This window comes from Hypanus sabinus, chromosome 2 (genome assembly GCF_030144855.1).
Source record: "Hypanus sabinus isolate sHypSab1 chromosome 2, sHypSab1.hap1, whole genome shotgun sequence".
Lineage (NCBI taxonomy): Eukaryota > Metazoa > Chordata > Chondrichthyes > Myliobatiformes > Dasyatidae > Hypanus > Hypanus sabinus.
This window is the reverse complement of record NC_082707.1, coordinates 174,968,012-175,106,627: the sequence shown is the minus strand read 5'-3', so window position 1 is coordinate 175,106,627 and position 138,616 is coordinate 174,968,012. Positions and strand designations below refer to the sequence as shown.

The window sequence follows — 138,616 nt, the reverse complement described above, 5'->3', positions numbered from 1 at the left end:
CTGTTTGCAGTGGGTGGTGCCATATCTTTGAAATTCTGTTTGGAATGTGCATTGAACTTATTGGAGAGGGATGTAAAACTGTCGGATTTCCTTTTATAGCCCATTATAGCATGCAAGTCTTGCCATGCATGACAGTTGGTCTAGGACTCTAGACTGGTCAGGTATTGTCTTTTGACATCACTGATGGTTTTACAAAGGTCATACAAGATTTCCTGTATAGATCAGATCACCCCATCTATCAGTGAAGCTTTGCATTCATCAGGAATGAGTGGTGTTTGTTGCTTTCCTTTATCAATAAGAAAATTAAGTCAGGGATAAAGACTGAAAAATTATCTTCAGTAGCATAAAGTTTACATGCTCTGCACAATGAATTTATTTAGAAAGCTGATATACTGAAAGCAATTGAGTATTTCCTGTATTTTACAAATGTTGTAAATTGATTTTGAGTCCTCCATGTGCTTGTTGCATTTAAGCACTTTTGGATTCCAGTGCTACCACATCTACGTGTATGGCCACTCATGCAGAATTAATCCTTACAATGAATGCAGATCTCCTTCAACAAACTGTACTGCAAATCGAAGGACATGGAATTGTAAACTGGGAACTACCTGGGAAATCTGCCCCCTTTTGTTATGTATACTGTAGTTCTTTGTTTTCAGTCTCCCAAAGGCACCATCTGAACTCGACTCACTACCTTCAGCATCACCCAGTCCCTTCATCTGATTTTAACTTTGATTGGATGCCATTCACTGCCCAACCTTTGAGATCCTGGTTTGCGTTCCCACCTATAACCAATAACCACTAAAGACACGAGAGCACAGCAGATTGGAATGCTGGAGCAGTTCTAGGAGCTGATGTTCCATTTCACCAATATCTTGGTCAAAGGACTCCTGAACAAGGTTCAAAGTAAATTTATTATCAAAGTACATCTATTTACCATATACAACTTTAAGATTCATTTTCTTGCTGCATTCATAGTAAATACAAAGAAGCATAATAGAATCGATGAGAAATTGCATACAAAGATGGACAAGCAACCAATGTGCAAAAGACAACCAATTGTGCAAATACAAAAAGAACAAAATAATAATAATAAATAATATTGAGAATATGAGTTATAGAGTCCTTGAACATAAGTCCATAGTTTGTGGAATCAGTTCAGTGTTGGGGTGAGTGATGTGATCCACTCTGGTTCAGGAGCCTGGTGGTTGAGGGGTAGTAACTGTTCCTGATCTCGGTGGTGTGGGACCTAAGGCTCCTACACCTCCTTTCTGATGGCAGCAGCAAGAAGCGAGCATGGCCTGGATGGTGTGGGTCCTTGATGTTGGATGCTGCTTTGCTAGACAGTACTCCTTGCAGATTTGTTCAGTGGTTTGGGTTGTGATGGACTGGGCTCTATCCACAACTTTTATAGGCTTTTCCTTTCAGGGTATTGGTATTTCCATACCAGGCAGTGACACAACCAGTATACTCTCCACCATGCATCTATAGAAGTTCATCATAGTTTTAGATGACATGTGGAAATCTCACAAAATTCTAATAAAGTAGAGACATTTTCATGCATTTTTTTTACTATGACTCTTAGGTGCTGGACCCAAGACCTATCCTCTGAAATGATAACATCAATGAATTTAATGTTACTAATCCTGTCCACCTCTGATGCCCTGATGAGGACTGGCTCCTGGATGTCCAGTTTCCTCCTCCTGTAATCAATAAGCTCTTTGTTTTTGCTGATGTTGAGTGGGAGGTTGTTGTGGCACCATTCAGCCAGATTTTAAATCACCTTGCTATATTCTGAATCGTCACCATCTTTGATTAGGCCAGCAACAGTGGCATTGTCAGTAATAAGTATAAAGTCAGTAGATAGGGGGCAAAGCACACAGCCTTGTGGTGTACTTGTGCTGATGGTGACTGTGGAAATGTAATAGCCAATCCAAACTGACTGGGGTATGCAAATGAGGAAATTGAGGATCCAGTTGAACAAAGAGGCATTATGGCAGAGCTCTTGGAGCTTATTGATTAGTTTTGAGATGATGATAGTGTTGAATGCAGAGTTGCAGTCAACGAAGAACATCCTGATGTATGCATCTTTATTGTCCTGATGTTCCAGGGTTGAGGGAAGAACCAATGAAATTGTATCTGCTGATAACCTGTTTTGACAGTAGGCAAAATGGAACGGATGCAAGTCACTTCTCAGGCAGTAATTTCATCACCAGCCTCTCAAAGCATTTCATCACAGTGGATGTAAGATCTACTTAGTCTTAGCCTTCCTGGCCCAAAATGAAAAGGCAGTAGTAAGTGATGGTCAGGGAGGACCTAATCTTAGTACTGGATGAAGTCTGGATGAAGTCTAAATATATGTGGTTAAATATATCAATAAGGCCCTTCTGCAAAGAAATGCACCATTGAACATTACCCTGTCAAAGCACCGCATCCTCAATACCCAGCAATTAACACTCTTTCATAAAACCCATTTCACCTCATTGTAATCTATCACATACAGCAATTACAACATTCATATATTGTGGTGAACTACATATACCTGTCTGGACACACGCCCTGCTGACTGCTCCTGTGGCTCCTCCCACAGACCCCGGTATAAAGGCGATTGAGGCCTGAGCCCGGCCTCATTCTCCAGGATGTAGTATGGTGGTCAACTACCACTTGTTCTTTCTTCCAGTCAACAAAAGCCGATATCTCGACTTCACGTCTCAGAGAGCGTTATTGATGGTGCATCAATTTTATTGACTGGAAGTTTTAAAACATGGAAAGTGTTTTACATCTGGAAAGATTGGATTTGGACCCCCGAGACCCTGAAACAGCTCTTGCCTTTGAACTCTGGCTTGCATGCTTCCAATCATACTTGGAAGAGGTTAGTGCAACTGAACCCGCTGTTATGCACTGAATTCTTCTCTTGAGGGTCACCCCGAAAGTTTACTCACTTATCAGAGGCCTGCCAACCTACAAAGGGGCACTGGACACCCTCAAAAGATAGTACCTGTGGCCGGTGAACGTCTAAGTAAGACATCCCTTAGCTATGCGACGACAGCAGCCCGCAGAGTTGAGCGCCCAGTTTCTCCAAGCCCTACAGACACTCGTGCAGACTTGCGATTGCAAAACATTCACGGCAGAACAGCATGCGAAGCTGCTAGTACGAGACGCCTTTGTTACAGGAATCAGTTCAGTGTATGTGCGCCAGCGGCTGCTGGAAAATGCCGATCTTACCTTACGCTCAGCGATCGAGACGGCCGACACGCTGGTAGCTGCTCTGCACAACGCTGATGCTGTCCAGCCGTGCGATCCCTCGCCGGTTCCATGGACACCTCAGACCCCGCCGCCGGTTCCCGCAAGCAAATTCGCCAACGCTGCTGCCTGTCGCGATTCCACAAACTCCCCGAACCCGGCCACAGCTGCTGCCAGTCACAAGCCCGCGCAGTGTTACTTCTGCTGACTCGAAAAGCACACCCGAAAACACTGCCCGGCCCGAAAAGCGACCTGCTCCAGCTGCGGGAAGAAGGGCCATTTCACCAAGGTCTGTAAGTCTAAACCACAAGCGGGGTTGGGGAGTGCTGCATGTGAGGCATGGGGGCTGCCATCTTGCATGCCCGGATGGGGGCGGCCATCTTTGTCGACGCCAACATGCCCCGCCCCCTACCCACTGGTGCTTACCAGGCACCAAGACGGCAGTTCAACTCTGGCCACTGTAACCCTCGACCAAAGCGCCCCACACCAGCTTGCAAGATCAATGATGGACATCCTGGTGGAGGGGCACAGGACTAGCTGCCTGTTTGACACGGGCAGCACTGAGAGTTTTATTGACCCGGACACAGTGCACCGCTGCAGACTCGTGACACGGCCGGTAAGCCAGAGGGTCACCTTGGCTTCTGGGTCGTATTCCACAGAAATCCGGGTGGGTTGTGAAGCGACATTAGTGGTGCAGTGCACAGAATATCGGAACTTTGCGCTACTGGTCATGCCTCAACTGTGCGCGCCTCTGCTATTGGGGCTGGACTTCCAGAGCCACCTCGAAAGTGTGACTATGGCATATGACGGGCCCCTCCCACCACTTACTGTCAGGAATCCTCAGTTTTGTGGGACCTCGCCATATACCCCGCTACTGACCCCACACACACACCGAACCACACATCCCACCCAGCACCATGCTGACAGCTGTGCCACTGACACCACTTGCAGCCTCTCCACCCTCAAGATCCCTCCCCCACCGCTGTTCACCAACCTGACCCCTGACTGTAAACCTGTGGCAACTAAAAGCAGGAGGTACAGCGCGGGGGTCAGGGCCTTCATTCAGTCAGAGGTGCAGCGGCTGCTCAGGGAGGGGATCATTGAGCCAAGCACAAGCCGTTGGAGGGCCCAGGTGGTTGTTGTTCGGACCGGGCAGAAAAATAGGATGGTCGTGAACTATAGTCAAACCATCAATAGGTTCACGCAGCTTGACGCATACCCCCTACCCCGCATCGCAGATATGGTCAACCAGATAGCTCAGTACAAGGTGTACTCAACAATAGATCTGAAATACGCTTATCATCAGCTCCCCATCCGCCCAGTGGACCGCCCCTACACCGTCTTCGAGGTGGGCGGCAGGCTCTATCACTTCCTGCGTGTCCCATTCGGTGTCACAAATGGTGTCTCGGTCTTCCAGAGGGAAATGGACTGGATGGTGGACCAGTGCCAACTGAAGGCCACATTTCCCTATCTGGATAACATCACCATCTGTGGTAACGACTGGCCGGATCACAACGCCAACCTCCGATTTTTCCAAGTGGCCAAAGCCCTGAACCTTACTTATAATAGGGACAAGTGTCATTCTCATTCTCCAGGATTTAGTATGGTGGTCAACTACTGCTTGTTCTTTCTTCCAGTCAATAAAAGCCGATATCTCGACTTCACGTCTCAGAGAGAGTTATTGATGGTGCATCATATATACAATCACAAGACGTTTTGCAGATGCTGGAAATCCAGAGCAACACACATAAGATGCTGGAGGACTCAAAAGGTCAGGCAGCATATATGGAAAAGAGTAAACAGTGAACATTCTGGGTCAAGACCAGGAAAAACCTCATCCTGGGAACAGGTATGTTGGAGACAAAGGAACTGAGAAAAAGGAATAGCATTTTACACATACAGTATACAGTACACATTTCACACCATTCACAAATTACCAGTGGACACATCAAACAGATAACATTCCCTCTCTTGCAATATGAAGAGACATGCAGTTACTGCCTATAGTTACAGGCAGGAGGGGAGCCCTACATGACCAGGAGACAGAAAGTCAGTTTAACAGAGCCAGGACCAGCATAAAATCAGAAGTCATTTAAGGTAATGGTACACTCATGCATTGTACTCCTTTTCAGTAACTTATGTCTGCATATCCTATACTCCATGGTTTATAAGGTTGGGATGTTTACATATTTCCTCTAGCAGCCAAGCACTAGTTAACCCTCTTCAAACTCCTGTATAGAATGAAAATTAGGGTCTTTACTATCCTGGAATGAGAGAGTCATTTGGCTGATAAATCCAGTAATAGGTTTACCTAGGTTACTGAATTGAGCCAATGTCAACTTCCCTACCGCTGCATTCAGAAAGTCACAGTTGGAGATGGTGTTGTGCTATTAAGCCAACCTTTAACAGAGATAAAAACTGAAAATGAATTGCTTCTTTGATTGGTTGTCAGGAAAAAGTAAATTACACATTATTAGAAGGTTTGCTAGTCAAATTAACACTTCATTTAAGTTGAGGAAAGCAAATTCTCTTCTGAAATTTGAACAGCAGAAATACAAGTAAAAAGAGCATTGGATTGCCAATTCATTCCAAGTGCTTACATAGTAACATTCTCAAATATGATGGTCTCCTTCAGATATAAGCAACAGAATATGCAAATGCTGGAAATTTTTTTATTGCAGTCACTAAAGCATTGGGGTAATTGAATCTTGAAGGACAAGGAAGTTGTTTGGACTTTGGTACTGAATGGGCTCAGGTGGAAATTGATGTTTCTTTTTACATGCAGGCCAAGGTCAGACTGAATACTGAGATTGTAAGTAGTCTGGTTCAGCCTAATAATAGATCTGAAGGTGGATCAATGGCCTGAAGAAATAATATGTATTGGAAAGTGATGAAAACTGTACAGTCCATCTTTTTTAACTGAAACTGATAATCAATAGAAAATAGCAAAATCAGTAAATAACCACATTTACTCATCTCCAAAAATATATAAAATAAAGAAATCCCACAAAATTGGAGAAAGCTCAGTGAAGTCAAGTCAAGTCAAGCCATTTTTTTATTGTCATTTCAACCATTACTGCTGGTACAGTACACAGTAAAAATGAGACAACTTTTTTCAGGACCATGGTGCTACATGAAACAATACAAAAGCTACACTGAACTACGTAAAAACAACACAGAAAAAACTACACTAGACTACAGACCTACCCAGGACTGCATAAAATGCAGAAAACGATGCAGGCATTACAATAATAAACAAGACAAAAGGCACAGTAGAGGGCAGTAATTTGGTGTTAGTCCAGACTCTAGGTATTGAGGAGTCTGATGGCTTGGGGCAAGAAACTGTTACATGGTGTGGTCATGAGAGCCAGAATGCTTCAGTGTCTTTTCCCAGATGGCAGGAGGGAGAAGAGTTTGTAAGAGGGGTGCGTGGGGTCCTTCATAATGCTGTTTGCTTTACGGATGCACCATGTAGTGTAAATGTTTGTAATGGCGGGAAGAGAGACCCCGTTCTTCTCAGCTGACCTCACTATCCGCTGCAGGGTCATGCGATCTGAGATGGTGCAGTTTTCGAACCAGACAGCTGCTCAGGATGCTCTCAATACAACCTGTGTAGAATGTGATGAGGATGGGGTGTGGGAGATGGACTTTCCTCAGCCTTCGCAGAAAGTAGAGACCCTGCTGTAGATAATGTCAAGATAATCAAGGGAAGAAATGGTCCAGGAGGTTGATTTGGAATGTGGGTTGAGGTGGGGGCAGCTATGAGGAGAGTGGCAAGAGGAGGTAATGCAAAAAACATTGTTCCAGAGTATGTCTATATTGTCTCAAGAATTCAGTGATCTCATCAGAGACCCTGAAGTAGGGCTCTTAACACAGATAACATCCATGGACCCTTTGCTCATGGGACAATTCTCTTTCTCATTTTCTGAGTTTATTTTATAATATAATTGCATTGTATGTGTGTACAAATTTACAACCATCAACATTATATTATAAATGCAGCAATAAATTGCAAATAGAAAATTGACCCATCCAGTAACTAATGACTAGATTTTGTATAAGCTTAAAGAAAAAGGCAAAATAATTAGAAGAGGACAACATAGACAAAATTATGATAGCATGTTATTTTAAACCATGTTCAACAAATCTAATGGACATTATTTTTGAGAACACTTGTAGTCTAGTAGCAAGTCGAATGAGAGGATGTTGTATATTTCGATTTTTTAAAAATACCTCTCAGAAGTTTGTTACATAAAACGAGAACTCACAATGCTTTGAATACCACATTAGCATGGATGAAAGATTGGTTAAAGTTCAGAAAACATTAAGCCAGATTCTGAATGTTTTTGTCTTATGACACAGAATTACTACTTTCAAATAGAGATTAGGCCTTCTGGAGATTGGATGAAGGTCTTGCCTGGAATAGGCTTTGACAGAAGGCAAACTTGAGACAAGTATTATAATAGTTTTGTACACAATTAATGCCAGTTATCCTGTTTAATCACTTTTTTCCCCATCCACCTTGATATCAGTGTGTGAAATGTAAATTTAATGTGTGAAAAATAAACACCTAATTATTCAGAAGTAATATTTAGCAATAAAATATTGAAGATTAGGCAATTAATAAAGATGTTTCGCTATTAGGAAAATTGCTTTCTTAAAAATGTTTGTTGAAGAATCTATTAGACTTATCTAATCATCTACTTTACATATCCTACATTTTCTAATCAAAATTTCTTAACCTTCAGTCTACAGGTGTTACGTAATTATCTGAACGATGAAAATTGTTAAGAGTAAATTGGAAGGCTTGGTGGGGTTAGAGAGACAACCAACTGAAGCTGTTAATGTGGAAATTGCTCAAACCATCCCAGCAACCACCATTCTTAAAATTTTATTCTTCAGGGTTATTGACATTATGAAGAATCAGTCTCTTAAGCTGTTATCAGAACAATTAATGAGTAAGAAGTTACATTATCATAACAATAAAATAGATTGCTAGCATTAAAGCAATAGACAATAAAAATGATGCTGAAACATGCTAAACAAAATCTAAACTTTATGCGTGTTAAAATTAAATTCCAAATAATTATTCTATATGGAGAACAAATGAAAATAATTCTTAAAACATAGTTCCTAATGTATCTATGTGGCTGAAGAGTCCATTTCTAGTACAGTTGTTTGCTTCTCAGTTATGTTTTGCATTTGATGGCACAAGAGATGACATGAGTCAAAAGCAATCAAAGTCCTCATTCTTGGTGGAGAGACCTTGCCCTAATACTCTGTGACTCACACCCAGGTTGTTCTCAGCTCTGCTGCTCTGCTTCCAGACACATCACTTACAGTCCTTCTGATGTGAACAACTTGCTGAGAAATTGCCTCATGGCATATAGTTTCCCTGACCCTGTACCATGCCTATTTGAGTAGGTTTTGATTTAAACAGTGTATGATGCTCTTTTCTGGTGAGCTGTTTGACCCTGCAGCCTAAAGCAGTTCTAAAGTCGAATTTCCTGCATTGTCATTGTGGCTGTAAACCATCTTAATGCACTGCTGAAATCATTAGATTCAGGAGTAATGTGTTCTTCATTCTATTCATCAGCCAGCTATTTGCAATCTGTTTTGAAATCGCTTAATAAGATTATGGCATTGCCACCTGTTATCCATTAAATGTAAATAATCTGTAAATCATCTACATATCTATACTAAATTTGAGACATTGTTGACTTTAAAACACAGGAAGGATTTATATGTTTTATGTCACTTTAATATGTGCATTCATATTCATATTATTTAACTTTATTATATTTTGAAAATGTTGTTCTTTAATTAATTTATCCAGTGCAGTGAACCTTTAACTTTCACTAATTTATGTAGTTTCATGAATTAGTGATTGAACCCCCTCCCCCAGTAGTGTACCCCTCCACCAGCGCCTCATCGTCTTTGTAGTCCCTAATATAGCACGACAAGGTATTTAAACTACTGGTTCTTCTCTGATGAGGAAATCAGTCAATGAATTTGACCCTCTAAATGATTTTCAGTGGAGTTTCTCCTTTAGTTTTAGTTATGTCATATATTTAAAATGTGCCATTAGCAGCCCAGAGTTGATGCCTCTATCATTGTCTAAGTAACTTATCACTGTGACAGGATTTGGGGTAAATCTCCCAATAGATAAAAGCCTCATTTGGCTTTGCAAATTCACCTGCAAATTACCACTCTGCAGTCAATAAGAAATAAATGATATTTGGGATTAATAGAATTCACGACCATGTCTGGAATGCAAACTTATATAATTCTTCATGAAAGTTTACTACAATGCAAATTAATGCATTTACTATAAAACAGCAATATCAGAAACAGTGTGGTGTTTATTTTAAATTAAAAGTCATCTCTAGTTTTAAATAGAGGTATACAGCAAATATACAGGCCCTTACATCCAGTCTCATCCATGCCAACTGTGATGCCCATCTACACTATTCCCCTTTGCTTGCATTAGACCCATATCCTTCTTACTCCCTTCTGATCCAACTATTGTACCTATCCATATGCCTTTCAAACATTGTAGCAGTAGCTGCCTCCAATACTTCTAGTAGTTTGTTCCAAATATTCACAACCCTTCATATGGAAAATCTCACCCTAAAGGTCTCTATTAAATTTCTCTCTTCTCACCTTTAAATTATTTTGCAATAGCTTTTTTCTTTCTGTATTTAAAATTCTATCAATTAGTGAACACTCAGATATTTCATATAAACTAATCTCATATAAATTGTCCATTTAGAATAACATAGAAGGCAAAATGGAATCGATACTTTATTAATCTTTTTGAAGCAGTCTTCACTTCTACCCATGTTTTGAAAGAATACTCTACACCAACTGCAGTTTCTATTAATCAAAGCAATTTAACAGAAATTTATGAAAACTGAAGAAAAAATTTAAAACCTCATATCACAAAAGGTAACAATATTGAGAAACATACTTTTCTAGACAATTTATATTCATTTTTATACAAGGCAATTCATGAGCAGACAATTTTGAGTAAAGTAAAACAAAAACATAGGCCTAATGGAAGCCTGCAAAGGACAGTGTCTTTAACTTTTTGCATCAAAATGTAATGCTAAAGTTTTCAATTACAATTCAAGTAGTAGTTTGCAGTCCCTATTAAAGATCAGATAAATGCATGAAATTCTCTTTTAATTATTATAATTTGGTAATTTTGCTTTGACTATTAATATTGTTTAACTGAAGGTCTGATACAAATGTTCAGGTTCATAGATCAGATAAAACTTCAGAAACTGCAGTTGCATTCATTTTATAAGATCCATACTTCCTCCAGCAATTGATGCCCTCTGATTTACAGTGTAAATATTTTCAATAAGATGATATTAGAAACTACTAACAGTAAACCACTGAAGATGCTGGAAGTCTGTAATAAAAATAGAAAAGAAAAAAAAAGCTGGAATTGCTTTGTCAGGTTGGGCAGCACCTGTAGAGAAAAAAACAAATGTAACATTTCAAATCACTGAACTTTCAACAGAACTGGGGTAAAATGAGAAAATTAGTTTTTGTTGTTAGAAAGACAGGGTTAAACATAGACAAAATGGAATGTTTATGTTAGAGCAGAGACCAAGCAAATCTGACTGTTGTTCAAGGACTAACACCTCATCTTACATTCAAGTAGATTGCAGTCCTTGGGATGCAATATTTGAATTCAAAATTTCTGTCTTGTGACAGATAATGGTAGTTGTGAAGCAAGGTCATTCATCTGTGATGTTAACTCTTTATTTCTCTCTCTGTAATACCGCTAAGTATTTCCAGTATTCTCTGTTATTTTAGGTTTCTTGTAACTGCTGTGTTCTATATTTCATAGTTCCAAAATCGTTTCTATTTTTCCATTCTAAAGCACTCTCCTACTTACACCTACGTGAAACAGATCAGTTGTAATTAAAAAGTATTCACCACCAGATATCATCAACAGATTTGAGTTGTCTGAATTCTCTTTGTCTCCACACCATCACAGATATTCCCTTTGTTCTCTCCATCCTTCCCCTGATCAGTCCCTCAACACATGCTTATTTCCTCACCTTTTCAATTCCTATGAAAGGTCTTTGATCTAAAGCATTAACTCTATCCTCTCTCCACAGATGCTAATTGTCCTGCTGAGATCCTCCAGCATTTTTTTTAATTTAGTAAACAAAAACTACATATAAACTACTAATTTAGAGATTAATATCAAATCTAACAGTTCACGAATACTAAAAATTCAGTATAGTATAAAGGTAGTTCCTTTAGCCCACTACGTTCATGCCAGCTGTTATATCTATCTACACTAATCCCACTTGACAGCATTAATTCCATATCCCTTCAATGCCTTGGTCATTCATTGTCCAGATGCCTCTTAAATGTTGTTATTTTTCTTGCCTCTTCCTCTGGTAGTTCATTCAATCTGCCCTCCAGTTTTACACACTCCTACCAAGGGGAAAAAAACTCTGGTTATCTACCCAATGTCCGCCTCTCATATTTTATATATTTTTATCATATCATCTGTTAACCTCCAGGAAAAACAAAGTTTATCCAATCTCTCCTTATAACTAAAGCTCTTTAATGCAGGCAATATTTGTGTGAACTGTATCCAAGATCCACAATATGGACTGTCTGGTTAGACCTATTGTTTCTGCCTGCTCCTGCCCCACTAAACTCATGTCCTTATATCTCATTTCCATTCTATCCCCCATGGTTCAGTCCCTTCCCACTTACATCCACAACACTTCTCATGCTCTCATTCTCCTCAGAAACTGTCAGTTTCTTGGCACTGACCACCTCCTTTTCACCACGAATGTTCAGTCCCTATACACTTCTATCCCCTATCAAGAAGGGGGTCAGAGCTCTCCACCTCTTTCTTGACAAAAGGACCAACCAAACTGTCTCCACCACCACCCTCCTCCACCTGGCAGTACTGGTCCTCAACCTGAACAATTTTTCCTTTGGCTCCTCCCTCTTTCTCCAAGCTTGAGGTATAGCCAAGGGCACTCACATGGGCCCCAGCTATGCATGCCTCTTCATTGAAGCCTTCCCTGGGTATACTCCCCAACTCTTCCTCTGCTATATTGACAACTGCATTAACGCTACTTCATGCATCCATGCTCTCATCAATTTGATCAACTTTGCCTCGAACTTCAACCCTACCCTTAAATTCACTTGATCCATCTCTGACACCTCTCTCCCTTTTCTCAACCTCTCTGTCTCCATCTCTGGAGGCAAGCTGTCAACCAACATATTTTATAAACCTACTATGCTTTACACCCTGGTTTGGAGAAATGTTGTATCATTTCTATATACAATATATGGTTATATACATTATAAACATGTATATAGCTAGATGACAATAAACTGAACTTGACTTGGTTCCCACAACTATCTCGACTATACATCTTCCCATCCAATCTCTTATAAAAATGCTATTAATTTTTTTCAGTTTCTCTGCCTCTACCTTATCTGTTCCATTCCAGGACATCAAAGATCTTCTCCTTTTCCCATATGTCCACATGCATCCTATCTTCCCTCCTCTTTAACAAGAGTTGCCTTGTACTTACTTACCACCCCATCAGCCTCCATATCCAACACATTATCCTCAGCAACTTCTGCCGGCTCCAAAGGGATTCTACCACTAAACACAACTTTACCTCCCCACCCCTGCTTTCCGCAGGTATCGCTCATTCTGCAATTCCCTTGTCCATTTGTCCTCCCCACTAATTTCTCTCCCAGCACTTATCCCTGAAAGTAGCCTAAGTGTTGCCCATAAAGCTCTTCCCTCACCTCCATTCAGAACCCCAAACTCCAGCAACAATTCACCTGTGAACTTGCTGGAATTGTTTGTTGTGTCTAGTGCTCCCGATACGGCCTCCTCTACATTGGTAAGACCCTTCATAAGTTGAGAGAGTGCTTCGTCAAGCACCTGTGCACCATCCACCACAAGAGGGACTTCCTGGTGGACAAACATTTTAATTTTGATTCCCATTCCTGTTCCAGCATGTCAGTCCGTGGTCTCCTGTTGTGCCATGGGGACCTCTGGGTACCTCCTACCTGAAGGCATGAATATTGATTTCTCCATCCAGTAGACAAATATCTGCCCCCCCCCCCAACTTGCTCTATTCCCCATTGATGTTTTACTTCTCTCCTGCCAATTTCTTCCCTTTGGGTCCCCTCCTCCTCTCCTATCAGATTCTTTCTTCGCCAGCCCTTGATCTTTCCCACCCACCTGGCTTCACCTATCACTGTCCAGCTATCCTCCTTCCCCTCCCCCTACCAGGATCTATATACTAGCATCTCCCCACTTCCTGTCAATCCTGAAGAAGGATCTCAGCTCAAACATCGATTATTTACTTGTTTCCATGGATGCTGCCTGACCTGCTGAGATCCTCCAGCATTTTTGTGTGTTGCTTTGGATTCCAGCATTTACAGACTTTCTCATGTTTATCCTTGTGAATTTTTTGTGAGCCCTCCCTAGCTTAATCACATCTTTTCTGCAGTCTAAAAACAAGAACAGTGCAGGATATTCCAAGTGCAACCTAATCAACATTTTGTACATCTGTACAAATATGACATGCCACCTCTTTTTCATCATTCTGTCTACCTGTGCCACCAATATGTACCCCTCATACAGGCTTCTCTGTTCAGCAACAATTCCCAGGGCCCTGCCATTTTCTGTGTACGTCCTGCTATGCTTTAACTTTTAAAAAAGCATCATGTTACTCTTGTCTGAATTAAATTTCATCCACCATTCCATTGCCCATTGTTTACACTAATTGCCTCACCCATCTATGACTATATAGTTTTATACCATGCATTGGTTAGCATTCTAAATATCCATGCAGAACTCTAGTATTTATTGGTGATTGTATATATAATTGTGATATTAAAATTGTAAATATATCTGAAATTCACTGGTTCATTCCATTAGTTAATTGATACAGGCTCTATTTGAAAGTTATGTAGAACATTGTAATTTTTAAAAGAAAAAAACAATGTTAATTGGAATTTTTAAAATCCCTTCAGTTCACTGTCTATGTTCTTAGCTGTCAAATAACTCATTCCTTGTTTCTGGTAAGTATTCCAGAAAATTTATGTAAATAGTTTAGTGACCTTGAATTATGTATTCCTATTGGCATTAGCACTTGAGTAGATTTAGCTCCAGCGGCCATTGTTTTGGGGGTATAGAACATACTGCCAGTTTATAATTTCCATACTATATTTGCAGCCAGCAGTAACGGTAACTTGTGGTCATTAAAGATTAATTAAATTAATAATCATGAAGCAAGATGATGGGGGCAAAACCTGTTCTTGAAATGTTTCACTGTCCTTCATTTAAAGTTAAAGACCAAAGCATTCTAGAACAAAATTTGTTATATGTTATGCCCTTGCAAGGGCTTAAAGCACATTGATTTACCAGTGATACCAGTGATAGTCTCTTTCTGCTCTGTGTAGGTATTAAACCCCGCTGCCAAAATCAGGTTTTCACTTCTGTGGAAAACTTATTGCACTAAGCCAAATGAATATGCAACTCATAAATACGAGATGCAAGAATTCAGATCAACACACACAGTTCCGATTAGTGGTCTTTGCCCAAAAGTTTGACTGTTTATTCCTCTCCACCTATGTTGCCTGGCCTGCTGAGTTCCTTCAGCATTTTCTGTGTGCTGCTTGGAATATGTAAGCCTTGACCATTCCCATTTTTCCACTACATTTGTTAAAGGATACCTTGTTAAAATTCATCAGCACCAATAATAATAATCCATGCACTATATTAAGTACATACAAATAGTTTAACAACTGTGAGCTCAGAACAATTTGACAATATATTAATAGTAAATTCTTCTATGCTGGGCTTCCATTTTATAAAATCCATAAGATTCACAAAATGGAATTGCTAGAGAACCCTGCTAGTCATGCCATGAATGGAGTGGCACTTTATCTATCAACTGCAACCACTTACTCATCTGATGCTCCAGAGCCAAGTTGAAACATCTAACTTCCCAGGTATGAAAAGGGGCTAATGTATCTCAAAGAATCTAATGTGAATCCTATTTGGCTTGTTTACATAGATTATTGACTGGCTGCATCACAGCCTGGTATGGAAGTACCAATGCTCTTGAATGGAAAATCCTACAAAAAGTAATGGATACAGCTAAGTCCATCACAGATAAAGCCCTCCCCACCATTGAGCACATTTAGATGAAAAATTGTTGTCGGAAAGCAGTATCCATCATCGGGGATCCCCACCACCCAGGACATGCTCTCTTTTTGCTGCTGCCATCAGGAAGAAGATACAGAAGCTGCAAGATTCACACCACCAGGTTTAGGAACAGTTATTGCCCATAAACTTTGAATGAAAGAAGATAACTTCACTCAACTTCACTTTCCCCACCATTGAAATGTTCCCATAACCTATGGACTCATTTTTAAGAACTCTTCATCTCAAGTTCTCAATATTCATTGCTTATTTATTTACTATTATTATTTTTCTTTTTATATTTGCACAGTTTGTTGTCTTGCACACTGATTGAAAGCTGAAGTTGATGCGGCCTTTCATTGATTCTATTATGGATCTATTGAATATGCCTGCAATAAAATGAATCTTGAGGTTGTATATGGTGATAAATTTGGACTTTGATAATAAATTTATTTTGAACTTTGAACTTTGACAGCTATTCAGTAGCTTTGTGTTATACCAATGTCCAATATTAGATCTAATTAATCCACTCCAATATATATATATCAAACACATTGATGATAAGACCAAGAAAGCTCACCAACACCTCTACTTCCTCAGAAGGCTGAAGAAATTTGTCATGTCTCTGTTGACCTTTACCACTTTTTATTGATGTGCTATAGAAAGCACACTATCTGAATGCATAATGGTGTGGTATGGCAATTCTACACATGACCACAAGAAACTGCAGAGTTGTAGATGCAGCTCAGCACATCACAGAAAACTGCTTTCCATCGATGGACTCTGTCTATACTTCTCACTGCTTCAGCATAATTAAAGACCCTACCCACTCCAGAGATTCTCTCTTCTCCCCTCTCTCATTGGGTGGAAGATACAAAAGCCTGAAAGCATGTATCATAGGGACAGCTTCATAAACACAAGAGATTCTACAGCTGCTGAAAACCCTGAGAAACACACACAAACTACTGGAAAATCTCGACAAGTCAGGCAGCGCCTGTGGAGTGGAATAATCAGTTAATCTTTCAATCCAAAACAGTGATGATTTATTCTACTCCATAGATTCTGCCTGTCTTGTTGAGTTTCTTCAACAGGTTGCATAGGTTGCTCTAGGACAGCTTCTATCCCATAGTTATCTGATTCTTGAACAGACCTCTTGTCCAATAAGATGAACACTTGACCTCACATCTACCTCATTATGATCTTGCACTTTATAGTACAAGGTTTACCAGCACTGCACTTTCTCTGTAGCTTTTACATTTTATTCTGCATTTTTTTTTTGCCTTGTACTATCTCATAGAGTATGTAATGATCTGATTTGTATAAACAATATTGCAAGATAAGATTTTCACTGTATCTCAATACATGTGACAATAGTGAACCAATACCAATACACCTTCAAGCTCTAAGTTGTGACTGGAAGGCCAGAAATACACAGATAATAACCTCACTTCATATATATCTGGTGCAAGGAAAAGGTCAGGCATGCTAACTTGATTACCCAGGGTAACACTCTGCTCAATTCTACAATCAATAGAATATCACCCGGAAATTGTCAGTTAATTTTCTAGACTCTACAATTTTATGGAATGGGAGATGATGCAACAAACCTTAATTAGTTAACAGAAGGTTGTGCATAATGAGAGTAAGCAATATACATTCCAATATCAGAAGTACTTTGATTGTATAAAGTATTAGCACCAAGTTATACTCATTATTAGCTATGCATATCATTTTGCTAATATTCATTAGTTTTGAACACAGCTCACTGTTCTGAAATGCTAACTCTGTTTTTCTTTTTATTTATACTCTCTGACATATTGGGTATTTTCAGCATGAATTTAATTCCCTATTAGGTACATACAATCAATCTATGTTGAATGTACAATCAACCTACGCACATGAACTCTTATGTATTTATATTTATTGTGCTTTTTTATTATCGTTTTCTTTATTTTGGTGTGTTTTTTAATTTCTGCTCCAGATTTGTAGTAACAATTATTTAATTCCCCTTTACACTTGTGTATTGGAAATGACATTAAACAATTTTGTATCTTGAATCTTAAAAACTGACATTCATCATGAATTGTTTTCATTGTCTGACCTCCTTGCTATTCTCAGAGTATAAATGAGCTTTTTTCCATTTCTTGTGAACACATCATGCAGCTTACAAAATTCTATTCATATCATTATTGAGAACATGTTCTTAAGAAAAGGAATCTTTGGACAAGAAAAAGGATTTATATTTTAATTCATATTAGAAATATCTTAGACATTTTTGTTTGCTCTTAGGACATTGTAAAAAATGTTTGACTATACCCTGAAAAGCGTAACTATTTCATAATAAAAGAAAAATAGAGAAAAAAATCAGCCTCAATGCTGCCAAGATTAATTAAGTTTAAAGTAAAATATTGGCATAAGATTAGATTATGAGTTGACTTTATGTTCTCTGTCTTCAGTAACTCATGCTCAAGGCCATGATTATGTTTCTGACAATTCATTGCTGCTGGCTGAGTGACTTCATCCGGTATTTCAAAACAGCTACGGGATAGTGTGCTGGGAACAGATATAAAGTGACATTTAATAGACACCATTCTCCAATGTTGGTAAAATTTAAGACCGTGGGTAAAAAGTTTATAGGACTTTATTGAATCAAACTGTATTTTCTCAAAATAAATGTTCCTAATAATAAATGCATAAATGCAAAATATAAAGAAGAGGAGAGTTGTGGATTTCAGTTTAAGTGTTGAAACCCCATTCTAATAACCTCAGATATTTCCAACTCCTGTTTAATTTCTTCATATGTAAAATTAATATAAGTTGTAAACAACCATTGTAATACTTTATAGATTCTAAATTCTACCATCACCATGGGCAAGATATTAAAAAAGATATCCTTAAAAGTTATGTTATTATTAAGTAATGGACAAGACAATTCATTAGTCAGCTAAATATGGCAAACCTTAAGCTAATTATACTAATGCAATGTCCTACACATGGATGTCCCAGTCGGGGGGGTGTTCATATGGATAACAACTTGTGTCACTGTTCAGAACTGTTGATGTTAACCTGCAAAATCTGGGACAGAGTGATATTCAGACTATCCTCATGTAATGTTCAATAATTTGTTTCTTAAGTGTTACATAGATTTAGTACAATCTGAAAATAAAATTTTGTTTTCCAAAATGTGTAGTGAGAATTGTAAAAAGCTTATTTTTTCTTTAACTACAGCACCAACCGCACTTCTTCACAGTAAATTACAAAGCAAGGAAAAACTTTATAGAAACCAAATTGCATAACTATTTGTGTTGAAAGCAAATTCATACTGAAATTTTAAGTAGAACCAGCTGGTGGTATAGTGCCATCTACACTGGACTTAGAGGTGGATGGTCCTGAATTTGAATCCAGCTGGGTTCCAACCTGGGCAGCAGCTGTATCTGCACAGAAGAAAAGCATGGCAATCTACTTCCATATCCTGCCATGAAAACCCTCTGGACAACAACACTATCCATAGGGTTGCCATGAGTCAATGGTGACTTGACAGCACTCAACAACAACTTTCTTAAATACAGTCATGAATATACTGACTGTATATTTTACTGTGAAGGAGAATGAAATGCTTTTCAATAAACAATAGACAGTAGGTGCAGGAGTAGGCCATTCGGCCCTTCTAGCCAGCACTGCCATTCACTGTGATCATGGCTGATCAGACACAATCAGTACCCCGTTCCTGCCCTCTCCCCATATCCCTTGACCTCGCTATCTATAAGAGCTGTATCTAACTCTCTCTTGAATACATCCAGAGACTTGGCCTCCACTGCCTTCTGGGGCAGAGCATTCCACATATCCACCACTCTCTGGGTGAAAAAGTTTTTCGGCATCTCTGTTCTAAATGGCCTACCCCTTATTCTTAAACTGTGGCCTCTAGTTCTGGACTCACCCATCAGCGGGAACATGCTTCCTGCCTCCAGTGTGTCCAACCCTTTAATAATCTTATATGTTTCAATCAGATCCCCTCTCATCTTTCTAAATTCCAGTGTATACAAGCCCAGTTGCTCCAATCTTTCAACATATGACAGTCCCGCCATTCCAGGAATTAACCTTGTGAACCTATGCTGCACTCCCTCAATAGCAAGAATGTCCTTCCTCAAATTTGGAGACCAAACTGCACACAATACTCCAGGTGTGGTCTCACCAGGGCCCTGTACAGCTGCAGAAGGACCTCTTTACTCCTATACTCAATTCCTCTTGTTATAAAAGCCAACATGCCATTAGCTTTCTTCACTGCCTGCTGTACCTGCATGCTTGCTTTCATTGACTGATGTACAAGAACACCTAGATCTCGTTGTACTTCCCCTTTTCCTAACCTAACTCTACTTAAATAGTAATCTGCCTTCCTGTTCTTGCCACCAAAGTGGATAACCTCACATTTATCCACATTAAACTGCATCTGCCATACATTTGCCCACTCACCCAAGCTGTCCAAGTCACCCTGCATTTTCATAACATCCTCCTGACATTTCACTCTGCCACCCAGCTTTGTGTCATCGGCAAATTTGCTAATGTTACTTTTAATCCCTTCATCTAAATCATTAATGTATATTGTAAACAGCTGCGGTCCCAGCACCGAACCTTGCAGTACCCCACTGGTCACAGCCTGCCATTCCAAAAGGGACCCGTTAATCGCTACTCTTTGTTTCCTGTCAGCCAGCCAATTTTCAATCCATGTCAGTACTTTGCCCCCAATACCATGTGCCCTAATTTTGCCCACTAATCTCCTATGTGGGACTTTATCAAAAGTTTTCTGGAAGTCCAGGTACACTACATGCACTGACTCTCCCTTGTCCATTTTCCCTTTATTTATCCTAATATTAAGCTCCTTATTTTCCTAGAACAGACCCTTCAGCTCACAATGTTGTGCCGACCATATAACCCACTCTAGAAACTGCCTAGAATTTCTCTACCGCATAGCCGTCTGTTTTTCTAAGCTCCATGTACCTATCTAAGAATCTCTTAAGTAGGAAAATTATTTTCAATACATTTATAAAAATATTATCCATAATATATTGACTTCTATCAAGGGCTATTAATATTTCAATACCTTAAATTTGACATATGCTTCCAAAATCCTTAGAGTAATCTATGGAGATGAAATTGTACAGTACTGAAAGACACTCCAAGAACACAATGTGAAATTAGGCCATACCTCCTTTACCCAATGAAGCGTGCAAAGTTATCATCATCATGATTTCAGTAACCAATCAGCATCTTCCAGGATGGGGATTGCTTCACTGCATCAATTTAGGCTCAATCTGATTAGTGTCTAGCTCCAGCAAACTTTATCTAGCATTCTTTAAAGTCACCCTGCATCTGCTATATTTTATAATAACTGCCTGAAAGCTACTGTTCTAAAGGTTTTCGCATTTTTGCTGGAAGTCATGCTAACTCCCAGTAAGAATTGCTGCTTAAATCTTCTGATACAGCATTGGAAGCCACAGCAGACGTAGCAGAGAGGAGGAGATCAGATGAGGACCAATTATTACTCACAGGGATGCTAAATCGGAAGCACAAGGAGAAGGCTGTCAGGCTTAATGCAAAGATTCAGAAATGCCAAAGGAAATTCATGACCTACCACACATCTTTAAGGTCACCGAGAAAAGCTTCTAATTTTACTTTTGCATTGCTAGTCTTACACACTGTTCAATGTTGTAGATCATAAGACATAGGAGCAGGATTAGAACATTAGGTTTTGCCCAGGAATAGCTGGATCAAAACAATTAAGAATGGAAACAATGAGCCCCTTACTGTTAATCTGCTGAACTAAAGATCATTTCCAAATAGTAAGTTGTTTGTGAGATGTTCTTCGGTAAGACAGTGCATGCAGGCTTATGAATAGGACAGTCTGTGTCTGTGACCTGAGGTGACCTGAGCTTAGCAACTGGCTGAACTGCTCTGATTCCGGGAGAACAAAGAAAGAGGCATTAATTACATTTTGTTACTTGAAAGAAAAGAAAAACATGATGCTGTTTTGGATCAGAGTCAAAGAAAAGCTGCCACATCTTAGCTAGATAGGCCAGTGCCAATGAGCTTGAAAAACAATATTTGAACTTATAATCAAGGAGAATAAGGGCTTCAGATGAAAAGCAGTGAGAACTCTGGTAACTAACAATTGCATGGAAGACCACCCCCTCCCCACTCCCCATGCTGGTTTCAGGGAGAAAGAAGGATCAATCTTTTTCCCAATGGGAGATCCTTTTTTCAATGGTACAAGATGGGGAGGTGGTCTGAGTAAGTATTGGTACAATTGGACAATAGCTGACTCCACCCGTTCATCAAAATGCCATCAGGAAGATGCAACAAGTTCGTTGTCACCAGGACTACATGTCATCTTCAAAGGTTCTTTCCTGTAGCTATCCAGCTTCTCAAGAAAACTCACTCAGGTGCAATACTCTTACTATCCCAGCATAATATCTACTAATTGATCTTTCCTGCCCTCCTTGTTCTGTTGATAATTAATGAGTCTGTTCACATGTTTTCATTTATTTAAGTTTGATTATTGATGTTTGTGCATGTCACTGTTCTGCTAATTGTTGATTGCTCATGACTGCAACATTGTCTTGTATATTATTGGTTGTTGTTGTGTTGTCTGTTATGGTGTTGTCCTGTGCTTAATGCTTGGCACTTAACCACAATCAATTCTGGTATGTTTCAGATATTGGCAATAAAGTGACTCTGATTCTGATTCATCACTTAAATTGTTGGCATGGAGTCCACACAATTCAGTCCAAAGAAAATTTATTATCTAAGTATATAAATGTCACCATATACAAGCCATTGAGTATACTGGGCATACTCAATAAATCCATAATGGAATTAAAGCCATAATAGAATCAATGAAAGGCCATACCAACTTAGGCATATAACCAGTGTACAAAAGACAACAAACTGCAAATAAGTAATAAATACCAAGAACATGAAATGAAGAGTCCTTGAAAGTTGAAAGGGACATAAGTTATAGGGACATTTCAATGATGAAGCAAGTTATCCCTCCAGTTCAAGAGCCTGATGGTTGAGAGGTAATAACTGTTCCTGAAACTGGAACAGTTCAGGCTCTTGTACCTTCTTCTCAATGGCAGCAGTGAGAAGGGATCACGACCTGGCTGGTGGGGTCCCTGATGATGGATGCTGCTTTCCTGAGAGAACGCTTTGTGTAGATGAGCCCAATGGTGGGGTATATCCACTACTTTTTGCAGGATTTTCCATTAAAGGACATTGGTGTTTCCATACCAGGTTATGATGCAGCCAGTCAATATACTCTTCACAACACATCCATAGAAGTTCGTCAAAATTTTAGATGTTATGCTGAACCATTGCACTTAATTTGAAACTTTCTTTGTCATTGCACTTACATGCTGGGCCCAAGACAGGTCCTCCAAAATGATCATCAGCAAACATGAATAGAGGACTGGAGCTCTGCTTAGCCAGACAGTCATAACTGTAAGGGGGTAGGACAGGGGACTAAGAACACAGCCTTATGGAGCACTTGGGCTGATAGAGATTGTGGAGGAAATGTTGTTGCCAATCTGAACTAACAGGGTTCTGCAAGTGAGGAAATTGAGGATCCAATAGCATAAAGAGTTATTGAGGCCAAGGTCTTGAAACATATTGAATAGTTTTGAGGGGATGATGGAATTGAATGCCAAGCTGTGGTCTGTAAAGTACATCCTGATGTATACATCTTTGCTGTCTAGATATTCCAGGGTTGAGTGAAGAGGCAATGAGATGCATCTGTTGTGGACTTATTGCACCAATAAGCAAATTGGAGCAGAACTAAGTTGCTTCTCAGGGTGGAGTTGATATGTTTCATCAGCAGCCTCTCAAACACTTCATCACTGTGGATGTAAGGCTACTGAATGATAGTCATTGAGACAGTTAGCCACGTTCTTCTTAGGTACCAGCACTGAAGCAGATGGGTACCTCGGACCATGATGTGAGTTGAAATTTGCGTGGAGACAACAAAGTGCAAGCTGTGAATTAATTAAAAACTGTGTGGTGAATTGCCTTGTGATTGGTCAATAAAGTCATCTTAATCCTCCTCCACTGCATATCTCACCTACCACCAGCCAGGCTCCACCTAATAGTGGGGGAGGAGGACACACACCTTCAGAGCACTAGGGCAGTTAAATGCACATGGAAGGCAGACATTACAAGAATGCAAATAGTTGACATACAGTGCCTATAAAAAGTATTTACAGCCCCCCCCCCCGGAAGTTTTCATGTTTTATTGATTTTCATTGAATCACAGTGGATTTATTTAGGCTTCTTTGACACTGATCAACCGAAATACTCTTTTGTGTCAAAGTGAAAACAGATCTCTACAGAGTGATCTAAATTAATTACAAATCTCAAACACAAAATAATTGATTGCATAAGTATTCACCCCCTTCAAGTCAGTATTAAGCAGATGTACCTTTGGCAGCGATTACAGCCTTGAGCCTGTGTGGACAGGACTCTATCAGCTTTGCACATCTGGACACTGCAATTTTCCCCATTCTTCTTTACAAAACTGCTCAAGCTCTGTCAGATTACATGGGTCTCATGAGTGATCAGCCCTTTTTAAGTCCAGCCATAAATTCTCAGTTGGTTTGAGGTCTGAACTCTGACTTGGCCACTCCAGTTAACTTTGTTGTTTTTAAACCATTCCTGTGTAGCTTTGGCTTTATGTTTGGGGTATTTGTCTTGCTGGAAATCAAATCTTTTCCCGAGTCACCGTTCTCTTGCAGACTGCATCAAGTTTTCTTCCAGGATTTCCCTGTATTTTGCTGCATTCATTTTACCCTCTACCTTCACAAGCCTTCCAGGGCCTGCCACAGTGAATCATCCCCACGGCGTGATGCAGCCACCACCGTGCTTCACAGTAGGGATGGTGTGTTTTTGACGCCAAAGCTTTTAGTCTGATGGCCAAAAAAAGTCAATTTTGGTTTCATCAGAGCATAGAACCTTCTTCCAGCTGACTTCAGAGTCACCCACATGCCTGCTGGCAAACTCTAGCCGAAACTTCATGTGAGTTTTTTTTTAACAGTGGCTTTCTCCTTGCCTCTCTGTCATAAAGCTACGATTGGTAAAGCACCTGGACAACAGTTGTAGGCACAGACAATCTCTCCCATCTCAACCACTGAAGCTCGTAACACTTCCAGAGTTGTCATGAGTCTTTTAGTGGCCTCCCTCACTCATCCCCTTCTTGCACGCTCACTCAGTTTTTGAGGATGGCCTGCGCTAGGCAGATTTACGGTTGTGCCTTATATTTTCCAATTCTTGATGACTGACTTAACTATATTCCAAGGGATATTCAGTGACTTGGAAATTTTCTTGCATCCATCTCCTGACTTGTGGTCTTCAATAACCTTTTTGCGAAGTTGCTTGAAGTGTTCTTTTGTCTTCAGGGTGTAGCTTTTGCCAGGATCCTGACCCTCCAGCAACTGGACCTTCCAGATACAGGTGTATTTATACTACACTCAATTGAAACACCTTGACTGTTCACAGGTCTCCAAAAACAGATTTCCAATTAACTAATTATGTGTCTTCTAAAACTAATTGGCTGCATCAGTGATTATTTGTATGTCGTATTAAAGGGGGTGAATACTAATGCAACCAATTATTTTGTGTTTTATATTTGTAATTAATTTAGATCACTTTGTAGAGATCTGTTTTCACTTCGACATGAAAGAATCGTTTTTTTTGTTGATCAGTGTCAAAAGGTGCCAAATTAAATCCACTGTGATTCAAAGTTGTAAAACAATAAAGCATTAAAATTTCCAAGGGGACAGGGGCTGAGTACTTTTTATAGGCACCATATGTATGATTTTTGTTCTGGTTTAATGTATGACCATGGATTCAGATGTCATTTTGGTGCTAGCTTTCTTTTGACTATTATAATCACCATTATCTGTGATGAGTTTGTACATTTCCCTTGTTACTGTGTGGTTTCCTCCATCTGCTGCAGTTTCCTCCCACATTCTAAAGACGTATTGGTTAGGATTAATGAACTGTTGGCATATTATGTTCAAATTTTAAAGTTTAAAGTACATTTATTATCAAAATATGTAGAAATTATACAACCTTGAGATTCGTCTGCTTGCAGGCCATCACATTAAAAAAAGACCAAGATGTGCAGGAGAGAAAAATAACACAAATCATGCAAACAATGAAAGCAAGCAACAGCATTCAGAATGTAAGTGAGTCCATCGCCCCAAAGTCTGGAGCAGCCGGAACAGGCCCCTAGCCTCAACCTCAATTCATCAGACAGTGGAGCAAATGATAGCAACGCTAGATCAGTGCCAGTGGAGCGGTGACAATCCTCGCTGATTTGTCATGATGCAAATAACACATTTCACTGTATATTTTGATATAAGTAAAGCTAATCTTTATCTTTCAAATGCTGTGGTAATCAGCTAAAGAAGGGAAAGTAAATGTATTAGAATGCTTGGCAAAAATGCTCACCATTCTCTTCTCCTGGAGGGTACTTCACATGGCATGCACAACTGGGGCAACGTAGGTTGGGTGATAAAGTTTTATTAACTATCAAATATGAATGCACAGGAATCCAGCTGCATAGCTTCCTGGTCCTGCTTAATTTCAAAAAAAGTAGTGTAATTTGAGTGAGTTTCTGAAGCATGTATGGGCAGGCTTGGTGGCCTATTAGAGACATGCATTAGGAAGGTCATACAGAATATGATTTTTTGGAGAAAACTGTGTTAGATGTTGTTTGCAGAAGTACAAATTCCTTAATAGATTCTGTTTGTTTCTTTTGGAGCAAAGACCTTCTGCACTGTCATTATCTCCATCTCGATGATGTCCTGCAAGTCACGAAAATATCTGTGTAGTTTGCTCTTCCATCATCTCAGCCAAATGTATTGATCCTTCTTCACTACCAGCACATACAGTCTGTGCTCATGAATCATGATTCTTCTGAAAAACAGGTCATCTCATTCATTCACTTACCCTAGTTTGGGCTGGAGCACAGTCTGGTAAAAGGTCATATTAAAGTTGGTGAAAATGACATTAGCTGTTCATCTAAATGCTCAGTTTAGTCTTTTCCAGAAGCTCCTCAATAATTTACTAAACCAACTCTCTTGCTCACCTTAATAATTGACACTTTATTAATTTAAGTCCGAGTACACAGCAATTTTGACAATCTGCAAAGCTGAATTGACATTTTTTCCACTTTGACCCATCTCTAACAACCTGATATTTCCTGGCTGCCACAGTGCCACAGTACTCTTTCTATTGGTTGCAAAGTAGATCCTTTATGTGACTTTGATGTTTTCAGACCAGTGTTATTTCTTGCACTGCAGCCCTTCACTGCTTATCATTTGCTCCCATTTCTTTAACCTGAAGGGGCAGTTAAAGAAATCTAGCTGGCAAGAATACTTGCCATCACCCAAAATCATTTTTATCACATTAAAATTCAACCACTTACAAATAAAGTCTCTTTCATCAACAGTAAATTCCATTTTTAATGACACCACATACATTGCCAGAAACTTGAAATAAAAATAAAATATGCTGGAGAAAGCAAATCAGGTAGAATCTGGGAGAGAGAAATGAAGTTAGCTTTTCAGGTCTGAGAACCTACAGACCTTCAAATATTTCAAATATTCAGCATCTGTATTTTTATTGATAATATCATTATATTAACTTGGTTTCTCCTTCCAGAGCTGCCTTCTGACCTACCATGAATTTCTAGAACTATTTATTTTTATTGAAAATTTCCAGCATCTTCACAATACAGTGGATTCCTGTTAATTGGGCTATCAATTAACTGGTGCAGCCGCTTATTTGGGACAACTCTTAAAGAACAAAAACTAATTCAGAAAACATTCAGGAGTCCCATTGTTATTTGGGGCATTATGCTGCTTTATTGGGGCTGGAGACTGTTGCCAAACAGTTTCTAACTAGCATCAGACACGCATCCTCATTTGGGTGTCATTACACCATGCTTTCACACCGTACTTAGAGTGAACAGTTTCTAAATGGTATTAGTTGCGTGCTCTTGTGTTCAAAAAGCAGTGATATTTTTATCACTGATAGTGGTGAGAAATAAACAGTAGGACAATTCAGAACTGCTTTGATCACTGTGGTTTCAGGCATTCAGGATTGGAGATGAAAGAAACAGATGGGAGTGAAAACAAAATTATTTTACTACTTCAACAAATTGGGAACTATGAAGAATTTGAAGGTATTGATAATCATCTTGAATGTCACAATGGAAATGAAGATTTGGAGGATGCAATCATTGAAAACATTGCATGAAGGCAGTCCATTACCTACATTAGGTGTCTGCGCTGATTTTGTTCATTTACAGTCAAAAGAAGGTGACAACTTACTGGTATACTGGATGAATTCCTCTGTCGATGATATTTAGGAACTAAAATATATACAAACGTAGATTGATAGTGCTGCAGTCGTACTGATAGTGTTCTATTTTGTTCTGTATTTCATTTAAATACATAATTTCATTTAAATCTAGTGGCTAGCGGTATTCCTCAGGGGTCAGTACTGGGACCGTTACTTTTTACGTTGTTGGTCAATGATTTGGATAATGGAATTGATGGCTTTGTGGCAAAGTTTGTGGATGATACAAAGATAGGTGAAGGGGTAGGTAGTGCTGAGGAAGCAATGTGACTGCAGCCGGAATTAGAAAAATTGGAAGAATGGGCAAAAAAGTGGCAGATGGAAAGCAGTGTTGGGAAATGTATGATAATGCATTTTGGTAAAAGGAGCAATAGTGCAGACTATTATCTAAATGGGGAAAAATTCAAACATCAGAGCTGCACAGGGACTTAGGAGTGCTGGTGCAAGACTCCCAGAAGGTTAATTCACAGGTTGAGTTGGTGGTAAAGAAGACAAATGGAATGTTGGCATTTATTTCAAGGGGAATAGAATATAAAAACAAGCAGGTTTAAAAACAAGAAGGTTTGTTAGACACTAGTTAGGCCACACTTGGAGTATTGGCAACAGTTTTGGGATGCTTATCTCAGAAAGGATGTATTGTCATTGGAGAGAGTCCAGTGGAGGTTCACGAGGATCATTTCAGGAATGAAAGGATTAACATATAGGCAGCATTTGGCAGCTTTGGACCTGTACTCACTGGAATTTCAAAAAATGTGTGAGGATCTCATTGAAATCTACCAAATGTTGGAAGGACTAGATAAGGTGGAACTAGAGAGGATGTTCCCTCTGGTGTGGGTATCCAGAACTAGAGGGCACAGCTTCAAAACTGAAGGGAGACCTTTTAGAACAGAAGTAAGGAGCATTTTTTTTTAGCCGGAGTGCTAGACCTGTGGAATACTCTGCCACGGACTGCGGTGAAGGCCAAGTCCGTGGGTACGTATATTTAAAGTGGAAGTTGAAGGATTCCTGATTGGTTGGGTCAACAAAAGATATGGTGAGAGGGCAGGCTGGTGTATGGGGTTGAATGGGATCCAGGATCAGCCATGATGAAGTGTTGGAGTAGATTCGCTCCTATGATTTATGGTCTTATACCCAGTTAAACAGTAGTTAGTCGTTTTTTATCGCTTTTTTCCATGAAACTTCAGCTCATTCGGGTAGCTGCTTAATTGGACCAAAATGTATTGGCTGCAATGCTTCCCAAGTAACCAGAACCCGTTGTATTTTCTTTTATTTCCACTCAGTGATTTTAAATTCACTAGGTACATTATTGTTTTCAAAAATTCCATAGGAATACATTAGTTTGCATGTCAGTAGTCCAAGGGAGCACAGGAGGTAATAAGATAAGTAGAACTAAGTTAAACATCTTAGTCTACCTTCTGGCATTATTAAACCCCTTCTTGCCCTTATAGATTGATGATTGTTGTACTCTCTGAGCCATCTTCCTGCATAGAGTATGAACTACCCTCCAATAATGCACCAAATCTTCAAGAATCCATTGGAATTCCAAAGGAAGGAGATCCATCAAGAAATTGGGAAGCCTTTCCTGCTGATGAATTTTACAATTGAGCTTCAGTTGGTCCAGTAAGATAAAACCGCTGCTGTCCCGATCTACATAGATGATAATCAGTTCGAGAGGATTAGTGGAAAGGTGACGCGGGTGAATAGAAATCCAGTAAGTCAATTTGTCACTTCTTTTGGGATCACGTTAGTAAAGGATGTGCAATTTTTAATTTTTCTAGAATCAGTACGTATAACAGAATTGATGACCATATGAAAACCATTATCCAATTGATCAGATGTTTAATTTTTAATTTTCAGAATACAAAAGATTCTTTGCCATGATTAAAAGGACAATCTGCCAGAGTTAATAAGGATTACAAAGCTCAGACAGTATGTTAGAAATCCATAGTAAATATCTGACATGCAAATTAAAGCTAGTCTTAATGGCAACAGGTCATATTCACTGAGGAGGCTTAATCTGACTCATATAGAAAATATAAAATTTTCTCCATTACAGCTGAGTTAGTAGGAAGGTAGACCACAATGATTACCTATTAAACATTACATTAGTTCACACAGTGTATCATAGTACACACTCTACATAGTACACAACATTATTTTAGAATCACTAACATTAATTAATTACAAATATTAATTTGAGCTGAACAAAATAAACATAACCTTCATTTATAAAGTGCCTTTCATGCTTCAGATCATCTCAAGGAATTCACAGACAGAAGTATGTATTTGAGGAGTAATCATTCTGGCATTTTATCAATTTGTCTACAGCAATCTTACATAAACAATAATGTGTAGTGATAGATCAATTCATCAATAGCAATGTTACACAGTGCATAGCATATGAAGCAGAACCTTTTCACTATATCTCAGTACATGTGGTAGTAATAAACCAATACCAAAATGTAAGTCAGGCAGAGAACCAACCTCTAGTTATGCAAATTCAAGAAATACCCATTAGATTTCTTTCCCTATCAAAACTGTTAATGTTGAAAGCCTCACCTCAGATCCTGTGACAGTATTTTATCATGTTAGTTTTCTCAGAAACAAATACTGGTCTGTGATGTAAGTAAATTAAATATCTCACAGACAAAATGATAATTTCCAGTATTGATCTAATTGATACAAAGGTGTGCAGACATAAAGCAAAGTATTCATCATTATCTTCTTCTTCTGTACACCCTGTTAAAACACACAAAGTGTTACTACACAAATTTCATGATGTAAGGCTCGAACATTGTAAAAGATGTGTCATTATCTTATAACCTGTGTCCTAATTCATTTGTTGTTAAGCTATCATCTATCTGACACAAACCCTGACCAGAGGGACTTATTGTTTTCTGGATTATTGTACACCAAGCTGCAATAATAAACCTTTGTGTCAAGTTCAATTACTTGAAAATAAATGTATCATATTTTTTCCTCATGACAATATTTTGCATCATTCATTATGAATGGAAATTATATTTAACAGCTATAAATTTTCTTAATTTGCAAATTCATACTTCATATATATGACCTCTAAGCATAAGAGACGTTCATGCAGTAAATCTCTTAAAAATATCTCTAATTGTTAGCAACATCCAAAAGACAAATATTCTGTTTGCAATAAAGGAAAAGGTAGTTCAATACTGACAATCTCATTGGCATAACTTATATTTGTGGTAGCATGGTTTCATGGTGATTAGTGTGACATTATTACAGAGCCAGCATCCCAGGTTCAATTCCCACCACTGGCTGTAAGGAGTTTGTATATTTTCCCCATGATCGTTTGGGATTCCTCTTAGTGATCCAGTTTCCTCGAACACTCCAAATCCTAAGAGGCAGGATTTTTGAACATTTGGAGAGGCATAATATGATTAGGAATAGTCAGTATGGCTTTGTCAAAGACAGGTTGTGGCTTCTGAGCCTGATTGAATTTTTTGAGGATGTGACTAAGCACATTGATGAAGGTAGAGCCGTAGATGTAGTGTATATGGATTTCAGCAAAGCATTTGATAAGGTACCCCATGCAAGGCTTATTGAGAAAGTAAGGACACATGGGATCCAAAGGGACCTTGCCTGTGAATCTAGAATTGTCTTGCCTACAGAAGGCAAAGAGTAATTGTAGATGGGTCAAATTCTGCATGGAAGTCGGTGACCAGTGAGGTGCCTCAGGGATCTGTTCTGGGACTCCTTCTCTTCATGATTTTTATAAATGACCTGGATGAGGAAGTGGGAGGATGGGCTAGTAAATTTTCTGATGACACCAAGGTTGAGGGTGTTGTGGATAGTGGGAAGTTACAGCGGGACATCGATAGGATGCAAAACTGGGCTGAAAAGTGGCAGATGGAGTTCAACCCAGATAAGTGTGAGCTGGTTCATTTTGGTAGGTCAAGTATGATAACAGAATATAGTATTAATGGAAAGACTCTTGGTAGTGTGGAGGATCAGAGGGATCTTGGGGTCCCTGTCCATAGGGCACTCAAAGCTGCTACACAGGTTGACTCTGTGGTTAAGAAGGCATATGGTGCATTGGCCTTCATCAATCATGGGATTGAGCTTAAGAGCTGAGAGGTAATGTTACAGCTATATAGGACCCTGGTCAGACCCCACTTGGAGTACTGTGCTCAGTTCTGGTCATCTCACTACAGGAAGGATGTGGAAACTATAGAAAGGGTGCAGAGGAGATTTACAAGGATGTTGCCTGGATGGGAGAGCCTGCCTTATGAGAATAGGTTGAGTGAACTTGGCCTTTTCTCCTTGGAGCGAGGTAGGATGAGAGGTGACCTGATAGAGGTGTATAAGATGTTGAGAGGCATTGTTCATGTGGATAGTCAGAAGCTTTTTCCCAGGGCTGAAATGGCTAACACGAGAGGGCACAGTTTTAAGGTGCTTGGAAGTAGGTACAGAGGAGATGTCAGGGGTAAGTTTTTTTATGCAGAGAATGGTAAGTGCGTGGAATGGGCTGCTGGCAACAGTGGTGGAGGTGGATACAATAGGGTCCTTTAAGAGACTCCTGGATAGGTACATGGAGCTTAGAAAAATAGAGGGTTATGGGTAACCCCAGATAATTCCTAAAGTGGGTAGATGTCAGCACAGCATTATGGGCCAAAGAGCCTGTATTGTGCTGTCAGTTTTCTATGTTTCTATTCCAAAGAGGTTGGTAATTGGTCACATAGGTGCAATTAGGCAGCTTGGGCTCATTGAGCTGGAAGGGCCTGTTAACATGGTGTGTTGCTAAATTAATAAATATTAAGTTGTTAACATATGCCTGAATTTGAGCTCAGTGCTTTACCTTTTCAAAACATGAACTCAGATAAAATCCAACAAGATGATAATTCTGGATTAGTGCTTAGCTTCTTACAAAAGTTGCTCCGATGCTAAGATCCTTCCACTGAATGATGGTTGGATTCACGAGGTAATCCAATCGGATAACAGCCAGACCATATGTTTCTTGGCAGCTTTCTGCTAAGTCAATCAATAATCACTTTGAAAAGGCTGAAGGCACTTCATTTTCTGCACACACTGACTGTTGATCAACAGTCCCAGAACAGTTATAACATACCAACAATTTGACTTCAGCATACAGTAAATTTTCCCCTCTTCATTCAATCAAAATAGCATCTGGGTAATTTCAGAATTCAATACCAATTTTTTTCATAATACAGAAACTGAAGTCTTGTCAGAGTTTCTTTGATTTGGAACAGTCTTCTGAGTGTAAGCAAGAGGAGAACTGAAAACAAGAGTTAAACTAGTGGGAAGAGAAAGAGGTGATTAATGTGAAAAAAAACCAAATTACTTAAAAATATTCAGTAGGGTGTTAACATCTGTAGAGAGTGAAATAGCATTAATGTTTCAGGTCAATGAACTGATAAAATGTCATTGATCTGGTTTTGTTTATTTATCTATCTGTCTGTCTATTCATCCAGTGGTACAATATGGTAACAGACCCTTCAAGCCCAACGAGGCCATGCTGCCCAAATACACCCACGTGATCAATTAACCTAATAATCCATGTATCTCAAGTTCACCAGCACCTTGCCTTTACTACGGTGGATATGGTTCAAGATATTATTATTCTCTTCCCTGAATTCCCTAGCTTACGTGACCTTCTCCATGATAAGTACAGAGTGAGAAACATTCCACAACTCCATCCATTTCCTGTACAAGTAACAAAATATCTCACTATGCAGTGTTCAGTTCGTAAGTTTCCTCTTATTAACAGAGCAGTTCTCTCTGTGGGATGCTTCTTGTAAATAGAGCGCAGGTAAATGGAAGGAAAGAAGGAACATCAAGGAAAACTTAAAACTCTGAAGGATATAAAAGAATAAAAGTAGAATGTAACTCCAGTTTAGTTATAGCTTTTTTTCAGAAATTGGATATGCAAGGATACCCTTCACCTAGAAAAAGTCTCTTAAAAATATACTTGAATAGTTTAAGAGCCAAGAGGTAATGCTGCAGCTCACTAGGACCTTTATCAAACCCCACTTGGAGTACTGTGCTCAGTTCTGGTCATCTCACTACAGGAAGGATGTGGAAGGTATAGAAAGGGTGCAGAGGAGATATACAAGGATGTTGCCTGGATTGGAGAGCATGTCTTATGAGAATAGGTTAAGTGAACTTGGCCTTTTCTCCTTGGAATGATGGAGGATGAGAGGTGACCTGATAGAGGTGTACAAGATAATGAGAGGCAATGATCATATGGATAGTCAGAGGCTTTTTCCCAGGGCTAAAATGGCTACCACGAGGGGGCATAGTTTTAAGGTGCTTAGTAGTAGGTATAGAGTAGATGTCAGAGGTAGGTTTTTTATGCAGAGAGTGGTGAGTGCATGGAATGGACAGCCAGTGGCGGTGATAGAGGCGGAAACGATAGGGTCTTTTAAAAGACTCCTGGATAGGTACTTGTGTACCTGCAGTTTGCGTACAGTCCCAACCGCTCAACAGATGACGCCATTGCCACCACCCTCCACCTGGACAAAAAAGGCACACACGTTCAGATGCTGTTCATAGACTTCAGTTCAGCATTCAACACAATCATCCCTCAGAAACTGATTGGAAAGCTGAGCCTACTGGGCCTGAACACCTCCCCCTGCAACTGGATCCTAGACTTCCTGACCGGGAGACCTCAGTCAGTCCAGATCGGGAGCAGTATCTCCAACACCATCACACTTAACACGGGGGCTCAGTCCATTTCTGTTCACTCTGCTGACCCATGACTGTGCTGCAACACACAGCTCGAACCGTATCATCAAGTTCGCCGATGACACGACCGTGGTGGGTCTCATCAGCAAGAACAACGAGTTAGCTTACAGAGAGGAGGTTCAGCGGCTAACGGACTGGTGCAGAGCCAACAACCTGACTCTTAATGTGAACGAAACAAAAGAGATGGTTGTTGTCTTCAGGAGGGCACAGAGCGACCACTCCCCGCTGAATATCGACGGCTCCTCGGTAGAGATCGTAAAGAGCACCAAATTTCTTGGTGTTCACCTGACAGAGAATCTCACCTGGTCCCTCAACACCAGCTCCATAGCAAAGAAAGCCCAGCAGCGTCTCTACTTTCTGCGAAGGCTGAGGGAAGTCCATCTCCCACCCCTCATCATTATCACATTCTACAGAGGTTGTATTGAGAGCATCCTGAGCAGCTGCATCACTGCCTGGTATAGAAATTGCACCACCTCAGATTGCAAGACCCTGCAGCGGATAGTGAGGTCAGCTGAGAAGATCATCGGGGTCTCTCTTCCCGCCATCACGGACATTTACACTACACAATGCATCCGCAAAGGAAGCAGCATTATGAAGGACCCCATGCACCCCTCATACAATCTCTTCTCCCTCCTGCCGTCTGGGAAAAGGCTCCAAAGCATTCGGGCTGTCATGACCAGACTATGTAACAGTTTCTTCCCCCAAGCTATCAGACTCCTCAATACCCAAAGCCTGGACTGACACCTTGCCCTACTGTCCTGTTTATTATTTATTGTAATGCCTGCACTGTTTTTGTGCACTTTATGTAGTCCTGTGTAGGTCTGTAGTCTAGTGTAGCTTTCTCTGTGTTGTTTTTTTTATGTAGTTCAGTCTAGTTTTTGTACTGTGTCATGTAACACCATGGTCCTGAAAAATGTTGTCTCATTTTTACTATGTACTGTACCAGCAATTATGGTCGAAATGACAATAGAAGTGACTTGACTTGACTTTGACTTGCTGGAGCTTAGAAAAATAGAGGGCTCCAGGTAGTTCTAAGGTAAGAACATGTTCGGCACAGCTTTGTAGGCCGAAGGGCCTGAATTGTGCTGTAGATTTTCTATGCTTCTATGTTTCAACATGAAAGTATATTTCTGCAGATACTGGAAATCTGAAATATAAAAAGAACTGTTTGAAAATACTCAGCATATGTGCTAAAAGAATCCTTTTTTTTTCTTTTTTTCAATCTTTTTATTAGATTTCATATATATATAAAAAAAACATAGCATGATAATGAATAGATTACAAATTCAATAAACTTGAAATTACATTAGTAATAGGATAATAATATCCTATTAAACATCAATCAACAAAAGGTACATTAATCAATCAAGTCTATATAAATATAAATGAAAAAAAACAAAAATAATCATCAAAAGAGAAAAAAAAATTGAAAATATATAGAAGAAAATATATATTGAAAAAAAATACTAAACTAAACTAACATGGGCAATAATAACAGTTTATAAGTATGTGATAGTGTCAAGAAAAAACTCCGGAACTCCATACCTGAACAAGAATAAGCAGAGAGAAGGTCTGGAAAAGGCCAAATTAATTCATGTGAAAATGTCGAATGAACGGTCCCCAAGTTTCTTCAAATTTAATTGATGAGTCAAAAATAGTGCTTCTAATTTTTTCCAAACTCAGATAGGAAATAGTTTGAGAGAACCACTGAGATGTGGTAGGAGGATTTACTTCTTTCCAGTTTTGTAATATAGACCTTCTGGCAATTAATGTTACAAAAGCAATCATTCGTCTGATTGAAGGGGAAAACTGATTACCATCTTCATTTGGCATACTGAAAATTGCAGTAATAAAATGAGGTTGTAAATCGATATTCCATACTGAGGAAATGACATCAAAAATGTCCTTCCAATAGTTATGTAAAGTGGGACATGACCAAAACATGTGGGTCAATGAAGCCACTTCTAAGTGACATCTGTCACATTGAGGATTGATATGCGAGTAGAATCGAGCAAGCTTATCTTTAGACATATAAGCTCTATGTACAATTTTAAATTGTATTAAAGCATGTTTAGCACAAATAGAAGAGGAATTAACCATTTGTAAAATTTTTTCCCATTTATCTGTTGATATATTATATCGAAGTTCTTTTTCCCATTCTTGTTTAATTCTATCCGATATTTCTGGTTGTATCTTCATAATCATGTTATAAATAAAAGCTACTAACCCCTTCTGGCAGGGATTAAAGGTAAAAATCAAATCTGAAAAATCCAATGGAGTTGAATTGGGAAAAGATGGGAGAATTTTATGTAAGAAATTTCTAATTTGTAAGTATCTAAAAAAATTAGATTTAGGTAATTTAAATTTGTTAGAAAGTTGATCAAAAGACATCAAAGTACCTTCAAAAAAAAGATCACGAAAACATTTTATACCTTTCCTTTTCCATATGCTAAAAGCTTGATCTGTCAATGAAGGTTTGAAAGTGCTAAAAGAATCCAAGTTAGTTTTTCAGGTCAACAAGTTTTCACCGGAATTGTTCTGATCCAAATTGCAGCACTTGTAGTGGGTTGTATGAGTAGGGTGCAGGCTAGATGAAAGAAATTAATTGTATTGACTTTATTACTTATATACTTAGTATACATGAGGAGTAATAATCTTTACATTACATCTCCACCTAAATGTGCAATGTGCAATTTAAAGGAATTTATAATAAATAGTATGTGCAACAGGACAGTCATTATAATATAGAAATACAGTTGTGTCAGCATGAATTAAGCAGTCTGATGGCCTGGTGGAAGAAGCTGTTACAGAGCCTATTGGTTCTGGCTTTTATTCTGTGGTATTGTTTCCCGGATGGTAACAGTTTGTGATTGGAGTTACTCAGGTCCCCAGTGATCCTTCCCCCATTTTACACACCTGTCTTTGTAAATGTGGGAAGTTCACATCTACAGATCTGCTGGTCTGTCCACACCACTCTTTGCAGAGTCCTGCGATTGAGGGAAGCACAGTTCCCATACCAGGCAGTGATGCAGCCAGTCAGGATGCCCTCCATTGTGCCCCTATTGAAAGTTCATATATATGCATTAAAAGAAATAATAAAGCTTATTTAAAAAGCAAACACGAGGAAATCTGCAGATGCTGGAAATTCAAACAACACACACAAAATGCTGGTGGAACACAGCAGGCCAGGCAGCATCTATAGGGAGAAGCACTGTCGGTGTTTCGGGCCGAGACGCTTCGTCAGGACTGTCTAATCTACTTGGAAAAAATGGTTTCACCTCTCCTTCCATGTATTCTGAAGTCAACATTATGTCATTATACTCTGTGCTCAAGACTCTTTTTGCTTAACTTTCAAGTGTCCTTTAGTGACATGTAATGTTATTAACTGTCTTTGAGCAGTACATAAAGCAAAAAATCATAATTTGAAATTTGCCATTAATGTTTTTTTAAAAAAAAACATTCTCTGGTTGTTGAAGAAGGGGCAGTCATGTTTAAATTCTAATCTAGCTTCATTCTACAAGTACGTGAAGAGCAAGAGGATAAGACATGAGAGTATGACCAATGACCAATAAAGTGTGTATGGAACCGGAGGAGGTAGCTGAGGTACTTAATGAATACTTTGCTTCAGTATTCACTACAGAAAAGGACCTTGGCGATTGTAGGGATGACTTACAATGGGCTGAAAAGCTTGAGCATATAGACATTAAGAAAAGGGATTGCTGGAGATTTTAGAGAGCATCAAGTTGGATAAGTCACCGGGATCGGATGAGATATAGCCCAGGCTACTGTGAGAAGCAAGGGAGGAGATTGCTGAGCCTCTGGAAATTATCTTTGCATCATCAATGGGGATGAGAGAGGTTCTGGAGGATTGGAGGGTTGCAGATGTTGTTCCCTTATTCAAAAAAGGAAGTAGAGATAGCCCAGGAAATTATAGACCAGTGAGTCTTGCTTCAGTGGTTGGTAAGTTGATGGAGAAGAACCTGAGAGGCAGGATTTATGAACATTTGGAGAGGCATAATATGATTAGAAATAGTCAGCATGTGACTAAACACATTGATGAAGATAGAGCATTAGATGTAGTGTATATGGATTTCAGCAAGGCATTTGATAAGGTACCTTATGCAATGCTTATTGAGTTAGTAAGGAGGCATGGGACCCAAAGGGACATTGCTTTGTGGATCCAGAACTGGCTTGCACACAGAAGGCAAACAGTGGTTGTAAACAGGTCATATTCTGCATAGAGGTTGGTGACCAGTGGTGTGCCTCAGGGATGTATTCTGGGACCCATTCTCTTTGTGATTTTTGTAAAAGACCTGGATGAGGAAGTGGGGGGAATGGGTTAGTAAATTTGCTGATGACACAAAGGTTGGGTAGTGTTGTGGATAGTGTGGAGGGCTGCCATAGGTTTTGTTACACAGAGAGTGATGTGTGTGTGGAATGGACTGCCAGCGAAGGTGGTGGAGGTGGATAGAATTGGGTATTTTAAGAGACTCCAGGACAGGAACATGGAGCTTAGGAAAATAGAGGGCTATGGATAACCCAAGATAATTTCTAACGTAAGTACATGTTCAGCACAGCATTGTGGGCTGAAGGGCTTGTATTGTGCTGTAGGTTTTCTATGTTCTACATACTAACATGCTAGGAACTCTCATTGTTAGACAAATGACTGCTCAGACCTTACAGTGACAATGTTAATGGTTTGAAACCCTGGATAGGAAGAGTGCTGCCAAATTGATTTAGGTACACTATTTTTTGAGTTCTGAGAATGGAAAATATATCCTATCACCTAGAAGGGTAAAATATGCCCCCCCTTAAGGTTATTGTTTTATATTTCCGTAACTCCAAAGTTATTATTCTTGTTTTACTCAGGAAGTTAGTTTTAATACTAAATAGAACCTAATTTATACTTCTGATGACATTTTTTAAATATTATGCATGAATTTATAAAGAAATAATGCAATAATAATGTTGTGTTCATAATGTTTAAATTGCATGTCTAAAGTTTGGATATTACTTCCTTTGTAAGAACTGGTATTAATAGTATTCTAACTGAAATGAACATTGCATCATTTGCCACAATTCAATTACACACTTAGAACAAAGAAATTTGATAAATACCCATGGGAAATAACAATTTATTTTTATATTTCATGGACAACTGTACCATGAAACTCACAAATAACAATACAGGCAGAAAGACATAGCCTCTGATTTGATATGGTATGACTGTAATGGTATTATAATGCTGTATTAGAATGTCAAAACTGATTTAACCAATCAGCTGTTTGCTGTCTTAACAGATGCCATCAAACAGAAGATGACTAAGATGGAGAAGAATTTAAAGAATAAATCTGAGTAGATCTGACTAAGTCGGGCAGTAAGATCATTCCAGATTTGATGTGGCAGCAGCAAAGATTTCAAAGGGCCAGAAGCACTGAGCATCTGGCCTGCAGTAAAACCGTAGGCAACAGAAACCTACTGTTGTCATTTCTGCAACTGCTGGTGTGTTTGTTAGTCTTAAACTTATTTCTGTTATGTAGTGGTAATGTTGTATCAATAAAATAATACTTTGAAGGCTTGCTGAAATACTCAAAGTTCTGCCCATGTTAACTGCATCTACGTTTGTACAATAGTAGAAGGGAACTCTGGAGGAACTCAGCAGGTCAGGTGGCGTTGAGCAAATATATGGTAAAACCTAACCTTCAGGCAATAAAACTTCATCTATATGTCCCAAACAAGCAAAATATTGTATATACCTTTTATATAGTCTCTAAAATCTCCACTTAGGAAGCAGACTCAGGAATGTGGTATGAAAAAGTTTTGGTATACTTGCAGTAGTAGATTCAGCAAAGACATAATCTTTAGAGTTTTTTTATTGTTTACTCATTAATTCTTTCAAATAGTGGTGTCAAAATCAGAAGAAAAGTTATTTCATTATTCCCAGAACAAGTATTACATAGATTTGATATGTCAGCAGTAGAAGTATCTCAGCAGAAGTATCCTTACTGGCATCTGTCAGGCATTGGATTTCTATTTGGATTCACATTCATTAACAATAGGTACCAGTAAGACAGCAGCATGCTTGGGCACAGCAGCTTCTATGAGGTCAGCCATTGTCTGTTTAATCATAATTTTTATGATCACAAGGACCTCCTGGGCATAAAGAACTTCAAGTATTTCAGGTCTTACCCCATCAGCGATTCTCTCATTGGCAGAGAAACTGAAAGAGCAGGACTTGGTGCACACGGTGATACTGCCTACGACAGAGAAGCATTGGTGCACAAAGGAGGTGTGCAGTCTAACAATGAGTAATCATCTTTGTTGCTTTTCTTGTGATCACTAGACCCAGTTGCACGTTGATGGTGTGGAACGTTGTAAGTCCAATTCATTGGTTTATTGGTGAAAGGTGGGGGTGGATGGCAGGGGAGCTGAGTCACTTTGGTCGTGGTGAAGACTCTGCCTCAAGCCATGGTGTCACCTGTTTGCAACCAGCCAGGGGGAGGTATTCGAGTCAGGCAATCCACCCTAATGGCCTGAGGCAGTGTGGATGGCGTCCATGCTGGAGTTGGTGTAGCCCCCTGTTCCCACCACCACCACCACCCTCCCATTCACGCAGCAGAAGATAAGCCGTATTGCATTCAAATGCAGACTGCAACATTCATGGGCTGAAGGATCTGGACTATATTTTTTTTGTGTGACTGTATTTTACTGCTTTATTATATGTGCTATATGTATCTTGTGTGTGACTGTGTGTACTGTGTTTTGCACCTTGGTCCTGGAGTAATGCTGTTTCATTTGGTTTTATTCATTGGTATTCACTTACGATTGGATGACAATTAAACTAGAAGTTGATGACAATTAAACTAGAAGTTGAAATTCAAAAGGTATACTCCCTACGATAGAAACTAATTGCAGACATGGTATTTTCTAATACAGGCTTCTCTTAGAAACTAGGTATTGACCAGACTATCAACTTACCACCCACCACGTTACCTACATCCAGGAGATTCACAAATGCAACCTTCCTGGCTACATCTGGGTTTTAATCCTGCAAATTGTGATATGAATAACATGTCATGAAATAAAGGGTTGAATCAAGATGGATTTGAGCTGCAGCCGTACTTTGCCACTGGTTTTACACGCAGAGACTTACCTGGAGTCAGATGCAATGGATAGATTGAGTTGCCCTTGTGCTCCAAGAGGCTTCAGCATCAAATGGGCTTAGGTGGCAAAATGCTGAGGCTCTGCCTCAAGAACTCTCGTATCCTTTGACTGGAGGCAGGAAAAGGATTGGAGCATCATCAAGATGTTTTAAGTTTTTAAATGTTTCTGATATTCAGAGATAATCAAAGACCATCAAAAATGCTTTGGTAATTAAAAAGAGAGAAAATAGTTTAAAATAGGAGTAATTAATTGATGAAAAATAATTAAAATGCAATAAATTAAGTTAAAATTATATAACCCATATAGAAACATAGAAAGTAGGTGCAGGAGTAGGCCATTCGGCCCTTCAAGCCTGCACTGCCATTCAGTATGATCATGGCTGATCATCCAACTCAGAACTCTGTACCTGCTTTCTCTCCATACTCCCTGATCCCTTTAGCCACAAGGGCCATAGCCAACTTCCTCTTACATATAGCCAATGAACCGGCCTCAACTGTTTCCTGTGGCAGAGAATTCCACAGATTCACCACTCTCTGTGTGAAGAAGTTTCTCCTCATCTCGGTCCTAAAAGGCTTCCCCTTTATCCTTAAACTGTGACCCCTCGTTCTGGACTTCGGAAACAAGCTTCCTGCATCTAGCCTGTCCAATCCTTTTAGAATTTTATATGCTTCAATAAGATCCCCCCTCAATCTTCTAAATTCCAGTGAGTATAAGCCTAGTCGATCCAGTCTTTCGTCATATGAAAGTTCTGCCATCCCAGGAATCAATCTGGTGAAACCTTCTTTGTACTCCCTCTATGGCAAGAATGTCTTTCCTCAGATTAGGAGACATAACTCAACTCCTTCTACCATAGGCCACGAACTTATCAATCACCTCAGTGAGTTATTAACTTCAAACTTTCTGCAAAGAGTTGAACTGCATGTGCATGTAACGAGAGCTGTATAACTCACCTCCTTCTACCTTAGGCCATGAACTTATCAATCACCCCTGCTGTGGACACTTTCTGGAGGTCCAAGATCCGTATGCTCCACGACCGCTGGACTGAGTGTGTAAATGTAGGAGGGGACTATGTTGAAAAATAAATGTGCTAGGTTTTCTAAAATTGACTCCTTCTAGTTTAGGCCATGAACTTATCAATCACCCCTCATAGTTCATTATTTCTACAAATCACAGCATATCTACATATATTGGGAATAATTGATGTATCCAGCTAGAATATTCAGCTTTAATGCCATAGTTCAATCCACCCCCTCTATAATGTGAATACAGGTGACACACAATGCTGATAAGATGACCTTGAATGGTTTTGTAAACGTGAAAATTGGTATAGCACCAATTTTCCAAATAAATATCTAAGGTACAATTTGTTCAAGAGGCATGATTGTTTTCATTGTATTTCCTAAGAAACTTGCTGATAATCTAAGAGTTTACTTTGCAAAGCTATGGAGAATGTGTGGCATAAGTTGATTAAACCATAGCGAAATAAACAGGCAAAGTGTATTAACAAGCTAAGGGACTGAAAGTTGAAATATCAACAAAGCAGTAATTCGTCATACCAGGAATTGGAGAGGTTGCTAACAAGACATGGGTCCTATGATTTTATATGATGACATATGATTTTATTCTTCCTTGGCCTTCTAGTAATGTGTGTATATTCCAATTACACTGCCATTTATATCTGAAGTTCAACTGATGGAAACTCACTAAATTGAAACATTACTTCCATTTCTTTCTTTATAGGTTTGAGTTTTTAAAAATGAGAGGGGCCTTTTGGGACATCTTCAATTATTAGTAACCTAGCAAAGGCCAATAAAAAGAAGCAAGCTTTAAGCAGAGTGGCCACTGTGTGAGTGGGCCAGAGTTAGGGTGGTTAGACTTTGGTTCAACAGGCTTCAGCAAGAGTAGGCAAAGGCTAAGGGTGCTGAGTAATTTGGAATCATTTATTTGATTGTGCAACTTAAAGCTTGAGAAGTATACTTGTAAGCACATTTTCCAAAATGTAGAGGATACAGATGTTAATACAACTTTTCAAATAAAATATCTGACAGTCATAGAATTGGAGACAGCCCCTGGAATCAACCTGAACCTCTGGGGGATTATTATTGCAATCAGTCCTCATGGCATGAGGAAGCCATGATAAAGGCATGAAATATGGAAAGAAACAGGTTGGTGCCTTGAAAAATCTTCAGTATTAAAAAGACTTATTTATAATTTGTATGAACAGCTGGCTCCCAAAACAGATTATGTAAATACACTTGTAGTCATTGGCTAGCAGTCTTAACATTGCCACTTCCATCCCACTTTAACATCAAATGACATGCAGCAGTTGTCAGTTACTTAGCAACAAGTTTCCTATTCCCTGCTGTGCTCTTTAATTGAACAATTCTGTTCAGGACATGGAGTTGTTCTCCTGACAAAGCGCATTATATAGCAGACCAAAGGATACCAAACTTCACTGTATACACCATTCTGGTCCCCATTGACTACTGGTCTTTTCTAGAAATGAACAAAAGGTTGTAGTACAATGTTCTGAAAAGAGGGTAGCCTGCACAGAGAAAACATTTGCTTCTAATTGTGATTGACTAAATAATGAAAATTATTTTCTTTTTTAAATTTTGCTTGTTAAGTCCATACTTTGTGTCACCTGGTAATCGGAAAAAATTCCCGCTGGGATAAGGACAAACACTGAATGCACTTAAACTTTTGTTTCTCCTCATTCCAGCAACTAAATTGACAGCCTTGAATACAGGAGTCGTCAGGACAAGGGACACATAGTAATCTTCAATTGTCTAATTTGTTCAGGCTATCTTTAAAGGATGTATTTGTTACCTTTTGACCTTTCATTGATTTTCCGTTGTCATTCACTTCTCATATCCGTTATATAGAAATAACGCTTACTATTCACTAAAAAAGAAAACAACAGAAATCCTTAAACACTAGTTAGGAAAACCATTTTGTAGGCTGTCAATATTATGGTAAACTTTTATTTTTCAATTGAATTTGATCTATTACATGGATTTTGTAAATTTAATGAAACAATATAAAACAAAGGCACAAAAGTTTCACTTAAGTATACATAGGAAACTAATGGATAAAAATACATTTAACATGAAGATAAATCTTTACTTACATAAAGGAAAAACAAGGGTGAGACTAAGATTCCACCTTCAAAAGTGGGACAGTAATTATTTATTATTTATTTATTCCTTTTCTTTTTGTATTTGCAGTTTGGTATCTTTTACACATTGGTTGTTTTTCCTTCTAGTTGTGTGCGTTTTTCATTGATTCTATTGTGTTTCTTTGTAGTTACTGTGAATGCCCACAAGAAAATGAATTGTAGGGCTGTGTATGGTGACATATATGTAATTTGATAATAAATTTACTTTGTATTTTGCAAATTGTGGGCATGATATTTTGGCACCAGAAGCAGTTCACAGGGACTTGTGGGCTGCCCATAACACATTCTCTGACTATGTTGGTTGTTGATGCAAATGAAGCAATTCACTGTATGTTTGATGTACATGTGATTAGCTAAAGGTACTCAAACCTAATCTAATAAAATTTAATCAATGCATTTGGTTAGATTTTGAAAAGTCAAAATTGAATGGTTAAAAAAACTGCTTGCCTAAAAGGAAACAGCAAGTAAGCTTAAATGAATCTTATGTTCAGCAATATTTAGTAAGAGATTGGTGCTGTGACCACAACATCTTAAAATCTATACAGATGACTTGGAAGAAGGGCCAAAAAAATATGGTTGTTAAATTTGCTGATATAAAGAAAGGTAAGTGTAAAGAAGATATTATAATGTAGGTAATTGCATGGTCATGCACTTTGGTAAAAAGAATACGGGTATTGACTATTTTCTAAATTGGGAGAAAATTCCAAAATCAGAGATGCAAAAGGACTTGAGAGTCTTCGTGCAAGATTCCCTAAAGTTTAACTTACAGGTTGAGTTGGTGGTAAGTGTTGTGTATTTAATATTTCAGTAATGTTTGAGTAATATTGTAAACATATTGTTTTCACAATTCAATACTGGTTATATGTAAAAGTATGTGAATGGCTTACGTCATTATGCCTCCACATCATAAATGCATACCTCACTAAAGTAAAACATACATGTTTTACTTTCAATTAATTACTGGACTAACAAAACATAACAGTGGTGATGAGTAGTTTTAAAACAAACCTGAGATGACTTCCTACCCAGTTGAAGTCGACAAGACATTGAGTTAAAAAGCATGATTTTTCCTTTGGACAGGGAGAAAAAGGCATTCAAGTTTTTTTAAAAAGCAGAGCATATTTTCCCCTTTCAGAAGGGGGAGAAAAATGTGGTCATAATAAAAGGCAGAAAACAGACGAAATGTCTGGGTTCATAAACAGTGAGCTCCTGGTGCTGATGATAATAAATAAAAATAGAGGAGAAATTACTGGCTACATTGGAAAGGTAGATATGTTTGATCACACAACAGATAAATGGATTATGTATACCAAACAAATTAAGCAAGACTTTGAAGCAAATGAAATAGCCAATGAAAAGTGCATGTCAATGTTACTGAGAGTAATAGGTGGAAAATCATAGTTTGCTTAGAAGTTTGACTGGTCCAAACAAACCAACTGAAATGAACTTTGTTGAGATCCTGAACATAATGCAGGAACATTTAAAACTGAAACCATTGTTGATTGCAGAAAGCTTTAAGTTTCATAAGCAGAATCAAAAGGAAGGGGAGTCCATTTCACAAAACAAGAGAAAATCTGCAGGTGCTGAAAATCCAAACAACATTCACAAAATGCTGGAGAAACTCAGCAGATCAGGCAGCATCAGTGGAAAAGGGTAAAGAGTTGACATTTCAGGCCAAGATCCTTCATCAGAACTGTCCATTTCATAGCTGAAACAAAGCAATTGTCAGAGCATTGTCCATTCATTGATGGGCTTAATGATGCACTGAGAGATCATTTAGATTGTGGAATCTTACAAGAAAGCATTCAAAAAAGCATCTAACTGAAGCACAACTGACAATTAAAAGAGTAATTGAAATCCCTGCATTAATGGAAACAGCAGCCAGGGACACTATTGAGTTGCAATCAGGAATGAAAGCAAGTGTGAACAAATTTGCAATATTTGAACAGAAGCCTACCTGGCCGAACAAATTCTGTTACCATTGTGGCAGGGGCTCACATACACCAGACCAATGCAGGTTTAAAGGCAGAAATTGCATCAAAAAGGACACATTAAAAGAGCAGTCATGCAAACAAAAATAAATGGGCTACATGGGGAAAAGAAAAAGATAAAAATCAAGTGGAAGTTTCAAAAAGAGCACTAATCTTGGCATGCTGTTGATGAAAAACCTGATAGTGATGAGAGTGGCACAGGACTGAGTAGCCTTGAGATATCTAATGTGAAAACTAACATAAGACCAGCAATATGGCTTATGCCAGAAGTGAACGGCAAATCAATTAAAATGGAATTGGACACTGGCGCGGCTGTTTCAGTCATTCCACAAAATAAGTTTGACCAGCAATTCAAAGATACTGAACTGAAGCCTGCAGATATCCAGCTAAGAACATATACCAGAGAAAAGATCATGCCTGTGGGAATGACATTCATAACAATGAAATACAACAACTAACAAGCCACTTCGGGTTTATATGTGGTAAGAACATTGTGGGACCATGATTGGCTGAGACAACTACAGACCCATCCACCATTTCCAGTCTAAATAGCGCCTCCTTCTGGATAGACCACAAAGCAATTTATTTCACTTCTTTTGCATCTGTGTTTCATCTTAAATATGTTTCTGAAACTTACAGTTTGGTGATCAATTGAGTGATCCAGCATTTTGCTGTCACTGAGAAGATTCTTTTTTTCTGAGCTTGAAACCTTGAGGCCTCAAGGCAAAGAAACTTCAAGACAGAATGCAAGCCAATGATCGATTCCATTTTGCTAATTAAAGTTTCCATTATTTGCTGATTAAAGTGATGAGGAAGATTGAAACATCAAGGTGAATCCAGAAGGTGAGTGAGTGTTCATCGTCAACTACCTGCATTTTTGATCCCTCTGCTGCTGGAGGAGCATGTCTGGCTTATCACTGTGCCCAGACGGTAGGCCTCTGCACTTGAACCAGGTCTCTCTCTTTACATGATGTTGGAGGATGCTCCCAAGCTTCTGTGTTTATGGATTGTGACTATGGACTCTTTCAGTCTTATGGTTTTCATATTTTGTGTTGTCACCCATTCTTTCTTGTTTTTTTTTGTGCTGGGGAAGGATTCAGTGTTCTTGTTGTGTTTTGTTAGTTTTTCTTGTGCGGGGTAAGGAATGTAGGGGTCAATATTTTTATTGTGTTTTTGTGCAGGAATGGGGCATGGAGGTTGATGTTCTTATTGCAGTTATGTTAGGTTTTTCTGTAGCGGAGGGGGATTTGGGGGCCGATGGTCTTGTTTCTTTCCTTTTTTGTGTGGGGGTGGGGTTGCTGCTTTTCTTTGAACTTACTTCAATGGTTTTCTATGTTTCATGGCTATCTGGAGAAGAAGAATCTCTGAGTTGAATATTGCACACGTATTTTGATAATAAATCAACCTTTGAAACTTGAATTATTTGCATGCCACATCCCCTGCAAAAGAAACAACTGGAAGCAAATTAAGAAAGTTACTGGATGATGTCACAGTAGTGTTCAAAGGTGGCATTGAAAAACTCAAATATATCAAAGATAAAATAGTGTTAAATGAAAATGCTGCTCCTAAGTTTTACAAAGCCCATCTAGTACCTTATAGAAACCATGATAAAAGAGCCAGTGAGCTAGATCATATAGAGGCTGAAGGAATTATTTCCAAGGTGGAGTGGAGCCCATGGGCAACACCAGTGGTCCCAGTAGCCAAGAAGAATGGGTCTGATTTGAAGGTCACCATCAACCCAGTACTGAAAACAGATCAATACCTGCTGCCCAGGATAGAGGACATCTTTGCAAACCTTTCTGAAGGAAAACACTTCAGCAAAGATGACTTAGCTGTGGTCTACCTGCAGATGGAGCTGGAAAAAGAGTCCAGAATGTTTCTTACCATAAAAGCTCCCAAAAGCCTTTATCACTACAATATGCTTATTTTTGGATTAGTATCAGCCTCTGCACTCTGGCAGAAAGCTATGGACCAGGTGCTGCAAGGTCAAGACAGTGTTTAAAAAGATTGAAGACTACTATGTTGTGGATGTCTATACAGTAGTTGTATTATATAGTGTACTGTGTATATAGTTGAGGTGCATTCTATATTGAGTTGGAGTAATATTTGAGCAATATTTTATACAGTATTGTTTGATTAAGCATTCTTTGTTGCTTACATAAATCATTAGGGGTTTATGCAAAAGTACATGAATGGTATACGTCATTATGCCACCACATCATGGGTGTATGCCTCACTAAATCACAATGTGCACAAGAGATCCCGGGGTTCCTGTGTTTTACTTTCAATTAATTTCAGGAGTTATAAAAGTTAACAGTCAGGAATGCAAGCACAATCTTAGCATTCATTTTGAGAAGAACAGAATACAAAAGCAAAGATGTAATGCTGAAGCTTTATAAAGCATTGGTCAGACCGCACATGGGAGTATTGTGAGAAGTTTTGGGCCCCTTATCTAAGATATTCACAAGAATGATTCTGGGAATGAAAGGGTTAACATATGAAGAACATTTAGCTCTGAGCCTGTATTCCCTGGAGATGAATGGTTTTGTGAGGGGGGAGGCAGATCTCATTGAAACCTATCAAATATTGAAAGGCCTAGATAGAGTGGCTATGGAAGAATGTTTCTTATAGTGGATGAGTCTAGGATGAAAGGGCACAGCCTCAAAACCGAGAGACATCCACCTAGAACAGAGATGAGGAAATTTTATTTAACCAGAAGGTGGTGAATCTGTAGAATTTATTGCCACAGATGATGTATAGGCCAAGTCATTGGGTATATTTAAGACAGATGTTGATAGGCTCTTGATCAATCAGGGCATCAAAGATTATGAGGATAAGGCAGGAGAATGAGGTTCAGAGCGAAAATAACTTAGCTACGCTGCAATGGTGGAGTTGATTAGATGGGCCAAAATATGTGATTCTGCTCCTTTGTTGTATGGTCAAGTAGGAAACAGACAAATAGAAACAGGTTAAGCAAGAGGACAAAGCTTTAGCAAATGGGAGTTTAATGTGGAAAATATAAAAATGTCTATCTTAGAATACAGAACATAGAACAGTAAAGCAGACTACAGGCCCTTCAGCCCATGATCTTGTACCAACATATATAAGTCTACTCCATAATCTATCTAGTCCCTCCCTCCTACATATCTCCATGTTTCTTTCATACATGTGCCTACCACCAACCCTAGCAGAACATTCCAGGCACTTACCATTCTGTGGAAAAAAAAATTATCTCTGACATCTCCCCTAAGTGTCTTCCACTCACCATGAAATGATGTTCTCTGGTAGCGGCCTTTGCCAATCTGGGGAAAATGAGCTGGCTATCCCTTCTATCTATGCCTCTTATGCACTTACACAATTCTATCAAGCCAGCTCTCATTCTCCTCCACTCCAAAGAAAAATGTCCTAGCTCACCCTACCTTGCCACATTAGACATGTTCTCTAATCTAGGCAGCATCCTTTGCACCTTCTCTAAAGTTTCCATCTCCTTCCTATAATGAGCCACTCAGAACTGAACACAATACATCAAGTGTGGTGTGACCAGAGTTTTACAGATCTGCAGTCTTGAACTCAATTCCATGGCTAATGAAGGCCAACACACCATGCACCTTTTTAGCCACCTTAGCAACCTTGTGGGATCTATGGATTTGGACTTTTATCTTGACAGTTAAAATGCCATATTATCTCAATGTTGAGAGAAGACAGGACTCTGACATGTAAAAGGGTGTGGTGTTCCAGAGCATGATTCACAATAGTGTGCATACTGTATAGGGCAAATAATTCAGAAAGCCTATGGAGTGTTATTACTTTGGTTATGTGGGGTGAGTGCTGCTACAGTAATAATCTTCCTGTTTAGTGAAAAATGTTACTGTGTTGGAAGCAGCTCAAAGGTTTAATAAAAGCCAGAACAGGCAGATTACCTTATGAGAAAAGGTTGAAAAGGCTAGGCAGTACTTCTTTGCCAGTTTTCTCACATAATTGAATTCTGATTTCTGAGAAGTTTTTGCTGAATCTGGAGTAATGTGTTTGGTTCCTTGTCTTCACAAAGATTCAACAGTCTTTCATTGATTCTGATCTAATATTATTCTATAGATTTGTTGAATATGCTCACAACAAAATGAATCTGCAGGTTGTATATGATGATATATATGTACTTTAATAATAAGATTTATTTTGAACTTTGTTCTCACATTATGTCACGTATTACAACTACAACTGGTACCTCTTGCGAGACTTGGATAGCACTGCCTGTAGCTAACTCACTGTGTCTCTAATAGTTGAACAATTTGCAGTCAGTTACAAATGACATCAGTTTCCGGTTTATAGTTCATCATAGTATCACTTTTAATAGGCGTAGTCTCTATATATTTTTTTGCTGGAGCATGATGCTTTCGACATGCTGTATGCTCTGCAGTGCTACGGTACCAGTGATGGTATTCACACTGTCTGCCATCCCTATCCTAACCTAACTTAAACCAAAGGAGATACACTTCAAGCAGGTGAATTATCAGTCTAAACTAGAGAAAGGATGGCAGGTGCCTCAACTGTAAACAGAAGAAATTGTGCAGATGCTGGAAATCTTAAGCAACGCACACAAAATGTTGGAGGAACTCAGCAGGTAAGGCAGCAACTATGGAGGGGAATAAACAGCCACGCTTCAGACCAAGACTTCGCATCAAGACAAGTGTCACAACCATTCTGAGACTACACCTAACCATATATTGGCCCTACATGACAAAAGATTGCCATGGAGTACACCTGGCAATTCTTCTTGACTGAACCACCAGAAATGTGGTCTGTATCAGCAGGAGGTAGACAGGCTTGTCAAATGGTGCAAAAAGACAACCTGAGTCTCAATGTGGACAAGACAAGAAAGATGATTGTGGACTTCAGGAAGACCAGATCAACCACTCTCCATTGCTCATCAATTGCTCTGCTGTGGAGAGAATGAAGAGCACAAAGTTCCTTGGTGTGTACATAAGAGATCATCTAACCTGGACCCACATGCCTCCTCACTTCTCAAGAAGGCATAGCAGTGTCTACACTTTGAGGAGACAGAGGCGTGCCCCCATTCTAACAACTTTCTTTAGGTACACCGTCGAGAGTGTCCTCCCTGCTACATCATAGTGTGGTACAGAAGCTGCAAAACTAGGGAGGATCACCAGAGTCTTTCTCTCTACCCCCTCCCCCCCTCACCATTTGCAACACTTACTGGGAGCATTGAGAGCAAAGAGCTCAAAGTATTTTTGAGGATCCCTACCAACCATCCCACAATCTCTTTGGCCAAAAGCATCAGGACCAGGACTGCCAAATTGGTCCTGATGAAGGGTCTCAGCCCGAAACGTCGACTGTGCTTCTCCTCATAGATGCTGCCTGGCCTGCTGTGTTCCACCAGCATTTTGTGTGTGTTGTTTGAATTTCCAGTATCTGCAGATTTCCTCGTGGCTGCCAAATTGGATAACTTCTTCCCTGAGGCTGTGAAAGTAATGAATATCCTGCCACGACTGAGGTCTCAACTCTCAACACAAGGACATTGAGTTGCTTACTGTTTACCTGTGCCTTGCACTACATGCATTTTGAAATATGCATTAATATGTTTATAATATTCTGTTTTATATGCTAATGATTCATGGTCTGATTCAGTTATGGTCCAATATTGTTCCATTTGGATATGTATATATGTACAGTCAAATGAAAATAAACATGAACTTGAGGACAGATTTACCATGGGGGATACCCAAGTCATGATCACTGGATAGATTAATCAATAGCTTAGAGATTCAGGACCTCATGTTTCAACTTGTTTCAAGTGTTTATTCATTCACATTTACAAGGTGCATTGCCACAAGAAAGCAGCATCCATAATCAGAGACACTCAGCATTCAGACCACGCACTCTTCTCACTGATGCCACTGGGAAGGAGGTACAAAAGTCTTAGGTCCCAGACCAGCAGGTTCAGGAACAGTTGTTACCCAACAAGCATCAGGCTCCTGAACCAGTGTAAATAACTTCACTAAAATGGAGACCCAAGGTAGTTTAGTGGTTAGTGCGACACTATTAGAGCTCAGGGCTTTCGGAGTTTGGAGTTCTGTATGGAGTTTCTATGTTCTCCACCTGCTCACGAGGGTTCCCTCTGGGTGCTCCAGTTTCATTCCACAGTCCAAAGATGTTCTAGTTAGTAGGTGATTGTAAATTGTCCTGTGAATAGGCTAGTGTTAAATAGGTGGATTGCTGGACGGTGTGGCTTGTTGGGCCAGACGGGCCTGTTCGGCACGGAATCAAAATCAGGTTTTTTTATCATCGGCATGTGTCATGAAATTTGTTCACTTAGCAGCAGCAGTTCAATGCAATACATAACATAGAAGAAATAAATAAAATAATGGTATTATATGCATATTGAATAGATTAAAAATCATGCAAAAGCAGAAATAATATATACTTAGAGGTAGTGTTCATGGGTTCAACATCCTTTTAGGAATAACCTGATGATAACAATGAGAAAAGAGAATGTCCTGGGTGCTGGCAGTCCTTGATAATGGACGCTGCCTTTCTGAGACACCGCTCCTTGAAGACGTCCTGGGTACTTTTGTAGACAGGTGCCTAAGATGGAGCGACTAAATTTATGATCCTCTGCAGCTACTTTTGGTCCAATGCAGCAGCCCCTCCATACCAGACAGTGATGCAACCTGTCAGAATGTTCTCCATGGTACACCTATAGATGTTTTTGAGTGTTTTTGTTGACATATCAAAACTCTTCTAACTTCTAATGAAGTATAGCCACTGTCTTGCAATCTTTATAGCTGCATCGACATGTTGGGACCAGGTTAGATGCTCAGAGATCTTGATATCCAGGAACTTGAAACTGCTTGATCTCTCCACTTCTGATCCCTCTATGAGGATTGGTATGTGTATCTCTAAATAAAAAATAAACTAATCAATAAATACACTGAAATCATTCTATTTTCAAACACTCCACAACTCATCTTCTCGGTATTATTTATTTATTTTTAAACTTGTATAGTTTGTCTTCTACACATTGACTACTTGTCCATCTTTGTGTGTAGTTGATTCTATCGTATTTCTTTATTTTCCTGTGAAAATAAATCTCAAGGTAGTATATGGTGACATACTTCTTTTAATCACTATTTTTTATTGCAACACCAACAAATTACATTCAATACAACCGTTAACAATTGCATTTTTGACTGTTTAACCCAGCCACCCCCAACCCTCATCACTGTCCCCCCTCCCCCTCTCCACCCTCTCTCCCCCCACCAACCAACTGAATAGCAGTGCATACACAGACAGAGCATTCCTATTTTAACAGAAGATCTTTTAAGTTGCATATCAAATTTGTCCACATTAAGATTGTGTTTGGTCATGCATCATTTACTCTTGCTGATGATAATTCCAGATAAGAAATGTCCAAAAAGCTCCGAAGCCATTGAGTATTTGAAATATCATGGGGAGGTTTCCAACGCTGGACTACAATCTTCTTAGCTGCAGTCAGGCCTGCCAGCCAGATTTTGCATGTTTTTTCCGTAAGGGGAAGGTGGGAGTCATCATTTAGAAGATGTACAGCGGGGTCCATTGGTAATTGTACCCTCATTAGTTCTGTAAGAGCACTGATAACCTTCTCCCACAAACCAAAAACCCCTGGACATTCCCATGCAACATGTGTAAAAGAGCTAACAGTTCCGTGGGGGCAAAATGAGCGACATGGGTCAGGAACCAGTCCCATTTGATGTCTAATTCTCGGTGTTAGATATGCTTTATGACAAAATTTCAAGTGTATATACCGATGATTTTGGTTTTTCGAAGTGCCGGCAGCATTATCCCAAGTCGCATCCCAGTCTAAGTCTTGTCCCAATTCAGATATATCCCTATCCCAGGCTTTCATTCCTGATGTGGACATACAGTCGGCCCTCCTTGTCCACGGGGGATTGGTTCCGGGACCAAAATTCGCGGATGCTCAAGTCCCTTATTCAATCTGTCTCAATGCGGTGGATCATAGGACCCAGTGGAACCCCTGACCTTATTTAACCTGTCTCGGTACGGTGGACATTAGGACCCGGCGTCAGAGATCTGAATCAGCAGTGTTTCTGTTCGCGAAAACAATCACGAACACGATAGAAAATAAAGTGGAAATAATAAAGCGATTGAAAGAAGTGAAACACCATCGGTCATTGGATAAACGTTAGGCTACGGTCGGTCAATGATCCGAACAATTTTGAAGGATAAAGTGAGAAAGGCTCTGCCCCAATGAAAGCTACAATTATTACGAAGCAACGTAGTGGTTTAATTTTGGGGTTTTGGGTTTTTGATCCTCCACATCAACCCGCCACAGTGGAGAGCGCGCTCTGGAGCAGTCTTTCCCAACTCCCGAGAACTATCGTTCCCGTGCCCGGCGCTAAAACAAACGTTCTTAAGTGTTTTACATGCATAGAAAGGTAAAATATATACCATATACTAAGGCAAATGTTTGACTGACTGACGCTAAAGAATACCGGATGTACCTGTTCTGACTTACTTAGTAAGAGAACTTCGATTTTTTTCAATCCCGATCCACGATAACCCACGCACATCCTCCCGTATACTTTAAATCATCACTAGATTACTTATAATACCTAATACAATGTAAATGCTGTGTAAAATGGTTGTTATACTGCATTGTTAAGGAATAATGACAAGAAAAAAATTCTGTACATGCTCGAACAACAAGTGCTGGAAGAGCACTTCCGGGTTTTCGCGATTCGCAGTTGGTCGAATTCGCACATGCGGAATTCGCGGATAAGGAGGGCCGACTGTATATTTCTGGGAGTTTAATTTATCATAGATATGTGACATTATCTGTCTTGGACCACTCTGTATCCAACTCAAAATGGAATGGTCCTTTAAATCTGACCCCAAGGGAACCCCGTAAGCTTTACAAGCTGATCTTACTCTAAAGTAGAAGAAAAGAGAGTGTTTATCAATATTACATTGAGATACCAGTTCTAGAAAGCTAAGGATAGTACTTGCCCCATTAATATCTTGAAGAGTATTAACCATTATCATTAATACCTTTATCCTCCCAAGTTCTGTTAGTGAATGGTTTCCCCCCAGATAGAAGATGATTATTTTTCCATAATGGAGGTGATTTGCACCATACACTTTTAAATTTTAGGAATTTTTCTGCTGCTCTAAACACTTGTAGCATATGGGTTAAAATTGGACCAAAATACAAACATATTTTTGATAGACATACCTATAAGTCCTTCAACCTTATTGGTGCTATTAGCTCTTGTTCTATATTTTTCCATGATGAAACTTTATCCTCCTCCATCCAATAGCTAAGACTTTTTAATACAAATGCCCAGTGATACAGTTTAAAATTTGGACATGCCAATCCCCCATCTGACTTTTTGAATTGTAGTGCTGACCACTTTATATTGGGTCATTTACCATTCCAAACATAGCATCATAGTGAGGAGTCCAGTTTTTACCTGCTGGAGCTGCAAGTGGGATCATTGAGCTGATAAAATTAATGTAGGGTAAGATGTTCATTTTATATATACGGGCTGGAACTGATGCTGGCAAGGTGTCTCCATCTATTAATATCTATTTTTTCCAAAATTAAAGAGTAATTTGTTTTAGCCACAGATGATAGGGAAGTATTAACGTTAATACCCAAGTAGAGGATCTCATTAATCTGGGGAGGAAGAGACACCTTACTTTTATTTGTATTAATCAGCATCAGTGCTGATTTTGACAGATTAACTTTGTGTCCTGAAAGAAATCCAAATTGCTCGTGTTTTTAAAACATAGGGGAGAGTTTGTTGAACATTTGCCATATAAACTAATGTGTCGTCCGTGTAAAGTGAAATCAAATGTGATGTTGTGCCTATTGTAATAGAGGAGATCTGAGAAGAGTTTCTAATTAAATGTGCAAACCGTTCAATAGATACAGTAAAAATTAAAGGAGACAAAGGGTCCCCTTGTTGTGTGCCACATCCTATGTCAAATAACTCAGAGAAACCTCCTTGCACACATACCCGGCCTGAGGGATTAGCATACAGTGGTTGAATCATATTGATAAATTTATCACCGAACTTAAATTCTTCTAGAACTCTCCAAAGATATGGCCATTCAAGGCCATCAAACGCTTTTTCAGCATCTAGAAGCAGCAAGCCACAGGCAGGTGGGATTTTATGTGTTGCACTCAGTATGTGTAAGAGCCGGCGAATATTATCAGATGCAAGACATCCCCTGATAAAGCCCATTTGATCTGGGCTAATTATTTTCCCAACTACTGTCTTGAATCTACTGGCTAAGACTTTGGAAAATATCTTGAGGTCAGTATTTATCAAGGAGATTGGCTGGTGATTGGCACACTCCAAGGGGTCCTTACCAGGCTTAGGTATAACTGTGATCAGGGCTGTGTTTAAATCTCTATGGAAAGCGCCATTTCCAATAGCATAATTTAATGTTTCTAACCATACTAGTCCAAAAATATCCCAAAGTAAAGTTCTACAGGTATGCCATCTATACCTGGTATACGGCCCTTATTTGTAGCTTTGACTGCTTTGAGGAGCTCATCCAGTGTAATAGGAGAGTCTAGGGCTTTGGTGTCCTCTAATGACAATGTAGGGAGGTCTAATCCACTAAAAAAAATCAGTGAAGTCATTCTCAGAAGGAACTGAGCCACTTGTATACAGTTTTTTAAAGTAATTCTTGAATGTCTTGTTTATTTCCTCTGTTGAAGATACTGCTCCATGTTTAGCACCTCTAATCACTGGTATAGACCTTTTAGCTTCCTTTTGTTTGAGCGTTAGTGTCAAAAGATAGCTTGGTCTACTGTCTTCTGCATAATACTTAAGTTTGGTTATATGGATCATATATTCTGCCCTGCTTCTTAATAAATCATTTAATTCTGCTTATTTTGTTTAGAGCTCGTTTTCTTTTGTTATGGTGTATCCCCTTTTCAGATCATTCTCCAAAATCTTACATTGTTCTTCTAGGGTGGAAATCTTTTGAAGCTGGCTTTTATGTAGGTGGGAACTGAACCATATGGTGTTATTTCGTAAAAAACCCTTGATGGAGGCCCAAACCACTGTCACATCAGAGATGCTATTTTTATTTAAATTTATAAACTCCGTCAGTTTTGTTCTCAGTTATATTAGAAATTCATCATTTTTTAGAAGGGTGGAGTTAAACCTCCACCTAGTAGTCTTATTTTTGATTTTGTCATAATTAAAAGTAGGTATAAACTGGGTTGTGATCAGATAGATCTCTGGACAAAAATTCTATTGAGTGTACCAAAGGCAGCAAACCAGAGGATATAAGAATGTAATCTATCTGAGAGAAAGTTTCATGTCTTGTGGAAAAGAAAGTATAGTCTTTGGATTATGCACCCTCCACACATCAGTTAAATTTGAAACCGTTAGAAAGAGGTTAAGTGCTTTGGAAGCAGATTCTTGAGAGCTTGAAATAATTGAGGAAGATTTATCGAAGTTATTGTTTGCCAAAGCATTCATGTCCGAACCAACATATAGTTGGTAGTCACTTAACTTCAGTAATTGTGAGGTAATTGAGGGAAAATATTCAGCCTTGAATATAGTTGGGGCATATAGGCTAATGAATGCAACTTTTTTACCCTGAATGGATGTACAGCAAAAAGCTGGATCTTTCAATTGATACATTAATACTAAGTCTCATTAATATTATAACTCCTTTCATAGGAGTACCATCAGCTGATGCCACAATGGGTTTTTAAAAGCAGTTTTGAACCCTGGGAATGTCATTAGGTTAAGATGTGTTTCCTGTAACAGTGCGATATCTATTTTCCTTCTGCGTAAGAAATCTAAAACACTTGAACGCTTGGAGGGATAGTTTAACCCTCTAACATTAAATGGTACAATAGTAAGATTTTCTAATTTATCTGTGATACTCATCTTCCCCTGGTTCTGTTGTTGTAAGTTAGTGGTGGAGCCCTGAGTTACCCCCTTCCCATCACCCCTCCCATTCAACCCTTTACTTTGTAATATCTGTGTCACTTAGCAATGTCAGACACGGAACATTAACTGCTCCCCCCCACCCCCCACCCCCGCACCAACAAATTAGAAAGGCAAAATGGTTCTCAGAGACAATCATACATATCAAAGAGACAAGAAAAAATAAACCTGGTCAAACCCATTAACCTATATAATTAAAACCATTCCCACCTCAGATATGGTATTGTGGCGACCCACTTCCCAGCGCACTCAAACCGGCTCACAAAGCGGCGCACGCCGGCATTGAGGCCAGACCCAAAGAGGGCACCAAGCCTGCTTCACCACTGCGAATACGCGCATTCCCGCCCAGGAAGGACGGGATCAGGAAGGCTTTAAAGCGAGGCCATGAGGTTTGAATAAACCTCTTTTGCAACTGCGGCTCCCCGACTCCGTGTTGTTATTTCAGCACTGCGTGTAGCACACCGCTACAATTGGTGACCCCGACAGCCCAAACGATACTTGGACCGGAGATGAACGACGCCACATCTGTTCATGCAGTTTCATTAAAACTGCCAAGTTTCTGGACGCTGCAACCTCACCTATGGTTCCAGCAAGCAGAAGCCCAATTCCACATTCGGCAGATAACCTCGGTTGACACACGTTACTACTACGTGGTGAGCTCCCTCTACCAGGAGACAGCTGCCCAGGTTGAGGAGTTCATACAGTTGCCCCCAGCGGATGGCAAATACACGGAATTCAAAGCCCTGCTCATAAGGACTTTCGGACTCTCATAGCGCGAGCGAGCTGCCCGCTTACTGCACCTGGATGGTTTGGGAGACAGACCATTGGCTTTGGTGAATGAGATGCTGTCCCTGGCCGGAGGTCACAAGCCCTGCCTCATGTTTGAGCAGGCATTCCTGGAGCAGCTGCCCGAGGACATACGCCTGCTGCTGTCCGATGCGGATTTCAGCGACCCCCGGAAGGTGGCGGCCCAGGCGGACGTGCTGTGGGAAGCCAAGAAGGAGAGTGGGGCGTCCGTCGCACAGATCACCAGGCCACTCTCCCAGCAGCAAACCAGACCAGGCCCGGCCGCAGAGGCCGCTAACCCCAGAGGGAGGGGTGAGGAGACCAACGAACAACGGTGCTTCTACCACCAGCGGTGGGGCGCTGTAACCCCCCCTGCAAGTATAACACACAATAAAGACCCCAACAGCTGACTTGCAGGACAGCGTCGCTTAGCGATGACGCCAGTGACGTCTTACTTCGTGCCCAGGAACGTAAATATGTCTACTAGACACATAACCCAAAATGAATATATACAACTAAAGTTATTCAGAATAAACGGCTGTTTCTCAGCTTCATTCTTGAAGTATGACATTTGGGTGTGTTGAATATCACCGTAGAAAGTAAAAGATACAAGTATATTCTAGGCGGACTTGTATCACATTACCATACCATGTTATCCTTGTACTAACAAGCTAACTGAGCCATTGCCTTAAAACTCTGACCTGCAACTCAGAAACAAACTGGCCCCTTAATTAAGTATGTAAATACAAAAGTGCATCGAATGACTTTCCAATAAAAGAATAGCCAGAAAACTTCACTCTTAGGCCGTTCATTTGTCCATGCCTGTTTAGATTGCGCATACAGGCTGGTCTGAGCTCTTACTGCAGTTCCATCTTCTCCCGAGGGGCGTGTGGATTTCGCCCAGGGTCTTCTTCCATATCTCCCAGCACCGATGAATTCAGGGCTTCTTTTGGTTCCTCTGCTGAGTCAAACCACATCTTCATGCCCTTGATAATCACTCCCAAAATCGTGAGGCATATGAGGAACTAGTCGATCCCCTTCTGTTGAAGCTTAGGGCAGATCTCCTTGTATCCCTATCATTCCTGCATCATGTCGGGGCTGTAATCAGCAAAGAACTGCCATCAGGAAGAGTAGGTTTGGCTTTTCTCGCAGGATACTGGCCGATTGGTGTACCACAGAAGCCTAAAAACCATGGTCTGTGGTCTTGAGGCGTTGTTGGAAAAGATCCTATGTGCTCAATCAATCTCCAATGGAGTGCTGTGGGAGTTTTTGAGCGCTGGAATCCAATTAGGCAGCATCTTCTGGGGGTAGCCTCTCGGATCGTCGCCCTCAGCTCCTGTCAGTAAGTTGACCAGCCGTACATTGATTCCCCTGGATCTGTCCTCCAAGTCGTTTAACTTCCGTATCTTATTCACCTCCGCGAGACAGGAGATAGTATCTTTCTCATTCTTGCGTAAGCTAACCTGAAAGTTGTCTATTTTGTTGAAGACCGTGCTAATTTTTTTAGCATGAATGTCCGCTTGCTCCTTTAACGACTGGAGAATGTTTCCATTCTCCGCCATATGCTTCTGTATGGGGTCAAGAGCCTTTTCCAGCAACTCCTTTAGCACTTGTGCTACCATTTCTTGCAGCGATTCCATCTCTGTTGCCATTGTTTGCTTAATTAGCATAGCTATTTCCTCGGATGAATCACTAGCTTGGTGTCGTCTGCTGATACCTTGTTTCTTGTTTGAATTTGGACCTTTTTTTGAGGTCATGTCTTTAGTTAGATCTTTCTCCAACTCAGCCTTGTATTAAGACCGTCTATGTGCCCTAAGGAATGTGAAAAAGGAGGGTTATATGTCAGTGCTCAGTGCTGTGCTGCCATCTTGCCTTGTGCCTCACCTGAAATCTTTGAAACTTTGATAATTATACTTTGATAACAAATTTTAACTTTGAAACAAGTTGGAGCTTAATTTCTTTAATCTTAAAGCTATCGTGTATAGTCACCTAACTTAACACCCAATGCAACTTACATTGCCTGGTGCATACATATTAGCCCTCAGTTTACCGAAGTCCTTGATATCAGCAACACATACAAAATGCTGGTGGAATGCAGCAGGCCAGGCAGCATCTATAGGCAGAAGCACTGTCGACGTTTCGGGCCGAGACCCTTCGTCAGGACTAATTGAAAGATGAAATAATTTGACAGTGGGAGGGGGAGGGGGAAATCCGAAATGACAGGAGAAGAGAGGGAGGGATGAAGCTAAGGTCTGGGAAGTTGATGGGCAAAAGTGATACAGAGCTGGAGAAGGGACAGGATCATGGGACGGGAGGCCTAGGGAGAAAGAAAGGGGAAGGGGAGCACCAGAAAGAGATGGAGAGCAAGCAAGGAGTGATTGTGAGAGGGGCAGAGAGAGAGAGAGAAAAAAGGGGGGAATAATAAATAGGGGATGGGGTAAGAAGGGGAGGAGGGGCATTAACGATAGTTAGAGAAATCAGTGTTCATGCCATCAGGTTGGAGGCTACCCAGATGGAATATAAGGTGTTGTTCCTCCAACCTGAGTGTGACTTCATCTTGACAGTAGAGGAGGCCATGGATATATCAGAAAGGTAATGGGATGTGGAATTAAAATGTGTAGCCACCGGAAGATCCTGCTTTCTCTGGCAGACAGAGGGTAGGTGTTCAGTGAAACAGTCTCCCAGTCTGCATCAGATCTCACCAATATATAGAAGGCTGTGTTTTGTGTGTTGCTTGAATTTCCAGCATCTGCAAATTTCCTCGTGTTTGTGACCTTGATATCAGTATCTGCTCACAGACAGTTAAGATGAATACTTCACTTGAGAGGGTCATTGTGCAGTTGGTATCCAATAAATTTCTAGCACACATATGCAAAATATAGGAAAAAAGATGCAATACTCAACAGCATGGTCATTTGGCAAACACAACCCTGTGCCATCCTAACCCTCTGACATGGTGCCTGCACACACATCTGCTGATGATTCAGCAGGTGAAAATCCCATCTCAAGCCTAAAATATTCCTGTTACACTATCTGAACTGGTGCTTGTTGATCTTATTGATTAACTGTGCTCATTCCTTTCCTGAAATCAATCTCTGAAATAAAAAGCATAACTGCAAATCGATTAATATGAAGGGATGGTTGTGGAGGAATTAACTGCATTAGCAATTAGTTGCTGTAATTGGTTCTGCAGTGTATATTGGGTGAGAAAGAAATAAGATGGAAAAGAGAGATTTTAGATGTGAGAAAACCTTGCAAACTAGTTCCTCCAGCTCTGTTGTCTTTCCCCTACCTGAGATGGCTGGCACATTTTCTTCTGCAGAAAACATGTTTTAGCTGTCATTCCTATCATTTATGTCCAGGTACTCACTATTATAATGATTTAAATAGTTTGTAGTTAACAACAAACAAGTAAACAAGACCAAAATGCATCATGGATTTCTGCTGGCTAATATCAGCTTTTGTGATATCTCCTTTCAATACTTTCTTCAGGATTTGAAATGGCTATGATATTTGACCAAGTCCATCATGGTAGGCTGGTCCTGAAGATTTAAGTTGCAAAGGACCTATGGCACGTTGGTGAACTGGATCCAGAACTGGCATGGTGACAAACAGCAAACCAAGTCCCGTTCCCATCCTCCCACACATCATACGCACAGATATGCTTCCAACCCCAGAACAGGTCACCTCCTGGATTCTCAGAATTGCAGACGTCAGGGCCTCCAGCTTTTGATTTCATCCCAGGACTCTCCAATCATGGGTTTGACATTTGGCCTCCACTACTAGACTCACATGGACTCTGACCCCAGTGACCTAGGCTCTCATGTCTCCTTTGCGCCTTTACCTTCAGTCTTCAACCTCTGGCTTTTCCCTCTGGACTTCGCTGACATCAGGACTTGCCAGTCCTTCAACTCTAGTGACCTGGAGGATGTCACCAGTCCTCATGAGCCCTGCCTGAACCCAGGAATTGCTGCCCATATGGACTTCCATCCAATGACCAGGACTGGCCAGGGATCGCTGGTCTTACTAACTATGACTTGACCTCTGGGATCACCGGTCTCATTGCCTGCCACTCTATCTTCAATATTGCTGACATTTGACTGCAGAGTGAACCAGTCTGGATGAAAACTCTTGCCCAGACTCTTCGTTTACTGCCTTTCATCTCCACCCTGCCTACAAACCCTAACTTGACCTCTAACTTCACACACTACACCCCAAAACCATCCCTACAACCCCAAAAAGCTAAGTTTGAGCCACAACATTGGCAGACATTGTAGCTTAGTAGCACTTTGACCAGAAGATCATGATACAGTGGGACACAGCTCAACAGAAAAGTTGGGCAATTTGATGGCAAATGGAATTTAATCCAGATGCACTTGATGGGTCAAATTCTGGGTAGCACATAAGAGTGTATATGACAGGAACCTTAGAACATAGAACAGTACAGCACAAGAACAGGCAAACTGAGCATGCCAGGTAAAGCTGTTCTGCTGGAAATGGAGTAGTAGTTCCTTAGGCACCTGAATGGATGGGCAATGCTAATCCAACAATTTGTTCAAGGAGGTCTGAAAGGTGAGAGTTCATAGAGTAGTTAGTGGAAATGAATTGGAGAGGATGCAAGGGTCAAACATTAGACCCATAAGAGAGAGAGCTAAACTGCAGATCATTAGGGGTTAGGGAAACCTATACAAGTGCCTTGATTGTTGATGGGAGTGGATAGGATTTAGTGGTAACGTGTGTGGAAAATAACAAATATAAAGTGGTTTGTTCATCAGATAGGCTGGGATCTACCCTCATTAATTAACATGGAAGCAGCATATTTCTAAATCTTCCTGGCCCTGCATGTGAATTTTCAAATCCTGCATGTGACAAGACCACATATGCCATTAGGCACTGGTACACATGTCCAGTCCCCATTGTTTCTTTTGTGAAATTGAAACACATCCACCACAAAAATTGGTGGCAAGGGATATATATTTGTTCTATGTTGAATATCAGCAGTCACTATTCTGCAATTTTTTAAAAATAATTTCACAATTGGAATCATTCACTGCTTATTTCCTCTAGCCAATCTATCCATTATTTTAAAGACCTCCCTCAGGCTATGAACACAAGACCTTTTTTAAAAAAAAGATCTTATATTCATAACCTGACAAACTGAGAACTTCTTAATGAAATTGAAAGCCAATTAAGTATGTTTGAAGTGCAGTCATACAACAAATAGCATGTACTCACAAAACAAAAATGCGATGAGCACATCATGTCACACTGTTGGTTGTGAGATAAATGTTGGCCAGGACAACTGGGAAAAATCCATGGAGTATTTATGTTGCTTCTGAGTAGGAGGAAGGGACCTTGATTTAACATTTCATTAGAATGACATTACCAATAGTACAGCTCTTACCCACTAATGATATGGAATGCCAGCCTTTATTTTTTGCGCTGAAATGAGATTTAAACCTACCTCTTAACTTAGGCATAGTATTATCAAAGTAATTTCTTTTAACCCAAAGATGAATGAAAATTTACCCCTCTGAATGTTGAATTAGTTACATATAGGACTGATAAATGAGTAGGGAAGACCATAAGTAATTATAGAATATTAATGTTAGATTCATTGTCAGCCAACGTGTGCATTTCAGCAGTCAAATCTCTGGATCAAGATTAAATAGACATATTAACGTAATTTTTCAGTGCTCCTCTGTACAACATTTCATATTCAGCAGTCCTCTATACTTTGAGGTTCACAGACCACAGTGTTAATGTAAACAGATTTGTTAATCCCCAATACCATGCTTTCAACTGCGAGTGCTTTGTGCTGACAGGCTTGAGTTGCAAGGAGTCTCTGGCACATTGTTCATTCCTGCATTATTGTTGTAAGAGTAGATGGAGTACAATTGCTGTCTATAGGTGTTTTCCAGTACTCTTTCAGAAGTAGATCTCCTAACTGACATCAATTAAAGAGATTATGTCATCAACTGAAAAGAAAGCTATTGCTATGTATGTAAAATTTCCAATTGTTTGTGAAGAGGTCACTAGACCCTTTACAGCATAGCATGACCCCACTAAAATTAACTTCACTCCTCAAACACTAATTAGAATAATGTTTTGAACTCTCAATTAACCATTATTTGAAAGGATTGGTTATTTCAGATTTTATACCATTCAAGATTTAAATAATTGTCTTCAGAGTAGCAACAGAATTTATTTTAAGCAGCAATTATCCTCCTTCTTGTGTTTAATGTTTTAAAATTACAGCATGCATTTTAGACACAGGTGAGTCTATACAAATATTACATTATTGAATTTTTGAAATTAAAACACGAAACATAACATACAGGTTGTGACCATTGATACATCTATCCTACAATAAATTTGAAATTCTTCTTTCAGTAGATGGTATGTGCAACATGCTAAGGATTTAATGCAAACACAGTCCTTTGAACATACATCTTCCATTCTTTATGTTCATCATTCATTAAAGTATTTCAGCTAACTGACATTAGCACTTAAAATATTTTTACTGGATTCTCCTGATGAATTGTGACTACCATTTCTTTCTTTATAATTGGAGTTCAATTATGGAGGAAAATGTATTTAATGACAGATGAGACAGATCTATTAAGAAAATGAGTAGAAGGTAAAGGATATTTCATATTTGGAAGGCAGAATAATGCCAGTGCCTCCTGTTGGAAAAATGTAAAAGAGGAAAAAACTCAGATTCTGAGTGCTACAGCACAAAAACAGGCACTTCAGCCCATCTAGTGTACCAAACTGTTATTCTTAGTCCCATCAACTCACACCTGGACCATAGCCCTCGACATTCATTCCAGCCATGTACTTTTAAATATTACAATTGAATCTTTATCCACCACGTCCTCTGGCAGCACATTTCACACTCTCACCGCCCTCTGAGTGAAATAGTTTCTCCTACATTCCCCTAAAATATTTCACTTTTCAAGTTCAAGTTTATTGTCATCTGATTGTACATATATACAGTACAACCAAATGAAACCACACTGCATCCACAATAGATCTATCGCACCCAGCACAAGAAACAAAATACTACCAAAAAAAGTTAAATACAACAGAATTCTTCACCTTGAACCTATTATCTCTAGGTCTAAATTCACCCAGCCACAGTGGGAAAAACTTGTTTGCATCAGCCCTATATATACCCCTCATGCCTTGTATATCTTTATCAAATCTCTCCTCATTTTTCCATGCTCCAGTGAATAAAGTGCTAACCTAATCAAACTTACCCTATAACTCAGGTTCTCAAGTCCCAGCAACATCCTTGTAACTTTGCTCTTATTGATACCTTTTCTATAGGTGGCTAATATGGTGGGAGGCATAACTTTAAGGTGACTGGAGACAAATATGGGGGGGCTGGGGTAAGTTTTTACCAGAGAGTGGTGTGTGTGTGGAACACCCTGCTGAGGCATTGGTGGAGGCAGCTACATTAGAGACATTCAAGAACCTCTTAGATAGGCATATACATGATAGAAAAATGGAGGGCTATGTAGGACAGGACTGGTAGATTGAGAATAGGTTAAAAGGTTGGCAAAATATCATGGGCAAAGGGCCTGTACTACACTGTAATATTCTATATTCTACGGTCTTTGTAGTTAAGGAGACAGCACTGCACAAAATCCTTATACAACTTCAACACCCAAATTCCTGTATATAATAAACACCTTGCTTTTCCAACCTACTTAAAGCCAAGCATTCTTTTGAATCACTTCTGAGTAGTGTTGGAGGATGTTGTAATGTTTTTCTGAGAATGTGTGGAATAACTAAACAATAATGAAAACAAACTTTTATTCATTAAAACTAGAAATTATACCTCAGTTAAGTGAATGCATTTATTTGCAAATAGCCTTCAAACAAAACAAAATTCCAGAACTTAAACTAACAACCAGTTAACCTAGTAACCCCATTCAATTGCATTCTTTGTTGGTTAGTAATGTTACCGAAACCTCTTTTCAGTACACGTTAAAAGCTTGCAGATTGTCGTCCCACACACACACTTTACTTGTAGTTCCCTTTAGACTCGACAGTACATGCCGTATTTTATGTGGTAGATTTTGACCCCGAAAGAATATGACTACCTGTCTACTGCCATCAGAAAATGCATCCTATTATTTAGCATATGCAGTAATACAGAGTGCCACCTGCTGGTATATAATGTTATTTTGAAAAATAAATCAAACCTTAAACAAAACTATGTTCTTATAGAGTATTAAAGATTCAGGGAGTAATATAAAACAAGATTTTGCATCAGGAGAAGAAAAGGGAATGAGAAATAACTCTACATATTCTTATGACTTTAAAACAAGGGTTCCCAAACTTTTTTATGCCTTGGGCCCCTACCATTATACCATTAACCAAGCAGTCCATGGACCCCAAGGCTGGGAAGTCCTGTTTTAAACTAAACATAGAGATGTTAATTATACACTCTCTCATGAAAGGAGAGTGGACAAGTAAGCAATAAGTTTAGCAATATGAAATAATTTATTTCAAGTCAAAACTTAGTGACTATTGAGACATATATGTAGATGGATTTACACAGAGGAACAAGCCACTGAGCCAGGATTTTATACTTGAGTATTCCTCCATTTCCTTCATGCCTGTCTCTCAATTCCTTTCCATTTTATATATTGGTTTATCTTATCTTTAATTGTACACCACCAGCTTGTAATTCTCAAAGTGGTAATGTTTCAGATTTTCCCTCTAACCTATGTAAAAAAAATCTCCTAAATCTGGGGATTTGCATGTACATTGCAGAAAATATTGCAGTGACAAATATTTAATAATTGTCACTGATTGTAAAAAAACCAATATTTTAATAAGAGAATGGTTGGTTAGCTTACTTACTGTCATTATTTGCTATTATTTTTATTTGCACAGTTTGCTGTCTTTTGCACATTGGCTGAACACCCAAGTGGTCTTTCATTGATTCTGTTAATATTCTATTGATAATGTCCACAAGAAAAATTAATCTGAGGGTTGTATATTATGACATATATGTACTTTGGTAATAAATTTACTTTAAACTTTCATTTGCAACTCAAGAGGGCACTTTCCCAACTACTTGTCAAGCTTGAATAGCTTTCTTGACAAGTCACTAAGATTGTATATTAAATTACCTTATTCTAGTTTGTAAGTAAATGTAGCTGTTGGGTTGGACCTATTAGGTGCAGCTTGGTCTTCAGATTGTATGTTTATTAAACAATAATTACGTTAACTCTTATCGCTTTGGTTGAATTATGGTATATCAATTTACTTCATCACAGTTTGATTTAAAAAATAATTCATAACTTCTGATTTTGTTTTGAGGTTTTGCGAGTATTTGAAAGTTGTGCAATTCAATTGAAAAAGCAGAAAATTCACAGCTATTAACCAACTAGACGTGTACAATGATTTTTTGGTACCTGCTCTGTCTAAAGAGATTTGCGCTTGGACCACCCAAGTAACTCTTTGTCTCTTCCAGTTGCTCCTTGAAAGCAATCTTAAAAAGCAACTTCATCCTGCCTTTGTCTTTTACACTGGTGAGTTTGCATTTGTGGCAATCAAGTGTTGTCATGGCAAATTACAGTAGACCATAGAAAACAACTCGGATTCTCTGTGTGAAATTTGATTAGTAGTCAATTACATGTGATAATCATTTTTTATTATGTTTTATCTTGAAGTAAGATATTTAACATTCTTTTAATAAATAATGAAACATAATGGAAAATTAGGTTCTGGTTTAGGTCCTGGCACATCATAAAATTTGCATTTAACATTTCTTAAACTGAAAACAAATAGTTTCATGACAAATATTAAATGTTTACCAACAAAGTTAACTTCTCAAAGAATATCTCACCAAGAAATCCTAAGATGTACCTTGCCTTTGAAGTAACTATCAAATGTAAATCAGCACAGTAAATTATTCACTAGGCCATGTGCTTGAAAGGAGATATTACATTGAAAAGAGACAAATAAAGAGTAATTAGAACATTCCTAAATCATTTTGCTATTGTACTGACACTTGTGATCTATATTAATATATTGAATATATTTTGTTTTGGACTCAAATCTCCATTTAAAGGAAACAACCTTTTTAAGTATTTCTATGTTGAGAAAGTCACTGGTCTCTTCACTATTTTTGTTATTTCTGTTCCTTATAGAAGTAATCAATGAAGGACTAAGATAACAAAATAAGGGGTGGGAGAGGGTAAATTGGTTCTGTTGTCTCCCATACACATATTTTCTTATCCCTTAACATCAGGATATCATCTCCATAACATGCCACTGGTAGCTGATCTTTCAACTGGTTGGCCTGTAAAGACTTTGCTACTGAAAGAATGCATTACATTTTATGTCACTTTTCATGACCACTGGACAGTAGAGAGGCCTCAGTTTAAAACCTTATCCAAAAGATGCCAACTCTAGAAGTGCAACACTTGTTCAGTACTGCGATAGAGCACCAGCCTAGAATGTGTTTGCATACAACATGACTGAGGGACTTACAAAATGAATTTAGTTTGATGATGAATTGGAAACTGCGGGAAAAGCAAAAGAATGAAATAACCTTCACATGGCATTCTTCACACTATGGACATCTGAAGCACTCTCAGCTGAGTAAGAAGAGTACAGATACATTGTGAATAGCGTGATTGCATTGAAGAGGCTAGGAAAAGATACAAGGGAATAGAGGAGTAAAAAGGTTATACTGGTAGATTTAGCAGAAAAAAGATGAATGGATCCAGGTAGGCCAAATGGCCTGTAACTGTGCTGTTCATGTCAGGACTATAGAACACTTGACCTCAATTTCAAGGGAGCACAAAATTGTTTGAAATTATTTGCTTTGCATATGATAGTACATTTGATGTCCCAGATGCCTGGTCATGGCAATGTAAATTAAGTTACAGCTTCCAATATCCAGCCAACATTCACACTTCAACTACCAGCACACACACACACACACACACACACACTTACCTGTTGCAGATGGCTGCTGTTAAAAAAAAAACTATCCTAATAAGGAATGTTTTACAATTCATAGTAATGTGCAATTGTTGGAAATGACAAGAGAACAATAAAAATTATACAAGCTCTCCCATGCAGAGACTGAAATAATACCTAAAATGGTTTTGATTATGGTAGCAACCAATTAGTTAATGCAGGAAAAGAAGTGGCTTGTGTACATTCAGAGTGGGCCAAAATATGAATTAAGCTGATGTGTAAAAAGTTTAAACTTAGCTATTCAAATAATGCTAATTTAAATTGAGGTTGGCATTGGACTCAGGAATATGTTCAGTGGTAGGTCAACAAATCATCTGTGCATAATGAAATGTTCAATAAGGTGCAAGGTACTTCTGATGTGTGATCCTGCAAAAAAAGTAGCTGATAACTCGCTTAGACAGTCCAGCAATTTCAAATAATTTTCTTAGTGTCAGTTAGTGTTAATTCAAGGAAGTGGCACAAGTACTCAATATTCTCTTTGAATAGTTCAATAGGAGCCTTTGTGTTCATCTGAACAGATGGTAGTGGTCTCAATTTTGAGTGAAATTCTTTTACTCCTTTAACATGAGCTGAGCTGAAGTACTCAAACCTATAACTTCACTTGAATCCACTACCTTCCAACAGAAAGGCCAAAAAGTTGCCAATTAAGCAAGTGCTACAGGCAGCTTAGTGGTAACTTGGCTTAGATACAGGACTATCATTTGAATTAAATCACTTCAATTCATACCTAGGATCCAAGAATATGAAATAGACAGACACTTTAGTGTGGAATGCACTGGTGTCGGAGGTGCCGTGGCTCAGAGGAAACATCAGTTGCAGCTCATAAACCAACCTGGTTTACCCATCCTTCAGCCATCACAACCACCAACTGGTTGGCCAGCTATCTCATTGTTTCGTGTGGTTTACTTGGCTGTGCACAAACTTGTTCATTCTTTGACCATATAAAGGTGACTTTATTTTATTTGTGTGGTAGCACAGCATGTAGTATAACACTTTACAGCATCAGCAGTCGGGTCCAATTTGCATTTTCTCCTCATGACCACATGGATTTCGTCTGGGTGCTCCAGTTTCCTCCCACATTCCAAAGATATACAGGTTAGTAATGGTTACTAAATTGTGGACATGATATCTTGGCGCCTGAAGCATGGCAAAACATCTGGGCACATCCTTGGACTATGTTGGTTGTTGATGCAAACAATGCATTTCACTGGATATTTCGATGTTCCAATGTACTTCTGACAAACAAGGCTGATCTTTATTCTCTATTCTGGATGTGGATACTGTGTTGTAGGATTCAGCTCAAATTGTGTCATCAAGTTTGTGGATGACACATTAATGGCTGGCCTCATCAACAATGATGATGAGTAAGAGTACAGAGAGGAAGAGGAGCATCTGGTGGACTGCTGTGAGAACAACCCAAGTCTGAATGTGGAGAAGACCAAGGAAGGTGCAGATGAATCGTTCCCCTCTGGCTCATCTGTAGAGAGTTAAGTGCGCCAAGTTCCCAGGAGTTCATGTCAGGGATGACCTCACCTGGTCTCTCAACATTACCTCCCTGAACAAGAAGGCACAGCAGTGCCTCCACTTCCTAAGGATTGAGCCAAACTAGCTTCCCTCCACCCATCTTAACCAAATTTTAAGGGAGCACCATTGAGAGTGCCCTGACAAGCTGCATCTCCATCTGGAATGGGAGCAGCTGAGCATCAAACTGGAAGTCCCTACAAAGGAGTGTGGGAATGGCTGAGAGGATCATAGCAGTCTCCCTACCATCCACTGGGGACATTGAATAGAAGTGCAGTGCACACAGGGCCCTTAGTATGATCAAGGATCCCACCCAGCCATCCAGCATTCTCTGACATTCTACCATCAGGCAGGAGACTCTGACACATAAAAACAAGAACAGTCAGGATGGGAAAGTTTCTTCCCTCAGACCATTAGTCATCTGAACTCCCTGATGCATCACATTTCAAGTGTCACCAGTTAATCTGTTCTATACCTGCCAATATTTATGTACTTCATTTATTCATGCGCAATTCACATGTAAATTTTATCCTTGCTTTGTATATGGATTTAAAGGTGGGGGTGGAGAAAGAGATTAGCTGGAAGGTGATGGGTGAAGCCAGTTGGGTGGGAAAGGCCAAGAGCTGGAGAAGAATCTGATAGAGAGAGAGAGAATGAACACTAGGAGAAAGGGAAGGGAGAGGGGACCCAGGGGGAAATAATAGGCAGGGGAGAAGTAAAAGGTCAGAGTGGGGAATAGTGGTGAGTGGAGGCGGGGGGCAGGGGAAATCAATATTCTTGCCATCAGGTTGAATACCAGACAGAACACAAGGTGTTGCTCCTCCACCCTGAAGATAGCCTCATCTCGGCACAAGAAGAGCCCATGGATCGGCATGTAGGAATGGCTATTAAAATGTTTGTCCACTAGGCAGTCCTGCTTATGCTGGGTGGTGCAGAGGTGTTCTATAAAGCACCTCCCAATTTATGACAAGTCTCACCAACGTAGAGGCCACATCGGGAGCATGGGACACAATAGATTACCCCAGCAGATTCACAGGTGGTGTTGCCTCATCTGAAAGGACTGAATGGAGGTGAGGGAGGAGGTGTAAGGACAGGCTGCTTGCATGGATAAGTGTCTGGACAGAGATTAGTGGTGACAGGAAAATAGAGAGGGGAAGTGTGGATGAATAGGATCCCTTTGGAAATGACGGAAGTTGTGGAGGATAATATGCTGGATGCGAAGGCTGATAGGGTGGTAGATGAGGACAAGAGGCACTCGATCACTATTATGACTACAGGAAAATGGGATGAGTGCAGAGGTATGGGAAATAGAGGTGATTGAGTGAGGGCAGCATCAGTAGTAGAGGGAGGGAAACCTCTTTCATTAAGGAAAGATGACATCTCAGATGTCCTGGAATGGAAAGCCACATCCTGGGAACAGATGTGGTGGAAGTAAAGAAATTGAGAGAAGAGATAGCATTTTTATAAGGTGGGAAGAGGCATAGTTGAGATAACCACAGAAATCAGTAGGTTTTTAAAAGATGTCGGTTGACAGTTTGTCTCCAAAATGGAGAGAGAGAGATCAAGAAAGGGGAGGGAGGTGTCAGAGATGCCCAAGTGAATTTAAGGGCAGGTGGAGTTCGAGGTAAAATTTAGTAAATTGATGAGCTCAGCATGGGTGCATGAAGCAGCGACAATGCAGTCATCAGTGTAGTGGAGGAAGTGTTGGGGAATATGATCTAGGCTTCAAACACAGACTGTTCTATACAGCTTATGGTTGGATTTGGAGAAAGTCAGAGGAGCCAAAGGAAAAACTGTTAAGGGTGAAGGCCAGTTCCGCCAGATGTAGGGTGGTGGTGGTTGACTCTTCTGTCAAGAAAGAAATGGACAGCTTTGAGACCTTCCTGATGGGGGATAGAAGTGTATAGGTATTGAACATCCATGGTGAAGCGGTCGGGGCCAGAGAATTGAAAGTTACTGAGAAGATCGAGGACATGAGTGGTGTCGCAGATGAAGGTGGGAAAAGACTGAACCATGGGGGACAGAATGGAATCAAGGTATGAGGACACATTGTCTATATGAGAACCAAAATATACATAATGAAATTTTTGTCTTCATCAAATATGGTGCAACATGCATGTAAATTTTCAGACAATATTTCTCCCTCAGGTTCAATACGAAATTAAAATTAAATTAATCTACGTGGCAAAAATGAAAGTAAATATGTCATCCAGATTTAGAGATGAGGAGCAGCTTCATCACTAATGATGGGTAGAACAGACAAAACAGTGAGAGCAGCAACTGGACAATTTTCCTTTCAGCCACTAACACGGCATCAGTGCAGATTAAAAATCCTCGTACACCTAAACCAGTCTGGTAGTATTTAATCAGTCTGGTAGTATTTATAGCTTGACCTTGTTTGTTTAAATCATATTATTGTATACCTATGAACAAGTGCTAAATTCTGGTGCTCTCTGTGACATGCAAACCCCAGATTGCAGGGTGACATAACACTAGTGCGCGTTCGTGTTTTCTGTCGTGTTCTCTCTCTCTCTCTCTCTCTCTCACACACACACACACACACACGCCTCTTTATATTTTTAAAGGTTGCATTTTGATAAATAAAATAACAGAATTTTGACCTTGAAAATTTACCTTCGAGGTTCAGGAATTTATTTCGTATCAATGAGCACATGAAATTGCTTATATAAGCTAGGATGCTTTCAGAGCATTTGATAGCAGTCAATCGGCCTTGCCTGATAAGACCTACAGTAAAAAGATTCAATGTATCCAGATCATAGTGAATTGGATCGTAGCCCACTGACATTATATCCTGAGCCCCAGGGAAGTAAGGGCTAACTGCTGGGCGCCTGCATTAGTCACATTTAATGGCTTTACTAAAGGAAACAGACCATGACATGGCTAAACAAAACTGGCAGGAAAGCTTGCATTAATCGAACTGATCTCAAACTCATCAGCAGCAGATTGTTCCCCCTTTGCAAACAATTAGTCTGCCATTTGGTGTTCCGTGCCACGTATACCTTTTCTTTCTGGTCTATAATTACTTACACCAGGTGCATTTCTTTCACACTTTCTTCTGACTTCAGTACTGTCAGAAGTCACGATGAGTAATTTGTTAAACCTTTGTATGCATTTTGCCCTCAAGTATAAAGTTACTTCAATAAGCACTGGGATACAACAGAAGGAAATAGAATTTACCCAGTTAACAAAAAGTATTAGCACCCTTAGAGCACAGCCTCAGGAGACTGAATAGCATTGATTTCAATGGCTCAGGCAACTGAGGATCCAAATCATGCTGAAATGTTTAAAGCCCATCAGCTGCAGAATACTGTACAAAAGTCAATCCAATAATGGACAGGGTTAGCTCAATTCTGTAAAAGATTAGGATTAGATTTATTTATCGCATGTACATTGAAACATACAGTGAAATGCATAGTTTCTGTCAAATCAGATCAGCGAAGATTGTACACACAAGGAAATCTGCAGATACTGGAAGTTCAAACAACAACGCACACACAAAATGCTGGTGGAACTTTTTGTGGGCGCCAACAGAGCATGCCCACAGCTCGCTAAACCTGACTGTATGTCTATGGAATGTGGGAGGAACCCGAAGCACCTGGAGGAAACCTATGCAGTCATGAGGAAAACGTACAAACTCTTTACAGACAGTGGTGAACTTGAACCTGGTCGCTGGTGCTGTACGCTAGCATGGTTAAATATCAGTTTTCAAACTGGACGATAATCGTACTTTAGATCAACAATTCCTACTTAAAAGCAAAGCAGCATTGTGCCAATGTATGGTTTGCAGCTGATGTCAATAGCTATATGTTGTTTCAATTTAAAAGTTCATAACAAATTTTTTGGAACTCCATAATCATTTGGTAGGCGTGCATTTGACAGCAAGTTACCCAAATCTGCAATGGCGACTGACCATGTTACCAAGCTTGTTCCAGATTTTGTTGAAATGTGAATGATTCTGAATTAGACAAAACATAAGCAAGTTTTTGGCCTTTTTTTAGCCAGTTATCCATCTCCAAAACGTATGCAAATTTCAATGAGGTTATCTGCAATAAACAAGCTTCCCACCACTCCCATTCCCATCAAAACAGTTCAATAGCAAACTAACACTCATTCAAATAGGAACATAGGAAGTAGGAATGACTTATTACTCCTGTTTCAGTCCCACCATTCAGTATGACCTAGTGGTCTTCCCTTTTTTTAAAAAAAAGATATAGCACAATAACAGGTCTTACAACCCGATGTGTTCTCACCACCCAATTACATCCAAGTGAACAATTAACCTACTAACCTGTACATCTTTTGAAGGTGGGATGAGATTGGAGCACATGGATGAAACCCACACAATCACTGGGAGGACATACAAACTCCTCACGGACGACAGCAGTAATTGAACCCGAATCGCTAGCGCTGTAACAGCATTAAGCCACAATCTTCTATGTGGTGGTGTGCTGAGGCAATGGCATCGACACGGGTGGCTCTGTTATTGGTAGTCAAACTGGACACACTGGAGGCTGTGGTAGAACAAAGGACCCTACAGATAATCCTGGCAACTCAGGACGATTTTTCTCGACCTCTGCATGCCACCTTGAATGAATTCAGGAATATTTTTAGAAATAGACTAAGACAACTGTGCTGCTCCAAAGGCCACTATATGTGGCCATCCTTACTCTCAGCCATTAGGCTCTATAATGAGACGACCTATAGCCAGGGAAGTGATGAACCCTTCCCCACCTCCCGTGAAACTGTTTAAGGTAACTTATTTTATATTCTTTACTTCTCTTCTAATATTTGTATATCTGTGCACTTGTTATTGTGACACTGTAAATTTCCTTTGGGATTAGTAAAGTATCTATCTATCCTGCCCAAATTATTCATTTCTAGACAAAATAAATGGTCTCAATTTTCTCACAACCTTATGATATTTAGACTAAATATATTTTTCAGTTTTTCTTCCCCCCCCCCCCTTGTCGTGCACAATTTTTACCATCCAATCCAATGGGGATGTTAAAGAATCTTTAGAATTTTGGAAAGTTAACATGAATTCAGCTGCCATTTCCATAATAATGTTTATAATCCTCTGATTTAAATGGAGCTATTTACAGAGAAATCCCATTTCCACATTAATTTCTCCCCATCACCTATCCTTCCCACTTCCCCATCAACTTCCTCCAGATTCTCTATGCACCTCAAGTGGAAATTTGATGTGGCCAATTAATTTACCAACTTGCAGAGCTTTGGGATATAGTATAAAACTGAGGCATCCAATGCAAATCTATGCAGTCACAGAAGGAGGGAACATACATACATAGATACACTGGAAATTAGGGAAGAACCTCATTCACTGGATCTGAGGTTACAACTCTACTGGACATGCCCAAAGTTGCTTTTTTTATTTTTTAAGAAAATAATCTCAGCCTCTATGAACTCCCTCCATATTGAATTGGCTTACTGTCACATGCACCAGCGTACAGTGAAAATCTTGCATAGCATTCACAGAGATCAATTCATTATAATAGTGCATTGAGGTTATGAGGTAAAACAATACTGAGTGCAGTATAAGGTGTTACAATTATACAGAAAGTGCAGTGCAGGCAAGCAATAAGATGCAATGTCATAGCAAGATCGACTGTGAGGTTAGGCATCCATTCTTATCATATGAGGGAACTGTTCAATAGTCTTACAACAGAAGGCTAGAAGCTGTCCTTGAACCTAGTGGTTTGAGCTTTCAGGCTTTTATATCTCCTGCCCAATGAGAGGAAAAAAGAGAATATCCAGGTTGGGTGGGGTTTTTGATAATACAGGGAATTTTACCGAGACAGTGAGAGATGCAAATAGAATTTCGAATGGAGGCTAGTTTTGGTGATGTGCTTGCAGTCAGTCAGAAGCAGTTGCCATTCGAAGCCATGATGCATCCAGATTAATTCTTTCAACAGTGCATTGATAAGAAGTATGAGTCATGCCAAATTTATTGAGCCTCCTGAGGACGTAGAGATTGGTTTGCTTTTTTGACTGTGGTATCACCATGGTTGAACCAGGACATGCTATTGGTGATGTTCAGTCCTAGGAACTTGAAGCTCTCAATCTCCTTGACATCAACATTGTTGATGTGAAGAGGAGCAAGGAGCATGTGCTATGCACTCCCTCCCCCTTCCCCTACTGAAGTCAATGAGAAAATCCTTTGTTTTGCTGACACTGATGGATAGGTAGTTTTCATGACACCATGACATCTTATTTCCCATCTGATGCAGCGATGTATCAAATTCTAGTTCCATCATTCAGCACATTTTCTTTCATGTTAATTAAAAGTTCCCATTGGTGGACTGGGCCACCTGGCTTGTCAGGCACCTCTTGCAGCAACTGTGGTACAATCTCCTGACGCACCAGTGGTCCTCATCAGTTACCTCAGAAGCTTTTGAACCAGAATTGAAACAAGTCATCTTCAATCCCAAAAGGACTGCCTGTGAAAAAGATGCTTTTGTAATTTCTTTTTTCAATACTTTCTGCTAGCTTGTGTTCCATCCCCCTTTCTCTTTGTAATGAATTATTTGATCAGCCTTCTTTTTCTAAAGCTTTTAATCATTTGGCAAGACTAATCTTAACTTTAAACCTAATACTATTCCCATCTCTTTAGTCATGAAAATATAATTTTCCCCATGGAGTTTTATTTCTTGTAGGTGCAGAATGAGTAAATATACATTTTTAAAATGTTATTATTTATCTAATTCCCAATCCACCTAATCAGCCCAACCATCATTCTCAGGCAACTTTCCTTAAAATTCTTGCTGTTGAACTAAGATCTGTCTTGCTCAAACCCAAAATCAAGTTTATTGCCAATGCACAAGTACATGCATGCACAGGTGCAATGATATATTTGCTTGCAGCATCGCTGGAACATATATGTAGCATTCACAAGAAAAGCATGAATCTTAAATTGTGCACTTTTTTTTAAACAAGAATTCACAGCTAGAACAAAAAAAATATTCAATTTTAGTGCAAGGTGATCAAAATTGCTAAACTGTACCAATGAGGGTTTACCAGTTGGCTGGAAAAACTGAATGGTCAAAGGGAAGTAGTTTGAACCTGGTGGTGAGAGACTTCAGGCTCCTGCAGCTGTACTCCCCCGCTCAAAAGATGGCATGACGTAGATGGCAGGCATTTTTGATGACAGATTTTCTCTTCTTGAAGCAACACCTCTTGTACACATAACTGATGGTATGGAGAAATGTGCTCATGAAGTATTGGCCACAGCCCTACACATCCAAGTTGCCATACCAGAGCATGATGCAACAAGTCAAAATATTTTCAACAGTACATCTGTAGAATGACAAACCTAAGAAAGTAGGGAAGCTAGTGAGTTTTCCTTTATGATTGCATCAATGTGTTGGGCCAAGGATAAATCATCAGATTAATACCCAGGAATTTAAAGATATGTTAAGATGGTGCTGAGAAAAGATGACTTTTCTCAAATTTTCTTTCCTACAGAACCCTTTGTTTTGAGATGACTAATTTCCTTACTAATCTATTGCTCCAAATGCATTCCACTAATTCATCCTTGAATCTACACCAATTTTGTTTGCCCAGCCCATTTGAACATTTATTTCATTTAATTATTCTAATTAAACAATTAGAATTAGAACAGATAATAAAACAATTATCCTGGTTTTAAGTTCCCCTTAATATTATTGATCAGTAAAGCTCCATTAGGGTTGCTGTAAATATTAGAACATGTGGTTCAATTCTCATTATTGCCCTAATGCCATTGTTGATCAGACTCTCCTGCCCTTCCCTGTTCCAAAATGCAAAATACCCAGTAATATTTAATTCCCATCTTTGCTTACAATACTACATATCTCAATGCTAGTGGCAATTCGATCAAACTCATTTATCTCCATTTTTGCCATTAATGTATCCATATTGCAAATTTTTAATTCACTTAAAGTGAAGAATGAACAATTTTATTTCTCCTGATTTTTAAGGTTAAAACATTACAATCTCTTGAGCATTATCATTCTCTGCATTTTTTAAAAAAACATTATTTCAGTTTAATTTTTTGTCATTTTTCAGATTCTGAGCATCACTAGCAAGGACAGCAGTTATTCCTTGTTCCTACTCGAATATAAGTGACTTAACTATTTTGAGAAGTGTTTTAGTCAAATTGAGTTCCATGAGATTTCACCAAAATAGATCTTCACTTTCAGTATTCTAAAGTGGGGGGGGGGGGGACATATTCTCTGCAATTTCCTGGTTTGCTCTTCCATCTCTCCTTGTCACCCTGAAGCTACAAGATATTCAACATTTTCTTTTTACCTATTCTCACTGTTTATGGAATTATCCTGCAGGACTGGCAGAACCTGTGGAGAAAAAACTGATGAAATATTATTAATTTCAAACTTTAACTTTGCTTCTCTCCATAGATGCTGTTTAATCTGCCATGAGTGCCACCACCTGAAATGCTCATAGATTTCCTCGCTCCACCACTGCTGCCGGATCTGCTGAGTATTAACAGCATTTTCAATTTTTAATTGCTGGATTGTTCAAGTTATTTGTGTTACCAGTTTGGCATTTTAACCAGTGTGCCTTTTAATTACTGTCAATATCTGTGTATCTATTATCCCCAACCTAAAATTACCATTTTCACAGGATGCTTCTTTGCAAACAGATTTTGACATAGCATCTTCTTTAATAAGAAAACTTCCAGATTATATCATATCCATTATGTTGTAACTATCCTGCCATCAGTGACTGTGTCACTACAGATTTCAGTTCAAGATTCTACTAGCACTGATTAAATTTCTGGCAAAAAAAAAGGCATCAACTTCCAGTAGCAGACAGGATACAGTGAATGCCAGCAGTTTAAAAAAAAGTTTGTAGTTAATTATTTAAAGGCCAGCACAAATCCGTTGCAAGATTTACTGACAGATTAGAGTCCACTTGTTAAACCAAGTTTTGTTGAGATTTCCTTTCATTTGTACTGGGAAGATCACCTCTTGATCCTGCAGCTGATTAGGAAGCAGTAGTGAGGTTCAATTTCATTGCATTCAATTTAATCTTTTAAGAATAATTAGAAATTATTTGGTGGTGTTAGTTAATTGTTGTACATGTCTGTTATTGTGGAACACCAATTCTTTTTTAAACAATAGAGGCCAAGAAAAATGCAATAGTTAAATTAATTGCTTCCTTCAAAGTACCTTTTTAGGTTCTGCATTAGTTATCTCAACCATAGTACATACTTTCAAATCAGCAAGTTGTAGTTCAAAGAGCTCTTCAAAATCTTAAGCACGCAATCTAAACTGATAATAAGTACTATGGGAACTACAAAGCTGTAATATTTTAAAACTAGAAACCCTACAGCACAATACAGGCCCTTCGGCCCACAATGCTGTGCCAAACATGTAGTTACTTTAGAAATTATCTAGGGTTGTCCACAGCCCTCTATTTTTCTAAGCTCAACGTACCTATCCAGGAATCTCTTAAAAGACCCTATCATATCTACCTCCACCACCGTCGCCGGCAGCCCATTCCATGCACTCAATACATTATACCAGTCAGATGGATTTAATATACTTAATGATTTTTTCCCCAAAATAAGTCCATTTGGTGCCAGATTCAGAAGTTATACCTTGATGAAAAATAATACATTTGTGCCTTAAAGTGGCTGACAAAAATTGTGACTTAAAATGAAATTTCTTTAAATTGATGTGAACCACTTTGGGTTATTGAGATCATAAAAAGACAGCACACAAAAAAACTTGCATTTTCTCCTTTCCCGAATATGCTGGATATCATAAATAAAAACAGAAAACACTGGAAAAACCAGTTTAGGCTACATTTGTACAGAGAGAAAAGGAGTTATGTTTCAGGTCAATGACTTTTTATCAGAACTAGGAAAAGTTAAAAAACAAAAGAACATTTTAATCTTAAGAGTAGAAGAGTAGAGAGAGCAAAAGAAGTGATGATGATGCAGACTGAGGTAGCATTGAAGGTTTGCTAACTACAGATAATTTGTCCAGAGAAAGTGTAAATAACACACAGAGAAAAATGAAAAACACAACGCTGGGAAAAAAACAGAGCAATGCATTGTTACAAATTTGAAATTTTAAAATAATTCAGTGGAACAGTCAGCTGCACAGAAAAAACTTGCTGAACATAACAAGTTAATGAAATGTCATTAGAAATGTCCAACCCAAAAGACCAAATATCCCAAAACTGTTCAATGCACTGTTGAGACCCAAAAAATATAAAGAGTCTCACTGAAAGGTAAAGAGCTGGATTCATTAGGACAGGATGAGAGGCCAAAGGCAGAAGTCAGAATGGGTCTCGGATGCAAAAGTATTTGCAAATGATCCCTTGCAAATTGAATGGATGTGTTCTACAAAGCAGTCACTACATCTGCATTTGACTTTTCCAATGTAGTGGTTACCTCATCATTAGCACTGAATGTTGTAAACTGCATTGGAAGTAACACAAATAGCTCACTGCTTCATCTTGAAATAGGTGAACCTACAAAAATGGGAAGCATAAAGGATCAAAGGACTTCAGCTGCACAGAAAGGCAGTGTCAGAAATGGGTGCAAATGATAGAGGCAAAAGAGTTAACTTGAAGAAATGGAGTACAGTACCTTCAGAATGCTGAATGGGGAGGGGATGTATCTTGCATTGAAAGTAGCATATATTATGGAGAGAGACATTCATGTGGAGGGTGCTGGAGTGAATAGTGATAGCAAAAGAAACTTTCCTCTTGCTCTGCGTGAGAGATATGGCACATAGACATGGTCAGCTAAAAGACCTGTTTCTAAACTGCATAACACAGCATCGGAGATATTAAATCAACTATTAAATAGAAATTGGTAGTAAAGGTGATCAAACTCTTATTTCTACATGAAGTCGCATCAAGTCATTCACATACAGGAAAATGAGAGAGGATGCTTCTTGAGTTCAAAGGATGCTCAAGGAACTGCACCCTATCTTCCAACTAATCTTGTTAAATTATACCCTGCTTAATACTTTGAATTTCCATAATAATGCAATTCACTTCCTATCCTTGTGTTTAAAGCTACCATCAGTTATTCAAACTGTTCCGCAATAAGAGTGTTATGTTTGAAGAATAGCTGGAGAATAAAGACAATGGAAAGTCACCACACTGAAAGGAAGAAAATCATGTTTCAAAAGCCAGCACTTCGTTTGTGTGAGGTCACCAATCTGTTTGAAATCTGCCTTTCTTCCTTCTTTTCTACAGCTTAATCTGCTTTTATTTCAAATTTCCAACTGTACTGTTCACTATCTCAATTTCAGCCTTTTAAATAGACTTTCATCTCCCTGCAGTTACACTCCACTATTTTCTACAATAACAACCCTTCATCTTCACTGAGCACTATCACCATTTGCATTATAGACAACCCACAAAGTTGTGCCAAACATATCTCTACCTTAGAACTTACTAGGGTTACCCATTGCCCTCTATTTTTCTAAGCTCCACGTACCTATCCAAAAGACTCTTAAAAGACCCTATTGTATCCCGCCTCCACCACCGTTACCGGCAACCCATTCCACGCACTCACCACTCTCTGCGTAAAAAAACTTGCCCCTGACATCTCCTCTGTGCCTACTCCCATGCACCTTAAACCTGTGCCCTCATGTGGCAGCTACTTCAACCCCGGGAAAAAGCCTCTGACTATTCACACAATCAACGCCTTTCATCAGACCCTCAGCCTCCATCTTACCAGAGTCAACTTCAAACCTTGCTCTTCTCAGAAGTCCAACGGTTTTGCTAGTGTACTGGAAAAAGAGGTGAATTTCACCAGACATATGCAATTACTGACAGTTGGTTCTCAAATGTGGAAAGAGATCCATGTTGTCCACAGTCTTATCATGAACATTTATTATCTTGGAGCAGCTGTGCAGCAGATGCAGGTTTGTAGCAGACCTTTGTTTTTAAATATGACATGCAAAATCCTTACCAGTTCAGTGGTGATCACTGACTTGAGCCCTTCAGTACAGATGGAAGGTTGACAGAAATGCCAACAACTAAACAACCTCAGATAGTTATTGTGTTTGCATTGTATTTAAAGTAGTTCACCAATTGCATCCCCATGGTGAAACATCTCTGATAAGTTACATGGAAGGCAAATAAACCAAAATCTATTCCTATTTTTGATTCAACAGTTAGATATAGATTTATGATCTATGGTGATTGCAACTTTGCATTCCCTTGGACAAATCATCGCCCTTCCATCCTTCAAGAACAATAACTAGGCATATGGAATATTGACCTATGGTCCAGCAATGAATTATGAATAGTATTACACCAGAAGAGAACCATTAATGACTTTCATTGGTTTGTATATACAATTAAAATACAAAACGCTGGTAATACTCAGTATTTTGCAGAGAGATACAAAGTTAACAACTTAGGCCAATGACCTAAGGTTAGAACCACTGATTCAGCCCATCACATCTGCTCTGCACTTCAACTATGGATATTTTTCAACCCCTTTCTCACACTTACTCCCCATAACCCTTAACCTCCTTACTAATCAAGAAACCATCAACTTATGCCTTAAATACACATTAATGATTTATCCTCCACAGCTATATGTGGCATTGGACTACATAGATTCACAAATGTCTGGATGAAGTATTTCCTCATTATTCTGAGGCTGTGGCCTCATATGCCAGGTTCTTCTACTAATAGAACATCCTTTCTATGTCCACTCTATTCAGGCTTTTCAATATCTGCTAGGTTTGAATGAGATCATAGTTCAAGTCCAAAGATCCCCTTAGCCATCTGAACACCATTGAGTACAGATTGAGAGACCTCAAACACCTCATATGTTAAGTCTTATATTCCTCGTAGTATTCCTGTGAACCTTCTCTGGACCCTCTCCAGGCCCACCATACCCTTCCTTTAGATAAATTATCCAAAATTGCTTATAATATTCTAAATATGGTCTGACTAATGCTTTATAAAGCCTCAGCAGTATATTGCTTTTATATTCTCATGCTCTCTAAATGAATGCGAACACCGAGGTTGCCTTCTTTATTATTGACTCAGCCTTGAAGGAATCCTCAACCAAGACTTCCTAGTCCCTTTGCACCTCTGATTGCTGAATTTTCCTCTCCATTTAGAAAATAATCTCCATTGTTATTCTTCCTACCAAATTGCATAACCCCATACTTACTTCTGCTGCATTCTATCTGCCATTTCTTTGCCCGCTCCTGAACTGTCCAAGTCCTTCTGCAGACTCCCTGTCTCCACAACACTACATTTCTTCACCTATACTGGTATTGTCTACAAACTTGGACATAGCATCACTAGTTTCTTCATCCAGATCATTAATGTATAAAAGCAAACAATTGCAGTCCCAACAGTGAGCCCTGCAGAACTCCACTGATCACCAACAGCCATCCTGAAAATGATCCCCAAATACTCACTCTCTGATTTCTGCCAAATAAAACATTATGGATCTTAATGCTCCCGCTTCTCTCTCCACAGATACAGCTTCTCAGAATTTTCAGTATTTAATTTCAGGTAAACACTATCTTCTAATTTTGTTCTTCTTTGATTAGTGTTGTGGTTCAGCTGAAGAATATGTACGTTTCCTATGACTCAATATACACCTCTAAGGTGGGGAAAGCAGCCTATAAATATTTCATGGGACAAATTGTTCACCAAACCATTCAAGCAATCTTTATATTTTAACATGAGTAAAAACACAATATTATGATGTAGTTGCCTGTCACTTTAATTACTGACACTTCTTCAGCCATATTTGTATTTCAATCTTTCAGAATCCACAAACATAGGCAATTTGTTCAATTGACTCCAACACATAGTACAAGCTTACAGTTAAAAATTAAATTCACACAGTATTTTCTTTGTAGTTGGGATCAGTATATTATACAAAATATACAATTAACAAGCACTTTGTAAACACAACATGATATCTAAGAAAGTTAATAGCTCTGAACAACATATTAAGTATTGATAAACATTCTACACACCAGTATTTCTAAAGGGATAAAAATTAAATTACATCTCACTGAAACTATAATCATTCTGTTTGCAATTACTAACATATTTTCCAATGCTGTTATTGTACGATTCAAAAAATGTGAAGGGAAAGGAATGCATGAGGGAATGAAAATCCAGTTGTATAAACGATATTACCTGATAACCAACAATATAAACATACAAGATATTTCTGGCTGTTTATGGGGGGAAAATTCTGCTAAAATAAGTAAGTTTCAGTTTGAAGTTAATGCTCATCACATAATCCCTTCTTTAGAATTGTGCCAGGACAGTACTCTCCTAGAATGCAGTAAGGCAAACCGGTGTGAATAGTTACATATTTGGAAACACAATATAAACAACAGGAGAAGAAAGTCTTAAATTAATTACATAAGATGGCTATAATATGTAGAAAAACTGGAAACGTTCAGCAGATCAGGCAGCATCAATGAAACGGAAAAACGGTCATTGTTTTGTGTCAAGGACCCTTCATCAGCACTGGAAAAGACAGAAGAACGTTTTAAATTTCAGAGAATAAGTGGCATATAATTGGGTGCTCATGATGTGGCCTGACTCTTTTGTAGAAGACTTTTAAGGCTAATGAGTTTATTAATGTACATTGTTGCCCCAATCTTACTCTGATCGTTCACATTCCTCAAATGCATCCAGTAAACTCAAGAAAAAGAAACCCATCTTCCAACTAGGCATGCTACAAGCCGCAGGATTTAATACAAACGTTAACAAATTAAGATACTCACATTTCCCCCTCTACATATGTTGTTACACTATGTATCCATTTCATTTTGTTCCAATTGCTACCCTGACAACTTTGTCTGCTGTCCTCTGTAACATAAACTTGTTTTCTCACAATTCTCAGTTCTGGCACTGACAAGGCTCCCCACAGATAATGCCTGATCTGCTGAGTGCTTTAGGCATTCTCTTTTTTTGGTATTAATTTCCAGTTTTTTTTTAATCTTCAAAAACAATGTTTTCTTATTTTTATATGAATGACAATGCTTCACACCTAAATTTCCTTTTATAAAAACTTTGAAACAAAAGATGAGCATTAATTAGAAATGATTTGCCTTCCTAAATCCACAACCTTCAATGTTGATGTTCTTCCAAATTTTGACAACAACCTCTCCAGTTTGTAGACAGTTGAAACAGTGAAAGTAAAATGAATAAACTCTTTCCTGGCTTGCAACCGTGTAGATCTATCAATTGTAACCGATGTTTCAATGGCCAACTCTGCCATCTTCCTCAGTGATGATGCCTAGACATGTCTAGTCCAGTGGTATTTATATTCCTGTAGTTCGTCCCTCCAATCAGTTTTCTGCTCTCACCTTGTTTACAATCAAATTCCAGTTCTTACTTAGAGCAAGAACTTTGTCTTTGTTAAAAATTCTGCTTGTTTTATTTCAATGGCATCCTTTACCAGGTGGTCCCAAAAGCCATTAGCTCGGCACAGTAGTTTTGCGCCATCGAAGTCAATCCTATGGCCACCATGAAAGCAATGTTCTGTTACGTGTTTTAGTGTTTACAGGATTCCCTGTCAATGCAGAGTAGTATATATTGGCCAGATGGGAAACACAGTGGAAACCCACATCAAGGACCACAGGAAGTGTATCCGTTTGGGTGAACCAGAGAAATTGGCGTAGCAAAACATTATCTATGGAGGCTTCTCAGTCATCTAGGTCATTGTATATCAAAGTAAATCAAGGCAACTGAACTTGCTGTGCGGTCTAAAGGATGTTTCACCACTCATCCGAGAGGCTTCTTCAGTTCTGATCCAAGGTGGGAAGTTTTCTGGCTTATAAACTCCGAGTTCATTAAAGATATAGCAATCACATGACAGTCATTAAAAGTCATTGAGGTAATGAGAGGGTCATTAGTCTTATCTTTTCATGAATGGAGGTGTGAACTGTTCTGGAGATGCCATGGTAGAGATGTTAAGACTGCATTGTAACAAACTGCTAGGTGGTGTTGTCCCCCACCCCCTGTTCAGTGATGGGTTTTCCAGTTTGACAAAGATGGCTTCTTTAGTGCCGCTTTCAACTTTGATATAGCAGAACATTACATTCACAATGGCCATAAGATTAACTTTGACAACACAAAACTACTGTGCTATACTAATGGATTTTGCGACCACCTGGTAAATGAAACCATTGAAATAAGAATAGAGAAAAAGAATTTTAACAAGCATGAAAGTCTCGCTCTAAGTAAGAGCTGGCATTCGATTGTAACAAAGTGTGAGAGCAGAAACCTGATTGGATGAGGACTAACCAATCAAGAGGGACAGATTATGGAGGGAGATAATACCATCATACTAAACATGCCCAGCCATCATCTCTGATGAAGGTGGTAGAGTTGGCATCGAAAAAGTTATAACCAATACCTCTAACTGGCTGGAAGCCCCAGAAGAGTTTATTCGTCATGTACGCTGGGAAAGCACTAATCCTTTTTCAGTAAAAGTAAGAGTTATAATTCAATGGCAATAATGATTCTAATTAATTTATCAAAATATATTTAAACTAGTTTTAACTGAAACATAGCAGCAATATTGTGAATAAAACAGGCTTGAAAAAGTCAAATGATATTGTGAATATCTCTATTAATGACACTGACCAGAATTTCTGAATTTGTCACATGGTGCAATGGGGCAGCTCACTTGGGAGATACCCATTACAAAATACAACCTTTATCTAATTTTAATTTGAAATCTGAAGTTGAAAAATGTAAATTCATCAAAATTCATAAAAGCTAGGGCTGGAATTTTTCAGTTTTAAGTACAAAAAGCAAGAAAAATCACCCTAAACCCCGCTGTTTTTTTTTCCCCCACAAATGATAAAACCTCACATCAGCACAGGAACAATCTGGAATTTATATTTGTTTCCACAAAGTTGCACTTGATTTATAAACATGGATTATCCAGTATGTCCCTGGTCAAAGATCTTGTGATGGAGAAAAAACAGAAGAGTAGAAGTGGAGACTGCAGTGGGTTGAAACAACAAAATGAATACAATAATGTTAAAGAATATGAAGTGGTTGAATGATGAAGGATTTCTTTCCAGAAGTTGTATCACCTTGCATAAACTTCATGAATGGCCTCCAGTATTCAACCAAGCAGCAACAGTCGCAGTGAACAAAACGCATCAGGACATTGTAACTAATAGGATTACTTCCTATGCTAATGTCATTTCTTGGCATGTTAGTACAGAAACTTGTTTCAGTTCCCCTGCTTATTTGAACAAATTACACAGATAAATAACCTCCTTACCTTCTTAAAAGAAGTTAAGGCCAATCTTCATATGCACATTCCTCTAAAATAGGTCCAAGAAGATTTCAAATCCAATCATTATTAGTCAGAGATGTAAAGTTCATTCATCTTATTCACTTAATTTTTCATTCAATCCATGAAATTTAACCAATTTTGAAATTTAAAAATGGTAAAAAAATTGCAAAAAGCATGACATTACTGAATCAATACTAAAAACAAAAAATTCCAGCCCAGCAATAACTAACTTTCTAGGATATACAATTATTCCCAAGCCATTGAAATTAATAAAATCTGAGCAATTATTCTTTTTGTTTATTTTAAAAATTTGTAAGATCAGTATCAACCATTCTTGTCTTAAAACTTGTGTTCTACCTAAAGGAGCATTTCATATAAATAGCTTTTAGACGCTTTTTAATTTTTCATACAAAACAATTAAATATTACTTCAGGAGCAATGTTTATTATTCCAAGTCTACAACTACAAATTGCACAAATAAAATAATGAATCCACTGAAATCACAATATTGTGAAAAGGCAATTTGTTACTTGGTGTGGCTGCTCTAACAACATACTACTACATTCAATTTAATTAGAGAGACTGAGTTTAATAGCCTATTCAAATTCATCAGTAAGGGGTAAAAACTGTCAAATCCACATTATTGTGAATTACCCTGACATTACTGGCTGTTGAAAATTACATGGATTTGAAAATCATGTAATGCCTGAGAATAAACATACATCTGGACCACAAAACTTAAGGAAAAATGAGAGAGGAATTAAAATGTCACTTCTAAAGCAATTTCAATTATTAATTTGACAATATATGCTCTATGAAGTTTCAGTACTTAGGGAGGAAAATTTATGCATTTCAGCACATTTTTCTTTGCAACTTATTGGAGAATTATAGCTACCATGATAAAAAGTTAAAATAAACATCCTCAGGACTGATTACTGAGTCTTTCATAACAAGATTTCACTTCTCTAAAATTACATAAAAATAAAACCTCTATTTTTATCACCTTTAGAATTCCAATCTGCTTAAATTCTGTAGAATACAAATTTCAACAATTCAAAAAGAAATCTGCTTTGATAAGATCAAAGGAATCCAATGCACAAGGTACAAAGACTATGAATAAAATTGGAAGCTCATTTGATTGTCGCATTATACTTTAAATTGGCTATATTTTGTGTATATAATCCATTCTTGAATACATTCTTTTCCATTTACTTAAATTAGCAAACTCTTCAAGTCGTTTATTGTCACTGCACAATTTAACAACCAAACAATAAAATCTACGTGCCCCCAGGACAATGGATTTAAATAACACTTCCCACTTGAAATATTTTTCATTGTCCTTTGCTTTATTCTCTATTTTTGGAAAATAGTTAATAAATGGTTTCAAATGAGAAAGCAATCCTGTTACCAAAGTCTGATAATCAAGCATTAAATACAGTGTTGAAATATCTGTTCTCTGAATTACTTGGAAGATAAAGCAAGCTAGCCTATGCTAATCCTGAAGTACACTAAAAACCATTATAGTATATCCTGCTATGGGTTCTTAGCCATTATTATAGAAATAGAAGTAATTTAATAGTGTGCAATATTTCTCATTCCTGCTGATCTTATAAAGGCACTTCCACCACTGTATTGGAAAAATAACCAGATTAAAAGATTAATCTGATGAAACTAAAACCTATTCAGTACTTTGAATTATCCTAAGAAAATATTTCACTTCCTATCCTTGTTTGTAAACTTCCATCCAGTGTTGACCGAATCATTCAAGCCAATAACAGTACCAGAATTATTATTCATTAAAAATAGGTGGAAAATAAAGACATAATGAAAGACCATTCCATGCTGAAAGAAAGACGAGACCCAATGACTATTACTACAACCAGCACACTTCATCAGTTATTACTGCCATACTGACTTGATAACTTGGCTGACAATAAACAAATGATTAAGACTCTCAAGTAACATTAACTATTTAACAATTTACATAGATCGGAAGATGTCAGAGAAGCACTAAAGCATTGAATTTTATAACTAAATGGTGATACAATGTTGCATAAGTCTTGTACATAATAAATTTTCCACAGATCACTCTGCCACTTAAAAAGAAAATCACCTTTGCTAATTGCTACAAAATTTGAAATATACCAATGTGTAATGAACAATAAATCACTTTGCACAAAAGGATAGTGTCAGCTTTTAAAAAGTCCACAGTAATGTAATGATACAAGTGTGATCCATGATGTAATCAATAAATGAGATGAGCATTTACTTTACAAGTTCACTGTTTGTCAAATCTATTCAATGTCGTGCATTGGAGAACAGTTTGAAGAGTTAGATGCAAGATTCCTCTTGATTCTTTTGAGTAATTGGATACTCAACCATTATTATGTCAGATAGGGACATCAAGTTTTCTATGCAATACACTTTTAAAAGAGATCATATTCCACTAAATAGATCTCTTTTTTAAAAAAGACACAATTGCACTTCCATGTTAATGCGATTAAATCAAAAATGCCCAATTTGTATTAACAAATAATTCAATCATGCATATTTTCAGCCACCAAACAAATTGCATTCTTGCTGAATCATTGCTGGTTACTGAATTTTGGTATTGCATTAGCATCCTTTTTGAACTCTTCTCACAATATTAAACAACCTTATGAAGACCCGTGATTCATGGATACTTGATGGCCTTGCTTGTGGATGTATGCAATCATTCTGGTTGGCTGCTACCACATGTCATCTGGGAATGACGACTCCTTGATAAAGAGAAGAAGTATAACCCTTTAAAGTCTGGACTGCCCAAAAATGCAGAAATTTCTAGACAACCCAGACTGCAAAGAGTTAACCGTAATAATTTTGATTGAATTTAATTGCTTTTAATTAATGAGCAAACAATACTTTCACAGCAGTTGCATATATACAGATCTGTATATCTCTGTATATATGTACAGTGGCATGCAAAAGTATGGGCACCCCTGGTCAAAATTTCTGTTACTGTGAATAACTAAGTGAGTAGAAGATGAACTGATCTCCAAAAGTCATAAAGTTAAAGATGAAACATTCTTTTCAACATTTTAAGCAAAATTAGTATATTATTTTTGTTTTGTACAATTTTAGAATGAAAAAAAGGAAAGGAGCACCCCAAGAAATTTGAGCTCTTAGATAACTTTTACTAATGTCTCAGACCTTAGTTAGCTTGTTAGTGCTATGGGTTGTTTACAGTTATCATTAGGAAAGGCCAGATGATGCAAATTTCAAAGCTTTATAAATATCCTGACTCCTCAAACCTTGTCCCAACAATCAGCAGCAATGGGCTCCTCTAAGCAGCTAGCTAGCACTCTGAAAATTAAAATAAATGATGTCCACAAAGCAGGTGAAGGCAATAAGAAGATAGCAAAGTGTTTTCAGGTAGCCATTTCCTCAGTTCATAATGTAATTAAGAAATGGCAGTTAGTTAGCAGGAACAGTGGAGGTTGAGGTCTGGAAGACCAAGAAAACTTCCTGAGAGAACTGCTCACTGGATTGCTAGAAAGGCAAATCACAGCCCCCATTTGACTGCAAAAGACCTTCAGGAACATTTAGCAGATTCTGGAGTGGTGGTGCACTGTTCTGTGCAGCGACACCTGCACAAATATGACCTTCATGGAAGAATCTTCAGAAGAAAACCTTTCCTGCATCCTCACCACAAAATTCAGCATCAGAAGTTTGCAAAGGAACATCTAAACAAGCCTGATGCATTTTGGAAACAAGTCCTGTGGACGGATGAAGTTAAAATAGAACTTTTTGGGTATGTTTGGAGAAAAATGGGTGCAGAATTTCATGAAAAGAACACCTCTCCAACTGTTAAGCACGGGGGTGGATTGATCATGCTTTGGGCTTGTATTGCAGCCAGTGGCACAGGGAACATTTCACTGGTAGAGGGAAGAATTAATTGAATGAAATACCAGCAAATTCTGGAAGCAAACATCACACCGTCTGTAAAAAAGCTGAAGATGAAAAGAGGATGGCTTCTACAACAGGATTATGATCCTAAACACACCTCAAAATCCACAATGGACTACCTCACAAGGTGCAAGCTGAAGGTTTTGCCATGGCCCTCACAGTCCCCTGACCTAAATATCATTGAAAACCTGTGGACAGACCTCAGAAGAGCAGTGCATGCAAGACGGCCCAAGAATCTCATAGAACTAGAAGCCTTTTGCAAGGAAGAATGGGCGAAAATTCCCCAAATAAAAATTGAAAGACTCTTAGCTGGCTACAGAAAGCATTTACAAGCTGTGATACTTGCCAAAGGAGGTGTTACTAAGTACTGCCCATGCAGGGTGCCCAAACTTTTGCTTTGGGCCCTTTTCCTTTTTTGGTATTTTGGAACTGTAAAAGATGGAAATAAAAGAAGTAATCTTGCTTAAAATATTAAAGAGATGTGTCATCTTTAACTTTATGCCTTTTGGAAATGAAGTCATCTTTTACTCGCTTAGCTATTCATAGTAACAGAAATTTTGACCGGGGTGCCCAAACTTTTGTATGCCACTGTATATATACACACATTTGTATATTTAAGAATTTTAATAATCTTAGCCTGATTTTATTTTTGCTTTTATGATCATTTATTCCAGAGTAGTATGATCAAATTAAGAGCAAGAGAATTGAAAGTTGCTGTTTAAAATTCAACATTTCAAAAACATTAGTTTTTAGCACAATATGAGTTTAATGGTGATTAATGAAATCTTTAAAATCACACATAATTTCAGAGAAGAAAACTGAAAACTACTGCAGAAACATTTCTAGGAGTGGTAGAGTGGAAAAACCATTGAAAACAGTACAATTTTATTGCTAATTTAACTATTATTCAAATCACTAACTCAAAAACTATTCGGTTAACAAGATTTAATTTGTAATTTTTCTGATGATTGAGAAAATGGCAGAGGATCATCAAATTTTCTATCACTACATGATATATTACACTCTAGGATACAAGGGGTCACTTCAAATACTTTTTTTAAAATTTTGTGGCATTTTGCAAATTAGACATGATTTGAAATGGAATGCTCAGAAAGCCATCACAAATTTTTTTAAAGACAAATTACACCCAACTAATTTGACAGGATTTTTAAAATGAAATAAGAGCAGGTTGATGAAGGAAACGTATTTGATAAGGTGCCACATCATAGGTTTGACACTAAGATTAAAGCCATGGAATACCAGCACATAATAGAAAATAGATTAAAGAAGAAAAGTACCAAAATACTTTTTTTTAAAAACTGAAGGAAAGAGTACACACAAAATGCAGGAAGAACTCAGCAGGTATGTATGTATACCAGTACAGGGAACAATTTGCAAATACACAGATTAAAAGGCATAATAAACTGTGAGAAGGATAGTAATTAGTGGAATTGGGCAAAACTAGATGATTCAGTAAATGTGCAAATTTCGTTGAAAGAGGCACACTGAAAAAGTACTGCAAAGTCAATTGAGTTTATTATCACATGATCAAGTACGTATCTGTATGGGGCAGTAGAAAACTTACACCATCATAACAGGCACATAGCATCATTAGGAAAATAAACTGTAGTTATCAGAATGAAAAGAATATGCAGGATTCTGGGGAGCGGGCAGGCAGATGGGAGTAGACAGATTACTTTTACACAGAATTAGTTTGGACATGAAGAACCAATGGATAATGGAACAATTTTAACATTGTGATATTGTTCCATTTAATTGAGTCAGCATGATATGTTTAGTGTAGTACTTTAAATATTATAGCAGCATGAGTACTTATTTAATAAATGTTCCAATTCTTTAACTGCAGGTGGCCATCGTTAATATAATGCAATCAAAGGATAATACTCAAACATGGGAAAGTCTGCAGATGCTGGATATCCAAAGCAACACACATAAAATGCTGGAGGAGTTCAACATATCAGCCAGCATCGATAGAAAAGAATAGTTGACATTTCAAGGCAAAACCCATCTTCAGGACTGAGTAGGGGGAAGATGAAAGAATAAAAAAGGTGGGGGGGGGGGGGAGAGGAACAGGCTAGCTGGAATGTGATAGGTGAAACCAGATGGGTGGGGAAGGTCAAGGGCTGGAGAAGAAAGAAACTTTCTCACTGTTTCCTCTGTTACCATCAGGTAGAAGATGTAAAAGCCTGAAGGCACACACTTAGCGATTCAGGAACAGCTTCTGCCCCTCTGCCATCCAATTCCTAATTGGACATTGAAGCTTCGGACACTACCTCACTTTTTTAATATATAGTATTTCTGTTTTGCACATTTAAAAAAATCTATTCAATATATGTAATTGATCTACTTGCTTATTTATCATGTTTTATTTCATTTATTTTTTCTCTCTCTGCTAGATTATGAATTGCATTGAACTGCTGCTGCTAAATTAATAAATTTCACATCACATGCCAGTGATAATAAACCTGATTCTGACAGGGGAGGAGAGAGGACAATAGGAGAAAGGGAAGGAGGGGCAAATCCAGGGAGAAGTAATAGGCAGGTGAGAAATGGTGAAAGGTCAGACTGGGGAATGTGGGGGGAGGGGGGGGGAGAATTTGATCACTGGAAGATGAAATTGATATTCATGCCATTAGATTGGAGGCTACCCAGACAGAATACAAGGTGTTGCTCCTCCATCCAGAGCGTGGGCTCTCATCTTGGCTCAAGAGGAGACTATGGATTGACATATTGGAACTGGAATGGGAAACTGAATTAAAATGTTTGGCCACTGGGAAATCCCGCTTGTGGCAGATGGTGCAGAGGTGCTCAATAAAGTGGTCCCCCAGCTTGTGACGAGCCTCACGAGATTTGCAGGTGATTTGTTGCCTGACCTGGAAGGACTGTTTGGGGTCGCTGAATGAAGGTGGGTAAGGAGGCGAATGGGAAGGTGTTGCACTTGGGCCGCTTGCATGGATAAGTAGCTGGAGGGAGGTTACTGGGGAGGGATGAATGGACAAGGGAATCGCGGAGGGAACAATCTCTGTGGAATGCCATGGGGTAAAGATATGTTTAGTGGTAGGATCATGCTTAAGGCCTGTAGAAACATAGCCCAATCTGATTTGTGGTATCATTCACCACCATGTGGACATCTATATTTTCAAGGATTATTTTTATTTGAAGAGATGGTGCAGGAGATACTTGTTTTTGTACTTCAAAGACAATGGTACGTTCTATGAAATGATTATCAAATACATAATAATGACCTAATTGGAGCTATTTAATGCAACCAATCCTGACATTGTCATCCTATACATATCAATATCAGCTTTTGTTTATCCTTCTTCTTTTATTGTTCAACTTCAAGCCCTTACCTACTTTATACATTTCTCCATATCAGTCTCTAGTTTTCTGCAGAAATGGAGTATAGGACCACTGGCTCCTATCGCTTAAAACTACTAATTTTCTCATTTATTCTGTCTCTTTTGCATTTACTCTAAATAATTTCATGTTCATCAGACAGCTCCTAAGTCTAAAATGTCCATCTTCTTCCTTGGCTGAGGCTTTCTCTTACCAACCATGCATAAAGCCCTTGCACATACTGTATATTCTTCATACTCTATCAGCTTATACAAATGGCGGATCTTACTTCAATTCAATTTCCATTTAGTCTTTGGCACTTCAGTGAATAATTTTGCTCTCAAGATTCCATATATTATACCTACAGTCCTGTGCAAAAGTCTTAGGCACATATATACAGCTAGGGTGCCCAAGACTTTTGTACAGTACTGTAGTAAATGTATGTATTGCACTGTACTGCTGCAAAAAAAATTAATTTCAGGACATGTAAGTGATGGGTCTCTACTGTGGACTGAGAGTGGGAAGGGGGCAGGGAGAGGGGAGGGAGTGGGAAACACCAGAGAGACATTCTGTAATGATCAATAAACTAATTGTTTGGAATTAAATGACCTTGCCTGGTGTCTTAAAGCTGGGTGTGTCTGCACCCATGTCACCCCGCCCCATCTCTGGCACTTCTCCTGTGCCACCGGTCCCACAACCCTCCCACTGCACTCCACCCTCACCATTCCCATCATCCTTTATTCTCACCAGATTTACAAACTGACTCTCTACTTCATGTTGACAAATACAGTACTGTGCAAAAGGTATTTAATAAAATTTAGGAAGTTATGTACAGAACATACTCCAGCGTGAAATTTCAGACTAGCTTGATGTCTCCTATTCCTAATTGGGACTCAGCAATTAATTTTTTATTCAGATTCAAAACTAAGTCAGTGATCATATTCACTCAAACAAATTCAAAATAATCATCAGGAACTGTGTCTCTGCTTAGACTCTAGGACCCCCAGTTGGAAAAATAACAATAAAACTTTAAAGTTTTTCTAATCCATCCATATTCAAAGCTGAAAAAACTTGATCTAGTCAAGATATTATTTTAATATTGCGTTTTATGTCATTCACATAGGAACATTTCCAAGAAATGTTCCATGAAGCAGGTCAGGTGACAGTTCTCTTGGTGGGTAAGCCTTGCAGAAACAGTGACCACAATTCTCAGACCACAGCCTAGGACAGGGATAGGAGCAGATGGCATGGGAAGTATTTAACTGGAGGAATTATGATGCTATTTGACAAAAACTTGGGAGCGTAACTAGAAAAGGATATACTCAGGGAAATGCAAAATGGAAATGAAGACATTAATCAGACAGCACTTGCATGGGATTCTGGATAGGTTTGTCTCATTGAAGCAGGGAAAGAAAGTAGGGTGAGGCAACCATGGCTGACAAGAGATGTAGAACATTTTGTAAAGAAGTAAAAGGAAGCTTACTTAGGGTTTAGGAAACAAGAATAAGTCAGGGCCAGAGAGTTACAAGGTAGCCTGGAATCAGCTTAAGAATGGACTTAGGAGAGCCAGAGAAGGTGTTAGCAAGTAGGAATAAGGAACACTCCAAGTTGTTCTACATGCATGTGATGAATAGACGAGTGATTAGACCGACCAGGAATAGAAGAGAAAATGTGTCTGGAGTCGGAAACAGTAGGGGAGGTCTTTAATAAATACTTTGCCCCAGTGTTCATCAGTGAGAGGGACCTTGACATTTGTGAGGACAGTGTGAAACACTTCAATATGTTCGAATATGTTGTTGTTAAGAAAGAGGATGTGCTGGAACCTTTGGAAAACATTAGGATAGATAGTCACTGAAGCCAGATGGAATATATTCCAGGATACTATGGGAAGTGCGGGAAGAGATCGCCATGCCTTTGGCAATGACCTGTGTCATCACTGGCCACGTAAGTAGTACCCGACGACTGAAGGATGGCAAATATTATTCCTTTGTTCAAGAATGGGTGTAGGGATAACCCTGGGAATTATAGACTAGTATGTCTTCCTATAGTGGTAGGCAAATAATTGAAGTTTCTAGAGACAGGATTTAAAAGCATTTGGAAAAGGAAGGTCTGATCAGGGATAGTCAGCATGGCTTTGTGAGGGGCAGCACGTGTATCACCTCACAAGCTGATTGAACTCTGAGGATGGGACAATGCACATTAAAGGTAGAGCAGTGGATGTGAGTATATGGATTTTAGTAAGGCAAAATTGGATATGGTTCCTATGGTAGACTGATTCAGAAAGTCAGGAGGCATGGGATCCAGGGATGCTTGTGAGAATTTATTATTGGGCTGTCTACAGAAGGGAGAGGTTGGCTGTAGATACAGCATATTCTGCCTGGAGGTGGTGACCAATGGGGTTCTTGGCAGTATAGGAGAACAGAGGGATCTTGGGGCCCGTGTCCATAGATCCCTCAGTTAACAAGGTGGCCTTCATTACTTAGTTGGCAGATTGAGTTTAAGAGTCGTGAGGTAATGTGGCAGCTCTATCAGACCTGGTAAATCCACAGTGTTAAGTTCTGGTCACCTCATTATAGGAATGATGTAGAAGCTTTAGTTTGTGCAAAGGAGGTTTACCACAACGCTACCTGGATTAAAAAACTTGTCTTTTGAGGTGAGGTTGAGTGAGCTAGAGCTTCTCTTTTTGGAATGAAGGAGGGTGAGAGGTGACTTGACAGAGGTACTAGATGATAAGAGGCACAGATCGAGTGGATAGCAGAGACTTTTCCCTAGGGTGGAAATAGTTACTATCAGGGGTCATAATTTTAAGGTGACTGGATGAGGTTTTTTTTAAAAAACACAGACTGGTGAGTGCATGTAACACCCTGCCAGTGGTGGTGGTAGAGGCAGATACATTACTGACATTTAAGAAACTCTTAGAGACACATGGACATTAGAAAAAAAAAGTGAAAGGCTATGTAGGAGGGAAGGATTAAATCAATCTTAGTGTAGGTTACAGCATAACATTGTGGGCCGAATGCCGGTATTGTGCTGTGGTGTTCTATGTTTTATGTTCTAAATGTGAAAGTATTATGGCACCTGGCATTTATTTTCAGCATATTTAACTTATACTTCAAAAATTATTGAATAGGGGTAAGAAACAGCATCATATAGCATGGGAACAGGCCCTATGATCCAATTTTCTCATGCCGATCACCATGCAGACTCATTTCCCTGTATTTGGTCCATTTCACTAACCCTGCCAAGTCCTGCCCTTCACATTAACAGGAACATGTCACAGAGAGACATTCAGCAAATAGAAAGGGAACTGTTAGAAATTAAGGTTCCTTTTGGAACTAACAATACAAGTAGGAGTCCAAAAGGCAGAGTTTTACAAATTTAAGAGAAAGTTAATGATCAAGAGCTTGAAGGTTGTAATACCTGATTTACTTCCAACAGCAGATGCTAATGAATTCAGAAAGTAGAAGATAAGGTATCTAAATGTGTGGTTGGGCAAATGCTCCAGAAAGAAGGTATTCAGCATCCAGGAGCACAGAAGTCAGTTCTGGGGACTGCGAAAAGCCACATAGGTGAAACCCATGTTTTCATTGGATGTTAACTCCTACTAAAGGAGGAGATAAATCTGGCATTGCACAGGGGTGATGCAATATCGAGGAGGAATAAGGTACATTAAAAGTAAAGAATGATAAACAATAGAACAAATAACAGCATAAAGGCAGTAAAATAGATAGAGGACAGAACAAATTGAGAATGTTAAAAGCATGGAAGATGCTTAAAACACTCAATAGGACAGGCAGCACCAATTGAAAAAGAAACAATTTTTGAGTTCAGGGATCCTTCATCAACTTATCTGACAAGAAATTAACTGTTACACTTTCCACTAATGCTGCCTGACCTAGTAAGTGTTTCTAACATTTTTTTTGTTTTTAGTTTAGATTTCTGGGACATGTGTTCTTTTTTAACCAGGACACAACTTCATTACACATGGTCAAATTGTTTCTTGAAGTCAAGGGTAAGCACACCCACCTTGCCTCTGCAACTAATCTCTTGTGGACCAAAGCTGTTAAGAGGTCAGGACCAAAGTGACACTAGATCTGGGAAAAGCACAGCAGACTGAAAATGTAACAACCCTATTCAAAAAGATAAAGTAGAACTAACCTAACAATCATTGGCTAGTGTGGAGAAGGATTGCCTATTTGATGAAGTATCACATAATGGTTTTATTGAGTGTATCACCACTTAAATACTTTGTAGTGTGGTCACTGTTGCAATGGATAAAACATTGTACAATTTACAAATAGCGAACTACCCACAAACAGCTGTGTAACTATGATCAGAAATTTTGATTTATTTATTATATTATCTAAAGGATAATACAAAATATATCTGCAAAATCCCCTACATTTCTTCCTAGTCCCTGAGAAAGCAAACAGCTTTAATGTAATGACCAACTGAAAAAAGGCACCTTCAACAATGAAAGTGCAATTTCTCAGCTGGTCCTTAAATTAAGGAGACTCCCAACATCAACTTAGATTTTCGTGTCCAACTCTTTTTTCCTGAAGGGTGGGAAATAAATAGTGGAATCCTCCAAGTGTCAAAATTCATATCCTATTTTATCAGTGTTCTGAAGTAAAGAAGAGAATTTTTAAAGTGGCTAGCTGAGCTTCAATTACAGTGTTGTCTGTAATTATCAGTTACAGACATATGAAGAATCATGAGGCATTAGGGAGGAGCAGGACCGATTCACTACCATGAAGCAAGTACAAAGGAACTCAACTATTTGAAGAGCATAGATAAGCTAGCATTCTTTCTCCATAGCAGAGAAGTTTAAGGGGAGATCATAAGGTACATTATAAAATGGGAGTGAATTTTATGGGGTCAGTAGTTAGAGGGTATAGATTTAAAATAATTGGTAAAAGAACCAAGAGAATAAATGAGAGGGTTATGATCTAGAACAGAAGACTGATGTTATTAGATTCCATAAGAAGGCTCTGTGGCGACCCACTTCCCAGCGCACTCGAACCGGCTCACAAATCGGCGCGCGCCGGCATTGAGGCCAGTCCCAAAAAGGGCGCTAAGTCTGCTTCACCAGCAAGGGGAAAAGCCTGCGCGTGGGATGGGACTGTGAATACGCGCCCCCTACAGCATTCCCACCCGGGGAGGGCGGGATCAGGAAGGCTTAAAAGCGAGGCCGCGAAGTTCGAATAAATCTCTTTTACAACTGCAGTTCTTCGACTACGTGTTGTTATTTCAGCGCTGTGTGTAGCACACCGCTACAATTGGTGACCCCGACGGCCCAAACGATATTTGAGCCGAAGATGAACGACGCCACATCTGTTCATGCAGTTTCGTTAAACGACCTCACCTATGGTTCCAGCAAGCAGAAGCCCAATTCCACATTCGGCAGATAACCTCGGAGGACACGCATTACTACTACGTGGTGAGCTGCCTCGATCAGGAAACAGCGGTCCAGTTTGAGGAGTTCATACAGTCTCCCCCAGAGGACGGCAAATACGCGGAATTCAAAGCCCTGCTCATAAGGACTTTCGGACTCTCATAGCGCGAGCGAGCTGCCCACTTACTGCACCTGGATGGTTTGGGAGACAGACCGCCATCGGCTTTGATGAATGAGATGCTGTCCCTGGCCGGAGGACACAAGCCCTGCCTCATGTTTGAGCAGGCATTCCTGGAGCAGCTGCCCGAGGACATATGCCTGCTGCTGTCTGACGCGGATTTCAGCGACCCCCGGAAGGTGGCAGCTCGGGCAGACTTGCTGTGGAAAGCCAAGGAGAGTGGGACACCTGTCGCACAGATCACCAGGCCACGCTCCCAGCAGCAGACCAGACCCGGCCCGGCAGCAGGGCCCACTAACCCCAGAGGGAGGGGTGAGGAGACCAACGAACAATGGTGCTTCTACCACCAGCGGTGGGGCGCAGAAGCCCACCGCTGTAGCCCACCCTGCAAGTTCCCGGGAAACGCCAAGGCCAGCCGCCACTGATGGCTACGGCGGTTGGCCATCGGGATAGCCTCCTGTATGTGTGGGACAAGCAGTTGGGACGCCGCTTTTTGGTCGACAGCGGAGCCGAGATCAGCGTCTTACCTCCAATGAGTTACAACACCCGCAACAGGGCACCAGGTCCCACCCTGAGGGCTGCAAACGGCAGCACAATAAGGACCTACGGCACCCGTACGGTGTGGCTACAGTTCGGCTCCAGCCAGTTCACGTGGGACTTCACACTGGCCACCATAGCCCAACCGCTCCTGGGCGCAGATTTTTTGTGGGCTCTCAGCCTACTGGTTGACCTGCCAAGGAAGAGACTGGTCCATGCCGAGACCTTTCAAACGTTCTCCCTGGGTGAAGCCCAGTTGCCAACCCCACACCTAGACTCCACCAACCTGCCCGACAACGACTTCACCAGAGTCCTGGCGGATTTCCCATCGGTTCTGGCACAGTACACAGAAGCCATGCCCAGACACGGTGTACAGCACCACATCCCGACCCAGGGACCACCCCTCCACACCCGTGCTCAAAGGCTTCCCCCGGACAAGCTCCGACTGGCGAAGGAGGAGTTCAAGAGGATGGAGGAATTGGGGATCATACAGCGGTCCAACAGCACTTGGGCCTCCCCCCTGCACATGGTGCCCAAAGCATCAGGGGACTGGAGACCATGCGGCGACTACCACAGGCTGAACAAGGCTACAACACCAGACCGCTACCCTGTGCCGCACATACAGGATTTTGCAGCAAACCTGCATGGCGCACGGATCTTCTCCAAAGTGGACCTCATCTGGGGATACCATCAAATACCGATGCATCCAGACGACGTCCCCAAAACAGCACTCATCACCCCTTTCAGCCTTTTCGAGTTCCTCCGCATGCCATTCGGCCTAAAGAATGCCGCACAGACATTTCAGCGGTTAACGGACGCGGTAGGACGCGACCTGGACTTCACTTTCATCTATTTGGACGACATCCTCATAGCCAGCAGCAGTCGTCAGGAGCATCTGTCCCACCTCCGTCAACTCTATGCCCGACTGAGTGAATATGTACTGACAATCAACCCGGCCAAATGCCAGTTTGGGCTCGACACCATCGACTTCATGGGCCAAAGGATTACTAAAGACGGGGCAACCCCTCTGCCTGCTAAGGTAGATGCAGTCCGCCATTTCCCCCGGCCCAACACAATCAAAGGCCTTCAGGAATTCATGGGCATGGTAAATTTCTACCACTGCTTCCTCCCTTCAACTGCCCGAATCATGCGCCCCCTTTTCGCCCTGATGTCGGGTAAGGGCAAGGACATTACCTGGGACAAGGAGTCCGCCGCCATTTTCATTAAAACCAAAGAAGCCTTGGCAAACGCCGCGATGCTAGTGCACCCCAGAATGGACGTCCCTACCGCCCTCACAGTGGAGGCATCTAACACGGCAGTCGGTGGGGTGCTGGAACAACTCATTGAGGGGCGCTGGAAACCCCTGGCGTTTTTCAGCAAACACCTGCGACCACCCAAGCTCAAATACAGTGCTTTTGACCGGGAACTGTTGGCGCTATACCTGGCAATCCGGCATTTCAGGTACTTCTTGGAAGGTAGGCCCTTCACCGCGTTCACGGACCACAAACCGCTTACCTTTCGTTCACAAAAGTGTCCGAATCCTGGTCGTCCCGCCAGCAGCGACATCTGTCCTACATCTCTGAATACACGACGGATGTCCAGCATGTCTCGGGAAAGGACAATGGCGTGGCAGACGCTCTCTCTCGCCCTACCATTCAAGCCCTGTCCCAAGGGGTAGACTATGAAGAATTGGCGGAGGCGCAGCAGGCAGACAAGATCCCAAGTTACAGAACCAGTCTCCGGTTTGCAGCTCCAGAACCTCCCCATAGGCCCAGGTGAGAGGACCCTACTCTGTGACGTCACCACCTGCCAACCGTGCCCCGTCGTCCCGGCAGCGGCGCGTTTTCAACTCCATTCATAAATTAGCGCACCCCTCCATCAGGACAACTGTCCAGATGATCTCCCAACAGGTTCGTTTGGCACGGACTCTGCAAGCAGGTCAGTGAATGGGCCAAAACGTGCATGCACTGCCAAACTGCCAAGGTGCAGTGGCTCACCAAAGCTCTGCCGCAGCAGTTCCACCCCACCCACCGGCATTTCGACCACATTCATGTGGATATCGTGGGCCCCCTGCCAGTGTCGTGTGGAGTGCGGCACTTCCTCACTATCGTGGACCGGTTCACAAGATGGCCAGAGGTGGTCCCGCTCACCGACACCACCTCCGAATCTTGCACCCGGGCACGGATCGCCACCTGGGTATCTCGCTTTGGTGTACTGGCCCACATTACCTCCGACAGAGGCACCTAGTTCACCTCCAGCCTGTGGTCAGCTATGGCCAGCCTTTTGGAGTCACAGCTGCACCACACAACTGCTTACCACCCACAGTCAAACGGACTGGTGAAGCGTTTCCACTGTCACCTGAAGTCAGCTCTCATGGCCCGCCTGAGAGGACCTAACTGGGTGGATGAGCTTCCCTGGGTCCTGCTCGGAATCCGCACGGCACCCAAAGAAGATCTGCGCACCTCGTCAGCCGAGTTGGTGTACAGCGCACCCCTGGTCGTCCCAGGGTAGTTCATACCAGCCCCAAGGGGGCAAGAGGAAGAACCCGCAGCAGTCCTGGGCAGACTACGCGAGAGGCTCGGTAACCTGGCCCCCATACCCACTTTGCAGCATGGGCAGAACCCGACCTGCGTACCCAAAGACCTGCTAAACTGTAAGTTCGTTTTTGTATGACGAAGCGGACATCGGGCACTGCTACAGCGGCCCTACGAGGGGCCGTTTACAGTGATCAGAAACAACGGGTCCACATTCGTGCTGGACACTGGGGGGGGGGGGGGGGGGAGAGAGGTGGTTTTCACGGTGGACCGACTCACACCGGCCCATGTGGACGTGGTGCAGCCGGTCGAGATTCCAGCACCGTGGCGCAGAGGCAGACTTCCCAAACAGAGTCGGCCCAGACTGTGGACATTGGGGGGTGTATCGCCAGTTCTGGGGGGGGGGGGGAGGTTATATGGCGACCCACTTCCCAGCGCACTCAAACCGGCTCACAAATCAGCGCACGCCAGCATTGAGGCCAGTCCCAAAAAGGCTGCCAAGTCTACTTCACCAGCAAGGGGAAAAGCCCGTGCGCGGGACGGGACTGTGAATATGCGCCTCCTACAGCATTCCCGCCCAGGGAGGGCGGAATCGGGAAGGCTTAAAAGCGAGGCCGCGAAGTTCAAATAAATCTCTTTTGCAACTGCAGCTCATCTACTACATGTCGTTATTTCAGCGCTGCGTGTAGCATACCGCTACAGTTCCTAAATTCCTATGGAGTCAAGTTGAGAACTTGAGAAATATTTTGCAGGTTTTTATGGAAAAAGCTAGGTGAAATGGAATAATTCCTTCAAAACGTCAGCACCTGTAGGCTAAGTAGTCTCTTCCATGCTATAATATTTGACAATATAGGATTTAATTTCAATAAATGTTATATATTATCTTTTTACATTAAAGAATTTCTACTAATGATGGCTTTTCAGCCCAGAAATGGCACATTAATAACAAATATTTAGAATTCTTGGCTTGGCATAATGTTACTGGCTTCTATTGATTCTACAAATACAACAAACTTTAATTACTTTAAACTACTAATGCTAAAAGTATAGTACAGTTACTCACACCATCAGCCCTACAAGGATTCAGTCTGTGGTAAACTGCTTCAATAACACTCCGCCTAAAGAAAATAAAAACAGAAGTTTTTCATGTATGCATTCAAGTTGATGTTGACTAAAAATAGCCATCAGTAAAATGAAAAGTGTTTATGTTACAAAATGAGTAATATTTCATTTCTTAAAATAAATTAAGCATTAAAGAATAATTACATTCAAATTGTAAATTTACAAGAAAAGACAGCAGTATTCCACATGCTGGCATGCTCAGCCCAATTAAATATTTGCATCATCCTTTTCCCCAAATTACTTCATTTCCCAGAAATGCTTAAAACAAATTGAGTACCACCTTTGTTAGAATTCTAAACTGTGTAATAATATGTAAAATGTTGAAATGCATAAATAGGGTAGATAGCCAGAGTCAGCTTCCAGTGGTGGGATGCCTAAAACTAAAGTACATAGTCTTAAAGTGAAAGAGAGGAGGTTTAAGAGATCTGAGGAGTAAATGTTTCATACATCTGGAATGAGCTGCCAGATGAAGTGGTTGCAGAAATAGGAACATTTAAGAGGCATCTTGACCATTACTTGAACAAGTTGGGCATAGAGGGATACAAAATTAATGCAGGTAAACAAAATTAGTATAGGTGGTTCACATAGATGCAGTGGGCTGAAAAGCCTATTTCTATGGATTGAATTTATAAAATTCATAATGTTATTTACCAAATGCTGGGTAACCATCAGTTCTTAAAAAAATAGTAACTGAAAAAGCTACTTACTTTTAATCATCACAGGAGGACCTGTATATACACAGCTCCATTTTTGTTGCCTTTGTTTGTTAAGCCATTTTGACCTCATCACTATTCATCTTTTTACTCTTCATGGATTGCAACAGTAATTTAGTTATTATTGGAGTGACTCGTTAAAGGTGTTCCACATACATGGTCATAAAATAATAACCATTATTATTGATGGTCGTCACTTCCAGAATTTTGATTTCTTGACACAGAAAAGGCTACTTGGTTCAAGAAATTGCTATCCCTCACAACAATCCCATTTGTTTGCTAATTACCCCCACATACCCATTAACCCCCCCTCCAGATTTCTCTCACTTACACTAGAGGCAATTTACAGTAGGCAATTAACCTACAAACCTGCATATCTATAGGATGTTCGCAGAAAACAGAGCACTCAAAGGAAATCCCATGGTCACAAGAATGGGCACCCATGGTCACAAGAATGGGCAAACACAATAGATATAGCACTAGAGGCCAGGACTGAAGCTGTAAAAATGGAGTTATTAGGCATCAGCTCCTTCAGTTTCACCACTTACTATACAGGAACCACTTGGGACTGGTTAATTTCCAAATTAAAAATACACCTTAATTTAAGCTACAGTATAAGTAAACATCAATCATACCAAATTTGTTCACCAGAATAAGACATGACACTCCTATCTACCCATTCATTGTCAAGAGAACTGCCTGCAATGACTTCATATTTTCTCTGTGCTACTTCCACTGGAATCTCCCAAGAATACAGTCTTTCAATCCTCCTTGTGTTGTCACCTCATATTTCCTATCTATATCTAGACCTTTAACAGCATCATCCAAAATAGTTAGGCTCATTATGATAGGAGTAAAACAACCCTTTGCCTAACCATACTTAATTCTGTCTGAACAGCAGCCCTTTGGTCTTTACTAAGCTGTAAAAATAGATGACTCAACATCCTGCACAGAATTCACCAAAACCTCTTGCAACAGGTACCTAAACCATGCTTTTCACATGACAAAAAAAAATCCAACCTTCTTGTTGGCAATTTTCTACAGCTGAACCACTTCATACACAATGTTAATGTTCTACTAATCCTAAAATAAACTTCTGGTTAATAATCACTCCAACACAATTCTGTCTTCTTGAAAACCACTGCTAAAACTTTCACTCATGAGTTACCCGAGTTTCAATTCCAAGCCAGCTTCCATTTCCACAGAATGTATCTGAAACTCTGCTATATGTATTCTAGTTTGAAGAATCCATTTTTCAAATCTTCACTGCAAGGATATAATTAACTATGCCAAAGTAGCATTTTTTAATTTTTTGTAACTAACTTATTGCCCTATGTGGTAATCGGCAAATGATTAACACGGCAGTACATAATTTACAAAAGATAGTGACACAGCTTTCTTTTGACATCATACAATGAAGCAAGAACAAATGTCCAAGTCAAATCATTGTGCGACTCGAAGCAGAATCCTATAGCTGATCAGCCCTGGGGGATAGCTACCCTAGTGCTTTTAGGCTGCAGAGTTCACAGATATAGAACAACTTTTAAAGAAGCCATTAAATGTTGCAGCTCAGTATTTTCTCGATTTCACAGCAAAATGTTCAAGTGGTGAATGAAATAAATGCTTAGACTAGAAAATTATCTACCACCTAGTTTGCCCCAAATACCATTACATTTTGAATGTCGCTGAAGCTGCAGTCAATTACAATATCTCAACTTAACTCTGACCCATCCTGACTGTGATAAAGAGATTTGGGAGTTAGGCTGTGAAGTACTTATAGCAACATATTTAATATTAGGTTTGCTTTTGTAACTAGTTTCTGCCAAGTAATCCACAATTTGGCAGTGGGAAAATCTTTCAATGTCAGGGGAGGGTAATTACATTCCTCTTAATGAAGATGGTTATTGCCTGGTATTACTTGCCGCTTATCAGTTTTTGCCTACATATTATCAAATCTTCTTTTAAGTGAATGATTGCATTTTTACTGAAAAGGCAAATGTCACAGAACATCATGGGTGGCACAATGGTGTATAGGGTACCATTAGCCAGAAGGTGGTGAATTTGTGGAATTTATTACCACAGTCAGCTGTGGAGGCTAGTTCATTGGGTGTACTTAAGGTAGAGCTCGATAGGTTCTTGATTGGACATGACATTAAAGTTTATGGGGAGAAGGCTGGGGAGTGGGGTTGAGGAGGGGAAAAAAGGATTAGCCATGATTGAATGGCGGAGCACTCGATGGGCCAAATGGCCTAATTCTGCTCCTAACTCTTATGGTCTTAAAATGCTATCAAACTGTGAGCAACCCAAGTTCAATTCGCTGCTATAAGAAGACTGTGCAATCTCCCAGTGACTACATGGGTTTCCTCCCACACCCCAAAGATGTACAGGTTAGTAGGCTAATTGGTCACATGGGTGTAATTGGGTGGTGCGGGCCTACTGCCATGCTGTATTTCTTAAAAAATGTATCTCATTTTCTAATTATCTATGAACAGAAATTCTTTTGACATTATCATGAAGGGAACATCACTGAGAACAGCCAAATTCTTAATCTTCAGACACACCTGCAGCAAGTTCCAAAGTCAAGATGCTTTGCCTCCAACAAATGCAACAATTTTTCTTTGCTTTTTATGTCTCTCCAGCCAATACATATGGACATACGAATTCAGAGCAGCAAAGAATAGGTCACTAGGCCACTTGAACCTGTGCCACCTCTTAACAAAATCAACACTAATGCAACTGTAATCTCATGACTACTTTTCTGTTTACCCACAGTATCTCTTTACCCCTTTTTCGTGAATCAAATTATCTCTAAATATTCAATGATTCTGCTTTCATCACATTCTTTTCCTCACACCCCCCCCCCCCCACCGGCATACCTCCCCACTATATAAGAAAGCAAAGGACAAAGACTCATGATTCTGAGAGAACAGACTGTTCTTACCTTAATCTTATATAGTTCCAGTGTTTCCACAATAGGAAACCTCCTCTCCCCAAATATCCTGTCAAAATGCCTCATGTTCAAGCATTAATCTATTACCCCTCTTTTGAACTGCTTCTAAAATGTTAACAAACTTCCTTAAAAATGGAAACCAGTAACCTATACAGTATTTTAAATGGCAGTCTAACCAATGCTCTGCAACAATAACAAATTTAATAACCAAGCCTTCCATGCTTTCACCCAGTTATCTAAATTATAAAAAAAATTTGAGCCCCCAGCATTGATCACTGTGGCACACCACTTACTACATCTTGCCAGCAGATGCATTTATTCATACTGTCTCCTTCAAACCAGCTAATCTACCTGTGCCTATATATTACCACTTACATTAGGAACTGTTATTTTCTGCAATAATTGTTGACATGGCATCTATCAAATGCCTTCTGGATATTTTTGATACATCCAACATATTCTCATAAACTACAGCCTGTTCAGTCTTCAAGGAAAATTCAATGAATTGGTTAAATATTATTTCTTTCAAATATTTTTAAGCATCCTGTAATAATAATAGCTTTTTAAATATATTTCATGACAAATATTAAAAATTGTTTCCTGCTTTGTCTTTTTTCCTTTTTGAGAAAACAAATTACTTTAGCTATCTTTCAATCTTATTGTGCCTTTTCCAAATCTAGGCAGTTTTAGAAAGCAATATCAATATATCAGTTGTCTCATTTGTCCCTTCTGTAAAGCACTGGGATGAAATCAGGAAAGAGCAACAATTTATTCAGGATAACATTCTTATTTTAATTTTCACTCTGAGATTCCCCCCCCCCCTTTCATTTCCCCACTTACAACTACTTTTAGAATATTACTTGTATTCTCTATGGTGAAAGCTGATCCACAATGTGAGTTGAATTCTTCTGCCTTTTTTTTGCATTCCACTTATTTCCCTTCTCCGCTTCCCAGCAAACTCTTGTCAATTACAACTTCATTAGAGTTCCCTGATGTCATACACAATGAACAGCTTCTATAAAGTCAAGAGCAGTTAATCTCACCTCAGCTTCAGGGTTTAACTCATTTGTACACATTGGGACAAGGAGGACCAATATGCATGTTACTTGTGAGTAAATGGCACAACTTCTTTTACCAATATTCAAATGATTGAAAGCCAGATAATGTTTGGAATAAAGCATGTTTTTAACTACCTTTCTATCCTGAGTAACTTTCAGGTTTGTTGAGTTAGTGCCAACATTGTAACTGACATTATTTCAGAACTACAGCAAGGATCTTTCTGGACCTGTAGTTTTTACTCTCTTCAGTGTAATTTCCTATCATTAGAAGGATTACTTGCAACTGGCTGAAATCTCAGAAGACTGAGATCATTAGACCATAAGATATAGCAGCAGAATTAGGCCATTTAGCACATCAAGTCTACTCTGCCATTTCATCATAGCTGATCCAACTTTCCTCTCAGCCACAATTTCCTGTCTTCTCCCCATATCCCTGCATGCCTGACCAATCAAGAATCTTATCAACCTCTGCCTTAAATATACATGAAGACTTGGCCTGCATAGCTGCCTGTGGCAAAGAATTCCACTCTCTGGCTAAAGAAATTCCTTATCACTGTTCTAAAATGACACCTCTTTATTCTGAGGCTGTGTGCTCTGGTCTTAAGACTCTCCTACCATAGTAAACATCCTCTCCACATCCACTCTATCAAGGCCGTTCACTATTCGATAGGTTTCAATGAGGTCATCCCGAATTCTTCTGAATTTTAGTGAATACAGGCCCAGAGTCAACCAATGCTCTTCATATGATAAACCATTCAATCCTGGAATCACTTTCATAAATTTCTGTTGAACCATCTCCAGTTTCAGCATATCCTTTCTAAAATAAGGGGGCCAAAACTGCTCACAATACTCCAACTGAGGCCTCAACAGTGCTTTATAAAGTTTCAACATTACATCCTTGGTTTTATATTCCAGTCCTCTTGAAATGAATGCTAACGTTGCATTTGCCTTTCTCACCAGATTTAACCTGCAAATTCACTTTTAGGGAATTCTGCACAAGAACTCCCAAGTCTCTTTGCATCTCAGTTTTTTGTATTCTATCTCCATTTTAAAAAAACCTTTTCATTTATTCTACCAAAGTGCATGACCATACACTTCCCAACACTGTAGTCCATCTACCATTTCTTTCTCCATTCTCCTAATCTGAATCCTTCTAACGCCCCCTACATCTCCAAAAATACCTGCCCTTCCACCTTATCTTCAACTCATCTGCAAACTTTTCAACAAAGCCATCAATTCCATCATCTAAATCATTGATAAGTAACATAAAAAGAATTGGTCCCAACACAGACCTCTGTGGAACGCAACTAGACACTGGCAGCCAGCCAGAATAGGCTCCCTTTATTCCCACTCTTTGCCTATGCTAGTACCTTTCCTGTAATACCATGGGCTTGTAGCTTGTTAAGCAACCTCATGTGTGGCACCCTGTCAAAGACCTTCTGAAAATCCAAGTGCACAACATTAATCAATTCTTCTTTGTCTACCCTGCTTGTTATTTCTTCAAAAAATCCCAACAGATTTGTCAAGCAAGATTTTCCCTTGAGGAAACCTATTTTATCATGCAGCTCCAAGTACCCTGAAACCTCAGTCTTAATAATTGACTCCAACATCTTCCCAACCACTAAGGTCAGACTAACTGGCCTATTGTTTCCTTTCTTCTGCCTCTCTCCCTTCTTGAAGAGTGGAGCGACATCTGCAATTGGAGACTCTTAAAAGACACCATCACTGACAGAGGAGATATTTACGGTTTCCTCCTCCCTTTAGTTGCTTAATTGAACAGTGATTTCTTGTTCATTCAAAACCCCTTGTCAATCCCAACCTTGAAATGCTAATCCTCATTTATAAATCTAATCTAATCTGCAATTTCCTCCATTCTCTACAACTTCTGAACTCCTAATCTTAGTTTCCTGTGTATCCACTCAATTTTAAGTGCTTCAACACTAGAGTCAACTCCCAAAGATATAGGTTTTGGTACAGTACTCCACATTTCTATTCTCCTTCAAGACTTTCCTCAAGGCAATCAGGCACACACAGTATCTGAATGTTTATGCTTCTCAATGTTAAATTTTGTTTAATAACTTTCACGTGAAGCACTTTGGAAAATATCATTATTAAAATGAAAATGCTTTTTTTGTTATTTTACCTTAATTACTACAACTTCAAAGTTCCTATCGGGCATTACTGTTCAGTTTCACATGTAGTATTGGAGATAGCTCTCTGATGCTTAAAGTTTGCTGAACCCTTTCATTTCTCGAAATATAGTAACTACTAACTTCAGTTTAATAAATTAAGGAGGTGGCAATTGGTCAAGGTTTCTGCTCTGATATCTAACTAACAACTACAATATATATAACCTGATGAGATTTGGATCTGATGTGATACTCTTTAACCTACTAAATATTGAAAGGCCTATCGTGTAGACAATGAGCAGCTGTCTCCAATAATAGGGGAGTCTAGGACCAGAGGAACAGCCTCAGAATACAAGGACACCCCTTTGGAACAGAGATGTAGGACATTTCCTGAGCCAGATGGTGGTAAAACTGTGGATTTCAATGCCACAGACTGCTGTGGAGGTCATGCCATTGAGTATATTTAAAGCAGAGGTTGATAGGCTCTTGGTTAGTACAGGTGTCAAAGGTTATTGGGGGAGGGGGCAGGCAGGAGAATGGGGTTGAGAGGGATAATAAATCAGCCTTGATGGAAAGGCAGAGCTCACTCACTGGGCCAAATGGTCTAATTCTGCTCATATGCCTTATGGTCTTAAGCAGACAGAACCAGAAATTTTGGTGTTCAGTTGGTCTACAACACTATCAAATATTATTAATAAGAAAACTATATTTTAGGAAAAAAATATTTCAGTATTTATAACATTAATTTGTAATCATGTACCAATGAGCAATAATAAAAAAAAACACTTGCAATTAGTTTCTGGGCAAAATTAAAAATAAACTTTCTCACCCCAAAAAATTGTTGGACGAGAATTCATATACTTTTTAAAATTTAATTAGATATATTGGTTCAACTGTCTGCCTTTCTATTTAGAATAACCAGAAAGAATGTTTGGTGTACCTGATTGCATGTTGGCAAACAAATTTATTAGGGGTTAATATATACCAACATGAACATGTACCTCATTTACCCATGTGAACATCAGGCTACTTCAATACTATATTCTCAAAAGCTATTCAATTTTCTAAGTAGAGATACAATGCTAGTAATGTCCTGTGTTTGAAATAGATATTCAAAATTATACAATACTGAAATATACAGTACTGTGCAAAGGTCTCAGGCACATATATACAGATGGGGTGCCTAAGACCTTTGCACCGTATTGTAGTAATTTGCATGTATGTATGTATTGACTACACTGCTGCTGCAAAAACACAAATTTCACGATGTTTCTGTGAGTGAAGACAAACCCAATTCTGAAATGGGTCTCTATTGTGGACTGAGAGTGGAAAGCGGGCAAGGAGAGGGGAATCATGGTTGGTAAAAAAGGAAAGGGAAAGGGGAGGGAGCTGGAAGCACCAGAGACATTCTGTAATGATAAATAAACCAACGGTTTGTAATGAAGTGAGCTTGCCTGGTATCTCTGGGTGAGTGTGTATACACCTGCCATCACCCCCCATTCCTTCTCCACCACCTGTCCCAAACCCTTCCATGGTGCTCCACCCTCACCATTCCCAACATCCTTGGCTCCTGCCAGATTCACAAACTCACCCTCTGCCCACTTTGAAATAAATACAGTATTGTGCAAAAGTCTTAGGCAGCCTAACTATATATACATGCCCAAGACTTTTACACAATACTGTATGGAACTCATGTTTAGCTAAATTACTTGTAGAGTTCTATGAATTAAAGTTATATTGTTTTTACAATGTACTGGTATCAAATAGCATGCAAATTTCTCAAAGTATTTGCAGAATCCTTTTCATGGGATTTTACACTGCCATTTCGTGATGCTTCTGGCAAAGTTAAAAATGTAATTTTAATTCAATTACATAATTAATCTGTGGTTTAATAGGTTTTAATTGTAAGCTTTAAAACTGTTCAAGAAGCCTGATGCAAAAAGGATACTGCAACTTAAATTATAATTACGGAAGCTTAATAACACTCGTAAATCTAAGTCATCAAGTTTGGTCAGAATTTATAGATGGGAATTTTACATATTTAAGTGAATGCAAAATTTGTTCCATAATGCACATCCAAATTTACAAATCATTTTATTAATCTATCTATAACTTTCAGTATTAGCGTTAAGATGAAATAATCATAAATTGATCTTGCACTGTAAGGGGTTAAAATGGGACTGTTAATCACTATGAAAAAACAAGATTAATCTATGCACACATGCTTTTGGACCATCCATTTATCACATTATTAAAAATAAGATAAATGCTTTTGAAATACAGATTTGCTAAAAGTTCCCTTCCTTTGTCAATAACATCTATTCCCACCATTACAAAATGCAAAATGAGGCAGTGAATTTGTGCTGGTATGGAAAGTTATATATTGCATGCGATTAGCAGCCCCTATTAAGTTCCTTTCTCCAGTGCATATTGATTTTTAAATGTAAGTTATGATTCCACACATTGTGCACTCACTTGCTGGCCAGTTCACCTCCCGGTGGGAGGTTTGGGATGCTCTCCGACGACAAAGCACGCATCATGTGGACTACATCTGGCACCCCCTCAGCACCCTGCTTCTCAAAGATTTCTGGGAAATCAGAAGGACTTGTGGGTCAGTAGAATATGCATTTTAAAACTATGTGAATATAAGAAAATCAAAATTGGAAAAACTATGAGACAAACAACATAGCAGCAACCATGAAAGATCAGTGAATCCTCCGGTAATGATATAGCTTCCCATAAGATATTTGTATTGACAATATTCAACTTATATAACAATGGGATGAATTTTTGAGTACCCAGTTATTAAGGTTCAAAAATAGGACATTTAACAATAGGAGAAAATTTTGAAATCTGACCAATGTTCTAAAAACATGCAACAATTCATGAAAAATTTAACGGATGTATTAAAGCTGCTGGGTTTGAACTGGTATGCATCATTCACCACACAAATTAGCTCTATTTTTAACTAATGAAAAGCGATCCTAACAGAGAAATCTTACTTGTGGGATTTAAAATAGCCTTTAAATAGATTTAGGGAAGTATTCTACAAATGCTTCCTAAAACTTAGTTGTATGAAAAAAAATCAAAGATCTCAGAATTGATTCAGCAAAAGTCTTTATTAGAATAACTTTTTAACATAACTTTATTACTATGACTAACATTATCAGTATACTGTATTTAATCCTACAGGTATAATTTACTATACAAAAATAAAAGATTTACAGCTACTTACTAGCCATATATTTTAAATCATAACTAAACTGCTCAATTTATATATAAGATTATCATTTTGCTAAATTTTTGTGTGCAAACATTAAGCAAGTGACTACATTATATTAATCACCTTTTCGTCACAGTATATGCTTGTAAATACTTTAAGGTCTTATTTGAATGAAGATGTTGAGACAAAATGATAGCAAGACAATTTAGCATCTCATTGTTTCTTCCACAAATAAGACAAATATACTGCTTGTTACCAGAGACATAGGCACAGCCAAGGGAGATTAACTGATGCTGCTACAGAATAAATCTTCAATACAACAGGTATTAATTTTCACAAATTATTATATTTCTTCCACTGTATATGTCTATTGCTTCTATCCATCTGCAGAGTGCCAACTTGTAGCATATTTCACTGTTACCTGAAATATCACTTAGGAAAATACATCATTAAATTACCTGTTATAAAGTACATTATATAACGTCTTTTTAGTTGATTGAAAATCAATCCAATTATTAAAATATATATATCCCCACACACAATCCTTTTTCTTCTTACACTTTGAAAAGACTATAGGAAAAGGAAGATAAAATAAAAATAAATAAAACTTAAGAGAAATTTAAAATTATGCCTGATGGACACCCCAACAATTTAAGGAAAAATCGTACATTTATAAGTTTAACTAATTCCCCTTTAAAAATTAGCTTAATTGGATAATAATTGCACTACGTTCATGAACATGACAGCTTCCAGCGGAAACTTACAAGCTATCAAATTTCCAAGCCTCACTGTCTCAAGGATAAAAAGGAATTAAGTCATGTAATGAAGTTATCTGATCAGCAAATCCGTAATTTGGGTGGTATTTTGGTTCAAATTTATGGTAGGCATCAGTGATTCAGTATGAAATTCAGTTAAATTTAATTTTCTAGATCATATCAAGGTATTATGTAATAATAATAATCAGTTCAAAAGTGTGCATAACTGATACACAATGGAATTACTGCCATGCAATGCAACTGTTAGTATACATTTGACATCACATCATAGCATACAACTGCATTCTGTATCATTCATAAATGCACACCTCTTCATTTGCTTGTAATGTTCAAATTATTTATGACAATGCCCAGCAGTCTCTATGCCATCTTAATGTAATTAAATAGAATTCATATTCTGTTCAGTTGATACATTTAAGGAAGTTACTTATCAAAGAATGAAAAAGGATTACTAATATTTGGAATATAGTTTGTAACCTGTACTAAAAGGAAATTTATTGTGGAGTTAAGAAATTTAATATCAGCTACAGTTCCATAATTTTACAAAAGTAATATTACTGATAAATCTGTACATGTTTAAAGCCAAAATATTTTAAAATTGGAATATAGCGTGTATGTACATGGTTCTCTGACCTGTCACTAAACTAGACCAAACTGACAAACATAATGACATATATTCACAGGTATTTGAAACCTTTTGTTCACATAAGCAAGACTGCACAGAACAATCAATTTTGAAGGTGCATTTTAATAGGTCTATTTTGGACCGAAATTTCATCTTTGAACTACTGCACACTTAAGTTCACTTCATGCATTTATAATTGATACCAGTTTTGTCCCAATTCCCATCGAGCAGTAAATTCATATAGGTACCAACTATAAAAATGCAGATCCTAATCATACATTACAAATTGCCTCCAAATTCAATGCTGCATCAAACTGTAGTCAAGTGCTCCCTTTTTAATTTGTTTTAATACTCGATACAGTAGAACTGCAATATTCCAGCACCCTTCAGACTTAGATGGTGCCAGTTTGGCAAATTTTCTGACTATTAGATGCTATTGCTATTAATACCCAAAACCACATAACTTCCTTATTTAGATACTCCATGTAATAAATTTTCCAGTGTGGGAACAGAGGTCCTGGTGAGATTCAAAGTAAAATCTGACGGCAGATTGAGAAGTTTTCTGTATAAATGTGCCGTGAGTATCCACTAACTTGAACAGCAACTCTACATGACTAACAGATACCGAAAATTTAACATAACATTCCTTTTAAAAAAAAAACTGCAGAATACTTTACAAACTACAACTCAGCTATTTTCAATAAAAATGGCACTTCTTTCCTATTGCTCCAAGCATTGAAAAATAAACTACATTGTTGGTGTAATTCATTTTGATATTATTTTAGCATTTTAAAGTGGTTTGAATTCATGTAACAAAAAATTAAGCATATAGATTTACAGATTAGAAGGCATTTTTGCCAGGGGTTTCTAACAAACAGTGAGCCAGCCAAAATGTTTGCTGCTATTTCCAATGGAAGAACTGCTTTAAGAAAAAAAACCTTTGCACCAATGTATGTAATTTTTTTAACCCAGTTATTTTGGCTATTTATGTTTTATTTTTTCAGCCAGGTCTGCTTGCAGTCAAATGTCTAACAAGCATTGCAGGTATGTGCTATAATTAGATTCAAAAACATGAATTCTCACTAGTAGGCAATGCTGAAAGTACTAAATTTAAATTCATTTCTTTTTAAGCAAATTGAATATTATGTATGTCAGCTATCCACAATCACTTCCTGTATTTTATTTAATATATGATGAAATGTAATTAAAAATAATCAATTGTGATTATGGGCATAAAAATGCCTTTAAAGTGGAGACTTTCCCCAACATGGTCACATGCAATAGGTCAACTATACGGTCATGCATTTTAAATCTGAATGTGAATGATTATTGCTTGGTATATATATATATATATAAAAAAAATCAATCTCATGTTTAGATAAAGTCAACAAATTTATGTGTTAATATAAACACAGAGTTTTTAATTAAAAAAACAGCATTTTCACATTGCTATGACAGATAATCCTACACTTAAATTAAGCTAACCATAATTAAGTTAATACTCATCCATCCAATGCTGGGATGGTCAAGAGCTTAACTTGAATTTTTGAAGAGTACACATTATTTCCTGCTTATGTATGCACATCAAAAGCATACTTGTTTTTTTTAAATAAAAAAAGGTATAACTTCTGTAATATCAGATTTTGTCTTCATATGGAAATTTATTTTATTTGGAATGGTGATTCAAGTTAACCCCATTACATCATTCAAACTTCATAGCTGTAGCAATCAAGGAACTTATTTTGATCTATTTTAAATATTGATTGCCAGCTTTATTTTCAACTTGGGGAGCAAAAATGAAGTGATATATTTTCAACTTGGGAAGCAAAGATGAAGTGACAAATTATTCACAACAGATGAATTGAAGTGGGCTGTAACACACAATGATTGATTGTATGACCATTTTTCCTGTTCAACAAAATATCAGAAATTACATATAATGAACTCAAAATTTTGAAAATTTAGAACAAGGGCAATAACTTTTTTTTCAAAAATGCAGACATTTGCCCAGGATGCCTAACCTGGTGCTTAACATTATATTACAAACAGAATGTTTTGTTTGAACCGAGTACAACATTTTGATGGAGCATTTAAAACATGAACGTGATAGTTTACTTTTTTGTAGTTGGCAGAACCAAAGCAGCAACACTTCGAGGGCACAGCTACATTGTAACAATGACAGCTTTTAGAAACCTGAGCAAACTACAGTAAATAATTACACTAGCAGCATTAATTTTTCAGATGGATAACAATTATAACAACCACACATTCTTGAATCACATTGATAATTATTGGAATTTAATTGTCCTGCAAGTGAAATGGTCACCACAACCAAACTGCCAAGTGCTAGTATAAACTAGTAACTTCTCCAAGAACTCTATGATACGTAACTGAAAACTGCAACTTAACAGTATTAACTGAAAGTTATCCCTCTAAGCTCAGACATTTATCTATAATAGCACAAAGAAATTTTTATAAAAGTAAAATTGTAATCTATACAGTATTTTAATAAAATGTTTCAGGTAGTAAGCATTATATCCAGCATTATACTGAAGTACCAGTTAAGTTCACTGAGTAGCAAATGCAAATAAAAGACTTATAAAATTTAGATGCCAGTTCACATAAACGAACTTAGAGGGTTAACACAATTTAATTACTTTTAAAGTTATTTTACTTAGCAGCAAGTGTTTTTTTAGATGCACCACCTTCCACTTTGCTCTCCAGATATTTGTCCAACTCAGCTTCTCTTTTCACTGCTTCCGGCGACACCTTTGGTGCATTTGGAAAGCAAATCAAAACAACACTCATGTTGTCTCGACTCCCCTGTTTTGAAGGTGGAAGAGAAATAATATCAGTGATACAAATACATAAGCAAAATATACACTAAATCACTTACTAAAGGTAGTTCTTGTGGCAAAAATTATATATATCCCACTAGTCAAGTTTCCTGCAGATTTAAAAGTAAACATGGTGAGAGTCAGCGTTCAGCTACAACACCAGGAGTATATTTGCTGCTTAGCTCTTGGACAAACAGTTTCAAAATAATCACTACAAGAATCACTTTGGAAATACAATTAGTTGAAAAGTTTTCTCATATTTAATGAACAAAGTGAATAACCTTATCAAAATTCAGCACTTCACCTGTGAAAAAAATCTTGAATAATATTTCAAAGAGAATGCACATGTTGCCTTTAGTGCATAAGCTATTCTGCTCTCAAATTTTGCAAATCAAAAATTTGCTTTCTGATCAGTGATTTCATAGGAATTTGTATTCCAGTTCACCTTTTATTTACAATATAACTAAATTAAATTGCTGCACTGAAAGAACATTCTATAATACATAGACCATACATCATAGAAGCATAATTAGATGATTCAGCCCATTGACGCTGCTTCACCATTCCATTGTGGCTGACTTATTATCCTTCTCAACCCAATTCTTCTGCCTTCTCACCATAACCTTCGATGCCTTTACTAATCAAACTCCACTATAAATACACCCAGTGGCAATGAATAGCCCTGGATGATTCACCTAGTTTTATATCCCCACTTGTGCAAAAATCCTACAGAATAATTCAAAAACCTAACTCATTAGTTAAAAAGCATGTCCCTTCCCCACAATTTATATATTGAGTTGCCCAGATCTCAAGGCCACTAGTAAAGCATGTCCATACTATCACTATAGCACATCTTTAGGATTTTACACTTAGGTTACAAATTTTGTCACCAGGTCCACCTGTATTTGTTGATTTCAGCAAGATCAGCGGCATTTCAATGTTATTCCAACAGAATAACATTTCTTTCTTAAAAACTCACAAACCCATAAATAATTTCACGATGCTATGCAAACAACAATGCAATTTTGCAGAAGGCACATGAAGCAAGCTCCATCTATAACTATCTCCAGAATCTAAAGACAGTTCAGACAGCAGGAACACAACAGTCCCTGCAGTATATATAATTGCTAGTCACTCTCAAGGCATGATGGAATTCAGTACTGAAAAATTAACAATATATGCTTTACTTTGAAGACCATTTTTATCAGGTTATTATCATCACAGAGGATATACAGAAGCCTGAACACCAACATTCAACGTCTTAGGAACAGTTCCTTCACCTTACTATCAGATTTCTGAACAGTCCTTGAACCATTCTTGGTATTTCTTTTTTTCACTATTTATTTTTGTAATTTATAGATATTTATGCCTTTGCACTGCAGCTGCCAAACAAATTTCATGTCATACGACAGCAATGATAAATCTAATTCTAGTATGTTAAAGGATAACAGAAAATGATCAAATATAATAAAACTGGAAAGGATATTCAATATACCTTGTACAGGCATGTGTCAACAATCTGGTTACAAACTTTTTCAAGGTCATCACTAACTTCTAGTCTGGATTTAACAAATTCACAGATCTCTTCATTCCCCATGACATCCCAAATCCCATCACATGCTAGGATAATAAACTGGTCATCGTCTGTTCTCTCGATTTCATAAACCTCAGGTTCTGGTGAGACAAGCTGCTCTGTTGGTCCCTTCCCATGCACACATTTGTAGTCAAAGTCTCCAAGAGCTCTTGAAACAGCAAGGGAACCATTCACACGCTGAATCATCACTGAGCCACCAGCATTCTGGATGCGCTCTTTTTCCAGTGGATTATTTGGTTTGTGATCCTGTGTAAAGAAATGAACCTGCCCATTCCTACAGAGCAATCCTCGTGAGTCTCCACAGTTGATGAAGTAAATATGCTTGGGTGAAACCATGACTCCCACTGCTGTTGACCCACTTCTGTCTGAACCATGCCTCTTCTCAGAAATTGTTCGCATATGCTCATCTATCTGCAGAAATCCTGTACGAATTCCATTCTTTACTTTTTCCACAGAAGGCTCTGTCAGATCATCAGTGATTTTGAAATCTTGGGTGCTAGTGATGTGATCCAACAAATGTTCACAGCAATATTTAGCAACTTGGGATCCGGCATGCCCATCATAGACGGCAAAGAATGACCATGCATGAAGTCCATGTGGCAGGCCAATAACTGCTGTGTGCGCATCTTCCATCTCAATTCGCCAACCTTGCATGCTGCTCAGTCCATAATGTAGATTGTTCCCCTCGCCACGAGCATTATGTTTTTCCATCTTTGGTTTATCTAGAAAAGCTCCCATTTTCTTCCACAAGATGCTCAGCACTGAAAGAAGAAGTGAACAAATTTTAAAAAGAAAATCTTCTGGCTATTCAATTTATTAACTTAAAGATAAAATAGTGTGTATGTAATTTCTGTTACAGATGCAGGTGGTGAACATTTAACACATATGATTCCAAAGCAGTGTTAAACTTAAAAAATCTCCCACTTTATTAGTTTGTGAGTTTATTCAAATAGAATGGACAATATTTCTGATTGGCCTTCCATCCCTGGACATACAATGAAAGAAAAGCAAACATAAAGCTGTTGTCATTATAAGCTTGCCAATGGATCACCAATGTCATGGAGCTTATTCAGCTAACTGACACGTTGTTATAAATAAAAGCAAATGTAAGGCAAGCTTTGTGTTCCTTTGTTTATATGAACTGCCAGTACTGTATTCTGAATTATTCTTTATAGTTTACAATGCTGATAAATGTATTATATATTTTCATCGTGTTCTAAATTGACAAAAAATATTTGAATTTGAATTAATTATGTATTTTAACCCTAGATGTGGGAGAAAACTTTTTTTTTATATTAAAAAGCTTATCTCAACAGGAAGCTGTTTTCTGTCATTCACTCCTCCTCCTGCAACAAATGTTATGACATTACAGGACTATAACATCAAATAGTTGGGTATTTTTTTCTGAATATTTTGTAAACAATTGTTGTAACTGACCACTCACCCAATCACTTGATGGTCCAAGAGGATTTGCCTGAACTTTTACAAACCCAATAGTCAGCAATGAAATTAAGTTAGCAAAATAATACAAAGTAACCCTCTCATGGTTAATATAGCTACCTAATTAATTGCACAACCAAATATTCTGACCGGGGTGCTATTACTGAAGCCATCTTGGTGACTTTAGTTTTAACTTTCATGGTGTCTTGAGAATTAAGAGTGAGGCTAGAAAAAAAAGTGCATCAAGGAAATGCACAAAACTGGGTTAAGGAAATACTCATACATACCTGTTTGCCTAACCCAGTTTTTCATGCTGTGCCTCCACATTATTAATCTCTTTGGTGACAATTCTTACATGGCTAATAATCAAACAAAGGAATCTCAGAGGTTTAACAAGGTAGAACAGTGAGAGCTTCTATGTATACGTTTTCAAAGAAAACAGTAACAAAATGCTAATGTTGGTCCCTTCCAGACTGGGAGACAGGAATGAAGAATGAAGCAAATGCAGAAATGTTAAACAAATGCTTTATATATCTTAAAGTAGTTCGCAAAAAACCCCTCAGAAATAGTAGAGACCACTGATCTAAAGTGAACGAGGTAGAAAAGTAGCATTTTGTCCAAAAAAACAGCAGCAGAAAATCAATGGGACTGAAAGGCATTAAACCCTAATGATGTAAATGTTAAGGTTTTGAAAGAGATGGCTAAAGAAAATAGGCAGCTATGCATAGTTGTCTGAACATCAAGGATAGAGAAAATGCTACAATCTATTATTTAGGAATGTATAATAGGTCAATAACAAAAAATAACTTAAATCAAGAGTACACATGTAAAACTGGGAAATCATTATTCATGAATCTGTTAAAAGTTTTCTTTCAGGGTCTAACTAGTAGGATAAGGACTACAACATTTGAAAAGATACGAACTTAGAGGGAAGTGGTAATGCAGTACAAGAAAAATTATCCATTATCTTTTGGATTTTGAGAAGGTTTTAAATAGATACAAGAAGTTATTAACCAAAATGAAGCACATGAAACTAATAAGAAATTACTGGCATGGATCAGTTTACTGTAAGAAAGCAAGAAAAATTAATTATTTTTCACTTTACAAGCTTGTGTCCTTTAGAATGCCAAGGGATCAGTACTGGAGCCCCACCTGTCCATAATGTGTGTTGATGATTTGATTAAGAGGATAAAATGCAATATATCAAAAGATGCAAACACAAAAATAAATAGTAAAATGCATTCCAGAGGATGCCTAGAGATTTCAGGGAGAAATATGAGGTTAAATGAATGGGTGTGAATATAAATCCAGAATGTTAATCACCTACTATACATAAATAAAATTGGAAAAGCAGAGCACCTCATGAATGATGAAAGATTAAGAGGTGTCAGTATCTGGGGGAACCCAGTTGTTGCTGTACACTGAATCAATGAAAATTAACACGGAGGTGCAAAAAGCAAAAAGGAAGGCAAACACACTGGGCTTTAAGAGGAATTAAATACAAGACTAAGGATGTCTTAATGCAAAATTGCACACCAATTGAATTTTCCAATGCAGGAAGAGATAAATTGGTGAATTGAAAGTGTACAATGCAGGTTCACTAGATTGTTGCAAGACGGATCATTTCCACACTCTTCAGTAAGAACAAGAGGTGATCTCACTGAAATATAAATGTTATCAGCTTGACACAAAGGATGCAGGGATAGTGTTCAAAGTAAATTATCAAAGTATTATACTATATGTTACCATATACTACCTTGAGATTCATTTTCTTGCAGGTACTTACAGGGATAAAATAAACACAATAGAATTTTATGAAAAAAATACATACAAAAAGACTGACAAAGAACCAATGTACAAAAAACCAACTGCAATAAATATTGAGAGCATGAGCTGCAGAGTTTTTGAAAGTGAGTTTGCAGGTCATAGAATCAGTTCAGATTATTGGTGAATTATCAACAGTTCAGGCGCCTGATGTTTGTAGGGTAATAGCTGTGGCTGAGTCTGGTGATGTGGGAACTAAGGCTTCCGTACTTCCTATCCAATCCTTCCTCCTGTACCTCCTTCCTCCTCTCCAATAGTGAGAAGACATGGTTTTTCATGATATAAACTGCTTTATTGTGGCGAAGGGGCCTGACGAAGGGTCTCGGCCCAAAATGTCGACAGTGCTTCTTCCTATAGATGCTGCCTGGCCTGCTGTGTTCCACCAGCATTTTGTGTGTGTTGCTTGAATTTTCAAAATCTGCAGATTTCCTCGTTATTGTGGCAGTGTTCCATGTAAATGTACTGTGCTGGGAAGGGCTTTGTCTGTGATGGACAAATCTTTATCTACTACTTTCTTGCTCAGTATGTGTTGAAGACTAGGGGTTACAGTCTCAGACACTCAAGGGTAGACATGAAAATAAATTTCATTTCTAAGTAGTGAACCTTTCAACTTCTCTATGTGAGAGGGCTTATCACATCGTATATTCAAGACAGAGATAACAGACTTTGTAATATTTTTGAAGAAACCGGTAGTTCATCAAAAAATGACCTTACTTGGCAGAGCAGACACATGAAGCAGGTTTGCCTGTGCCCACTTCTATTTCTTAATTTATTCTTTTTAACTGAATGATTTTATAACAGTAATGTAGATTATTGTCCATAATAACGACAACTCCCAAATTACAACGGAGTCCTTGTTTGTTTTCCTAGAAAATGGTCCATATTGTGCGTTTCTATGCAAATTGTGGGTCTCCATAATGCAAGCTGTCTCATCAGTACATGCATTATGGTGCAATATGAAAAACAAAAGATTTTTTACAACATAAGTTCAGTGAGAGATATTTCATTTTACATCTCAAAATCTTGGATAATGATTTGTTAATTCTCAGAGGGCACAAATATCCATTACCTAAACAATCATAATATAAGGCTCACTGTAGTATTAAGAGATAATACAAATCTACAAATGTCTCTGAGAACTTAATGTACTGTAAACATGAAAGAGAAATTGCACTAAACATCTTAATATTTAACATTAGAACATACATCTCTTTTCACAATTTCAGCATATCCAAAGCATTTTATAGTCACTTTTGAAGAACAATCACTTTTATAAAACAAGGAAATACAGCAGCAAATTTATTGACTCCTGGCTCTTCCAGCTTCTTGGTTCCCTCCCACATTCCAAAGATGTACATTTAAGGTTAGTAAGTTTGTGGCATATTATGTTGGCACTGGAAGCATGATGACACTTGCTAGCTGTCCCTAGCACAATCCTCACTGATTTGTTTAGTTCACTTTCCACAGAGGGAATCAAATGCCAAAAAAATGTTTTGAGGCCAGCGCTTAGGCACTGCAAACAGAGCAATTGCTTCACATCTCCAGTGATCCAGGTTCATTTCTGACCTCCAATGAAATTTTCATATTCTCTCTACAACTATGCTAGTTTCCCTGAATTCTTGTTAGGCACCTAGTACTGTATTTTGCCATTTTCTCTCCTTCCTTTTTAAAATAATGGGATCTCATTTGCTAACTTCTAATAAGCCGGAACTAATTTCCTTAGTTTTGTATTCTGTAGCATTTCGATCAGAGATTTTACCTTTTTCTATGAAGACCAACACACAGTATTTGTTTAATGTCTTTGTCATTTCCTTTCTCCCCAGTATTTCACAGTACACCAGAAATCTACAGTCTCTACAAGCTGAAGGAAAGCAATGAACATACAAGAGTACAACTCGTTTCTCTATCCATATTACTGCCTGACATGGACTTTGTAATTTCTTCACCACAGCTGGGGAAAAATCTTGAACATTCCTAGTTATAAGTTATAGTTATACACATAAGTGTATGGCCAGATTCTGCTGTAACTAATGGGTTTGCAGTTGATACCAACACTGTAAGCTACATCTCAAATAACTATGAGTACAGGAGGGAGATAAACAGCCAAGTGACATGGTGTTGTAGCGGTGTGCTACAAACAGCGCTAAAATTACGACACGGAGTCGGTAACTGCAGTCGAAGGAAAAACTTTATTCGAAAACTTCAGCCTCACTTTTAAGCCTCTGTCAACCGGCCCCCCATGGCGAAGAGGCTCCAAAGCTCTGTGCTCGCAAAACCCCGTAGGCTATCTAATTGTGAGTCGGTTCGCATACGCTAGGAAATGAGCCGCCACATAACCCCCCCCCAGAACCGGCGATACACCCCCCAATGTCCACAGCCTGGGCCAGAACCTGCTTGGGAGGTCGGCCTCTGCGCCGAGGCGCCGGAAACTCGGCCGGTTGCGCCAGGTCCACATGGGCCGGCTTGAGGCGGTCCACCGTGAAAACCTCCTCCTTCCCCCCAACGTCCAGCACGAACGTGGACCCGTTGTTCCGGAGCACCGTAAACGGCCCCTCGTATGGCCGCTGCAGCGGTGGCCGATGCCCGCCCCTTCGTACAAACACAAACTTACAGTTCCGTAGGTCTTTGGGTACGCAGGTCGGGTGCCGCCCATGCTGTGAAGTGGGTATGGGGGCCAGGTTACCGAGCTTCTCGCGAAGTCTGCCCAGGACTGCAGCGGGTTCTTCCTCTTGCCCCCTCGGGGCTGGTAGGAACTCCCCGGGGACGGCCAGGGGCGCGCCGTATACCAACTCGGCCGACGAGGCGTGCAGGTCGTCCTTGGGCGCTGTGCGGATGCCGAGAAGGACCCAGGGAAGCTCGTCCGCCCAGTTGGCTCCTCGCAGGCGGGCCGTCTGGCAGTGCATGCACGTCCTGGCCCATTCACTGACCTGTTTGCGGAGTCCGTGCCAAACGAACCTGCTGGAAACCATCCGGACAGTTGTCCGGATGGAGGGATGCGCCAAGTTATGAATGGAGTTGAAAACACGTCGCCGCCAGGCTGCGGGGACGACCGGACGGGGCTGGTTGGTGGCGACGTCACAGAGTAGGGTCCTCTCACCTGGGCCCACGGGGAAGTCCTGGAGCTGCAAACCAGAGACTGCAGTCCTGTAACTCGGAATCTCCTCATCTACCTGCTGTGCCTCTGCCAGTGCCTCAAAGTCTACCCCTTGGGAAAGGGCATGAACGGTAGGGCGAGAGAGCGCATCCGCCACGACATTGTCCTTACCCGAGACGTGCCGGACATCCGTTGTGTATTCAGAGATGTAGGACAGGTGGCGTTGCTGGCGGGATGACCAGGGGTCGGATGCTTTCGTAAACGCAAAGGTAAGCGGTTTGTGGTCCGTGAACGCGGTGAAGGGCCGACCTTCTAGGAAGTACCTGAAATGCCGGATTGCCAGGTAGAGCGCCAACAGTTCCCGGTCAAAAGCACTGTACTTGAGCTCGGGTGGCCGCAGGTGTTTGCTGAAAAACGCCAGGGGTTGCCAGCGACCTGCGATGAGCTGCTCCAGCACCCCACCGACTGCCGTGTTTGATGCGTCCACTGTGAGGGCGGTAGGGGTGTCCATTCTGGGATGTACTAGCATTGCGGCGTCAGCCAAAGCTTCCTTCGTTTGAACGAAAGCGGCGGCGGACTCCTCGTCCCAGGTAATGTCCTTGCTCGGACCCGACATCAGGGCGAACAGGGGGCGCATGATCCGGGCAGCTGAACGGAGGAAGCGGCGGTAGAAATTGACCATACCTACGAATTCCTGGAGGCCTTTGACCGTGGTGGGTCGGGGGAAGTGGCGGACCGCATCTACCTTAGCGGGCAGAGGGGTTGCCCCGTCTTTAGTAATCCTGTGGCCCAGGAAGTCAATGGTATCAAGTCCGAACTGGCATTTGGCAGGGTTAATTGTAAGACCGTACTCACTCAGTCGGGCGCAGAGTTGACGGAGGTGGGACAGATGCTCCTGACGACTGCCGCTGGCTATGAGGATGTCATCCAAATAGATGAACGCGAAGTCCAGGTCCCGTCCCACCGCGTCCATTAACCGCTGGAACGTCTGTGCGGCATTCTTCAGGCCGAACGGCATGCGGAGGAACTCGAAGAGGCCAAACGGGGTGATGAGAGCCGTCTTGGGGACGTCGTCAGGATGCATCGGGATTTGATGGTACCCTCGGACAAGGTCGACCTTGGAGAAGATCCGGGCGCCGTGCAGGTTTGCCGCAAAGTCCTGAATGTGCGGCACAGGGTAGCGGTCCGGTGTGGTAGCCTCGTTCAGCCTGCGGTAGTCGCCGCACGGTCTCCAGCCCCCCGTCGCTTTGGGCACCATGTGCAGGGGGGAAGCCCAGGGGCTGTCGGACCGCCGGATGATCCCCAATTCCTCCATTCTCTGGAACTCCTCCTTCGCCAGTCGGAGCTTGTCCGGGGGAAGCCGCCGAGCACGGGCATGGCTGCTGTGAACTGCGGTGCCAGAACCGATGGGAACTCCGCCAGGACCCTGGTGAAGTCGTTGTCGGACAGCGTGATGGAGCCGAGGTGAGGGGCTGGCAACTGGGCCGCGCCCAGGGAGAACGTCTGAAAGGTCTCGGCGTTTACCAGTCTCTTCCTGGGCAGGTCAACCAGCAGGCTGTGAGCTCGCAAAAAATCCGCACCCAGAAGCGGTTGGGCTACGGCGGCCAGTGTGAAGTCCCACGTGAACTGGCTGGGGCCGAACTGTAGCTGCACCTGACGGGTGCCATAGGTCCTTACTGTGCTGCCATTCACGGCCCTCAGGGGGGGACCCGGTGCCCTGCTGCGAGTGTCGTAACTTGTCGGAGGTAAAACGCTGACCTCAGCCCCAGTATCAACCAAAAAGCGGCGTCCCGACCTGCTATCCCACACATACAGGAGGCTATCCCGATGGCCAGCCGCCGTAGCCATCAGCGGCGGCTGGCCCTGGCGTTTCCCGGGAACTTGCAGGGCGGGCGGCAACGGCGGGCTTCTGCGCCCCACCGCTGATGGTAGAAGCACCAGTGTTCATTGGGCCGGGGGTTAGTGGGCTCTGCGGCCGGGCCTGGACTGGTTTGCTGCCGGGAGCGTGGCTGGGTGATCTGTGCGATGGACGCCCCGCTCACCTTTTTGGCGTTCCACAGCAAGTCCGCCCGGGCTGCCACCTTCCGGGGGTCACTGAAATCCGCGTCGGACAGCAGCAGGCGTACGTCCTCGGGCAGCTGCTCCAGGAATGCCTGCTCAAACATGAGGCCTGTGTGTCCCTCGGCCAGAGACAACATCTCGTTCATTAAAGCCGATGGAGGTCTGTCGCCCAAGCCATCCAGGTGCAGTAAACGGGCAGCCCGCTCGCGCCGTGAGAGTCCGAAAATCCTGAGGAGCAGGGCTTTGAATTCCGTGTACTTGCCGTCTGCCGGGGGCGACTGTACGAACTCCGCGACCTGGGCAGCTGTGTCCTGGTCGAGGGAGCCCACCACGTAGTAGTAGCGGGTGTCTTCTGAGGTGATCCGGCGAACGTGGAATTGGGCTTCGGCTTGCTGGAACCATAGGTCCGGGCGCTGTGTCCAGAAACCCGGCAGTTTCAACGAAACCGCATGAACAGAGGCGGCGTCGGTCATTTCTGGTCCAAAAATCGTTTGGACCGTCGGGGTCACCAATTGTAGCGGTGTGCTACAAACAGCGCTAAAATTACGACACGGAGTCGGTAACTGCAGTCGAAGGAAAAACTTTATTCGAAAACTTCAGCCTCACTTTTAAGCCTCTGTCAACCGGCCCCCCATGGCGAAGAGGCTCCAAAGCTCTGTGCTCGCAAACCCCCGTAGGCTATCTAATTGTGAGTCGGTTCGCATACGCTAGGAAATGAGCCGCCACAGTGTCATGACAGAACCTTTCCCTCAATTTCAATAAAGCAAAAGAGCTAGTCATTGACTACAGGGCAGGGGTTGGTGTACATGTTTCTGTTTACATCAACAATAATGAGGTCAAGAGGTTTGGGAGTTTCAAGTTGTTAGGAGGCTGATGGAATTGGACATGTGCCCTCTGATAATGATTAATTTTTATCAATGCACCATAAAAAGCATCCAAATGCCTCATGACTTGGTATGCCAACTGCTCTGCTCGTGATTGCAAGAAACTGGAGAATTCTGAACACAGCTCAGCATATTACAAAAACCAGTCTTCCTTCCATGGACTCTGACTACACTTCTCACTGCGTTAGTAATGCAGCCAACTTAACCAATGACCCCACCCAGTCTGGACATTCTCTCATTTCCCCGCTCCCATTGGGCAAAAGTTACAACAGCTGGAAAGCTTCTATCCCACTGTTTATGACTATTGAACAGCTGCCTACTACAATATGATGCACTCTTGACCACACAATTTACCGCTTTATGACCTTGCGCCTTATCGTCTACCTGCACTGCACTTCCTCTGTAACTGCAACACACTTTATTTTGCACCACAAGTGTAATGATTGATCTGTAGAAATTGTACCCAAAACAAGTTTTGAACTGTACCTTAGTACATGTGACAATAATAAACCCATTTACCAATTTAGTAGCAAAGTGCAATTGCCATATAAGCCTTGGTTTAAGACAAAGGTTCAACACCAACTGGTCAAGACCTTTATGAGTAGGCAGGCAAAATATGTTTGCTCCAACTAGTCAGTAAATAACTCACCTAATGCCTAAACAGCATACTTTTAAGGTGGTAAGACTTGTAGACAGAGACAGAGATGCATTGAGCAACAGCTGGAAACAAATATACATATATTTAGAACGGAGCCACAAGAAACCTTGGATACTGATATCTGGAGCAAAAAAAAACACAAACTGTAGGAGGCACTCAATGGGTCAAGCAGCATCTGTGAAGGAAAATGGACAGGGGTGGGGGGTGTTCTTTCAGGTTAAGTAAAACTCTCAACATTGCAAAATTGGGTAAAAGGTCAACCAAAATTTGAAAAGCTGAAGGTTTAATCCAGTGCTTAAAAGTAGAAAAAAATAAGATCTCAGACATCAAAGATTGATAGTTCTGATTTTCAATTCTAAATTAAATAACATTGTAGTAGGGCCCAAAAATGTTGTGGGAACAGAAAGACCTTGGAGTTCAGGTACATGTGGCTCCCTGAAAGTGGAGTTACAGGGAGATGATAGGGCAGTGAAAAAGGCTTTTGTCATACTGGCATTCAACAGTCAGGACAGTGACTCGATACATTCGTGAGAAAGCACTTTGAAACCAATTATGGTCATCCTGCCCCAAGAAAGATGTTATTAAACTGGAAGGACAGAAAAGATTCACCAGGATATTATCAGGAGTCAAGCGACTAACTAAAAGCAAGTGACCAGACAGGCTGGCAGTCTTTTTTTCCATGGAACATAGGTGACTGAGAGGCAATCTTACTGATGTGCATAAAATCATGAGGGACACATATAGGTTGAACACACTCAGTCCTTCCCCTCAGGGTTTGGGAAATCAAGAACTAGAAGGTATAAGTTTAAGGTGAGAGGGAAAAGAGTTAATAGAAACTCAAGGAATAACTTTTTTTTTAATAAAAAAGGGCATGTAGAATGAACTGCCAGAGGAAGTGATTGAGACAGGTACAATTGCAACTTTTAAAAGACAGTTGGACAGGTTCATAGCTTAGAAGAGGGGCTTCCAATTTGGGGTCCAAAGACCCTTGGGTTAATGGTAGGGGTCCATGACATAAAAAAGTTGGAACCCTGGTTTAGAAGGTAATAAGCCAAATGCTGACAAATAGACTACTTCAGATAGGCATCTTGGCCAGCACAGACCAGTTGGGCAAAAGGTCTGTTTCTATGCTACGCTAAAACTAATGCAGAAATGAAAATAATTAATTTTTAAAAATAGTAGGTAGTATTCAGATTAATTCTTCTAATCCATGATACGCAAAACCAAGTTGCTGCCAAAATGGAAAAATATACTTGTTATATTTAAATTTATTCACTTTGTTAAATATCACAAAAAAGCATAAAGATTTAAACACAGAAAATGCTGCAAATGCTCAACAGCTCAAGCAGCTTTTGCTGAAAGCTAAAGTTAATATTCCAAATTCAAGATGCAGTATTACCTGAAACATTAATTATTTCTTTCCACAGATGTTCAGACCTGCTGAGTGCTTACAGCAGTATCTTTGTTTTTATATTTATGATTTCCAGCATTTGCAGTTATTTGAAATAACCACTCCACAATAACATTTAGAGAACTGCCCAATTAAAAAACTTCCTAAAAGGATTCCACCTCACTTTTCCAGTTTTTCTCTCTGTTGCATTTTTTCAGATGGTGCTAACTTTTGCTGCAACACTATTGAATCAGATCTTTTTCCTTAGCCATGGATTCAATTCTGCCATTTAGCACATTTTGTCTTCACCCCAATCATACTCCTGAGACCCCAACAATGTTGTTCTTACTTTTGCTGCCCACATTGTCAACATCCATCATCAGCAGAATCTCTGCAATTTCTATTGCCATCATTAAGCACAATTCCTGTCCTCTTTTAATACTCAGACTGAATCTTTCCCTTAATGACACTCATTAAGTCCTCAATTACTTCAATATGCTTCCTTACTGCCTTGATGCCTAACATCTCAATTCAACTGCAATTAACCTCTGGTTCTTTCAAATTAAACAAAGTATGCCCTCTTCACAATGTGGTTTGCTTTACGCTAGGGATAACGAAATACAGATTTCATGACTAATTTGTAGAATGCTTCCACCAAAGCCACAGGCATGACCGCAAGTTTCAGATCACTTAACTTACTACCCCATACTCAGTCTATATTTCTGTTCTCAACTCCTTTGGCATTCAAAGCAGTGCACATTTGAAACACATTGTTGATTATGAGTTTTGTAGTCTTCCACACACAGCATTGAGTTCAGAGCTTGAATCGTGGTCATTATTCCTAGTCCACCCCCCTCCAAAAAAAAAATTTGATACTTCATTTCACATCTTTACACTTTTGTTTATATCAGCACCTTTCCCTTCTGCTCATCATAATATCCTTTTTGTCATTTAACCTCTCAGGTCTTCCACATACTGAAAGATGGTTACATCTTTATCCAGTATAGTCTTAAACATTTGCTTTGTATTTCCACAGCTGCAACCTGGCTTGATTATTTATAACATTTTTACTATTTTGACTGAATATTCTGGAGTGTTTCTGTAGTCTGAGAACATACCTCTCGTCCACATGAAGTTCCTTTTGCAGTTTTGACTGTACAGTACATTTCCAATTTGTGGAGTGGATACCGAAATTGGGGGAAGATACTAGTGGTAGTATTTTTGTTCCATGAGGATTATTTTATACAATCTATCCTACCCACTGATACTTCGGCTAGTGGTGTAGTGGTATCAGCGCTAGACTTTGGGGCAAGAGGTCCCGAGTTCAAATCTGGCCAGCTCCCTTGCATGCTCTCCATCTGTGCCTGGGTTGAGTGTCTCGACCTCGTAAAAAAAACCTGGAGAGGGATGGGGTCTGCCAGGTTTCAGATGCCCAAGACATGCTGTACGATGAGCAATCACCAAAAGAGATCAGGCAAAAAGCTTGTCATGACTGTGCCCCAACAACTTCACCAGGAGTTCGGGGCTCTGATATATTAATTTAACAAAGTAGATCTGTAATTTAGCATGTGGAATTATATCAAACTAATGTTAGTTCATACTCCTGCTCACAACTGAAATTGTTATACAATTATCTATTATTATTAACCACATATTTAATCCCCTGCTAGGCAGTTTTAACAACATGAATACCATTCCTAATTATTTCATAAAAAGACAGCTTCTTGGGCAGTCCCTCTGGGTCAAGGCTGATTTGCTCCTCCACCTATGGGTGTTGAGGTGGTTCATGAACTCTGCAGATTCTGTCATATGTTTAATAAGTGAAATTTTGTATACAGGTATCTGATAGTTTTGGTAAAGTAACTATAAAAAACATCTAAACATCTGAATTATAATCTGAAGATATTGAAAACTGTGGAACGTGAAAAAAAGTTTTCTTTTCAGTTCAGATATACGGTCTACAACCTGATAAGTTGTGTGTTTATCCTTTCACAGATGCTGCCTGACCTTTTAAGCTTTTCCAGCGTTTTCTAACATCTTCTGCGTTTCTGTTGTGCAGATCAAGGGCAATCGCTCTCACTTAGTTTAATCCCAATAAAGGTGCAGATACATCACAGTAAAGTAGAAAGTACACACCCATGAAACGCCCTTTTGATTTGATCAAGGCTAATGTACAGGAAGGGCACCTTTAAGGCAAAGTCGACGCTTTTGTTAAAAAAAACGAGCTCGGCGCGGTTATAAAGATTCAAAACGCGTCTGATCAGACGGGGGGAGGGGTGGGAGAGAAGGAAAAGAAGAAAGAAACACAGTTGAAGTAACTATCTCTGCCCCACAATTTCAACGTGGAGGCCTGTACCTTGACATGGCGCCCTCTGCCTCGCCGCGGCTCCGGAGTAGCTGGAGGCCGCGACTTATGGCGCACACACAGAGCTCGGGGCCGATACTCACCTCTACTCCCCCCGGCCGACAGCGACGCGAACTTCAGAGGGTAGCGCGTTCACCTCGCGGCGATTACCGACCCGCGAGGGCGAGAAGCAGCCCAGGCATGCCGCAAGCGCGGCCGTGTTACAGCACCAGCTCCCAGCGCCCGGCGACAACGGCGGCTGCGCCGAGCGAGCGAGCGAGCGAGCGCCCGCCCGCCCGCAGCACCCGGATGTGAGCGGCACGGCAGGTCGCTCGAGCGAAGGCCGGGCGGAGTCCGTCTGTCAGGTCACACTGCGCCTACATCCTGTGTTTCCACCAGAAAGGCTTTACAGTACAATTGCTAATGATAAATAGTAGCAATGTTCGTCACTAATCTAAATCAAATCTCCGAGTGGAAATTGGGCAAGGCAGATGCTAGTAGTCTTTAGTGTACAGAACGAGGGGTCGTTGTCGTAGGATGGAGGTTTTCAAATGGGTTGAGAGGTTGTAAATCTTTGCAATTCCCCCACTTCATATACTCAAGACCAGGATCTATATTTTTTTGGGGCACTCGGTTGGGAAAATAGCAACTACAGGATCACCAGATCTCACCCATGATCATGTAGCGCAATGCCCCGTTATTTTACCCTTCGGATTCTGGTCACTTTAGCTAAGCACAACAAAATGTTATTTTTAGTTCAAAGGAGATTGTGGAGAAATGAAAGATAATGGGAGGGCATGGTCGGGGTTAAGCGTGGGATTGTGGAGATGGGGAGGGTGGAGTTTACAGGTCAACGAGAATAGCGCATAAAATCAAAATTGCTGTCTTATAAACACGTGGATTTTCGTAAGGTGTAATGAGGTCCACATTGCAGGATAAAACAATGTAATGTTACTGGTAACCTATGTCAGTCAGATTAGCTCTTTTAAGTGACTTCAGCTGTTGTAACTTTCCATGATTCTGCACAGAAAATCTGAACAAGGTCAGAAGTTAGTTAAAATTCTTGTAGATTATGGGGTGAAGAGCCAAAGCTGAACAAATAGCAAATATATCAATAGTGGAGGCAGGTTCAGTATTGTCATTTAAAGTAAAATTGGAGAGGTATATGGATAGGAAAGGAATGGAGGGTTATGGGCTGAGTGCGGGTCAGCGGGACTAGGTGAGAGTAAGCATTCAACACGGACTAGAAGGGCCGAGATGGTCTGTTTCCATGCTGTAATTGTTATATGGTTATACGACCTTCATTTGCTGTAAGCAGCAAGGAAATAAATGATGTAATAAACAAAAAATTACAAAAGGTGGAAATTAACCTTGATATCTTTGACCTATTGTATCTTAAGCAGATGTTAATAACCTTGATATCATTGACCTACTGTATCTTAAGCAGATGTTAATAACCTGAGAGCAAAATATAAGTTGTTAAAAGGCAAATAGAAGAATGGTTCAATTTGATGTAGTAATTTTAGTAAATTTCAAGTAATTTGTCAGAACTACTGACTCAAACTGTTTTGGAGGCCATTTGAGACTTTAATGATTTTATGACTGTTTAAGGAAAAGTATAAAATTGGAAAGAGAGAGAAACAATCTTTTAGATTATTAGTGATGAATCTAAAATATTAACCCTGTTTTTTCCCTCAAAGATGTAGCCTTATCTGCTGAGTATTTCCAGCATTTTCTGTTTGCATTTGGGAGGGCTGAAGGATTCTGCAAAGGGTAAGAAGATGTTGGAACTGGGTTGGTCATATTTGAAAAACAAGGGATCAAGGTTCATTTTTCCTTACGGAAAATAAGATGATGTAAGATTTGAAAACAAATCTGAACACATTTGACAGGGAAGAATTATTAACCAAATATATCAAGCCCTGATGAAGGATCTCGGCCCAAAAATTCAACTGAACTCTTTTTCATAGATACTGCTTGGCCAAATGAGTTCCTCCAGCACTTTGTGTGTGATGCCTGGATTTCCAGCATCTGCAAATTTACTTGTGTTTGAGATATCAAATCAAAGGGCTGTGAACCTAAACCAAACATAGCCCCTTTTTAAAATTCTGTTTTATCCATAATGTACTACTTCACACTTGATGATATTGATCTTTTTTAGTTTAGCTTATGTTATTAATATTTTTCTGGATATCTTTTTTCTTTGAGTAGCTCTCAAATTTTTGATGTTATTTTAAATCTAATAAATACATGAAGATGAAAAGGAGTTGGTTCCAGAAGCTGAAATATTATTTCTTTATTTCCTAGATCTTCCACCAAATTCAATTGACTTTATTTGAATTTTTTTGTTCCGACACCCCCTACCCC

At 39.5% G+C, this 138,616-nt stretch overlaps 1 protein-coding gene across 7 annotated transcripts; it reads right to left on the bottom strand.

Annotated features, from left to right (window-relative positions):
* Positions 1–75,617: 75,617 nt before the first annotated feature.
* Positions 75,618–136,543, bottom strand: ppm1aa (protein phosphatase, Mg2+/Mn2+ dependent, 1Aa). 7 transcript variants are annotated; one of them, XM_059959847.1, is made up of 7 exons: positions 136,354–136,543; positions 132,507–132,577; positions 122,456–123,315; positions 120,829–120,946; positions 115,975–116,086; positions 106,591–106,645; positions 75,618–78,737 (listed from the first exon to the last, which is right to left on the bottom strand). In XM_059959847.1, exons 3-7 carry the CDS (start codon positions 123,290–123,292, stop codon positions 78,579–78,581), a joined length of 1,281 nt encoding a protein of 426 aa, XP_059815830.1. In that variant the 5' UTR covers positions 123,293–123,315; positions 132,507–132,577; positions 136,354–136,543; the 3' UTR covers positions 75,618–78,578. The 7 variants fall into 7 exon arrangements, with proteins under 7 accessions (XP_059815830.1, XP_059815824.1, XP_059815852.1 ...); XM_059959869.1 differs by lacking the exons at positions 75,618–78,737; positions 132,507–132,577 and adding exons at positions 84,592–86,784; positions 89,564–89,606 and having other exon boundaries at positions 106,593–106,645; positions 136,354–136,540; XM_059959841.1 differs by lacking the exon at positions 132,507–132,577 and having other exon boundaries at positions 75,620–78,737; positions 136,354–136,542.
* Positions 136,544–138,616: the final 2,073 nt, after the last annotated feature.

Excerpts from the sequence above, each read along its gene's own strand:
- ppm1aa (XM_059959847.1), bottom strand. The coding sequence starts at position 123,292 with ATGGGAGCTTTTCTAGATAAACCAAAGATGGAAAAACATAATGCTCGT. Across the intron at positions 106,646-115,974 it reads GGAGGTGAACTGGCCAGCAA|GCGGAGTGTTATTGAAGCAG; the intron begins GTGAGTGCACAA and ends TATTTTCTTTAG. Across the intron at positions 78,738-106,590 it reads ATCCTTGTAGGGCTGATGGT|GCAGTCCTTTTGGGATTGAA; the intron begins GTGAGTAACTGT and ends TCTTTTTCACAG.